The 122,636-nt window shown below is 48.9% G+C and overlaps 2 protein-coding genes and 1 long non-coding RNA gene across 3 annotated transcripts; 1 reads left to right on the top strand and 2 right to left on the bottom strand.

Annotated features, from left to right (window-relative positions):
• Nucleotides 1-8,186: 8,186 nt before the first annotated feature.
• Nucleotides 8,187-12,449, bottom strand: EPHX3 (epoxide hydrolase 3). Its single transcript, XM_025989754.2, has 7 exons — nt 11,203-12,449; nt 10,923-11,008; nt 10,400-10,557; nt 10,171-10,299; nt 9,219-9,322; nt 8,990-9,126; nt 8,187-8,896 (listed from the first exon to the last, which is right to left on the bottom strand). Exons 1-7 carry the CDS (start codon nt 11,443-11,445, stop codon nt 8,671-8,673), a joined length of 1,083 nt encoding a protein of 360 aa, XP_025845539.1. The 5' UTR covers nt 11,446-12,449; the 3' UTR covers nt 8,187-8,670.
• A 2,373-nt stretch (nt 12,450-14,822) lies between these two features.
• BRD4 (bromodomain containing 4) lies at nt 14,823-108,806 on the bottom strand. The gene is made up of 21 exons (XM_072721359.1): nt 108,703-108,806; nt 98,001-98,140; nt 51,915-52,233; nt 48,101-48,238; nt 46,621-46,756; nt 44,693-44,982; nt 43,649-44,011; nt 41,844-41,972; nt 35,228-35,437; nt 33,823-34,022; nt 33,185-33,480; nt 31,988-32,098; nt 22,460-22,512; nt 21,973-22,345; nt 20,693-21,280; nt 17,948-18,060; nt 17,686-17,848; nt 17,418-17,548; nt 17,074-17,279; nt 16,746-16,983; nt 14,823-16,409 (listed from the first exon to the last, which is right to left on the bottom strand). The coding sequence occupies exons 2-21, from the start codon at nt 98,114-98,116 to the stop codon at nt 16,341-16,343; spliced, it is 4,242 nt and encodes a 1,413-aa protein (XP_072577460.1). The 5' UTR covers nt 98,117-98,140; nt 108,703-108,806; the 3' UTR covers nt 14,823-16,340.
• Nucleotides 108,807-108,919: 113 nt separating this feature from the next.
• On the top strand, nt 108,920-116,670 carry LOC112913145 (uncharacterized). The gene is made up of 3 exons (XR_003233642.2): nt 108,920-109,057; nt 112,049-112,155; nt 115,123-116,670. It is a non-coding gene; the product is annotated as an uncharacterized lncRNA (long non-coding RNA).
• The last annotated feature ends 5,966 nt before the right edge of the window (nt 116,671-122,636 follow it).

Raw genomic sequence — 122,636 nt, 5'->3', positions numbered from 1 at the left:
TTCAGGGTTTGCGTGTCTTTCTGCAGAACCACAGAGGTGATCGCTGGTCCCCCGCCCCCCCTCCCCGTGCCTCGTTTCCAGAGGTACCTGACATCAGTTCCCAACATGGGTGATGTTAGACTTTGATCACTTGGGTGAAGTTGGCCAAGTTTCCCCTACTGTTGAGGTAGCATTCTCTTCCGATCCCTCTTTCCATCCCTCCTCCCATAATAAATCGATACCAGGGGATGACTTGGTTGGTTAAATGTCTGTCTTTGCTCAGGTAATGATCCCAGAACTCTGCCCCCACATCAGGCTCTGCTCAGTGGAGAGTATGCTTCTCTCTGGCCTTCTCTCTCTCAAATAAACAAACAAACAAACAAACAAACAAATAAATAATTTTAAAAAATTTTAAAAAATAAAAATAAATTGATATCAGTATTATGTGGGGAGATATTTTGAGACTGTATGAATATCCTGGTTCACCTGCTGGTTTTGGCAGGCACTGATGTTTTCCTCTGAGGTTTTTTAAAAAATTGAGCTAAAATTCACATACCACAAAATTAACCACTCACCATTTTAAAGCATACAGCTCAGAGACCTTTAGTACAACCATCACCACTATCTACTCCCAAGATGCTTCCATCACCCCTAACGGAAACCCTTTCTCCAAGGGCAGTCACTCTCCAGCCCCCTTCCCCAGCCCTTGGCAGCCACCACTCTGCTTTTTGCCTCTGTGGATTTGCCTGTTCTAAACATTTTGTGTACATGGAATCAGACAGTGGGACCTTTTGTGTCTGGCTTTTTTCACCCATGTTTTGAGGTTCCTCCGTGTATTATTATTATTATTATTTAAGGTTTTGTTTGTTTATTCATGAGAGACACACAGAGACATAGGCAGAGGGAGAAGCAGCCTCCCTGCAGGGAGCCTGATGCAATACTCGATCCCAGGACCCTAGGATCACACCTTAAGCTAAAGGCAGATGCTCAGTTACAGAGCCACCCAGGTGCCCCCGCATCATTCTTTCTTATGGCTAATATTCCACTGAGCGGCTATACCATACTTTGCTTCTCCATTCATCCATTAATATATTGGATGAATTTTAAATGCTGGAAGAGGAAGAGGGAAAGGAGGCAGAAAGTTCTGTTAGTGAGAAAGAAGAAGCATGAAGAGCCTAGGGTGGAAGTTGAATGACTGGCCGGAGCCTGGCATCAGAGATGCCCCCCGGCTGAGGCTGGCATAGATCGGCCAGCCCCTGGGGCCAGGAACTGAGGCTGCTCTGCCCCTCCCGTCTTCTGGATGCAGCTCCCACGGGGAGGGAGTATCTGCCTATCTTATGGTGACTTGCTGGAGGCTTTCTAGGGGAAGAACTGACATTAGAACCCAGGTCTGAGTGACTCTGGGCCACGTGGAGTGTGAGGGGTGGGGCGGGGCGGAGCTGGGGATTGGACAGCAAAAGACAAAAGTTGCACAAGACGGGGCACAGCCTGATTCACAGCGAGTGTGCTGAGTCAACAGGCCCTTCGGCAGGTGCTGCTGCAGTCCCACCCCGTGCCCATCACCCCAGGAGGAAATCCAAGCCCCCCCCCCACTGCTTTGCCTTCAGAGCCCTCAGACTGGCTGTACCCTCTCCAGCCCTCCCCCCATCACACTGAGTCAAACTCCCTCTCACCCAGCAGGCCCTGCGCCCTCATGGCCTTTGCCCAGGTCTCCCTGATGCTGGGACACCCAGCTAGTTAAAAGGACCCTTTTGCTTCCTCCCCCAGCAGGAACTCACAGCAAATGCATTCTCTTCAAAAATGTATCTTCTTCTGTTAGAGGAAATGCTCTGCTAGTTCCCACAGGTGTCACCCCTTTGCCGACGTTGGTCCTTCTTTCTGGCCTGCCTTCCAGCACCCCCTGCCCATTCCTGTACCTGCAGAACTCCCATTTATTCCTCAAGGTTCCAGCTCTAGGAAGCCCTCCCTGCCCCTCCAGGCAGAGCTCCCCTGGGCTTTCCCAGCACCCTCCTGCTCTATCAGCCTTATCCATAAGGAGCTGGGATATCTATGTCTTGCTCTGTATCCCCATCTAGACCGAGAGCTTTCCAGGAACCAGGCATCTCACAGCATGGTGTGGACACAGAGAGGGTGACATGGGAGGGTTTGGTGGCTTAGAAATTGGCTGAAAGTGTTAGGATGCCCCTTTTAGAAGGTCTGCCACAGGGGGCCCAGACCACCTCTTCAGTACCATTCTAGAGGTCTGGAGGTCCAGAAAAGGGCTTGGGGGTCCAAGAATAAAGGGAGGGGCTTCAGGAGGTGGGCTAGCTCCAACCCTGACCTATCTGAGAAAGGACTTTTTGTGGAATGGATGTCCTAGGAGGTGCTGAACTCCCCATCAGAAAGAGCGACCAAGGAATGTGGACTCACATTTTGTGAGACAGGAAGTCTAGAGTCTGTGACTCTGCTGATCTGGTGGCCTCCGGTCTGGGGCAGAGACAGAAGGGGAACAATAATAGTGAAAACACAGGCCAGGCCAGCATGGGGGGAGTGGGCACAAGAGAAAGTCTAGAGCGCCTACTGTGTGTCCATCCCTTTCTGAAGTCCCCATGACTCAGCCAGCAGAACGTGGATTCCTGGCTCCGGCTTCCTGCTGCCCTCCAGCCACAGTGGCAGGACCAGCCCAAGGTGTCAGGACCCTTGGGGGACAGGATAGTCTGGAGCGGCTATTCCCACAGCCTCGCAGTGGGCTGCCACACAGTTCCCGATGTGGTGGGGGTAGGGGTGAGCTTGAGCCCTCTCCCCTGCCCCTGCCGGCCGGCCCCCTTGGCCCGGGACTGCATTTCTCCTCAATGAGCTCAGTCCCCAGGGACACAGGACCTGGGGCCAGGCCAAGACACAGCTGCTGGGCCCAGGGTTGATGACCGGGAACCTGAGAACGTGCCCTTGGCTTCTCCTCCCGGGACCACAGTCCTGCCTCCTGCATCAAAGCTGGGGCCAGGCCCTCATGCCCAGGCAATGGGCCAATGGAGCCCGACAAGAACCAGGAAGGATGAGGGCTGCTGGGTGTGGGCCCTGGGCAAGGGTGGGATGCTGGACTCCAAGGCCATTGGCTGTAGACCCAACCAGCAATTTTGGCCACTGCGTCCCTAGGGCCGTCTCATACTCCAACCCTCTATGGCTCCCTGCTGCCAAGAGTGACACCAGCCTTGCCTTACCAGCCTCACTTGTGTCTCCCAGCCCTCCCAGTCTTGGCACAGGTTACACAGTTGGGAGCACCTTTCTCATACACCTTCAGGCATCACTTGGCAGTTCACTCAGACTCTCCAGCGCTTCTCACCTTCATTCATTCATTCATTCATTCATTCAACAAACCTTACTGACTACCTACTTGGTGGCAGGCCCCATTATGGGCAGAGGTGACAAAGACAGAGCTGTTTCCTGCCCTGATGGGGGAGACAGACCAGAAACAAGAAGGTAGACAAATAAGAACCGTTGAGTGTGACACGAGAGAAGGGGGATTTCAGTGTCGGGGGGCAGGACAGGCATCTCTGAATCAGGGGACATTGCAGCTGAGACCTGGAAGAGGAGAGGAACCAACCAGGAGCAACATAGGTAGAGGGAATGGCAAGTGCAAAGGCCCGGACGAGGAAGGGACAACTGGGTGAGAGGAGCCGCGAGGAAGCCAGGGTGTCAGGCGCAGAGTGAGCAAAGGGAGGGAAGTTGAGGGAGATGATGCAGGCCAAGTCTCAAGGGGCCACAGGGTCTGGGATTCTAACACAGGCACAGTGGCTGCCACTGGGGCTTTCTGCAGGGAGAAGCTGATCTGGCTGAGGTTGTAGAAGACCACTCTAGAAGCTCTGCCTTCTTCTCTCCCAGGGAGTCGTCCCTGAGGCTTTACACCGTCTCTTCTGGGGTCCCATGGCCTCTTCACTTCATGTGATCCTTCCTGGCTCTCGGTCAGATTCTTTTTTTTTTTTTTTTTTAAGATTTTATTTATTATTTGAGAGAGAGAGCAGGTGAGAGAAAGAACACGAGCTGGGCAGGGGGCTGGGCGTGGAGGGGGGGTGCAGAGGGAGAAACAGACTCTCCGTGAAGCAGGAAGCCCTACTCAGGGCTCGATCCCAGGACCCTGGGATCATGACCTGAACCCAAGGCCAGATGCTTAACCAACTGAACCTCCCCATCAGATTCTGAGCTCTGTGGGCATCTGTCTCGCTCACTGCTGAATCCCCAGTGTCCAGCATAGAGCTATTTCACAGTAGGTGAAATAACTGCCAGTCGAGTGAAAGGATACACTCAGTTCACTCATTGCAGAGCAGGGACCCAGGAGCTGGGGCCTGAGTGTGCCCGGTGCCGGCCCTTGAGATGTCCCCATTAGATCAGCACTAGGTCAGAGGTAGGCCTGGGGGCTGGTGGGGCTTCTCAGAAGACAGGGGGTGAGACCTGAATATGGAAGAGTGAAGAGAAGGGAACTCCCTTCACCTGAGAGGCTACAGGCTCTGCAGCTCTGGACAAGTGAAAGGGGAGGCCACCCACCCCCATGCCTTCTGGAGGCGGTGGTTTCCCTGTCTTAAGACCCCCCATTGGGTGGGACATCCACTGGATGCCTTGGACTCACAGACCCTGGGCTCAGACCACTCTAATCTTCCACGTCCATGACCTTAGCCCAGACCCCATCTCCTCCTGCTCTGATGTCCCCAGCTTGTCCTTGGCTCCTTAGCTCTTGAAGCCTATCCTCCTTCCCATAAGTATGGAACCTGTCCCCCCTACCTGTCTTCCTGATCAGAAAAGGGGAATGCCTCCCCAGGGCTTTTCTTTTTTCCTTTTTAAAGATTTTATTTATTCATTCATGAGAGACACACACACACACACAGAGAGAGAGAGAGAGAGAGAGAGGCAGAGACACAGGCAGAGGGAGAAGCAGGCTCCATGCAGGGAGCCCATGTAGGACTTGATCCCGGGACCCCAGGATCCTGCCCTGGGCTGAAGGCAGGCGCTAAACCACTGAGCCACCGGGGCGTCCCTCCCCAGGGCTTTTCATTACCTCTTCCCTTGGCCACAGGATGAGGTCAGTTCCACGATAAAGTGAAGTTCACAGGAATCCATAACAAATGCTCATCTCACGTTCCCCCACCCCCCTTACTCTGTCCCCTGCTTCTGCTTGGCTTCATTCTTCCCCTTCCCCACTCCACTCCGTGCCCCCGGAGGCTGACCTCTACAGGCTGCATCAATGGACTGCCTTGTCCTCTGGCTTCCAGGTGGGTTTGGCCAATAGGAGGCACCGGCAGAAGATGAAGCCGAAGGAGACAATGGGATATTAATCCTGCATCCCTTCCCATAGGGCCACCTCAGCTGGGTGCATCCCTGACCTAAGGCCCTGTCCGCATAAGCCTATCCTTGGATTCTAACGTCCCTCTTTTTCCTTGTCTGGTCAGGGGGTCCGAGAGATGGTAATGGCGCCCCATAGGTGCTCACCCCTTTGGTTTCCCCAAACCCTGCCCACTCTATCTATATGCTCCCTATAGCAAACCTGCCTCAAATTACCCCATGTGAATGTGCCACTCATTTCCCCTAGGCTCACAGCTGGAGCCCCCATGCTTCCCTCCCCACTTCTGCTTAAGGGGGCTCAGAACATACACGTCCTGTGTCCTTGGCCTCCACTCTCAGAGGCTGACTGTTATGTGGCTCAGTCCTCTCCATCTGTCAGCTGTGACACCATGGGCTGTGCCCCTCCTGCCTGACACCCCACCACCACCACCACCACCAGCACTGCCAGGGCACCATGCTTGCCTGCTTCCCCTTCTGACTGTGGTTTCTTTGCTCTGCTTGTCCCTTAGATGTTGGAACCGCAAGGGCTCAGTGCCATCTTGTTGTCTGCCCTGTTCTGGGGAGACGTCATCCTCGCCCAGCTTCAGCACCCCCCTGTCCCGCCACACAGACAGTGGCTTGGCCATCTTTGTCTTTAGTGCACAGAAGCATCTAGGTCCTTGCACCAGGGATCCAGGCCGCTTACTTAGATTGAACATGCCCCGAACCTGCTTCGGGCCTTCCCTTCGTATCTGCTCCGCACCCAGTGCCTGGGTTTGGGCCTCATCTTTTATTGCCCGAACATGCCCATCCTTCTTCCGGGCCTCCCTCTCAGTCTTCCCCCCCTGGCCCTGCCGCCTCACCAGTCCCCGAGTAAGACCCTGAACACATAGATCTACCCAGAACCCTCCCTGCCGGCCCCCATCGTGCTGGGGACCAAGCTCCCCGCCCCGTGTCTGAAGTCCTTGGCAATCCCACTGTCTTCCCGGTCTCACGGAACACTAGATCAGCTGCGCGTGGAGGTTTGCGTGAGTTGGAGCACGTCCTTGCAGGGTTTGGCTCCAAGGCCACCTCCTCCAGGGAGCCTTCCCTGCCGCTCCCCAGGTAAGCGCCCCGCTCCTTAGTCCGCTGGAGCCTGGCTCCATCTCCCCGCCGCTCCTCTGCTGCTTGGCTAAAGGCGTGGAGCTGGTGGCAGGGGCGCGTGAACGAGCGAATGACTGATTGAATGGCTGCACGGTGAAGGCTGGTCCCGAGACCGGAGCTCAGAGCGGGGAGAGGGAGTCGCCGGGCCTGGGAGGGGCCTGGGCGCGAGCCGCCCCCTCCGAGACCTCCGAGTCCCTTCTCCCGCTCGAAGGGTTGCGCGCGCCGAGCCCTCGGCCGGGAGAAAGGCGCGCCCGGATTGGCTCAGGCTGAGGGAGGCGGGCTCCGGCCGAACCACGAGTCCCTATTGGCTCACGAGCCAGGACTCTGCCCAATCACCGCATTAATCCCCCCCAGGCCCAGACTCCGACTCCCTCCCGCCTGCGGCCGAGGAGCAGGGAGACGGCGCCTTCCAGTTGCCCTGGTAACCGTCAGCGGACCTGTCGCCCTGGCAACTGTCCGAGGCCTCCCGTCAGCCTTCGCCTGGGCCCCTCCAATCACCCAGACAACCGCTACCCGTTCCGGTCGACCATCAGCCCTTCCCCCGTCACCCTGGCAACCGTCGCCAGCCCCACCGGCCCCTGGACACACACACCATCCTCGTCCTGCTCGCAGGCCTTCTCGCCCCAGACCCCGAGGTCGCGGGGTCCCCTTCCCCTCCGGCCCACCTCCTCGCCCCTAGGGGGCACTGCTCCCATCCTGGCGGGGGCGGGGGGGGGGGGGTGGGCGAGGCGCCGGGGCCCGGCTCCCGTGGGACCTAACGCGCCACCCCGTGCACAGGCTCTGCATGGCCCCCCGCCTGTCTCCCCGCTCACACTCTTGCGTGGGACTGTCCAGCCTCAACAGGGAGCTTTTCAGAATGCAAGCCGTGTCTCTCCCCGGCTGAAAACTCTCGTCTGGCTCCCCTTGTGAATCGAATCCAAACTCCTCGCAGCCCCTGGAGGACTGGCTGTGGCTTCCTCTGCCTCGCTCTGCCCTAGCAGCCACCAACCCCCACGTTGTCGCTCTAGTGGCCTACATCTGCTTATTTCCGCCTCTGACCTTCCCACTCCCGGAAAAGTGTGTCCCCCAACTAGGGAAGCCTTTCCTGAGCCCTCATACACGCACACAGCTCTCTATGCCTGTTGTGTTGACTCCACAAGCGGGGCCTAGCTCGGTGCCTGACATGCAGAATAGATAAAAGAGAGGACATAGGGGGCTGACTGGGAGGCCCATCCCAGACATAAGGGAATGTGTTTCTGAGGTTGCTGGTCCCCAGAGAGATTCATCATGCAGCAGGTCATGACACTGCTCCCAAAGGCCAGGCAAAGGCTGGGGAGACTGAAGTGCTTTCACCAGCCTGGGGCTGTGTGGTTCACCCTCTCCTTGTACCACCCTCATCTGGAGGCTGGAGCTAAAGACCCCAGGAAGAATCAGCAGAAACTGACTAATTTGGAGAAGATTCCAGGGGCTGGTCCCTTCCTGTGCCAGTCCAGGATCTCACGCATCCATCCTAACGGAGCCTAAAGCTGTTTTTCCGTGGATCTGAGACAGGGATCCCAGGGATCCTTCCCAGGCAGCAGCAGAATTCAAGCTTACAAGGCCTGGAGTCACAACCAGGAGGAAGCCCGCGGGAGCTGCTCAGGGCCCGGCTAGACTGGAATCCAGACACCTACCTGTTTGCATGTGGGGAGCTGGTCAGGAGCCAGGTGTGGATACGTCTATTCTAGGACTACCCTCATCAGCACTGCCCAACTGCTTGCTTTGTACTTGAGGTATGGCCAGAGTGACTGAGGAACTGAATTTTTAATTGATTTTAATTAATTTGCATTTAAACTGAAGCAGCCAGATGTGGCTGCCAGTTACCCTATTAGACAGCAGCATTTGGCTGAAGACTCAGGTTGGAGAGGAAAGTCAGGGACGGGGGTGGGGGGGCTGGAGTATGTACATGTTGGAGTATGTACATGTCAGAGTACGTGGTTGGTGCTGCTCTGGGGGCTGAGGTTGGCAAGAAGAGTGAGGCCCCGGGGAGGGGGAGGTAGGGCCCTCCGCAGCAAGCTCCACAGAGGACAGGTGTACCAGGGTTGAAGTGCTTGTTCACATGCACACACACTCATACCTGTGTGTGAGCCTCTGGGTTGGTGTGCCTGAGGGCATCCACCGACATCCCTGTGTGCAGCCTAGAGTCCACGCCCTGTTCAAGATCCGGATCCGGAGCCCACTCTGGTATGTGTGTATGTTGTGTGGGCTCCCAGGGGCACGCAGGCCAGCAAGCAAGAGCCACTAGTCCAGCAGGTCTCGCAAGAAGGCCCACATGTACTCGTGCATCTCCTCAGGGTTGCTCTGTGGGATCCAGTGTCCCACGCCTGGCAGGATGTGGGCCTCCAGCCGGCCGGGCACAAAGCGACTACTGATGGCCCCTACCAGCCCCTGCTCGAAGTAGGGGTCCTTCTCTCCCCACAGCAGCAGTGTGGGTGTGGCCAGCTCCTGGGGCTCCAGGGGGAAGTTCCTAAGGCCAAGACATAGACAGGCAGAAGAATGCCCGGCCCCACTCCCTGCCCCCACAACTCTCCCCGGCTTTCTGCCCCGGGTCTGGTCTCACCTGAAGAGGTTTCGATAATAGTTGAGGGGCCCAGTGAGACCACTGGGCTGTGAGAAGTGGTAAAGGAAGGCCTCAAGCTCGCTGGGGGTTAAGTGTGGGATGCCTCTCTTGCGGTGTGTGAGGGTGCTCTTCAGGATCTGGGTACATAACAGGACTGTGGTTTCAGTGCCCAGCCTGCCCGCCCCAACCCACTACCCTCCACCTACCACCAGGCTTTGCCCTACTGCACCTGGAAGTCAGACATGGACAGTAATTTCTCAGGCAGCCAGGGAAGCTGGAACAGGAAAATGTAGTTGGAACGGAGGAACTGCCCAATGTGGCGCACAGAGTAGTCTGGGGGCAGGGGAAAGGCAGATGTGAGGCCTGGGCCTAGGGTGGCCCCAGACCCCTGCATTCCTGTGGGTACCCAGGTTAGCTGTGCAGATTTGCCAGCATTCAGGGATGTCACTGCTGTCTGCCTGAGGCCGTGAGGACACTTGACACTCCTCCTGGCCTGGGCATCAGCTTCCCTCCCTGCCGAGGGGGCCCACAGAATGGGGGCACCTCCCTCTGTAGCTCCCAGGAACCACTGGTGTGCTTCCCTTGCCCAGGCCTGGATGCATTTCAACATTTACTGAGCACCTATTGGGTGCCAGGACCTGTTTAAAACCCTGGAGACACAGCAGTAAGTGGAACGGACAAAGACTCCCTTGCCCCCAGGGAGCTGACAATCTAGAGACAGAGACAGAAAAGCAAAAAAGAGGGAGGGAGACAGAGAGAGAAAGAGAGAGAGGAAAGAGGACCATGTCACTGTGTCACTTTGACTATGATACTGGGAATTAGAATTAGGTGAGATGGCATCTCATGCTATTGTGGTTGCTTACTTATCTATGCCTTCCTTGCCGGAAGAAGTATTTAACCTCTCTTGCCTCAGTTTCCCCCAACTGGACCATGAAGATAATAACATTTTCATATGCTCAGGCACCTATGTAGGTTACCGCATGCAAGCTCCTTGTCAGAGCAATGGTTACCTGTAAGTGCTTCAAGAAACGTGAGTCACTCCTAAGTGTATTGTCATTCACTGCGGACTGGGAGTGTCATGGGTGTCCCTAGGCCCTGGAGTGTTGACTGGTGGACAGGGAAGCACAGACACATCCTCCTTCACACAAGCATATCCCAGCGTCCTGGGCTCCCCAACACACCTTGGTACACAGACATGGGAGCAGCGCTGACAATTACCATCCGCTCGACCAGGGATGGGTAGTAGATGGAGAAATTCCAGGCGAGGAGCCCACCCCAGTCATGGGCCACCAGGATGCACTTGGAATAACCTGGGGGCGGGGGCGGTCAGAGGAACTGGTATGAGTGAGATGCCAGGGAGAGGCAGGGCAGGGTGAGGGAGACGGGGCCTGGGAAGGGAGGTAGCCCCACCCAGGCCCAGGATGACATCCTGGATGTCTGTCATCAGCAGGTCGATGGTGTAACAGTCTACATCCCGAGGCGCATCGGAGGGGCCGTATCCCCGCAGGTCCAAGGCCACCACATGGAAACGGCTCTGGAACTCCCAAAGCTGGTAGCGCCAGGAGAACCTGTCAGGCGAGTGAGGAGGGAGGGTGTCAGGGTCCCTAGGCTGCACCTCCACCGTTTGCCCAGCAGGGGCCTTTGGCGACCCCATCTTCCTGCTCTGGGCTTCCCAGAATGGAAGATGGGGGGACTCCCAGGCCTAGGGCAAGGTCAGCTGCACACTGGATCCGGGGTGGCCTCAACACCAAGACCTCTTTGTCCCATCCCTCCAGGCCCTCCTGCAGACAGACCCCTGTCCTGGAACACCCCATCTCTGTGCTTTGGGCCTCCAATCTACGCAGCCCCAGAGCCTGCCTCCCAGATGGGCAGGTGGTCGGCGCTCCACCTCCATCCAGCCCGTGTGCCCCAGGACCCTGGGCTTCAGACCTACCAGTTCTCAGGGAAGCCGTGGAGAAACAGCATGAGGGGCCCGTTGCCCCGTCCAGCGGAGACATAGTGCAGGCGCAGGCCGGAGCTCTGGGGGAGGGCACAGTCAGACCTGGGGAACCCCTCCTCTCTAGGCCTCAACACCCCGGCCCCGAGCGGTCCCAGATTTGGGTTCCTGCTCACCCGGCACGGGCCCCACAGGGCCCGACCCCCGGGCAGCTGAACCCCAAGCCCCAAGGGCCATCCCCCACCCGCCTCGCCCCTCCCCCGGCGCGCGGGCTCACCTTGAGGGTCAGGAAGCAGTGTTCGCCCAGGGTGGGGTTGCTCAAGCAGGCGGGTGGGGTGCGCCGGGGGCGCCCGCAGCAGCCGCGCCGGGGCCGGCACAGCACGTGTGTGAGCGCGATGCAGCCGTAGACGGCGGCGGCCAGCAGCGCCGCGGAGAACACGAGGCTCCACATGAAGGCGCGCAGCAGCTTCAGGGTGAGGCGCGACGGCGCCAGTAGCGCTGTCACCACCAGCTCGGGCATGTCGCCGCGACCCGGGACGACTTGGGCGCCGCCTCTGGGGGTGTGCGCGGGGGGCGCCTGCCGCAGCGACGAGGCGGGGCCGGGGCTGGGGGGCCCACCGCCCTTGGTCTGGGGCCCCTCCGTGCCTTCGGGGCTTGAGGACGGCTCCGAGAGAAGAGGCGGGAGGCTCAGACCGAAACCGCCGCCGCACACGACTCACCTAAGTGCCAGGTAAACACCTGGGCGCGACGGCGACGGGGAACAGGATGGATGGGGTGCGGGGATGGAGCCTGGAGAACCGGGCTTCGGAGGCTGGGATGCGAATTGGGGGCGGGGCCTAGGCAGGCCGGGGCGGGGCTTAAGGAGGGGGCTGCCCAGGAGGGCTCCCGCCGCAAGCCGGTGGGTACCTGAAGATTGATTCGCGGGGGAGATTGCTATGTGGACTAACGGGGGGGACGGGGTGACCCGGGTGAAATGGGCGGAGCCTGGAGCGAAGGGGCGGAGCAGTGCGCGGTAGGGGCGGCCTCCGAGCCAGAAACGTGGACCCACCTCGGCCGCGGAGCGTGGCGGGGGCGGGGCTTAGGTGGTGGACGGGGCGGGGCCTGGACGGGGCGGGGCCTAGAGCTGGGCGGGAGAAGGCCCGAAGCCCCGCCCCGAGGGTTGGGTGCGAGCGCTCGGCCAATAAGGTGGGGGTCGGCCTGGATCCGGGCCAAGGAGATGGGGGCGGGGCCGGAGCCGAATATGGCGGGGCGGGCGGGCCCGGAAGCGGAAGGAGGGGGACAGGTAGTGCCTCGGCTGCGACTGGGAGGGAGGCGCGGGCGGCCGCCGCAAGCCGAGGCGGCCTCGGGGGCCCCTGGCGCCGCCCTCCGACAGCGCCCCTTCCTGGAGCGCGACCCTGTCCTTAGGCTGGCTGGGAGCGACCTAGCAGCACCCTCACCCAGGCCTGGTTCCAACGGCGGCTCCTGCAGCGGCGACCCCGCGCCGGCCTCCAGCTAGTCCGGCGGCCCCATCGTCGGCCCGCCCCCGCGCGGCTCTGATTGGAGGGCGGTGGTTCTTGACGTGCAGGCCCGGCGGCCAATAGGCCGGTGTTGAGACGGGGGACTCCGCCGGGGCGACCAATGAAGACTCGGACTTCCAGAGGGCCGGCCGGGCCCGGGAGCCCGAGGACCCGGCGGGTCGAGGCGCTGGGGCCCTGTGCCTGGAAGAGGAAGTGGGGCAGGGTCGGGCGAGAGGCCGCACCGGGCGGCTCCCTCCGTTTTGCAACCTGCCCGCAAGATCCTGAACACCTCAGTCACTCATCGTTGAGCCCGTAGAACACCCCTATTAAGTGTGGGTACCATGATCACATCCCTGCATGACAGACCACGAGCCTGAAATTGGGGGAGCAAGTCATCTGCCTCAGGCCACACAGCTTGCTGAACAGGGTTTACAGAAGAAAAGCAACCACCCCAGGCCCCGCCTCTCCTCCCGTCCGGAGGCAGCCGTCCGGATGCTTCCGCGGGTTGCCCAGGTATCTGGCTAGGCGCTCGCGTAGCTATTTCTTGGCCAATTTGGGGCACGACGCACCGCATCGATTCCGTCTCCCCACCACCGGCCCGGGCCATACCCGTTCTTAGTTCTCCTATTGGTTTCCTCTAACTTTTAAGCACTACACTCCTTCTTTTCGTCACTGCTAACCTTACCTCTGTATTGTCAAAGCTGCTAAACATTACTGTCCTGGGACCATAATTAAGTCTGTGGGTTCCTACTTACAGGGGAATGGCGGTTTATGTGGTTCCGCCTCAGTAAACAATTGATCTCAGCGTCGGGTAGAGGGCTGTGATTACATGGCTTGTATTGTACAAAGCTTTATTCTCCTTGTACTTAGTACCTTTCTTTTCTTGTGCGATCAGCCTGTATCATAGCTTTGGTTTCTTTTACACTTCCCATCAAATCAGTTTCCCAACCACTGGATGACCCCCCGGTATCCCTCCCAAGATCTCTGTATTCTGGCTGCATGGCTAGTGGTGTCTGGGGATGTCCCTTCTTCCTCTGCTACACAAAACTCTCACCATCCCCCTGCCCCAGCTGTACCCTCAAACAAAAAGACAGCGGTAGTCACAGGATGGTAATTTTATATTCAGTACAAATGTTTATTTTTGCAATGAGAACTGCACAAAAAAAAAAAAAAAAAACCTTTAGTATATAAGTGAAAAGTCTACGAATTCCCTTCTACAAATGTCTAAAGTGTTTAATACAAGTCTCAGATTCACTGACATAATTATTGGCCAAGCGATCCGTGCATACAGTACAGTGGGGGCTTGTACACACCTCTTACTCTTGTATAGGACTAAGATTTCTAGTACTGTGGGAGGGAGTGGGAAATGGCCAGAGAAATTAAATAGTAGATCCAAGTTCTAATTACAACCCAGTTAGAGAAACACCCATCAGGGAGGTGTGGAGAGGGCCATGGCAGAGTTAAATCTTTAGAAAAAAGGTGCAGACAAAACCATTTCTCCAGCTAAACAGTCGGACCTGGCCTGGGGGAGTTACCCAACAAAACACGGAACAGAAATGAGGGGATGGGAAGAGATGGAAGAAACCCCAAAGAACCTTAAACGTTAAGTCCCACTAGAACCAGCACAGTAGCACATGAGGAAGTGCCTGCTGTCAGGGTGGAGGCAGGGTCAGGGAGGCAACTGGGGCTGGCTGGATGCCTGAACTATACCTTGCCCGGAGATTTCGCAGATCCAAAACACAAGATGATACAAGGGCTTTTGTGGTTGAAAAACAGGAGGATATGGGTTAATAAACAGTGCTAGAAAGGTTTTAGTTTGCGGCTCTGCACACATAAATGATATACTTTCATCTTACATCCTAGGGGCCACCGGAGTACTGCCCTTGCCCCATGGCACACTGGTGGGCACCCAGACAAGGGCAGCAGGGCAGCCACATGGCAGGCTCTCTCGGGCAGGAATGTGTGTGTGCGTGTCTACATGCATGGGAGGGGAGGATCCTACTGGGGGTGGGTACACTTATCTAAGAACATCTGGTTAACCCTGAGCTTAAATGAAAGGAGTAGTTAAGGTAGAGGCAGGCAGGGTGGGAGAAGCGGCCCAAGTCCTCTGGTGAGTGGAGGACCAGGATGGAGGAGGGCAAGGGGAAGAATACTGTCTGGAGTTTGAGCAGGTTCTGCTGGAGCACGTTACCCACCTAGAAGGCCAGGGTCCACAGGAAGAATGGGTACCTGGGCTCCCTGTCACAGCTTCAGCTTGGTCACAGGAGATGGCCTAGGTGGCCCCTGATGGTAACTCTTGTACAAAGGTGGTCGGGGATAGGGGGGGGGGGGGGGGGAGAGGGCCCTGGGCCCAGCCTAGGCAACAGGTGGTTCAAAAAGAAATGTCAGGAAGACGCCAGCATTAAAAAAGAGAGATGTGTTTATTCCATGATCAGTACAGACCAAATGCATATTCACCGTATGAAAGTCAAACCAGTCAGTGACTCCAGAGTTTGGCCAACACTGAGGCACCAGCGTCGTGGTGTAGAGTGGGTTCTCATGGCACACGTAACCTCACCAAGGGCTCCAATTATAAAATTAAAAAAAAAAAAAAAAAGCGGGGGAAGGGGCAGCCGGCTGGTCGGGCTGGGTGGGGAGCCTCTACCTCGGTAGTCTGTGGCTCCCCAGCCCCCGGAGCCCGCCTCATCCCCTGGCCCTTCCTTTCCTGGTAAAAAACAACTCAAACAGATTTGACATTAAAAACAAACAAGGGGGGGGGGGAGGGAAAAGAAAACATGGCTTTATAATTAAAAATAGACTAATAAAGTTTGAAACGGAGTAAAATATAGGCAGGTTTTTTTTGTGTGTTTTGTGTGTTTTGTTTTGTTTTTTGTGGGTTTTTTTTTTTTTTTGAAATTTTTTACACCAGTTTGGTGGAGTCACCAACAAACTTCAAACAAAGATATGCCAACTATGTTCACTACACAGTACAGCCACGGTCACACACTACCCACAGCGCGGTGGCAGCCGCCGCTCAATGAGGAGACGATCACACCATTTCGGAGATAAGCAGTGCCATTGTGTCTGGAGGAGAAGAGAGAATTAAAAATAAAATAGAATCCAACAAAAAAATATATATATATAGAAAAAAAACAAAAACAAAAACAAAAAAAAAAAAAACAAAACAAAACCCAGAAACACAGGTGGGAAGGAACTGACTTTGGTTGGTGGCCTCACTCACTGGGCGAGGCCGGCCCACACACGCGCGTGTGACAGTCACCTCGCTCCAAATTGCCATGGACACACACACACCTCCACGGCACTATTCCCTTTTGCACAAGCGAACACTTACAGAGAGCGGCTCTCGATTAAAGGCTTGTGGGGGGAGGGAAGGGGTGGGGTCTGTTCAAGGCAAAGTCAGTGCCAGCAAGGGGGTGGGCCGACGCCCTCGCCCGCCTCCAGCTCGCTCGGGCCTGCCCTGGCCTCCTGGGAGCGGGCGGTGGTGGCTGGGGTATGGGGGAAGGACTCCTGGTGGGCAGGATGTCACGAACGTCACGTTCTCGGGGACAGAAAACCAGTCACGGTGGCGGCAGCAACAATGTCCTGTGTATACTGTGTAGACATTTGGCGGAGAGCAGGGCCTCTGCCCCGCACGCGGGGACACACGGCTTGGGTCTGGCCGGCACTTGCTTGTGGAGAGGCGTGCTGTGAGCTGACGTCCTGTGAGGGGGTGGTGGGTGGCGGGACGTCCGGCTGGCTGTAAGGCAGACAGGCTCTGCGATCCTCAGCTGCCCGTCAGGCCTGCCCCGGGCATAGCATGCAGGAGGGCCAGGCCCGGAGACACCCCCTTGCCGCTGCTACCACCTCCACTGCCGCCCCTAACACTATGGAGAGTCCATGTTTTGCCAGAAAATCAAAGTCAGAAGTCACCTAGGTGCTCTCAGAAAAGATTTTCTTCAAATATTGACAATAGATCACTCTGGAAATTCATGTCAATGGTAGCTGCCATCTGGAGTGGAGAGAAGGGAAGGAGGAGTGAGTAAGACTAGGTACCTGACCCTTGCTACGGCTTCCAAGCTGTCCCCACAACTTCCAGCATAGGCCATGCCCTCAGGGCCCACCCCCAGAAATCTCCAGGCACTGGGACTGAGCCTGAACCACCTGGGAGGCCCTGAGGCCCACACAGAACAGTTGAGCAGGAGTCCTGTCCCAAGCACCCAGCCTCTGGGCTCTCTGCTCTCCCTACCTCTCAGGGAGTGGCTGCCTTCACCCCTAGGTTCCCAGTCCCCTTTCTAGCCCCTCCAAGAGTGGACCCCCACCCAGAAGTCCCTCCTTCCCCACTCACCGCTTCCCGGCGCCTTCGTTCCTGCTCCCGCTTTCGGGCCAACTCCCTCTGCTGGTCCAGCATGGACTGGGGCTGGGAGCTCTGGGCCTGGGGGGCTGCGGCGGCGGCCACAGCGGCGGCCTGCTGCTGCTGCTGCTGCTGCTGCTCCTGCCGCTGCTGCTGCTGCTGTTCCTGGCGCCGGCGTGCCTCCTCATGGGCTCGCCGGGCCTGCTCCAGCGCATCCTCATCCTCTCGGCTCCTGAGCAGAGCAGAGCAGAGCAGAGCTGCTGGTCAGCACAGGGGCAGCGCCGGCGCCAGAGGCCCCACGCTGCCTGCGACCCCAGCCCACCTCATGCGCTCCTGCCGAAGCCGCTCCTTCTCCTTCTCTGCGTGCTCGGCCTGTGCCTTCAGGGCCTTCTCGCGCTCCTCCTTCTCCCTGGCAGCGCGGCGGAACTGCTCGAAGCTGTCACTCGAGGACTTGGCTGTGGAGGACGGGGTGGTGGGATGCTTCTGCACCAAGCTAGCCCAGGAGCCCATGTTCTTGATTTTCAAGTCCTGCCAGGCAGAGAAACCACACAGTGGGTGAGGGGCCCTGCCGAGTCTGGAGTGCTTCCAAGAGGCCCAAAGCCTGGGGTTACCCCCTGCCCCCGACACACAAGGTGCCACCCTGGCATGGGGACTCACTGTTCCTACCTTTTTGGGTGCAACTGGCGTCTTCGGCTCCTGTTTCTGTTTGTCCTTGTCAGGGGCCCCTGGTGGGGGTGCGTTCTGCTCAGGGGGCCTGATCACAGGCCTCCCGACGTCCACAGGCTTCATCTCGGGCCCTGGAACACAAACAGCTTGTGGGCCTGGGCCAGGGCCAGGGCCCATTCCCCTCTGCCCTCAAGCCTAGCGGGGCAGAATCAACCAGTCCACAAAAAGCTCCCGTCCACAGCAGACAGGGGGCAGAGAGGGCACTCACGTTGGGGCAGGTGAACAGGTGCCTTGATGCTCTCTGGGTGTTTAGGGGGCTCTGGCCGCAGTGAGGGGCTGAAAGGCTCGCTGCGAATGATGGGTGAGTGGATCTTCTCCTCCTTCACCACCACCAGGGGCTGGGGCTGGACCACAGAGGCCGCACGCAGCTCCTGGGATTGCACAGGGATGGTGGCCGGTGATGCAGACAGGTGCCTCTGGCACCCACCCGCACCTGGCCCTGGGGGCTATGGCCCAGCCCTGCCCTTTACCTGCTTCTTAGGCTGAACATTTTGCTGGGGTGGCGACTGGTGAGTCAGGCTCTGGAACGGTGGCATCTGGGGGGAATGTATCATAAGCGGGGAAGGGGCTTCTCGGAGGTGACCTAGGAAAGGGGACAAGGAATACGTCAGCAAGAATTCATGTGGAGGCCACTGGCCTGAGTCTGGCCAGGCACCACCCTAAGCTGGAGGGAGACCCAGAGTGGCTGAGCCCTGGGCACCGGAGGCCCCTAGCTCAGTGTACAGCAGGGCTTCGTGGAGTCATGAGCTGAGTCCTGGTGTCTGATGCCCCTGTGTGTCAGAATCATCAGGAATCTCTGAGAGGTGTAGATCCCAATGTATTTGGTCACAGGTAAGGTCTGGGCCTGAGTACTTTTTAAAATTTCTCCAATGTTTCTGTGGCACAGCGTGGGTTAAATACAAGGAACACCTGTCACCTCACAAAACAGCCCAGGCTCCCAGCTGTCCCTCTATGTCCCTCCTAGCCTGCGTGGATGAATGCTTTGGGACTCGGGCCAGGGCCCCAGGAGACCCTCCCCACACAGCTCAGCTTGCAAGCCCCACACAGAAGGGAGAGGCAGAACTGGCCTGCCCCACAGCAAGCTGGCAGAGCAGGTCCTCAGGCTTGTGGCTCTTACAGAAACTGGGCCAGCCCACCCACCCTCCTCAAACCAAAGGCGGACAGAGGTGGGGTGAGGGGTGGAGATCTAGGCAGCCACAAGGCAGGAGCCTGGGAAGCTCCAGCAAAGCACTTAAGTCTGACACCTCAGCCTCACTGGTGAGAAAACAGCCCTAGCTCACAGTCCCCAAGTACTGCCTTCCATTCTTCTGCCTACTATGGCATGGAGACATCCTCCTGCTTGAATCCCTGACAGGTTCTAGCCAGCTCCAGCACGGGACAGGTCACAGCTGTCCACAAAATAAGGCCACCTCTCTGCAGTGCCCTTGCTCCTGGTCCTGCCCTGTGCCTCGCACTGAACCACCTAACCCAAGCTCTGCAGGCAGGCCCTTCCACTGACCTCTTCCAGACCGGATTCCAACTGCTGTCTAACAGCAGAGACACCAACACCCTTGGCCCTTCACCAGTCCCCTGGGCCTGGCATAAACCACAATGCCCTAGGTACAGTGGACCCTCCCTGCCCTTCTCTCTAGAGCCAGAACTCGCCCCTAACCCCAGAGAAGCAGAACAGCTGCTCAGAGACAACATGGTGGCGAGGACCAGCCCATGTCCTGCACCTTGGCCGCCAGCCCTGGTGTTAGGAGCCCCAGTCCAGGCCTACGGATCTGCAGGCACATGGCTGTGACAGTCTCTTGTCTCGGGTGGCTCCCTCAAGCAGCACCCGCTGAAGCTTGACCTGGGTGAAGGCAGATCCTTGGGTCTATGATTCGTAGGTTATCACCCACCTGCCAACAGCTTCACCCACCAGTAGTTTGAGGGGAGGCAAAGTGGCTCAGGGGTCGTGCCTGCAATGGCCCAGGTGCCCAGGGATGCACCTCCTTTTGGCTCAAAGTTCCCAGCTGCACTCCAGCCTAAGCGGTTTCCTGTGACCCATCCCAGGCCACAGTGGCTCAGTGAAGGCAGGCCTGGGGACTCACAGTATAGGTGGCTAGAGGAACACGTGCCACCCGGAGTACTAGCTCTACTGAAGACATCTCCTGTCCTGACCATCACTGTCCCCCCACCCCCACCCCCGAGAAGCCTGGCCTTCCTCAAGGGTGAAAACAGGCACAGCTGCACAGCTGCTGGGACCAGGACCAGCACCAGCTTTTCCCAGGGAGGGCAGCCAGCTGTTCTTGGCTCAGAGCATCCGATGATCCATTTGGCACCCAGCAGCTTTTGCTAGGTTTCAGAGCAGTCACAGTCAAAGATCAACAGCCTTGTTGTTCAATTCGCAGGCAGCACCTGCGCTCCCTAGCCAGGATACGTGGTCTGTCCTGCCAAGTCCAGGAGCCTCAACCCCAACCCTCCCATGTCACCACACCACGAGGCACTGACTGGAACAATTCCCTCACTGAGGCCAGCCAGCATGTTTTGGTCACAGATACTCAGAAAACAAGTGCCAAGAAAGGCAAGAGGGTATGGCCCAATCAATGCTGTCAATAGAAAAAGGGCAGCCTGGATCAGTTTGGAGACAGAGAACAGGGGAACAGGAAACGGCTCCCAGATGTACCCCAACCTACCTTTCAGCTTTAGCCCAATTCTTTCCCATGAGACCCTGACACCAGCAGGTGAGCCTGGCTGAGAGCAGAGCACCTATCCCTACAGGTTCCCAAATACCCATCCCCCCAACCCCCCACCTGATGGCTATGCGCTGCCCAGGCCTGCCCCTAGCTCTGCCTGGACGTCACTCCCCACCCTGTTTATTAAATTAGCTCTGGCTCACGCTCTGATCACCGCCTCCAGGAAGCCTGGTCTGACTTCCAGAAAAGGATTAGAGGCCTCCCTGGGCTCCTGGCTTCCTCACCTAGCAGGATCACAATGTACTGTAATACTTGTGAGTTCTAAGAAAAGGATCATTGGGAACCTTGTTCCCTGACATTTCAGATTGCAAGCCAAGACAGACCCCAGATAATGCTACATGAAGCATCAATACCCCCTTTCAGCCACCTCTGCAACCAGGTGAGCTCTGGGCCCACCTCAGCCTGGAGCATGAGCTGACCAGCCTGGCTTCTTACATACAAAACTCTAGGCCCAGCACCAACCTCCCCAGAACCCAGGAGCAAGAATCAACTTACCGGTAGAATAGGGGTCCGACTTGTGGTGCCGGGGTGAAGGGTGATGCTGGATGACCTGCTGTGGCTTGGCGGGCTGTGGTGGCGGCGGCTGCTGGCCCGGGGGCGGGTGCGGGGGCTGCTGGCCCGGGGGCGGCGGGGGCTGCTGGATGTGGGTAGGGAACTGCATGGGCTGCATGTGCACAGGCCGTGGCGGAGGCTGGTGCTGCTGCTGGGGTGGCGGCTGTGGCTGGGGGGGTGGCGGCGGTGGCTGTTGCTGTAGCTGCTGCTGCACTGAGGGGTGAGGTGGGGGGGGCAGAGGGGGCGGGGGCTGGGACTGCACCTTCACGGAAGGGAGTAGTGGTGTGGGGGGCTGCACCTTCTGCAGCTGCTGCAGGTAGAGCTGCATCTGCATAGAGGTGAGGGGCGGGGCGGGTGGCTCTTCGTCCTCCTGCAATAGCACTTGGGGGGGCTGAGCCATGGGGGGCTGTGGAAGAAGGGGTGGCTGGGCCAGGGCAGGTGACACGGCCGGGGGCCGGGCGGGCTTGGGGGGCAGGGCGGCGGCTCGGTTGCTGGGCCGCGATGGCTGCTGGGGCAGCGCGTTGTGCAAAGCTGGAAGGACAGGACAGCGTGGCAGTGAGGCTCACAGCTTCCGCACCCCATGGCCCCCAGCCCGGACTTTCTGCTCCATCGTGACCTCCTCCTGCCAGTTTCCCTCCAGCTAGCCATCTCGCCCCACCCTCCTTGGCTTCCCACAAACTCCAGAATAAGAAGTTTCCAGAGAGGTCCACAAGATTGTGTTCCTTCACCACTGCCATTCTGCACCCTGCACCCTTGACCTTCTTCCCCTTCCTTTCAGCTGCTCCCTATTTTCACACTTGCCCTTCAGGTCTCAGAGGAGGCCTTCCTTGAATCCCCCAGGGATGTCTGTGGGTGGGGTGTGTGTGTGTGCATGCATGTGTCCCAGCATCTCCATTCCCAACTGGGAGCTGTGGTGGTGCAGGGGGAGGGGGAGGGGAAGGGGCGCACATCTTTTTTCTATCTCACACAATGCCTAGTCCAGCAAAAGAAAGGAGTCGGTATCTTCCATATCGAAGCACTAACTCTATGCAGAGCTTGTGCCTCAGTGGCCCATGATTTCCTTAACAGCTCAGAGAAGCTACCAAGCTCCTCTTGGAGGCAAGACAACTATGGGGGTGGGGTGGGGGGGAGATCCACAGGTTGCCCAGAGTGCCTAGTCACAGTAAAAAAGCAGGATGGGAAGGGGGCCTCCCTGCACCTCGGCAGGTGTGGCTGCAGCTCACCTGGAGGAGAGACCACCGAGTGCTGGTTGAGATGAGGTGGAGTGCTGTGCTCGGGCGGCTGGGGCAGGTGGGGGGGCAGCTCAGGCTGCGGCAGGTGCAGGATGGGCTGGGTGAAGTGGCCGATGGGGTCGAAGACGCTGCCTGGGAGCTGGGGCTCCAGGACGGGCACCTGGGCGGCGATGAAGGGCGGAGGCGAGGACTTCATCGTGGGGGCTGCCTGTGGCGGTATGGAAGGCGGGGGCGGCGGGGGCGGGGCCTGCTGCTGCTGCTGCTGTGGAGGTGGAGGCGGCGGGGGCTGCTGGGGAGGCGGCGGGGGCTGCTGGGGCACAGGGGCCGGGGCCTGCTGCATCTGCTGATGATGGTGGTGATGGTGCTGCAGACAGACAGGCTGACGTCAGGCCGGCGGCACACACCTGGGTACCCTCGGGGCCCACAAGGGCAGGTGGCCAAGGCTCACCTGCTGGAAGACACCCCTGAGACCACGTACCTTCTTCTGCTCCCTCCCGGGATGCCCCTTCTTTTTTGACTTCGGAGCCATCTCTGCAGAGGGAAAGAGAAGGTGGTGAGGCTCTGGGGGGACAGGACTGTGTGAGCTGTCCTCGGAGGCAGAGCAAGGAGAAAACAGGGTAAGTTCAGGAGAAGGGCCAGTGACGGTGAGACGGAGGGTAGCTGGGTTCTGCCTGGGAGGGGAGTCAGTCATGGGGAAGGGAAAGGCGTGTGGGGGGGACACCTACCCATTGGCCTGTTGCTTTTCCTAGTGGGGGCCATGTCTGAAAAGCCTCCCCGCCAATTCCCAGACCACCAGCTGGCTCGCTTAAAGGATGACACCTGGGTACACAGGGAGCTGAGCTACGGAGACCCTCCTGCCCAGTGTCTCCCCCTACTTGCTGTTCAGACACCATCATGGTGACCCAAGTGTCACCTGCTTTGCCTTGGAAAAATCGTGACATTCGAAATGATCAAATTCGTTTGATGGATCAAGCAAATGAGGCTCAGAGAAATTAAGGGACTTGCCTCTTGTCATAGAGCTAGAGTAACAACATGGCAATCTCCAACTGCATCGCCCTCTATGCTGGCTCCTTCCCATCCTCCCAGAGGAAGCAGAGATGCACAGAGTGGTGGTGTTGGCCCATGCTGACAGGGCTGTCCGCAGAGTGAGCACTTGAGAGGTGGGCGGGAGCAAACAGGCTGGCCTCCCAGGAATTACTAGGAGGAGACTTGGGGAAGGTGCTCACTACCACAGCCAGCAAAGGGAGGGCACCAAGCAACATCCCCTTCCATGTGGGAAAGTGGCCTCAGGGAAGTCCCCGTGCTGGGACACAGCATGCTGCCGGGGCTCTCCCTGCAGTGTGCGTCCAGGTCCCTCGAGGCTAGCAGCTGGCCGCCGCTGCCGCCACTGCCGTGTACACTTATCCAGGGTGGGCCTGTCCCTGCAAGGGAGGTGCAGAAGCCAGGGCATACACCCACCTTTGCACCCACTCCACAGATTTATGCTAAGGATCCTTTGGCAGCTGTTTGGCCCTCCCCAAGAATCGCTGGTGTGCAAACCCCAGAGAGGGAGAGGAGGCCCAGTCAGGATTTATGGGCTAGGAAATGATGAAGACACCAAGTAGGAGATGGGACCCACGGTGCCTTTCCAATTCCTGTCAACAAGAGACACTTCATGGCTTTGCCTGGCACCCCCTGAGTTCCTTGCCAGGGTGCTGGCTCTTGCTGGTGTTGGGAGGACACATGCTTTACTACCTCCACTTGCAGCTGCTTCATGGAGGGCCGTGCTAAGCTTCTGTGAGGCACCAGGCCTAGGGTACACTACCAGAAGGGATGAGGGAGGACCTCGTGCCCTGTAAGAGCTCACCACTCCATGCAAGAGACAAGACAGTGTGACATAGACCTCAGCAGCTACAGACACAGGTCCTCATACAAATGGCAGCAACCAGGGACATCTGGGACACGGCGGGAACCACACGCCCAGCCTCAAACCTGGACACTGGAGATGCCAGGATACAGGGATCAGGGCTCTTTGGGGCACAGCAGGAAACCAGATGAGAGGAACAATCTTGTGGGAGGGACATAAATAAGGGGACAGTTTGAGTGACCTGCATGATTAGGGCCATGGGGCTGGCAGCTGCAGGGTAAAGGAGGCACACTGAACCAGAGGATGAGGCCCAGGATCAAAGGGACACTGTGTGCACTGGGGAAAAGCATGGCATGTAGAGGCCACTGAGCCGAAGGGAGCAGGAGGAAGGTGCCGGGCGTCCTCTCCAGGATGGGCACCGACGGAAACTGGAACAGGTGATCACACACTGGGCAGGCCTTTGGGAGGCCGGGGGGTTGGAAGCTGAGGTGAGAAAGGGGCCAAATGGGTCAAGTCTGACCAGAAGACTCTGTGTTGTGGGGAGAGGGCTGGAGTGGCCTGTCATCTGATGGCCCCAGGGGAAGCACTGTTTTTTTCCATCATAAAGGAGGGATGGTGGCTCTGAGCCTTTGCTATCACCCCACAGGCCGTGAGCAGAGAGGCCCACAGGAGCACTTGGGGGAACAAAATGCAGTGGGGTCCCAGGAATTCCAGAAAGCGGGTCTTGGCTGCCTTGGAAAGTGTCCCAGGACACTTTACAGTGTCCCAGGTCCAGGTCTTCGTGAGGAAGTACTGGTGGGGAAGGGGTCAGGCCTAGAGTAGGAGAGCCAATAGGAGGTATAGGGCAGACCTCCAGGACCAGAGGACACTAAGGGGACCGGCGCTGAGGACTGAGGGGTGCCAGAACCTGTTTGGGACAGCTGCATCCGGCTCACGTGGCCCAAGCCTCCTGTCGGAGTTACTGGTAGGAAGACAAGACAGAAGTGCACAGCTTCACAACACACCAGCCCCAAGACACCCCACACAAAACTCTCTAGAAAGGGTTACATGAAGATGGCCTCAAGTACTGTGTGATCTTTATTCCATGAAAATCTTGAACTCAACACAAATTTCATCTTTACATAGGATGGTAATTGTACAAAGAATTAAAACGTTTTTGTAAAATCTGGTTAAAACACTGATTTCTCCCGTCCCCCACCCCCCACTCAAAGGAAGGAGACAGGATTGAGGGTAAGGGCAGGGCAGAGGCACAGAGTCCTTCAACTCAACTGACTGGAGGAGCCTTGGCACCAGCAGAGGCCCAGGCTACCCCTCCTATAGCAACTCCTCAGGCCCTGCAGGCCGGCTGGTTGTGTCAAGGCCCAGTTGGCGTTTCCCTGTCTGCACACAGGAGGCTACCAGGAAGGAGTGAGTGGGTTCTGCTCCCTCTGCTCTATTCCTGGGGCACTGGGGACAGGTGACAGCTCAAGTCTAAAGATCAAGTTCTCTGATAGATGGAAGCCCCATGGGCAAGGAGGCCAGGATCTCCAGAGAACAAGGGTGCAAAGAGCCTGCAGGAGAGCTGGCCTGTGGCTATAGCTGGTGTGCACGAGTATGGGAAGGGGTGGAGCAGCACACAGGCCAACACTGTGGGAATCCAGGCTGCCATTTGTTCCAAGACAGCAGAATCTTCCCAGAAAGACAATGCCAACAGCTTCCCAACTGTCCTGTGGGAATCTCCGGGCATGAAGCCCCCTGGCTCCAGCCAGGCCGAGCTACACTGGGAACACATCAGGCACAGGCCAAAGGGCAGCTCAAAATAGTCTGGCAAATGGGGCCTGACTGGAAGTCGACTGGCTAGAGAATCAGAGAGCAGCCCAGGAACTTGCAAGCATCAATGCAGGGCCCTGGAGGCTCTGGATAGGCTGGATCTAGAACCCAAAGTCCCAGAGAAGGGTCTCAGGGTTTCTGCACAGGAGGCGGCCAGGGCCTGAGGGCCTGTTGACGGTGAACTACACCTCCTCAAACTTGCTTCCAGCTCCAGAAGGCAGGCTCCAGGATGCCAAGGAACTGCTATAGGCCTTGAAGAAGTACACACAAACTATACTTTAAAAAGGAAGGGGCAAAAAAAAGCGCTCCCTAAAACACAGATGCTGTTCCTTAGGGGACATTTCATCAGGCAGTTTTCTGCTGAAATGCTGGATTCATGACCAAAAAAGGGCTGATATTTATTTTTAGAGCAAAAAATCCTTTTCAGTGACTCTCAGAGGGCTTGGATGATGCGGCCACCCTGGCCTGCCCCACCCCTGGGAGGCTGTCATTATTTTAGGGCACTGAAGAATGGGAGGGTGCTTGCACTGGCAACAACCCTCAGAGATGTGCGTGGAGCAGGCCCCAAGGGCTCTGATAGCCTCACTATGGACTGGTCCAGTGCTCTGGCTCTGAGAACCATCTCTCATCCACTAGCCCACTGCCCTACCCCACTGGGGACAGGAATCATGGACTCAAGGGGCTAGGTCATCTGGCTGCATGGTTCTTCCTCCTCGAGTGACCCTCACCAGTGACCTTCCTGAAAGCAGCTCTTGCCCACTGCAGCCTGCTTCTAATTACTTGGGACAGGGAGGCAGCCCATGAGGTACTTTCCCCTCTATGACTTTAGGCAAAGAGGCCAAAAAAGTTGGGAAAATGCCCAACAGGCAACAATGGAACAATGAAAGCAGAAGGAAGACTCCAGGGGTCTGGGAGTCAGCCGTAGCTGGTGTCAGCCTCTAGCTGATAGCTGATGGAGCCTCACTAGCCACCACAGACAGGACATCCTGAGGGACAGCCCCATGAGCTTTCAGGCCCCACTATGCTTGCCCCTGAGGCGCCTGCTCCTCACTGGGGGAAAGCTCTAGATATTAGAGTATTCTTCCTTAGGCTGAGAGACTTTCTCTGGGCTAACGTCATTTTAAGGTCCAGGAGGAAAGCAGTTAGGATCCAGAAAAAGAGGGAGGGATGAAGAGAGAAAACATACTTGTGATGGGACCTTGCACACAGAGCAGCACCACATGTATGTGTGTGCAGGGCGGATTGTCATCACCCACTGGGAGACGCCACCCACCCAGAAGACCCCAGGCGACCAGGGAGGCTGGGCAGGACAGCCAGGCAGTCTTTACACAGGAGGCCCGGGTGGCCAGCCAAGCAGGCAGCCTTCCCGGAGGCGGGACTAGGCGTGTACTGCTGGACATGACTAATCCACCCCGGGGGACAGGCCCAGGGCTCTGAGGAATTCCATAACTTGATGGAGTCCTGTCCCTTTCACAGAAGAAAATGGACTTAAGCTATAGCTTGCTGGGAAGGAATCTGGAACTGAAGACCGTTTTATTAAGAGTCCGTGTCCAATGATTAGGCAGGACCTACATAGAGGGAGAGAGAAACCAGTGTGAGAGAAATGGTGTGGAATGTACCGTTCAAGTCACAAGAACAGAAGAACCACAGACCGAGCCAGCCTCCTGTGCCCTGCCCGCTGACAGGGCACGAGAGAACGGCGCCGGAGCCTAGGAGCCCTGCCCCCTGCCTGGCCAGCTACTCTCAGCGATGGACCCACCTTCCCTTTTACAAAGGCCACAGTTCCGGCACATGTGGACATCTCCAAAATCACCCAGAGCCTTGTTTATGCTTCTACACAGAACAACTGCTTCCAGTAACAAGTTCTATGGGTACCCCGAGCACAGGCTGGCATTTCCTTTACTGGTCTTTGAATCTGAGAGGCACCCTTGCCTGCCCTACTTGCCATCACTCCTGAAGACTAGCCAGGTGTGCCATGGCCATCAGGCACCCCCCCTAACTCTGAGCCCATCCCCTCTGGACCTGCTTTTCTGTATAGTCTACATCAAGAAGGTGATGCCAGCTCTTTCTCAGGCCCTGGGTAGAGATAGGAAAACCCCCAAGAAAGGGGCTCTGGAGTACAGGACCCTCTAACAAACAGCCTCATTTCTGATTCCTAAAAACCCCAAGGAACAACAACAAACAAACAAGTCATAAAAAGAGGAAGCAATTATACACACGGTCAAGGAGAGGAGAAAAAAAAAAATGAAGACAGGCCGAGGAGCAAAGCTATCCTTCTTTTCTCAGGGCATCAAGTGTGTTTCCCCTTGACCAGAGAGGGGTGTGGGGCATGTTCCCACCCACACAGCAGAGCAGATGCCTCTGCTAGTCATGGATGCAACCAACACACTCCCATGTTCAAGTGTGCGCGTGGGAAAAACCCACCCACCGGCCAGCCCATCATTTAAGGCACATTCCACAAGGCTCATCCTCACCCACGAAGCCCCAGAGTCCTTCCAGCTGCAACCCCTGCATGTGGGTGTATGAGGGGTCACCTGACAGTACAGGCAGACCAGCTACAGTTCCATCTTCCAGGTCTCTTCCTTTCCCCCACCCCCTTTCCCTTTTCCCAAGAGCGAGCATCACACCCTTGGAGAGGAGGGCAGCACTGGGCCCCAAGATGGGACTGGGATCCAGTCCCTCAAAGACCCCAGGGGTCGGCAGCCGAGGCTGGTTGTCTGGGAAGAACGCCTCATGGCCTCTGTCTGCACTTTCCGGCTCAAATCTTTCCAAAACATCAAGCATTCCTTTTTCCCCTGGAGCTATTAAGAAACACCCACATGCTCCAATCCTGGGAAAAGGAAACAAGGAGACGAAAATAGCTGGTGTGTGCTCCCACTGCAACTAGAAGACCAGCCCAAATCCAAGAGCACTGCCCGATCCGAACCCGTCCCATTCCAGGTAGCTGGGGTAGGAGTATGTGCTCCTAAGAGGGACATGAATTATATGTCCACTCTGCCCAGAAAGACCCATAGATAGCATGTAGGAAGAGTCCATCATCAACAATGTGATAGAACAGAAAGCTGGACAAAGAGTCCTAGGACATCCTTCTTGGCTCCATGAGCCAGACAGAGAGGAGATCGGGAGGCCACAATTCTGTCCACAGCCCACCTGGGATGGCCATGGAAAAGGGAGAACTAGGGCACTCACCTCTGGCTTGCCCAGCCAAGGTCTACAAATGCCTTAGGGGCAAGTGAGAAAATGGCATTTGTATTGCCTGTCCTGTCCCAGTACTGAACCCTGAAGCAGATTCAGACTTGAGCCAGAATTGAAGCTCAACAAAAGACCACAACCCAAGTAATAGCTGGGTTCAGAGGATGTGGTGGGACTGGCCAACAGCATGCTTCTGGGCTGGCAGGGGAGGAGATAGGACACATAACACATGGTGGCCTGGGAACTGAACTAGGGAAGTCCAACCCACCTCCTCATCTCTCCATCCCCTAATCCCTATCTGTGGGCATACCACCTCCCTAACTACAGCTTGGCCCCACAGACCAGCCCCGTGCCCTGAGGAGCCCATAGCATCCTTATCTATGAAGACCGGTCATGAGGGACCTATGCAACCTTCCCACCCCCACCAACCCCCAATTTTGTGCCTCTGTTTGGTTTCTTTTGGTGATTCATATCTCTGGGCCCTGTCAGCAGAAATAACCCTTAGCACAAGTGACAAAAATAGGCTCTTTCAGGAATTTCGGCTCCAGTCCAAATGGAAACACAAGAACAAGGAGGGCAAAACAAGCCCCCAAAGACCAAATGAAATACCTTCAGTGCCCCCCTCCCTGCCCTCTCCCCACTGGTCACAGACATCAGGGCTGCCTAGCTCCAGGGACCCAGCTTGAGCAGCTGCTGGAGGAGCTGCCCTGGAAGCATGTGTGGGATGGGGTGGGGGATAGCTGCATTCAATGGCTCAGAAGTGCAAGCTCCCACTTTGGGGGAGACAGGGTCGGAGCCCCAGGGCACAAACCCACAGGGTGGTTCTCTCCTGAGAATAGGAGCACCCAGTCAACCCACAACAGAGCTCCCCAGTGCACACATATGGCAAAGGAAAAGCCAAGACTTTGAAGACAAATGGGAGCCTCACAAGAGTCAAGGTGGGGAGGGTGCCTGGAAAGAGGGATGAGCCGGAAGCAGCCGAGCAAGCCACCGGGCCAGATTGCTGGAGCCTGGGAGCCTGCAGGCCGGCGGCTCAGAGACTGTAAATCTCACCCTCCTTCCCGCCCAGACAGCTGTTCCCAGGAATCTCAGATTACTTGTTGCACAATCTTTCCATTTCTTTCAAAGGGGGGACAAAAAGGGAAAAATAATCTCAGCAGTCAAGAGCTGCTGGAGATGCCGTCACAGCTACCCCACGGCACACAGGAGGAGGTGGGTGCAGGGCACTCAAGAGCCCAAGAGAAACCCCTCCTCAAGCAAACATACCCCAAAGAAGAGCTTGGGGATCAGGGACAAAGGCCACAGTTAAAGACTCACAATCAGGACCTGATGATCAGGTGCCACGTCTGGGTCAAAGCAATCTACCCTCAGTCAAACTGCACTGTAACAATCAGGTCCCCTGCCAATTCCAATCTTTGGGGTTTTCTTTTGGCCTTATAGGAGAAAAGGCTGTGAAACCCCTAGTAGGAGCAGCCTGCTAGGAACTGCAGGAGGTGCAAAAGCCCAGAGCAAAGGCAAAGCCCAGAGCAAAGGCAAACCCAAGGCGTGGCTGGCACCGAAAGTGAGAAGTCAGTGGCCACCAGGAATGCTAATTGAGCCCAAGAATATCGCCATTCATCCTGCTAAGGGCAGTGGGCCCTGGCTCAGCGCCAAGCCCTTCCAAACAAGCATGGGGTGTGGCGCCCCCTGCTGGTTGATAGATTAAAAAACTATTGGGGAGGGGGTTGGTAAGGAAGAAAAAAAAAAGGCAAGGGATGGAGACAGGACAGCAAACTGCCCATAGCAGTCTCTGCATACAGTGGAGATCAATAAATACAGAATATAGCTTAATGAATCTCATTTGAGCCCACTGGAAATGAGGTGGTCCACAGAATTTGGAGTCCTGGAGAAGCTCTTAACCCACCCCAAGGTAAGCCTCCTACCCACTAGGGAAGCCTGGTGCCCTTTACTGTAAAAGCAGAGGAAGAGTGACAAGGCCCAGGGACAAGCCCTCTTGTCGTCCTCTGCTTCCCTGAACAGATGCAGGCTGAGCTCACCCGAGGACCTGTGTGTGCAAAACACCTTGGAGTGGGATCACCCAGCTGCTATGAGTGATCCTCACTCACACTTCCTTGGTACAATCAGATCACATTACTTTCATGAACTGATTAAGTGGGGTTTATTATTTATTTATTTCCAATCAGAATAAAATGCCAGAGATGAGAAAGGTCTATGAAAGAAAATACCAGGGGTCTTTGTTGCCCAAACACATTTCCCACTGTGGATACACATACCACAGCCTGCCTGGAGGTGCATGTGTTAAGGCCCCAGGAGCTGGTTCCCCAGTGGTCTGTAGACGGTCTGCTCAGCTGATGGAGCTAGACCTGCCCAGGGGCAACCCAGATATACATGGCCAACTCCATCTCACAGCGCCAGACTGGTTGCCAGGCTACTTCTCTAGCCTCTCCTCCAGCCCAGTGTGAGCATCTGCCTGCTCCCCAAGAATAATCAGGAGAGCATGCAACTGGAGGAATGCACAATCCCTACCACCACGCAGCTCTGAACATCTCCACCTGCCCTTACTTGCTCCCATCCCCCACACTGAAGCTGCTGTCTGGTGGGCAATGGGCTCTGCTGGGGCACCAAGGGAAACACATGCAGGTCCATGGAGCTGGAGAGGGGAACCGTTAGAGGTCGTAGGACACGCTGGTCCAAGTGCATGCACAGTTAGGAGCAGCCAATGTAGCTATGAGTACCCTCCGGTAAGAATGGCAATGCCCTGAGCCTGGGGGGGGGGGGGGGGGGGGGCGGTGACAGCAGAGCCGGAAGCAGACTGCTCCACACCTGGTAAAAAGCGTATCACCTCAAACAGCCATGCTGCATGCCACCGTGACATCGGGAAGACCATAAGACTGAGCAGGATCACACTAAGGTCAATGATACCAGCTGGGCCCCCAAACCCAAAGTCTTCTCCAGCCCCTCCCTCTGTATTATACACTGTCAATACCCTGAGCAACTCCTCCTCAGGATACAGGGCCACCCACTGCCCCATGTGGAGGGTTACCACAGCAGCCTTCTAAGATGAGAGGGCCCAGAAGGTTCTGGTCTCTAGCAGCCCAGACATATGACTAAGCCTAACACAGGCAGGAATGCAATGAAACACGAAGGAGGACACCTAACCTGTTTCAGAGTCTTCGCTGTCAGAAGAGCTGGACTCGCTGGTGCTCTCCGACTCTGAAGACGAGAAGCCCTTCATCTTTGAGGAGCCAGCAATCACGTCAACTTTCTCAGCTGTAATAAAAAGCAACAGGGACTGAGTCAGGTAGGGCGCCGACCTAGGAGGCTGCTGTTAGCCACGCACACATCCCAACAGCCTGTAAGAAAGGCCAGCAGAGAGTTGGTGTCTTGTGAGCCAGAGGGCGGCGGCGGCGGCTGCTGCTGCTGCTAAGAGTCCCTTCCAGTCTCACACTTCCTGGTGGTAAGCTGCTAGCCTACTATACACCAGCCCAAACTTGGCTAAATAACAGAATTCTGCAGAATTCTGGAACAGAATTCCCTCCGATTCTGTAGAATACCCTGTGTTGGGTTCCTCAAAGTACAAGACAAAGCAGGAGGGAATTCCCTAACACGAGAGACTGCTAGGCTGGGCCTCCCTTAGCTACTTCTCAGACAGTGGGTGAAGGGGACCCAAAGGGGACATGACAGCAGACAAAAAGCAAGACATGAAAGAGCCCTGGGAGTCTCCTAGGACCTTGGTGTATATACCGAGGGCACAGCGTCACTGTGCAGCACCCCAGGGAGGTGCCCGAGAACCCCAGGAGGCAGTCCGGGCTGGGAAAGAGATTATGCACCACATCTGACGTGGATCCTAAGTCCTACTGGTTTCAAGACAAAAGCTGTGACAAGGCATTTCTAATAGGAAAGAGGTGCTTGGCAGACTGTCATGGAGGGGGCCGTGTGGAACTACAGAACAGCAGGCAGGGATAGTGCTGACCTACCACCCTTCCTCCTAGCCCCCAACCCCATCCCCTACCCTCCTTGCAAAGAGGTGGAGGCAGGGTGGGAGTGGCTGGCTTTGAGGGAGGCTCAGAGGCAAGGGTAAGAACAGGGCTGTTCAGAGCACCGCAGGGCTGGGGCCCCAGGTGGGTACCAGCCAGGAGGCCAAGAATGGAACCCATAGCCCAGGGTCTGGAGGGATGTCACACACACCCCCACGCAGAGATTTCTTTGCCAAAGACAGCTTTTGTAATTGGAAAAACAGTCTGCACAGGGAGAGGACGTCTGGAAGGCAAAAGTAAACTGTGGCTAGCCTCCTCTCTCAAGGCCAGGGCGGCCAGGACTGAGAATACACCCTGCCCCTGGGGGACCCAAGGGCACCTTGAGGTTTCCTTTTCTTCCGCAAACAAGAGGTTACATAGCGCTCCAGTTCTCGCAGGGTGGACGGCTTTAGAGTCTCAAAGTCGATCTCGATCTCATCAGGATTGGAATTCTTGAGGGAGGGCTCCCGAGACTGGATAATGTGCACCACACGGCCCAGCTTCTCGCCAGGGAGCTTGTTGATGTCCAGGCTGAGCTGCCGCTTCTCCTCATATGACATGGGCTTGCACTTATCCTCCTCCTCTGACTCGTATGCAGGAGGGGGCTTGCTCTTCATGGGTGCTGGCTCCTTCTTGCTATGAAGGGACAATGCAGACACTGTGAGGAACAGTGTCCTGGGAAAGCTAGGCACCCATTCCTCCATTTGGGGCTAGATGGATGGCTTCCACACTCCCACCAAGAGGACCTTCACTGCAACACAGGGGAGGCTGGCACCTTCTCGGGAGCACTCACTGGAGACAGGCTGCAAACCATGCCCTGTCCTCACCTCCTGCTCTGTGCTACCTACTATCCTCCCTCCCTTTCCAAAAACAGGAGAGCCAAGATCCATCCCAGAGGAAAGGGTAGAGATGCAAGCCTCCCCACCCACCGTGGCAGGTAGGGGTCCCCTCCCAGGGCAGACTAGGGCAGGCACAGACCTCGCATTGCTGTTGCTGCTGTTATTTTTCTTGGTCTTTTTGGGAGGAAGTTCCTTGGCTTTGCTCTTCTTATTCTCCTCCACCTCCTCCTTCTTTTTGTGCTTTTCTTTTTTCTTTTCTTTTTTGTCTTTCTCCTTTTTCTTTGGTTTGTTCTGCTGGGGCTGGGAGAGGGCTGCAAGCTGCTCGTGCACGGCTTTGAGCTGTGGAGCAGACAAGCAAGACACCCACACCCATCATCCTGGTCTCTGTGTGGACCTCTAGGCGTCAGGGGGCAAGGGAAAAGGGAAGCCCAGGGAGGGGGCTGGCCCTCAGCCTTGTGACCTGCTGCCTCACCAGATTTTCAAAGTGCTCATGCTGACCCAGGCCACAGACTGCAAGGGTGGCCAGTGTCCCTCCTTGCTAGAGGGGCTGCCCAAGCTGACCAATACCAAGCTCCACAGCCATCCAGGAGAGGGTCCCTAAGAAGCTAGGTACTAAGGCCCTGATGTTTGGCTTGTAGGGCCACAGGAGAGATGGACATCCTGGTTCAGGCACCTCCTTCCAGATACTGAAAGGATCTAGAAGCCTCACCTCTGCCCACAGAACAGCCATGTCTCCCCACCCCCATATATGTACAACTGACTCTTGAACAACACAGGCTTGACCTGTGCAGGCTACTTACATGTGGCTTTTTTCCCCCAATCAATACAGTACTATAAGTGTATCTTCTATTTCTTACCATTTTTTAACTTTGTTAATGGCTTACTTTACTGTTAAGAATATAGTACATAGGGACACCTGGGTAGCTCAGCGGTTGAGCATCTGCCTTTGGCTCAGGGAATGATCCTGGGGTGCCAGGATCAAGGTCCACACTGGGCTCCCAGCATGGAGTCTGCTTCTCCCTCTGCCTCTCTGTGTATCTCTCATAAATAAATAAAATCTTAAAAAAAAAAAAAAAGAATACAGTATATAAAACGTGTAACCTATAAAATATGTATTAGTTTACTATGTTATAAAGCTTCTGGTCTAGAATAGACTATTGCTAAGTTTTTTGGGGAAGTTAGACACAAATTTTTCGACTACACACTTTTTTTTTTTTAAGATTTTATGTATTTATTCATCAGAGACAGAGAGAGAGAGAGAGAGAGAGAGAGGCAGAGACACAGGCAGAGGGAGAAGCAGGCTCCATGCTGGGAGCCCGATGTGGGACTCGATCCAGGGACTCCAGGATCATGCCCTGGGCCAAAGGCAGGCGCTAAACCGCTAAGCCACCTAGGCATCCCGAGGCCAGCACTCCTAAACCCCACATTCCTCAAGGTAACCAGTGGGAATTCTGCTTCTGCTGGAACTCAGAACTCCCATCTTGTGGAGACTGCCCAGTCTATGGATTCTAGGGGACTGGGAATGGGGCCGCCCACATCCTCACCTGCTCCTGGAGCTCTGCCAGCCGCTGGGCTCGTTCCTCTTCAGAGTCATCAGTGGAGCTGTCACTGTCTGAGGAGCTATCACTGCTGCTGTCGCTGGATGAGGGTGGGGCCACCACTTTGGTGGGGGGTGGCACCGCCGGGGAGGACACGGCCACCACAGGCTCCTCTGGCTCATCTGGCATCTTGGCAAAGCGCATCTCAAACACATCCTGGTGGGGGAGAAGCCATGCCCGTGAGGGCTCCCAGGTGCCCAGGCACGGCTCAGCATCACCACAGCCTCTTTGGTGGTTGGGATTGACTCAACAGGAGGTAAGTGGAAGAGTCAAAGAGGGTTGGGCTGATGCTGACCACCCCCAACCAAACCTGTCCACTAAGGCAAGGAGTGGGCCAAGGCCCCTTGCCAGCTCTTGCAACACTCCTCACAAATTTCACTTTGAAAAGAAATGTGTTTCTGACATACTCACTACTCCCTGGAGACACAGTCCAGGTATGTACGTATGGCCCAGGTTACAGGAAGCAGCTGGGCCCACTAAGGACATCTACCTAGGGAATGCAGATCAGATGGCAGGTCAAAGGAAGGACCCACAAAAAGTGCCCTGAGGCTCTTGTTAGGTTGATACTTACTCAGCACATCCCAAAGAAGCCTTCTGGATGCCAGGGCCAGACACCAAGAAACGGCAGTGAACAGAACAGGAGCCTCTGCTCACCTGGAGTTCACACTCCTCCAAGGAGGTGGGGTCTCCAGTTTGAGAGAGCATTCCAGGCAAAGGGAACAGCACATGCAAAAGCCTGCCCTGTGGTAAGTGTGCCTGGCACAGAACCCATGGCCAGTGAGGCAACAGAGCCTCTGCTACAGTAGGCAAGGGTCTGAAAATACCTCCCCACTCCTCATATCATCTCTGGGGCATGTAACCGAGTAGAGCCATGCCACTGGCTGAGGTGTCTCCAGGGCATGCCCGGCAAAGTGTAAAAGTTATAGGAGAGTGACTGTGGGGGATGTTGAGGCCAGGCTACAGGAGGGAGTAAATCTTGTGAGGTACCAGTGACACAAGTAAAGGCCTCAAAGCGATTAAGCACGGGATCTCATCCCAGGAGACTGACGTCTTCCAACTCTTTAAGACCCAGGAATCTGATGGAACTCCATGTGGGGTCATAGAGCTTGGGGGCAGCAGCTCTGCCTGGGCAGCCCGGTCCAACTGTGTTCCCTCACCAGCAAGCTGGCAAGTCCCTTCCTATGCTGAGGGCAATGTGATCATAAATCCAGTGATGACAGAGGACAGCAGTGAAAGGAAAAGAGCTAGCTTCCCAGCATGATTTTAAGACCTGCTTTAAGCCTGGAAAAAGTTAGTCAACATGGTGTTTTATACAAGAGAAGGGCCTTCCCCAAGTGTGAGTCAATACTCCAGCACAGCCCACAAGGCATGGGAGGGTTGTGGAATCAAGTTCTAGGGCTGCTGTGTCAAACAGACTACACTCAACACAGCTGGCCCTAGAAGCCTCTCCTGCTATCTCTGGAAACATAGCTTCAGGTTTCCCCTCCCCACGGCAGCTTGGAAAGGTGACCCAGGCAATAGAGTAGGTTCATCCACAACTGTCGTGCTGTCCCCTCACCTCTAGACCACCTCAGTTCAGCCTCCTCCAAGGCAGCTCCTCCTTTCCGCAAAGTGACGACCTAGATTTTGCTGTCTAAATAGTTTTGCTCCTAGACTAAGTACTGAAAGAGTAAGTAATGCCTTTTTAATACATACAGAAATAAATTCTGGAGCAGTTCTGAGAGCAATGGAGAACACACACACAAGGAATGAGCAGAGACAATCACTACCCAGGCTGCAGAGGAGACAGGGGCTCACACCAGAGCAGGGGCCCCACGGTGCCCTGGATATGGGCAGCCCTAGGTCACAACAGACCCACAAGAGCATCCATGAAAAGTCAGGCCTGCTGCCCAGAGGAGTGTGCCTGATGTGTCAGGACCCCACCAAGAGGGTGGCAGGTACAGCCAAGTACTCAAGTGTTGTGGGGAGGTGAGCCTTTACCAGGTGGAAGCTGCCTTGTACCACTTATCTCTGTACCCAGTCTCTCTTGCCAACTGCCAGATAGCATGATCCTTCCCACAAGGACATTCCTGCTCCTCCACAACAGACTGTGGCTGTTGTGAAAAAGGCATACGCGGGGTGGGGGGTGGGGGGGGCAGAGCAGGACTCATCACTCTGGGGCCTCTTTCCACTCCCAGGGTATTCTCAGGCCCTGCCCTGCCAAGGTCCTAAGACCACAAACAGAAAAGAGCACAAGAGAGGAATCCAGGCAGGCTAGCTGGGAAAGCATTGCAGGGCCTACAAGCTGGGGGCTCCTGGCTTCCTGGCCATGCCCAGCTGCAAGACATGTCCTCTTTCCACTTGCTCTGGCCCCAGTGGAGGACATCCTGGGAAATGTACTTGGGCCTGAGTGCCAGTGAGTCAAAGGCTATTGCAGAAAAACCTTCCCAAGTGGCTGAGATAGGTTCTGCCTACTGGGGTCTGTTGAATGGTAAACACAAAAGATGTGCTCCCTGCCTTCAAGGAGCGAACACAAATAGTCGAAAAGTGTAAAGTGTTAAGGTAGAAACAGCAAAGGGATGGTGGAGAGCTTGTGAGAAACTTGAAAACTAAGGATGAGTGGGGGACATGATGCCAACAGCTGCAGAGATCCAGCAAAGATGGCTCAAAAGGAGACAAAAGTGTGACACATGAATCCAGCTGCACATCCTGCTGGCCAAGTGGAGAGTGGGTGGAAAGGGTGTAGAGCCAGGCAAGAGGGGGGGATGCCAAAACCAAATGTGATGCACCTAGATCGAAGGTCTTGTGGGGAGGACAGAGACGGTGAGGGGTGGTGAATACCAACAGCGAGTATACTCTAAAGGAACAAGGTCTCAGGCCTCCTACACTAGGGCCTGTAGTGTCTCCAGGTGGACCGAGCTTCTCTGCCTGGCATGCCATCACCTCCACCCACATTGCAATTCTCAGCATCAATTAGCAAAGCACACTGGTTTCAGAGCATGTGTCTCCTCTTACTAGAAATATTCACTGGGTCAGCTACTCTAGGCTGCATCAGATTCAGCCTAGTGGGAAGCACACCCTTCTCCCCCCTCTAGTTAAACCAGCTGCCGGAGTGCCAAAAGGTCAAGCATGGCCAAGTCCAGATGTGGCTGTGGGGCTTGGCCATACCTGGGCATATCAAGGCCCAGAGGATGGGGGTGGTGGTGAGGAGAAGATGCAGGCAGTGGCAGGCCACTAGGTGTGCCAAGTGCTGGAGATGCAGCCATGAGTGGACACAGAGAAACACACATTTAGACACACCTCAAATGCTTCCTGCCTCTGGGATCTAATGCAGGATATCCCAATGCAATTTTCATTTTTCCTTGCTGTAAAAATAATTGCATACCACCTTGAATTTGCACCTTTTTTTTTGAAATAGGACTCTGGTAATCTACATCGGTACCAAATTTCCTAAATAACTCCTCACTTCCTGACAGAGCAGAGAGCAAAAGACAGTAGTACCACCAGCAGCTCTGGGCCCACCAGGTGGGTTGATGGGCCTTAGCCCAAGCCACTCTTCAGCTGAGAAATCCCATTACCCAGATACTCCTGGCTGTCTTTGTGACTGTGGCTACCAGGGGGTGGGATGTGAGTTTTCTAAAGGCCTGGAATTTAGAGACTGGAAGAGGAAAGCAAAGTGGATCCTTTCCCATATAACTTTCCATGTAAATGCCAATCCTTGGGCACAGTCTACTTAAGAAGAGGCAGATCTAACATCTCTTACAGAGGCAAACAAGGACTGGGACTTTGTTGCTCCTCCTCTCTGGACAATCTAGCCATCTGAAACATGCTGATTCAGGAAAGCTTAGAGAGGAAGAGGGAAAAGCTTGAAATGCCATCAGCACAACTACCTCCCAGACAAGAAGCCTTTCACATTGGCTCTGCACTTGAAGCCGATACTTCCACCTGCCTCACAATAATGGAGAAGTGACATTACTTTCGGTAACACAGCAATACACCCTGAGGCGGGCAAAGCAGGCTAGGGGCAGAGCGCTGTGCCAAATGACTCATCCAGGCACTGCCCTTGCCTGAAACAGACCCTCTTTCAGGGCAAGGACCCCATCTAGTCCAGCCTGGTATGTGGAATAAAAATGTTTAGAAAGAGGCTACAATGTGGGGAAAATAGTTCAATGCTCTTGGTACGGGTAAACCTTATGTTTGGGCCATGTTCACGTAACTCTCAGAAGGAGAAAAATGAAGAAAAACCAAAACACCTAAGCACAGAAATTAGAGATGGAGAGCTAGAATATATTAAAGGATTCTTTCTCTTCTCTTTTTATTTTTTTTTAAATTTATTTTATTTTATTTATTTATGATAGTCAGAGAGAGAGAGAGAGAGAGAGAGAGAGAGAGAGAGAGAGGCAGAGACATAGGCAGAGGGAGAAGCAGGCTCCATGCACCGGGAGCCCGACGTGGGATTCGATCCCGGGTCTCCAGGATCACGCCCTGAGCCAAAGACAGGCGCTAAACCGCTGCGCCACCCAGGGATCCCTCTCTTCTCTTTTTAAAGTAAAGTAGTTCAGAATAGCAATCTTGGAGGTAACCTGGGTGGCTCAGCAGTTTAGCGCCGCCTTCAGCCCAGGGCCTGATCCTGGAGACCTGGGATCGAGTCCCGCGTCGGGCTCCCTACATGGAGCCTGCTTCTCCCTCTGCCTGTGTCTCTGCCTCTGCCCCTCCCCGCCAGTCTCTCTCTGTATCTCTCATGAATAAATAAAATCTTAAAAGAAAAAAAAAAAAAGAATTGCAATCTTGGTACTGGCAGATAACTTGTTTTGTCTTAGCTGTTTGCATGAAGGAAAATAAAGAGTATGAGTTACCTGGCCAAAAGCTATTCCACAAGAGGAGGTTGAAGACACAGATCTGAGAGCACCACTGGCAGCTGGTGGCCATGTATGAGAATTGCCATAAAATGATAAAGCCTGAGCTTTGAGGATGGGAAATGCAGAAGTAAACAGTGAAAGAGCAGCTTTGGGAAGAAAGCAGAACACCAAATTAAGAGCTCTACCCGCCCTCCGGAAAAATAAAAAAAAGGAAAAGGAAAACCTCAGCGAAAATAAGATCAAAAAACAAACAGGAGAAACTATAAGAATGTTTGAAACAGAGTGTGCCATTTAAATAACAGTGGCCAGGTTTATTCTAGTATTAAGTTTTTATCCTAAGAGATTCAGGACACATCCTTGGACTCAAAAGCAGCCTCAGACCCAGACAGGGGCCAAGTAAAGGAACAGGAGACCATGCCTCAGTTCTAGTGTGAGGGGACAGGAAACACTATGATGACAGTCTGGGACAATGTTGTGGAGCTAACAGAACCTGGAGCCAGGAGGCCCCTGAGAAGTACAGACTCACAGGTTGCCAAAAGCAAGCCAACACTTCTGACCTGGAAGCACTCCACGGATAACTAGGAAAGCCAAGTATGAGGATCACCCTACCCCTGCCCCGCCCCAGCCACCAGGTAGGAGTGGGACAAGAGATGTGCAAACCAGCACTGGGCTCCAGCCAGAGTGCCCACCCCTTGTGATGACAGGTGATCCAAGCCCAGGGCCTGCTCTGACTCAGAGCAGAAGCAACCCAGGGTCTTGGGAAGAAAAGGCCAGAAATTATTATATGTGTAATTTTAAATAATAATAATAATAATAATAATAATAATAATGACAGCAAAAGTACTAAATACAGACTTTATTCTCCATATTTTTAAGTTTTTTTTTCTTTTGTAATCTTTACGCCCAACATGGGGCTTGGACTCATGACCCCGAGGTCAAGAGGTACAGGCTCCACTAAATGAGCCAGCCAGGTGCCCAATTCTCTGTAATTTTTTTTTTTCTCTCTGTAATTTTTAACCCCTGATCTTTCTACCCAAAGATAAACCACTGTTGAATTCTGGGTATATTTTTCCTTTTTTTAAATAAAGCAAAGCGAAGTTAGTTCACATGTTGTGTGGTCACCTGCTTCCTCCCTCCCAACCACAGGTGCACCTGACAGCATGCATTGTGCACCGCCTGAAACAACCTGCAGGGGCCACCATCCCCAAAGGCACCCAAGATGGAGATGTGGCCTCATGGAAGGCCTACAAGCAGCCACTCCACAGCTAGAAGGCAATAGATTTCAAGGCCCTGGCGAAGAAATGTCTACAGGTGAGCAGTTACTTTAGCTCACAGCTGTGTCAAAGCATCTGCCTTACAAGAGTATCATTCACCAATGTGAGATAGGTCTGTTTTGTAGAACAGACCGGGCCATGCACAGCACATGAATTCTTGGCCAAGGGCAACCAAATGCAGGTACGGGGCAGGGTGCTTTCAGTGGGACACCCCAGAACAAAACCCAAGATGCTCAAGGCCCAAACTAACTATCCTACTTTAATTATAATGAAATAATTTCAATGTAAAATGACACATTAGCCTGGCTTGAGTCTATCTTCAAAACAACATGCCCTCATACCAAAGCAAATGACAAAAATAAAATCTACAAAAGCCCATAGAGGCCTGGCTCACCCAGGACCCCAGCCTGTCTATCACAGGATGTGCTCAGAGCTTCCTCAGAGCCTCACCTGGAGCTTGCGGGCCATGGCCACCACCTCATGGTCGGGAGGGTTGTACTTGTAGCAGTTGGAGAACATCAATCGGACATCAGCACCAAATTCCTGAGCATCACGGTATTCACGGGCCTCCAGTTTAGACTGAAAATACAAGACAGGTTCTTGTTGGTTATGCCTGCCCCTGTTCCAATGGGTATGTGACAGCCAGGAGGGCTATGTGTAGGAGGAAGCTGCCTTCTCAGTAGAGCAGAGGAGAGGTCATCACCTTAGTTCTCTATGTCAAGTGGATAAGGAGACACTCAGAAGCAAGTCTCAGGGCTGGGAAATACCCTGCTACCATCCCAAACCCACCCACCCTGATCACTATGATGGGCTAAGGGGTAAGTGGACAGAGAACAAATGGAGGCAGAGCCTGTAAGGAGAGGGTTGGGACCAGTTCTGACCTGACATACACCAGTCTTGGTGACATAGGGCAAGACACTGGTCAAAAGGAACACAAGCGGGGGGCCCTGGTTGGCCCAGTTGACTCTTAGTTTCACCTTAAGTCATAATCTCAGGGTCATGAGATCAAGCCCCCATGTTGGGCTTTGAGCTCAGCACGGAGGCTACGAAAGTTTCTCTCCTCCCCTTTGCTCTTCCCCATGCTTGCTCATCGAGCTTTCTAAAATGAATAAATCTTTTTAGTGGTTGAGCATCTGCCTTTGGCTCAAGTCATGATCCTGGGGTCAAGTCCCGTATCAGCCTCCCCACAGGGAACCTGCTTCTCTCTCTGCCTATGTCTCTGCCTCTGTATATAAAATCTTAAAAAAAAATAAAAATAAAAAAAGAAGCAACCCAGGATGCTTCCCAGGTTGATGCCTGTGGCTCAGCAGTTGAGCATCAGCCTTTGGCTCAGGGCGTGATCCTGGGGTCCCAGGATCAAGTCCTGCATCGGGCTCCCTACAGGGAGCCTGCTTCTTTGTCTGTGTCTCTCTGCCCCTCTCTCTGTACCTCTCATGAATAAATAAATAAAAAATTTTAAAAAATCTTTGAAAAATAAAAGTAAGGGCAGCCCGGATGGCTCAGCAGTTTGGTGCCACCTTCGGTCCAGGGCTTGATCCTGGAGACTTGGGATCGAGTCCCAAGTCGGGCTCCCTGTATGGAGCCTGCTTCTCCCTCTGCCTGTGTCTCTGCCTCTCTATCTCTCATGAATAAATAAAATAAATAAATAAATAAAATCTTTTTTTTTTAAAGTAAAATAAATAAATAAATAAATAAATAAATAAATAAATAAATAAATCTTAAAAAAAAAAAAAAGGCACACCAGCACTGTACCCTCCCCTCCCTGTCCCATGTTTGGGCAGACTTACTCCACTCCCAAACAGAAATGCAAAATAGCTTAAAATAAACAAACATAATCAAAAGGCCCCAAAATATTACAATGAAAATGGCAGCATTGTGTGACTCCTACCGAGAGATAACATCAAGACCCTCTCCATGACACAGAGCCTAGCAAAATCACCAACCTTCAACCTCACCTGGAGCATGTACTGTGCAAGGTGCCGGTGGGCACTGGGGCCCAAGGCCACATCGTCCTTAGAGACGATGGCAAGGCTGCTGTTTGAGAAGAAAATCCCCAAGCACATGGTCTTGGAGGTTGTCCTCACAATTCCCAGCAGGGGGCGCTGGGCTTCTTTGAGCTGGTAAGAAGAGATAGTTACTAGGGCACATTCACCAGAGCTGAAGGCCTGGGCCTTCCTCTTGGACCAGCTTAGGAGCTTCTGACCTTCTTTGTCCTAGGAAGACTGGCCCCCAGCTCTGAGGGGGCATCTGCTCACCTTGATTGTGCTCATGTCCATGGGGTGCTTGATGATGTCACAGTAGTCATGCAGACCCAGCGCCTCTACATCCACCGGCTTGTAGAACGGCCAGGCATAGGCTGCGTGTTTCTTGGCAAACATCTCCTTGAGGATGCCACTGCAGCACTTAAGCTGCTCTGAGACCTTGCTGCTCTTATCTGGCACTGGGTGCTGCTGCGAGTCGGGCACATCCTTTTTGGGAGGCTTCACAGGCCGGCTACTCTCCCGCCGGGGGCCCAGCTTGGTGGTCTTAGGCTCCGGGGGTAGTGATGGTGGTTCATGAATGGGGTCGATGGTGGTGGGGGTGGTGGTATCCGCTTTCCTCTTAACTCCCTTCTTTGTCTGCCGAGAGCACACGTGCAACAAGCACGGTCAGAGGTGGCAGCTGGCACAACCGTCCCTCAGATCATTCCTGAAGCTAGGTCCTTTCTAAGGTTCCAACATTCATGGGGAATAGGGCTCAAAGGTAACTCCATGGGTGAAGGACCACGGCAAAGAAAGACCCTCTCCCATCACTCTGCTCTGCAGCTGGGATAGGATCCCTGCCAGTGGCAGGAGGAAGCACACACCTGAGTGCAGAACCTACTCACTGGAGGCCAAAGAAACCTCCCAAAGCAGCTTCCTACTTAATGCCAGGGAAGTCGCTCAGAGTCAAGCCTTGTCACACTGGCCTCCCACAGGAGGCATATGCACAGTCTACATTAGAGGGCAGAAGGGGTCAGCAAGCCCCTGGGAAGTGGGTCTCAACTATGGGATCTCCAGGCCAGCAGGGCAGTAGCTTCTAGGCCATGACTTAAACAAAGCACAATACCCCCAACCCCTGCCCGCAAAATACCCACAAGTGCCCCAGGAGCCAGAACAGGTGACTGTCTCCTGCTGACCTCTCTGCTATGGAGAAGACAAGGGGGCAGGCACCAGCTGAGGTGGTAAAAGCCCACCGGTGGCTGGGCTGGGACTCTCTCTCTCTCTCTCTCTCTCTCTCTCTCACACACACACACACACACACACACAGAGGATGCTCACCTTCACAGGCTGTGGGGTGGCCGCGATGATGGGCGGATGGCTCTGCACAGGCTGGGGGTTTGGTGCGGGTGGGGGTGGTGGCTGAGGGGGCACCGGTGGGGGCGTCTGCAGTGGCTGGGGAGGCACCACTGTCATGACGGGGGTCTGGACGATGAGGTCGGGGGTGACTGCAGGGAAGGGGTGAGGTGTGGCCTGCACAGGTGGAGGGTTCTGCTGAGGGGTCTGGGTCTGAGGAGGAGTCGATGCTTGCGTTGTGTTTGGTACCGTAGAGACACCAGGTTTTGCCGTCCCTATCAATCGTAAAAGGGACACGTGGGTTAGATGCCAAGCCCAACACACGGTGGCTGACCTTATGGGGACAGTGTCACAATATGGTGAGCACACATCTGTGGGGACATGGCACACAGTGTCATGGTAACTATTTGCCTTAGAGACAGAATAACCCGAACACCCTAGACCTCGGCCAAATTGGTCCACCTGCCCTTAGGTTCTCTGAGAGCTGCAGCACACTGCATTCCACATTTTCTGAGGCGTCCTGGCTTCAAGTTCCATATCAGGCACAAAGACGCCTTCAGGAGCACGGAGGCCTGGGCCAGAGGAGCAGGAAACACATGCTGAGAGTTAGCACCAGGACTGTAGATGGAGAGCGGAAAAATGTTCCTTGGCGCTTTTGGACAGAGCTGTCCTCATTCCCAGAAGCGCTGCCTTCTGAGTAAGCAATTCTGGCAGGGGGCCCGCATCGGCAGCCCTGGCCAAGGTTTCTGGAAACTGGCAAACTTCCACCTCCCTGAGCCACAGGAGGAGGCTGGACGGCTGCTGCCCTTTGTGATCGGCTCAGACTGCCTCCTTGCAGCTGTGCGGGGGAGCCCAAACATATAATACCCTGTGTCTGTCCCATGTGCAGATCAAACTCCTGGTCCTAGGGCACAAGGGCAGGGCTCTTGGATTTAAGGATACTGGACACCTCCTTGCAGGATCCACAGCTAAGAGGTGCCCTCAGGACCACACCTCCCTGGCTAACCCTCAGCACTGTCTAGGATCCAGCCAACCCCCTTTGCTCCTGTGAAGCCACCACCTCTGGGCAGGGTGTAGGATGTCAGGTGAAAGCCTTCTGTAGAGAAGCAAACAACTCACAGCATGGGCCACCCTCAGACAGAGCTGAGGACAGCAAGATGCACAAGGCAGCTGTTCAAGCCTTTCCTAGACAGAAACATTTCATTGTTTCCCCTCCTCCCTCCCCAGCAGCTGCCTCTGGAATCCTGTGTCAGGCTGAGAGACGGGCAGGGAACAGAGTGGGTGCTGAGGTGGACAAGGAGGGGAGGGCTTCACTTCGACTTCAGCAGCATCAAAAAGCAGGCCTGGTTCTAACATAAGCATCTTATGATAACTCAATTAACCAACCTCAAGGTTCCAGGATAGGGATTATTAGTTAAAACTGCCCTTAGCTGAGTTAGTTTCTTTTCTCTAAGATGGGATGAAGAATTCAAATAACTTAAAAATGCTTTGAGGGTCACCTGGGTGGCTCAGTGGTTAAGCATCTGCCTGCAGCTCAGGTCGTGATCCTAGGGTTCTGGGATCAAGTCCCACATCAGGCTACCTGTGGGAAGCCTACTTCTCCCTCTGCCTATGTCTCTGCCTCTCTCTCTCTCATGAATAAATAAAATCTTAAAAAAAAAATCCCTTGAAAAAAATTACACTTTCTTTTTAACCAAAGTCCATCAAAAAGGGCACAGCCCAACTATTTCCACTTTGTGAGAGGTCACGCAGTCCTGTGACCCTCTGGGGCGCATCCACCACTAAGCCTGCCTCCCGGCCCCTGGTCCTCCACTCAATCTGGAGAAGGGGTAAAGACTTGGGGGGGAAGGAAAGCCAATCCTTGCTGTTTCAGTGTGAGGCCAACAGGGCAGGGGGCACTGGAGGTACCCTACCTGCTTCTTTCCTCCCACGTCCTCTTCCTTTTGCCTGGACTATCATGATCTCGGTTTCTTCAGTGGGCAGTTCATTGATTTTCTGCAAGAAGAGCTTCTCCAGAGCTTCTGCCATTAAGACTATGTCATCTCCAGGCTGGAAAAGGAGACACGGGGGTGAGGGTCAGAAAGCCCTCACCACCTGTCCAGACGGAGCAAGAGCTCCCCACCCTGTGCCACCCATTCCCTGCTCCAAAGCATCAAGTTATCATAGTTAGGGTCCTTCCCCAACCTGAACCCTAAAGGGCCACAACAGTTATACCACCAGATACCACAGAGGCTCATGTGCCTGAACCAGGACCTGTCTGCCTGCACCTCCCTCTCCATTCTTTTAAGCTCTGGCCAGAGAAGCCATCCTAATGCCTTAAGTATCTAACAAGCCCTGCCAATCACTGACAGAAGCCCTCCTTTGACACAATTCAACCTCATTTACAAATATTTGAATTACACAGGATTTCTTGCCACAGATAAGCTAGCAGGGCTCTGACAAAGCTCCCCAGTGTACCCTCAAGGCAACTCACTAGGGCTGGGGCATTGCCTATCTTGAACTGAATTATGGGTCCCCACTCTGTTGCCTCATCTCCGACATGCTGTTCCCACTCAGCTCTAACCCAAGAACCTCATCTGTGCACATGTCACTTAAACCTAGCAGTGGGAGCTGAGACTTTAAAAAAACACAGTAAACTTCAAGAAACTCACCTACCCATCTCTTCTGGGCAATTTTACCCACTACACCAGCAGAGGCCAAAAGCTGAGTTCTGTATAGGGTCTCCCTCCAGAGCCGTTCTATATGAAAGGGTTGGTTTTAATCACATCTGTGGTCTGAACTGTAAACAAATGATCTGGCTTCATGGCACAGCCGAGCCAAAAGGATTGGCTAATGGGGTTAAGAAGTGACCTTCAGGTCTACATGTGAGATCAGGGGACAATTCTACGGCTGTAAGTCGTCAATGGTCATGTCCACAGTTCCAGATGCGGTGGGGCCCATCATACCCTCTCTCACATTGAGGTTTCTATTTGAGCACACCTTTTCATAACTACATTTTAGTAGGCTCCTTCCTGACCACTTTTATCACCCAAATGGGATTTTTTTTTTAAATGAGTCCTCACTATCCTCACAGCTTCTCTACTAGACATGCTCAAGAACCAAAATCCCAAGGGCACCAGAAGCACATGCTTCAAGCTAACAAGGATGCTTGGAAGTCAAACAAAGCCAGCACCCTCCTCCCCGAAAAAGAAACACTCAGTCACAGGCAAAACCATGGGTCCCATTATTTCTGCCTCCAAATGGTCTCCTCCCATCAGACTAGAATCCCACCCGCTCCCAAGTACCCCTGTCCACAGGCTCCAGATGTGCCTGTCTCCATCTCCTCCCTTCTTTTCCCTTCCCCCCACTTCCCCTCCCGCTCTGGGCACCAGGACATTTGCCACCACATCTCACCTTGTTGTAGATGTAACAATTTGTAAACATAGTGTTGAAGTCCTGGATACATTCCTGAGCATTCCAGTAATAGTTGTTTTCCAAGCGCTTCTTTATTGTTCCCATATCCATAGGTGTTTTAATGATTTTATAGTAATCCTGGAGAGCAAAGAGAGCAAAAGGCCAGTGTCACCTCCCCGGCCATGAAGCACTTATGGTGGGCCTGTGGATCTCACTCCAAGAACAAAGATGAGAGCCATAGCACAGACTGAAGCTCTTCCACAGTCTCACCAAGCGATCTTAAAGGGGAAACCCCACATAAGTAAATCAGGGAAGAATTCTTAAATGCTAGGTGGAAAACTGGAGGGAAAATGTAAAAGTACGTCAACTTCCCTGGTCTGAGAACAGGTTGTCATTATGGAGATCTATGTTTTTTACCTATCTTTTTGTGTGTGATGTTAAAATCCTTCATAATTTTTAATAATGAGGAAAACATATAGCCTTTTTAAAAGTGGTTCTTATCTAGGTTCTACTTTTCCCCTACCATTTAAAATGTTAATGTCCATAAAATGTGAAATCGAATGGAAGCAGCATGGAAGCCCACCTGGCACTGGACCCCTGGCTTCTGGGCATACTGAGGAGGACAGAGTAGAAGCCTCCACCTTCACTCAAGTTCATCATACTTCCATCTCTCTTACTAGCACACAGTCTTTCTAAGGACCCATTAGTAGTACCTGGATATAGTTGAACTAACCAGGTTAATAAGGAATCTGGACAACCTACACAATCCTCAAGTTAAAAAAAAAAAAAAATCAGCAGACCCCACTCCTCAAACCTTTGTATCTAACTCTACAAGTGCCAAACAGAAGGAGCCAGATGGCAGGTATAAATGTTCTAAAGCCCTTCAAATCAGACTCTACTATTATCAGCTTTTCTCTAAATCAAAACCTACCCTAAAACTAAATATTTAAAAAACAAAACAAAACAAAACAAAACAAAACAAAAACAAAAAAAAAAACACCACCAGGTATTTGGGGCAGAACAGGAAACACACCAGGTTTCCAGGTAGAAGAATCACAGAGCCAAGACAGGGAGACCTGTGTGCATCTGGCCCACTCCACTAAGGACTGCAAACTCAAAGGCTCCCGTAATTGAAGAGCCCCAAGTCCAAGTGGGAACCCGATGGCAGAAAGATAGGTTTATCCTTTAGCAAGTGCCAAGGTTTTGCCTGGAAATGGTGGACAGTACTGAAAAGGTGAGCAGAGGGTGTGAGATTTTAAGTTGCTCTGATACCCACGAGAAAGGGACAAAAGCAACAAGCTTACATGTAATGAGTTGCAGAAATCATGGCCCTGATCAGACAAGGGCTGCACGTGCATGCCTGGGTACCGGGCCAGGAGGCCATGAAAACAGACGGCACCAGATTTTCTATGTTATACTATGGCTCTGACCACCTTTCCCAAGAGAACCAAGGCCAAATATATGTACCTCAGTGGAAACGTATTTTATTCTATGGCCAAAGATGGTGTCAAGTGCTTGAATTGCCCATGGCCCATCAAGTGGCTCAAGGGCAAACAGGACAGTGGGGGGGGGGGGGGGGGGGCGCACCACGGGGCGGGCAAGGAGTTAAGGGCATAACAATCCAACTGTACAGGTTTACTGTACAAAAGAGGCAGGCATTCTAGTTAAAGTCTAGCAGGGATCGAAGCAAAAATGCAGGTCAAGGTTCCTGGAAGGTGTCAGAAAAAGAAAAAGAAGGAACCCTTCTTTTGGTGGCTGTATTAACATTTCCTCAAGGATGGGGAGAGGTCCCCAGAAAACCAGGCTTTAAACATGAGATGGCTCCCAGCTGACCAGCTGTGCCCTGCTTCTCTGGGCCAGCTCCTCGCTCCCCCACCTCCCTGAAGATACCAGATCAGCAGCACCTTTCCAATGGCCTCTTCCAACGTCCAACAATCGTGGAGACAGAGATTCACCCTTGAGCCCTGGGGAACCTGGCCTCTACCTCATGGTGAGTGACCTCAAACTTCCCTGCCACTGGACCTTACAAACCACCCATACCCGTGTCTGTCCTGCTGGCTGGGACAGTGCCTCCTCAGGGTCTCCGTCCCCCAGCACCCACTTCTCCTGTCTTCACCCTCTCAGCCCCCTCTCTGTGTCTTCCTTTAACAAACCAACCCCTCCTCCACTCAGGCCCTGCCGCGCTTTCCCTTCAAAGCCAAATTTCTTGAAATGATGGCTTCGCATCCTCACCTTCTCATTCACACCGTCGAGAATCTGGTTTCTACTTCTGCGTCACATCTTCCTAAGGTCACCAATGCCCTCCTAAAGGCCAACAGGAGGGTCAGGTTGGAATCCTCATCTCTTTGACCTCCCTGCAGCCTCTGAAGTGGTAACTTGGGGGACTGCTCTCTGTTCGAGCTTCTCCTGGCTCCTCTGCAGGCGTCTCAACCCCTCTCTGGTGTTGTCGAAGCCTCAGCCCCCCCGAATTAGGCCCCTCAGCTTGCTTCTCTCCCCATTCTTTGCATTTGCTCTGGGAAGGTCACCCTTACCTGTGGACCCTATATGGCTCGGCCCGGCCCAGCCCAAGGTTATGCTATAACAAGCTCTCCCAAAAACCCACCCACCCCTCTCCGGTGACTGGCTGTCTGCTTCTACTCCTTCTCGGGGTCAACAGCATGAACCGCCTCTGAAGCCCAGATCTGCAAGGACCCTCTTTTACCTCTAACCCCTCTCTTGAGCCAATTCATGATCTAGACCTGCAGTGCCTCCTCCTGACTTGCTCTTCCCAAATGCATATGACACCTATTCAGCAGACATAAATAAGTGGACAGTTGTCACAGACTCAGCAGCTTTCCAGACAGGAAGGGTCACATTACTGTACTCATCCTTCTTGAAACTGGATGCCTGGCAGAGGCTAAGGTTCATATGCCGGTGCAGTTCTAACACTGACAGACCCTAGCCTGGGTCTACAGCAATAATCACCTAATTCCTCATCAGGGGCTGTATGGGACTTAGCAAACAGAAAAGGTTAACTTAAAGACAATCAGTCTTTGATGCTTTGAAGAGAAGGGAAAAAAGCATTTAACCTGTTTCTTCCCTGAGGCTCAGTTAGAGATGCAAATTGATCTCCAGAACCATTTGCTAGGGATGTGGGCAAAAGGAAAACTCTAGGGAAAGAGAAGAGCAGAGGTACAAAAGAACAAGAGGAAGTGTAATGTGGCTATGACACAGTAGGTAGATAGTGTGCATAGAGGCAGTTGAGGGCACAGCTGCACCCACCCCTTTGCTCTCCAACCAGGATCCCTCCACGTGCTTGCTCCCTGAGAGATATTCCCCTACCTTTTCCTGCCCTGTGCTCTGGGTGATGACGATGATGATGATGCCAATACCAGAAAAGGTATTGCAGCAAACCAGTTCCCCCTTCCACAGTTTGACCAACCACTCCACTAATCCTGGGCCAGCCAACCATGTCTGAGAAGTAGGGGGCCTGGGCCACTGATTGCTCCCACTTCAGCTCCCCTATGGAATCAGAAGGAAAGCTGCAAGCACTCTTGCACCCCCATTTCAACCTCTCTACACAGTTATCTCCTGGATCCTAATATCTAAGAACCAGTTACTGTGTGCCTCGGAACAATCTCCTCCCCCTTCCTACTTCTACCCATCAGGACTACAGAAATCACTCACTCAAGGGCCTTGTGAGTATTAGTAGTTAGTTCAAAGCTGGGCCCCAAAGCTCTCTCTGCCTCACCCCGACCTTGAGCCCACCCTCACCACTGCAACACAGGAAGACACCTAGAGGACAGCAGCCCCGGGTCCTGCCCAAGTTACTCACAGGGAGGTTTAGCTTGACGGCGTCCACAGGCTGCTGGAAAGGCCACGCAAACTGGTGTTTCCATAGTGTCTTGAGCACCACTTTGAGCAGATATTGCAGTTGGTTCGTCTGCCTCTTGGGCTTGTTGGGGTTGGAGGTCTCCGGGGGCGGGGGGTTGGTGCTGGCTGCGTTGGCTTGCTGGGGTTGGGCCTGGGCCTGCGTTGTAGACATTTGGGTAGTTTCTAGTCCATCCCCCATTACTGGCAGATTTCTTAATCTCGTCCCAGGGCCGCTCTCCGCAGACATGCTACTGATCCCATCACATTCTTCACTGGGCACTCTACAAGGAAAGAGAAAAGCCATCATCAGAAACCAGGAAGCAGATGGGCACCATGCATAATAACAGGTGGCTGTGACCCCCAAGGGCTGAGCTCCTCTGGTGGAAAGTGGTCAAGCTGACCAGAGAGCCACTCCTTTAGCCACTGACTAAAAAAGGGCCCCTGTGTCAGCTCTCCTCAAAGATGCCTCCTATAGCAGGGAAGAGATCAAACACCAACAGCGAGGGGCGTGAGGGACATAGTTCAGAGAGAAGAGCTGAGCATGAGCAGGCAAGGGCTATGGGAATCCATCGGAAAGGGGTAGAATAAGCAACAAACTAGGTTTTCACAACATCTGAGAGGTTTTTTTGTTTTTTTAAGATTTTATTTATTTATTCATGAGAGACACACGGAGAGAGGCAGAGACACAGGCAGAGGGAGAAGCAGGCTCCATGCAGGGAGCCCGATGTGGGACTCCATCCCAGGTCTCCAGGATCACGCCCTGGGCTGAAAGTGGCACTAAACCGCTGAGCCACCCGGGCTGCCCCCATCTGAGTTTTTATGGGACACTGCCTGTGTGGGAGAGAGGATGATTTGTGAGCCCCCATATATGTCCTTTACATCAAAATTCTTTGCTCTTGTGGCTCAAGAAATATCGAGCCAAGTCAGTAATTCTGTTTGGTGATTGGGGACATGAAGGGAGATTGGCTCACACAGCCCCTGTGTGAGTGCTCAAGGTAAAGCCTCACACTCACTAAGAACATTTCCTTGGTAACTGAAAATAATATGTTTGCTGATTCAAGAAATCCTACAAGATAACTGCTGATAACCTAAAAATGAATCCACATTCAACCTAACACTTTATTAACCAGATTTTCAAAGTTTATTTAGAGAGAGATAAAGAGGGCACCTCTTGTGACCTGCACAAGGGGGTGTGAGAAACATAGCTCAATGCCTGTGTGAGGCATCCTGTATACTCCCCTCACCTGAATGACCCCTGCTTCGGGCCATGCCAACAACACAAATCCTGCCACAAGCATCCTCGCAATGGCAACTCTGTGCATCTGGTCCAATTATTCTAACAAAACCACAGATCAGGGGGTACATGCTGTTAAGGCAAAGTGCCCTCGAGAAACACACTAACCCACCCTCTATTAACAAGAAGAAACATCTGTTCAGATGTATACTTATTTGACATTCTTTCTGTGTACCGTGTTTCTGACACTTCTACTGGCAAGAAAAAGGGACAATCACCTTTAAACTCAGTCCCTGGAATAAGAAGGACTTTGTAATCTAGAAGTCACCTGCATCTAATGAGCATCTCCAGTAATAAACTAGAACTTGAGTGGGGGTAAGAAAATGTCTCTGGCTGGGAAAGTCAGGCAATGGCTAAGGAAAAAGGGGCAGGTTTTACAATCACACTCTGGTATGGCAGACAGGGGACGAAAAAAGACAGGACAAGTTCACTGGCTCTGTCACAGTTTTCTTTCTGGAACACACTTACCACATGCTAGGCACTCTGGTTGCTAAGGAATTCCTTTATAATTCAATCCAAGCGTAATTTAAACCAAGGTCCCCACAAAGGTTTTTGTAAATGCAGTCCTGGCAAGTTACCAAATTTGAAAAGCACGAAGGGAAAGCTTGCTGTGTAAATGCTACTCGGTGCTGAGTCTCTTCTAGGGGGCTGTGGAAAGCTGGAGCTCCTGGCCTGAGGCTGACCACTCCCACACATGTGTCCTAGATGCAGGGTAAGCCCCCCAAACTGACAGAACTGATTTGGTCAATGAGACAGCATTCCTTCCAGGGTGCTCTGGCTGCTGACTGCAGGTCTAGCTGTCAACTGGCTAGTGAACAGTTAGAGGACCTTGCTACAAGGAGGAGGCTGGTGCAAGGAAGGGATCCAGGTGGGAATAGCCCAAGGCCATCACATGCAAGACCCTGCATCTTACATAGTCTGAGAACTGAAGCCATGTTTGCTTTAAGAGGAAAGACTGTTCTTTAATCCTTTTTCACCCAACAGTTAAGACCTACGAGTGGCTTTTGTCTTTCCACTGATGGGATGCCAATCACTCAAAACCCCAAACTGAATAATTCGTTAATCATTTAGCTCACAGGAGGTACAACACTGTGGAAAGAAACACTAGTGCTACTATCTAAGGCACTGGAGGGTGGGTTTGTTACAGCAGTGCACCTTAGAGGAGTCTAGATGTGGCCTTTAGCATCCAGTACTAAGCTCAGTTATTTAATGTGGCCCAACTGTGTCCAAGACACCAGGTGAGTATTTATAGTCTGGGCCCTCTCAGGGTCCTCCTGAGATTTGAGAAGGGGAGAGAAGCTCCTATGGCAACCTCTAAATATGGGTGTGCCCTACCACGAGAACACCAGCCCAGGAAGAATACTTACAGGGACAGTAGGTGTGAAGCCATTTCCTGGTACCTATTGCATGGTGCTAAAGATGGGGAACTGGACAGCACTCTGGAAAGCCCCCAAGTCAAGAGTGGTGCTCCAGAAGTTCAGGACAACAAAGGGGCATTTCTCCCTAAAGCAACCTCACTTGAAGGTGGGATCAATGAGAATTATCGTGGACTACGATAGTTTCCAGAGGCAGACATGACTGGATAGGCCTGCTCCAGACTCTGAAGACATAAGATACTTCCTCTCTCCCATCAGGGGTACTTCTGGTACAAGTCTGGCCAGAATCAATGGCCATGGGGTCCTGGAAAGAAGTGCTTGGGTCATGAATCAAGGCAGGACAGCAGGGATGGAGGCACTATTGGTGGGAGGGAGGCACATGAGGGCTGTATGAGGTAAGCCCAGCTGGAAGCTAAGAAAGGACAAGATTGGCCCTGGGGCCCAGTGACTGAGTAAATGCACCCAAATGAGAACAGAAAGGAGGCCACATATCGATCCAGGGAGGGGAAGCATCCAAAGGGTGGGATAAGGTGTGGAACCATTAGAAAGAGCTTGCTCAGAAGAGAGAACAGGGGGAGGAGAGGGGTGGTGTGTGTGACACCATAGAGCCAGGCTGAATTACATATCGAGTATGACATGGGGAGAAGGAAGTACTCTGGAAGCTGCATTCAGCCATGCATGGAAGCCTTCACAAAGTATGCCTTCATGGCTGAGGTGAGCAGCAAAGAAGACAGAGAAGGGTTTCTCCAAGCTCAGAGATTTAATCAATAAAGAGTGGGACCTTAATCTCAGAGAAGCAAGGTCTACAGCCACCTGAGTGTGACATGCCAGGGCTCAAGTGGAGCTGTGGGAGGGTTCACAGGGCAGCTTTAGGTGGATGGCATTTAATCACCCCGTGTGTGTTCCTGTTTTCATTTCACTCATTCCAGTGTTGACAAGGAAGAGTCCCTGTCTGGTGCCAGTGTGAAAAGTTGTGCAAAGAGGTGTCAGCAGACAGTATGATCATCTACACAGAATTTAACAATGCTGTTTTGTTCTCACGAATATTTTTACTCATACTCATGTGTGGCTCTTGATTCAGTTACCTTTTAACATAAAGGTACTATAGGGGCGCCTGTGTGGCTCAGTTGGTTAGGAGCCTGCCTGCCTTCGGCTCAGGTCATGATCCTGGGTCCTGGGATCCAGCTCCACATCAGGCTCTCTGCTTGGCAGGGAGCCTGCTTCTTCCTCTCCCTCTGCCCATTCCTCCCTTGCTTATGCCTCCCTCTGTCAAACAAAGAAAATCTTTTTAAAAATAAAAATATGGGCAGCCCTGGTGGCCCAGCAGTTTGGCGCTTGCCTTCGGCCCAGGGTGTGATCCTGGAGACCCGGGATCGAGACTCGCGTCGGGCTCCCTGCCGGGAGCCCTCCCTCTGCCTGTCTCTGCCTCTCTCTCTCTCATGAATAAATAAAATCTTTAAAAAATAAAAAAATAAAGGGTATAAACAAAACAGTAAACTGATTAAAAAAAAAAAAAAAACCCCAGGGGATCCCTGGATGGCTCAGTGGTTTAGCACCTGCCTTCGGCCCAGGGCTTGATCCTGGAGTCCTGGGATGGAGTACCACTGCAGGCTCCCTACCTGGAGCCTACTTCTTCCTCTACTTGCCTCTCTGTGTGTCTCATGAATAAATGAATAAAATCTTAAAAAAAACAAAACAAAACAAAAAACTCCAAACCTCTTGTCTCTGGAGGGGAGCCAGGCAAGACCCAACTGCAGGCTCCAGGTGGAGAAGCTACTGGGTCACGAGAGTTTGCAGGAAACTGTGGGGAAGAAGGGGGAGAATGGGAAGCTGTGCATAGGACTGCAGAGACTTCGGAGCACTCCCTCAAAAATCCTCCACAGGGGCAGCCCAGGTGGCTCAGCAGTTTAGCGCCACCTTCAGCCCAGGGCCTGATCCTGGGGACCCGAGATCGAGTCCCGCATCAGGTTCCCTGCGTGGAGCCTGCTCCTCCCTCTGCCTGTGTCTCTGCCTCTCTCTGTGTGTGACTCTATTGAATAAATAAATAAAATCTTAAAAAAAAAAAAAATCCTCCACAGGTAAGTCGATGGGGGTAATCATTTGTTAGGCAACTGCAGAAACTGGAGTGGGGCCAGTGAGGCAGGAGGGGAAGACAGAGGAAAGAATGACGGACAATGTGCCAGCTGGCCAGGATCCCTTCATATGGTGGCCATGGACCAGGCACAGAGAGATACAGGACATGCTGAGTGCTTAGATACAAGTATCAACACGGGGGGCAGCATCACAGAGGAGGAAAATAGGTCAGTGGGGTTTTTAAGGACTCCTGGAGTCAGCTAAGAGAGGGTCTCTATGCAGTGGGACCAAAATGTCCACAGGAATAAAAGAGAACAAGTATAAATGTGGCCCCATCACGGATGGAGGTCTGGATGCACTGAAGTGAGCCTGGGAGGGTGGCAGTAAGTGAGGATAAAGAATAACCTATACTTTGATTTCCAGCATTCAATTTCTCCCAGAAAGCAACTTGAGAATTACACAGCCAACCACATGCCAGACAAGGTATAGTAAACAAGGGGCAGGGGCAGCCCCATCTCATCCTGTGGGGGAGAAGACATTCTGGTCCCAGGGCAATGGAGGAGCCCTGTCAGCCATAAGGGCACAGAATGCCAGGGGGCCAAGGGCATCCTACCAGGAGGAACCAGTCCCACACATTTTCCATTAAGCAATGACATTCTGGAAATCTCCAAGCAATGTCCCTGAGACAAGATGAAGTCAAGGTAACTGACTTCTGGAACTTGTGGGCTGGACTGTGCCTTTTCTTCTTTCCAAATGGACTCTCAGGGAAGCCAAGGATGGAAGATTCTGGACAGAACCACTTTTCTTCCCTTTCAAGCTAGGCCCACATGGTCCGTTGAGCCAAGGAAGTTGCATTTTTTTGTTCACCAAACGAACAGAGCTTTTTCTACAGAAAGCCTGACCCTCCAACTTTGCCTCATCTCTGTGGTTTAACCTCTAGTTTCACCACAAAAGCTAAAATACCCTTCTCTAACCAGCCCTCTCATGACACACAGTGACATTTAAATCCTCAAAACAACTCTGAGATTGCTTCTGGTCTTATCTCCACTTTAAAAATGAAAAAAACAGAGGCACAGAAAAATAACCTATCCAGGAAGTAGAAAGATCAGGCCTAACCAGCTACAGTGCGCCCCGGAGTCTAACACGACTCCTGTGAAGTTCCAGTTGAACTCAGAACCAAGGAAGTCCCCATTTAGGGGATTAACATGGAACCTCATCTTAAGGAACCTGAAAACAAAATGCAGATCCACATACTTGTAACAACTGAGGTCAATTTCCTAAGGGAAGAAACTGCTGGAGGTTGTCAGTTCAAAAGGAAGGCATGGTACGGTTTAACAGACCAGATGCACCTGGGAGACATAAGCACCTGAAAGTTTCTTTCAGGAGGCTGTGAGGAAAACCAATGACAGGGGACATCCATGGCCCTGGTGTGAGCGATCCCCAATGAGAGGCCTGGGACATCCTGTTCTGCACTCAACTTAGGAGCCTCAAGAGCACCCACACCTTGAGAGGCCATGCCCAGACAACTTGCATCTTGCAGTGCAGTCCTCCCAGAACTGAGGGCCAGTAAAACCCGTATGAAACTCCCAGAAGCCACTTTCTGCATTGTGGCAAAAAATACAAGGGAAACCACCAGGACTCTCTAGTCTGTTGTGGGCCAAGAAAGAGAGGCACTGGCAAGCAGCTCTATGTTAGAGCCAGGGTGACTTCTCTGATGCACAGATTTAACCAAGTTGCCACCTTAGATATATTCTTCCCACAGCGGTCACCCTACCCCACATTGCTTCAACTGTAGCATCAACACTCTAAATAGCGGCCACAGTGGGCCCCTTGCCCTGTGACCTTCAGGCCTTTCATTTGCTGCACCTGGTGTTTCCCTGATCTGTCTAGTGGCTTCGCCTGTTGGCCCCACGCACACATGCCTGGAAGCCCATGCCAGGACCACCTTTATATTACTCTTGTCCTCCTAGTACACAGCAAGTGCTCAGTGACTGACTCAGGTACAGAAAACACCCAACACTGACCACACACAAACGTCACCCTGGGGAGTCTATTCTAGATTAATCTTGAAGCTCTGGAAAAGGAAAGCAGCTCTCTTCCTCACACAGAAAGATGTGACTGCCAGACTCTCACTTGCTCAGCCAATGCATCCCATGTGAACTACATGCCAGGCCCAGGATTCTGCAGTCAACATGACATTCTTCCAATGATTAAGCAATACTTGGGCAAGCACTGTAAGGAAAAGGGCTGGGCTGCTCTGGCCAAGGACAGGCAGGGTGTGAGAGAGGGCCCAAGAGGGACCAGGCTTCTAAGAGAAGGCAGGACTGATGCAGTAACACAGCTCAGGTCTGGAAGCAGGGGAGATACCAGTGCATTTGAGGAGCTAGGGAAGGGGGGGGGGGGTGATGGCACAAGCCCATGTGACCACACTGGGCTTTTGTTCTTCACAGGTCCTTGACCCAGGGTAGAGAATATAGTGGGAGGAGCAAGGGGGGAGGGTATTGTGCTTGGATGGGGTCTGGGGAACAGATTCCAGGGTCATTCAGAACATGTAGATACATACAAGTGGAGAATCCCATTCCTGCCTGTTGTTTCGTTTTCTACTACACCTGTACCTGTGCAGTTTACAGACACAAAAGATAACCCAAGACAGGATGCACAGGGACAGGGGTAAATCAATGGTGCAGCACCAGAGCTAGATGGAGGAGAGACAAATTGAAAATGGGAGAAACTCATAAACCTACCTGCGCAGGTAAGAATGGAGGATTCCTATGATATGGAGGACATCATCTTCAAGCAAAGTTCTAAGTCTAAAAGTTCCTAAAATGCTGTTGTTGCCTGTTTTCATACTGACCTGTTGCTAAGAGGGCAAGAGCCACATTCACCGGTTGAGTTAGTCTAAAGACAAGGGACAGGAAGAGAATTTCACCTACTGTTTCCAACCCAAAGAAGGCTGCATGATTCAGGTGGGTGTCCTATTCCTGGATCTATTGCAAAAGATACCCTACCATTTCCCAATTTAAAGGAATAAGAAAAAAATAAAAAGATTAGATGGTTAGTGCCCTGGTACCCAAACTGACTGCCAAGGATATCATGGTACCTCAGGGGGGTACTATAGGAACTATAGGTACAAGGCAATCGACAATTTCAACATTAGATGTACTATGTGCCTTCTGACATTGTCATGGCTCTAAGATCTGGGGAGTTAAGCAGTGCCCAACAGGCACACACATCTCACTAGAGAGTGTGATTATGCAAGGGTATAATATTTTCCCTTTCAAATTATGTGTTTTATTTCTTCAAACAGCCATACAGTTGTTGGGGACATTAATACTTATTCAGTTGTTTGTATCTAAACTATCTAATAAACCATACTGTTAAGTATTTCCTTTGGACTAGGAGCACCACCAAAAAAAAAAAAAAAAAAAAAAAAAAAAAGGGAGATGCTAAGGATGCTGTCAACCAGAAAGTCTGGGAACTTCTGAGTTAATGAAAACAAAAATGCAAATTCTTTTCCTAAGTAGACCCCTGATTAAGCATTTCTGCTTTCAGGGATATTGTCTGCTAACATCCCAACTCCTCTAAATGATAATTTTAAGAACAGACAGTATTTAGCAGACAACACAACAGTAATGTTTTTCAAATTTCAAAAGAAAGCAAGTTTTGTTTCCTGGCGATTAGGAGGCAAAACAGAGATATAGACATGGGTAGACTTGGTTCTGGGATTTTGAGAGCAAGCACAAGAAGAGAAAGACCATATACTACTGCCTAGAAATACGCTGATTTCTGGATATTTGGCCTTTGTTCTGTCCATCACAAGAGGTAGAGTAAACCTAGTAGGTTATGGCCAGATACACTTTGTACTTGTAGTTCCAACTCAAATCCTGGACACCTAAAGGTCCCACAAAGCTGAGGGACCCCACCTCCACTTTGTCATGTTCACTCTAAAGTGACACAGCAGGGGATCCCTGGGTGGCACAGCGGTTTAGCACCTGCCTTTGGCCCAGGGCACGATCCTGGAGACCTGGGATCGAATCCCACGTCGGGCTCCCAGTGCAAGGAGCCTGCTTCTCCCTCTGCCTGTGTCTCTGCCTCTCTCTCTCTCACTGTGTGCCTATCATAAATAAATAAAATAAAATAAAAATTAAAAAAAAAAAAAAGTGACACAGCACTAGGCAGCAAGACACCTGGGAAAACAGGAGCAGTGCAGGATAAGTGAAAGGCTTTATGAGTTCTCCAATGAAATACGGTGGCCACACTTAGCAGAGCTTTGTACCAGCCATCACCATACTCACTTGCACTAGGGTCTAGGCAAGCTTGTCAGGAAGTACCTGCCACATCCTGAGTCGATGCTCTCTACTAAGCACTGAGCCGTATCTGCTTAGCTAATCCTCAGAGCAACCCTACAAGGCAAGTGGCAAGGTCATCGTCAGGTCACCCGGAGCTACTAGTATCTCAAGTACTCTGCTCACCAAGCACAGGGGTAGCGGCCCAGATGACCAACACTGCTGGGCCTAGCAGGACTGGTTTGCCTGAAGGGCACCCCACTTCCACATTCTGGCATGTATTAATCAGAAGACCTGCCCTGCTTTCTCTGCAGAAGCAGCTGAATGCCATGTGACCCTTGAGCTGGGTCTCAAGTCAGATTTCCAGAAGTGGTGTTTCCAAAGAATTTCACCCCCATAAACAAATCAGAGCCAAGGTAACTCTCACAGCACCTGGCCATCTGTTGGTCTGTTTATAATGTAACTCGGCCCATATCCTAGGTGAAATCTAAGCATACTTCCCTGCTAGTGCCGCAGGGACAGAGTTGAGGGGAACAGAATCCAAGTTGTTATATTTCTGCTTCCCACACGGTAAAGGCCACAAGGAGGTGTGCCTTGAACTTATGTCATGCCAAGCAAAATGCAGGCCAATGCCAGCTGACCCTGGCCCCTCATGAAATTACAAGTTCACAGTTGCACACACATCCTTCAGAGGAGTCACCTCCCCACCATTGCAAGGCTCTCCTATATAGTATCACTTAGGGCAGCCCCGGTGGCTCAGCGGTTTAGCGCCGCCTTCAGTCCAGGACATGATCCTGAAGACCCGGGATCAAGTCCCACATCAGGCTCCTTGCATGGAGCCTGCTTCTCCCTCTGCCTGTGTCTATGCCCCTCTCTGTGTGTGTGTCTCTCTCTCATGAATAAATAAATAAAATCTTAAAAAAAAAGTATCAGAGGAAGTGCAAAATGCTATCCAGCGATAGAAAGGAGTTGAAGAATCCTGACTTTGGTAAAAAATCTGGCAACTTCTCAGTACTAGTACTACAGTTAATTTGCAGCAAATCTTACCCTGTCCTAGGAACATCTTTCTTGAAGTTATGGAACACTAATACCAGAGGGTCCATTCCCTTCTGGTCCCAGACCAGAAGCTATTTCCATTCATGGCCACAGCCCATTTCATTGTGCATCTGTGTCAGTGGGAAAGCACAAACAGGATTACTTTTCCATCTGACTGGCTCAGGCAGCTGGTGAGAACAGCACTCATGTCATCAGCTAGACCGCACTGCCTGGAGCCTGGCCAGTGGCTGTGCGCTGAGGCAGCTCTCAGAAGCCTTAATCCTCCTTCATGCAGTTTGTTTGAGCCCTGACTCCCACCCCTCAGACTTGCCAAGTAGGGGCCCATTATCTCAGACTCGGCCCCGCAACCTGCCTCAAGCCAGGTGACCCATGGTGGAGATGAGCCATCTTCCTGCTAGGAGGGTGGAGATACGCTCAAGCTCTCTGTTCCCCAAGGGGATGGGGACCAGATACCAGGCCCACATGGACCTTGTAACCAGGAGGATGGGGAGCCAGGCTCAGCAGATCACAACACTGCCGATCAGAATTCCTGTCCTTTTGCTTTGGAAACCAATCAGCAGGCCCAATAAATTAGGGCACTGAGAATTTTGTGCTATCTTTTCCCTGCAAAAGCTCTGGAAGCTGGAGGGATGACCATCTCAGGCACAGTTAAAAAAAAACAACAACAACAACAACACTTTAAAAAAAAAAAAAGATTTTATTTATTTATTCATGAGAGAGAGAGAGAGAGGCAGAGACACAGGCAGAGGGAGAAGCAGGCTCCACGCAGGGAGCCCGATGTGGGATTCGATCCCAGGACTCCAGGATCACACCAGAAGCCAAAGGCAGACGCTTAACCACTGAGCCACCCAGGCGTCCCAGTTCCACATTACATACAGTTTACATCATGGTGCTGATGGTTTAGATGTGGGTAGATGGACTTGTGAATTTAAAATGTTCCTGTGGAAGAGCCTGAGAGGCTCAGTCGGTTAGGCATCTGACTTTTGATTTTGGCCTGGATCATGATCTCGGGGTCATGAGACTGAGCCCCTTGCTGGGCTCCGTGCAGAGCATGGAGCCTGCTTAAGGTTCTCCCTCTCCTTCTGTTCCTCTTCCCCACCCCTCTCTAAAATAAATAAATAGCTTTTTTAAAAAATGAAAAACGGGATCCCTGGGTGGCTGAGCGGTTTGGCGCCCGCCTTTGGCCCTTTGGCTCTGTGTCTCTCATGAATAATAAAATCTTTTTTTAAAAATGAAAAATAAAATGTTTGTGTGATGGGCATGAAATAACAAAACTTTGGGAGCGCCTGGGTGGCTCAGTTAAGCATCTGCCTTCAGCTCTGGTCATGATCCTGGGGTCCCAGGATCAAGTTCTGCACTCAATGGGGTGTGTGCTTCTCCCTCTCTCTTTGCCTCTCCCCCATTCATGCTCTTTCTCTCTCTCTCACCAATAAATAAATAAAATCTTAAAGAAAGATAAAAACCCCAAAAACTTTAATGTGGACAAGATCAAAACTGCTAGGCTAAAAACATATTCCAGCAGGGGCAAGCTAATGTTTCCTATAAAGGGCCAGAGAGTAAATACAGTTAGCTGTACAAGACATACAGTCAATGCAATACTCCATTCTGCTGCTGCTGTATTGTGAAAGCAGCTGACAATCCTTAGACAAATGAGTGTGGCTGTGTGCCAATAAAACTCTGACCCACAGGCTGTAGTTTTGTTCGAAAGATTTCTAGACCTTAAGACAAGGCAAGGGAAGCGTATGTGACAAAACGTTATGTTAGAAAAGCAGAATACAAAATTACAGATCAAATTAGGTAAAGATGTGCAAATGAGTGGGTACCTATAAAATAGGTACTATAAAATAAAGTAGGACATGGGTGGTGGATCTGTAGATGACTATACCTATTAACTTTGAAAATCTAACCAACCAACCAATACATTTGTAAAAACAGCCTGGCCTCCTGGTAATCTGTCCCCTTTCAAAAGCTCCCACTGACCTCTGTTGGTGTGGTGCATCTCTCTGCCTATTTGCCTCTCCACCTGGTGAGCTGGCCTCCAGGCACTGCTTCTCAAAGCAGCCCTGACCTGAGTCCAAGACTCTAAATTAGAGGCTGGAAAATTATGACAGAAATATGATGCCATGAATACAAATGCTGCATTCCCACTGCCCTGGGTCTAGGGCCGTGCCGTGCCCTTTATGGAGAAAGCTAATAAGCAATGTTTTCTTCAGGCTGCCCCCCTTTAAAGCTATTACTCCAACTTCTCTACCTGTCTCCACTTTTACACGCCCCACCCCATTATTTGCTTTTCCAAAAGAGCTGGTATGGTGTATGTAGCACTGAGCTTAACCTACACTGAAAAATGGAATCCAAAAGGACTGTTAATTCATGTAGAAAAATCCTGCTTTGAGAATTGAACTCTGAGACTGCCACAAAGCCATCCAGACTGCAAAGATTGGGTACTTCCTTCACTTAGATACGGGTTTTCCAGTAGAAGGACACATAGATGCTGGGAAACAGAAGGATCTGTGAAGCACCAAGAGTGGGAGACAATGTTCATCTCAGAGGACAGTGAAACTACTGAAATGAGGGAAAAGTCTGAGAGTGAGAAAAACTAGGATTAGTCCCAACTAGGCTGATAAAACAGTCTTGGGCTGCCCTGATGTAGACCAAAAAGCTTCTGAGAATGACATCACACTGGTCACTTCCAACAAAAAGATAAAATTAAGTTCATGATCCTCATGAATAAAACTCGAAACTATTAAAAAAAAAAAGACAATAAGCTATGGTGTTTCTATCTAGCACATTAAACACCAGGGAAACAGGTTAGTGTTGACCTCCAACCAAGTGATCAAAGTCAAATTCTTTGGGAATCTGGGAGGCCAAGAAAAGGGAGGCAAGTGAAGTGCAGGTGCTGAACAACCTGCACAGCCAAGAGCTAGCACCATACAAGGGACGGGTGGTCCATTGCCTATGGCTGAAATATTCAGAACATGCCGGCTTAGTACACAGTTAGGTCTGTTTTATTTAAGTGAAAACAACATTCAATATATGAACGGATCCATGAGCAGCAAAGTCAACATTCCAATCAACCTTCCTACAAGTTCATATCCTGGAAAGCAGGGGTAAATAGGATGGGGCAGGAAAGATTTCCCCACAAGAGTACATCCTGCCTCTAAGGTTCTCTTCAAATCATTAGAATGTGGGCTCAGAGCAAGACTCAAGATGGCCTCGGGACCCACCTATGTTCACTGGGGACAAAAAGAGATCAGGAATAGGGCCAACAAAAGAGTTTCCAGAGATGCCATGACCACTGAGAGCCCTCATGGAGAGGAAAGGCCAAAAGCAGGCCTTCAATGGCCAAGAGAACACAGACATGGAAGACATCCCAAGGAGGCAGGAACAGTGCATCCATGAAAGACAAGAGCACACGATGACTCTGGGTTTAGAGATGCAGGAACTTGGTTACCTTGATGAGCTGATGCTTATGGTATGACCTTTTCCTCAATGGTATTACTGTCTGATCTTCACTGTGAAGCTAAATTTTGAAAGAAAAATCTGTGAAAAAGGTTACAGCTCTATCAGGCACTTTCAGGAAAGGACTCTAGGAAGGATGGCTTTTCTTCCCACCATGCCTCAGTTTTCATCGGGTACAGAGCCCAAATTAATATGGGTGGGAGTGGGAGAGATCATCACTTTTCCCAAAGGAAAGGAAACACAGAAAGTGACAAAGTTAGCGTCAGAACTGAAAAGACCCCAAGTCTCCAGTTTCCAAAGCAGGAACTGAAAGACTGACCCAAAGCCTAAAATAAAGACAGTCATGAGAGCTGACAGCATCAAAATTAGAGATATACTCGAAGAGTATATATACAGCAAAGGCTGGTCCTGTGAGTCAAGCAGCACCATGGAAACAGGCCAAGGGGCTCACCTTCCCACACGGGCCTTGATTTCCCATCAGATATATTCTTCTCTCAGGTAAGGGCTAAGTTTACCCCTCCTTTGTCTGCTGGGAGGCCTCAGCCCTCAGCCAACATTGCGTCTACTTCTACCCTGACAATCTAACTGTGTCAGTTTGAGATGGATGCACTCTCCCTTGGACAGCACAGTCCTTGCTGGCAGGGCAGTCATCACTGCCCCGGTGAGCCTAGGCCACAGCCAAGCCAGCATATCTCAGACTCAAATTCTGTCGCATGGCCCAAGCTGACTCCCTGGCAGACACAGTCAACTTGTCCTTAGCCTTCACTTAGAAGTAAGAGTCGCTCACTACTGAGGAGCTTTAGCTCATCAAAAACCAAAACACCTGTCCCTGTGCACAGACTATCACTCAATAAACTTGTAGCAGTCCCCACAACTCCCCACTATCTTTGTATTAAAACTGTGGGAGGGGATCCCTGGGTGGCTCAGCGGTTTCACGCCTGCCTTTGGCCCAAGGTGCGATCCTGGAGTCCGGGATCGGGTCCTGTGTCAGGCTCCCCGCATGGAGCCTGCTTCTCCCTCTGCCTGTGTCTCTGCCTCTATGTCTATCATAAATAAATAAAAATAAATCTTTAAAAAAAAAAGACTGTGAGAAATATTTAAGACAAACTAATGTTTGTCAAGTATGAAGCTTCAGGATCCCTGGGTGGCGCAGCGGTTTGGCGCCTGCCTTTGGCCCAGGGCGCGATCCTGGAGACCCGGGATCGAGTCCCACGTCAGGCTCCCGGTGCATGGAGCCTGCTTCTCCCTCTGCCTGTGTCTCTGCCTCTCTCTCTCTCTCTCTCTCTCTCTCTGTATGACTATCATAGATAAATTAAAAAAAAAAAAAAAAAAAAGTATGAAGCTTCAAACCTGGGTCTAGTATACGATGACTACGTAAAAAGAACGTGCACATGTGCATGTTCCTCAGTGAAAATGAGGTATACCACACTGGGTATAGTAAGTGATTTCTGAGCTGTGCACAGGGAAAGCTGGGGACCCGCATCCTGGGCAGGTTCAGGCCAGGCCCTTCCCAGCTCTCCGTGCTGGGCCTGTGTCACCTGGGAGGGAGCGGAGCAGAGGTGAGCTGAGCTAGTGCCCCCTCTATCTTCTTGGGGTCCCAATGCCTTCCCACCAAGGAGTCCTACACCTGTGCTGAGGACCTGGGGCAAAGAGCTAGACTGAGGAGGAACAGAGGGGTCCTGTCCCACGTACCCGGGAACACAGAACAAACCTCATGTTCTTCCTGCCCCCGCCCCCACCGCAGCAAGGTGAGAGCAGGTAAGAGATGGGGTAGAGCCCCTTCCGCGAAGCCCAACATTCTAGTAGAGTACAGCAGTGTGCCTAGGGCTCATACATTCACAGGCCTGAGGCCTTTACAGGACAGGAGGACAGAGCAAGCGGAGAGACTCCAGTGAGACGTCACCAAAACCCAACAATGCCGAAAGTCTTCAGTAGCCCAGAAAAGGAAGTAAGAGGACCTGGAGGAGGGTGGGAGTGGGAGGTGCTACACAGAGAAAGCAACAATGTGTACTTGCACCATATCTCCATGTGTCTGACACAAACAGAATGCCCAACTCAAACAATTCAAAACCTTCTAGTAGCCACATCAATATAAAATGGTGAAGTTAACAGTATACTTCATTGAATGCATAATAGTATTACTTCATTGAACCCAATACAACCCAAGTACCATCTAAACCTATAATCACCAGGGATCCCTGGGTGGCTCAGCGGTTCGGCGCCTGCCTTCGGCCCAGGGCATGATCCCAGAGTCCAGGATCGAGTCCCGCGTCGGGCTCCCTGCGTGGAGCCTGCTTCTCCCTCTCCCTGTGTCTCTGCTTCTGTCTCTCATGAATAAATAAACAAAATCTAAATAAATAAATAAATAAAATAAACCTATAATCACCAAAGAAAGTAGGAGACTTAATTTTTTAAAGATTTTACTTATTTATACAATAAGAGACAGAGAAAGAGGAAGACACAGGCAGAGGGAGAAGCAGGCTCCACGCAGGGAGCCCGACGTGGGACTCGATCCCGGGACTCCAGGATCACGACCTGGGCTGAAGGCAGGTGCTCAACCGCTGAGCCACCTGGGCTGCCCACACTTTACATTTCTTTTCATACTAAATGTCTGAGATCCAAGTGTGTACTCGCTACTTAACAGCACATCTCAATGCAGGAGCTAAATTTTCATAATGCATTTCATAAAATATTTTACCTGCATTTAGATTCTATAAAATTTACAGTTCAAAAAGTAGATTCGCATACCCATGGTATATTCAAACATACTTAGAAGTTTTCCAGTAACTAAATTAAGCAACAGTAAAATTTTTAAATTCAGTTCCTCAGACACATAAGCCACATTTTGATACTCAAGAGCCCCAAGACGTTAACACTGATCTTACCACAAACATTTAGAAGATTCCTCCTTCTACAAAGGAAGCCAGGGGATACACATAAGGAACCTGGCTCCAGGGCCACAGACCACTATACATTCATGGCTGGTTTGATCCTACCACCTTCATTACCCAAAGATCCATTTGTGCTTTAAGTCAACTTGCTTTTGGGGGCACCTGGGTGGCTCAGTTGGCTGAATGTCTAGCTTCTGATTTTGGCTCAGGTCATGGTTTAGAGGTCATAGGATCAAGCCCTGCATCTGGCTATGAGCTGAGCACAGAGTGTTTGTCCCTTCCCTCTGCTCCTCCCTCCTCCTCTGCACATGTCCACATGTGCACATTTCTGCTCTAAAATAAAACCCTAAAAAAACTCAACTTGTTTTTTTACAAACTTAAATGTATTTATTTAAAAGAAAACATTAACATCCCATATGATGTGTGAACCTGTTTGAACAAGACAGGCATTATAGGAACATAATTGGTTGCAATTCTCATTCATTTTCTTATATGTAACTATGTTTACTGTAGTTCTATAGGAAGATGTCCTTATTTTCTTAACAGAATAAAAATTTTAATAATCTCTTAAAAATATTCTTATTCTGGTAAGATAGACATAACAAAGTTTACCATTTTATCCATTTTTAAATGTACAGCTCAGTGGCACTAAGTACATTCACACTGGTGTGCAACCATCACTACCATCCATCTCCAGAACTTTTTCATCTTGCAAAAACCAAAACTGTTACATTAAACACTAACTCTCCATTCTCCCCTTTCACCTGGCACTCACCATTCTACTTTGTGTCTCCATGAATCTGACTACTCTAAGTACTTCATGTAAGCAGAATCATTCCATATGTCCTTTTTTGACTGGCTTCTTTCATTTTGCCAAACGTTCTCAAAGCTCATCCATGTTGTAACCTGTAGGAGAATTTCCTTCCTTTTCGAGGTTGAGTAAATATTCCATTGTATGGATAGACCATGTTTGTTAATCTATTCATCCACCCATGGATGTTTGGGTTGCTTTTACCTTTTGGCAATTTTGACCAATCTCCTACAATGTGAACAGAACATATAGTCCCTGCTTTCCAAGAAAATGCCCTCATTCTTAAAGGGATGTTTGCCCAAGTACATGAGGTAAAATCACATCTGCAACTTACTTTAGGATTTAGGAAAAACAAAAACCTGTGCACTGATAAATATATGAAGTTAAAAATAAGTGTGCCCTTCTCCCAACAGGGAATGCCAATCCTTGGACTACCCAGAGTCACCTTACTGAGGCATCCCACAATTTGGGAACATTACTGGGGGAAGAAGAGCAAGTTTAGCATGGAGGCTATTTATTGTAAGAGCAAAAACAAGACCAAAAAAAGGGTAAAGGATGGGGTCAGACTCAGAAATAATTTATGAGGTTGAATCCCAATTGCTGAGGTCAAGCGGGAGCCCAGGATTAACCCCAACTGCTGAACCATCACAAGACAAACTCAATCTCTAGTAAAAAGCTGATTATCAGGAAGTAGGAGCAGAGCAACAGCGGAGTAACAGGGCTGAGACAACTCAGGAAATTTTGTGTCCAGGGAGGAGGGTACCCCAAAGATTGTCAACCTGAAGTCTCTGCTGGGGAGGGAGGCAGAGAAAGGGGACACTGCAAGGCAAGTTAGAGACAAGGCATAGGCCATGTGGTTTCAGGCACCACGGCTGCTCCTGAGATTATCAATCAGGCTGTTGGCAACTTAACCAGAGGACTGGGAGAAACGTGTTTGTCCTCCGGGAGTTGAACAGTAATATGAAAGGGGAGGAAGTGGAAACCATCCTGGAAAAAAAGCACCAGATCCTGAAGGAAAGTTTTAGACTAAGGTAAACACACAAAAGGGGGGCGGTGGGGGGTGGGGAGGATGTGAAAGTAACATCAGGAAGCTTCAGAGCTTGCGCAAAACGTGATACTGGCCTCCAGGCTCCTCAAAACTAAGAGGGAACCGGCATGGAGGATCCAGCAATAAACTTAGCTCCTTTCCAGAAGCTATTTTGTAAGATATGTGCAGAATTCAGCCTGGACTTCACACACTGCCCTGAGCAACCCCCACAAACTCAGGTGGCTCCTCTCTCTGGCACAGAAGAACAGAGAAGACTCCACATTTCTCTTGTTCAAATTTGGCCACTGAGCAGCTGATGCTACCCAGGACAGTGCCCGGCATCAGGCCAACATGAGGAAGTCAACGCATGAGGGCGGCTTCCAAGCTGGGTGGCGAGCCCCATCGCCAGCAGATGGAGGAGGGCAGAGCTCTGAGTCCACCCTCAGTGAATGGCATGAATGAGCTCTTTCACTGGAGAAGGAGAACACGCAACAGTACCATCTGCTGAGGGGAGAGAAAGGTCAGAGGAACAGGCACCAGTCCTCAGCTCTCCACATTCTGGCGAAAACAACTGCCCAGGTCCCTATCATGTCAAGGTGGCTGGAACAGACAAGACCCAAACACGAGAAGCTAAACAACAGAGGCTATATAGTCTCTCTGTCCTCAACAACTGGGGGAAACTGAAGTGCAAAACCACACCAGAATTTCTCCGTCTTTCTTCTACCTCTGGCTGCCCCTGTTCAGCTTTCCCACATCCCTAATCAGCACTGACCCCCATCCTGCTTCCAGGCTCAGATACAAAGTGCCTAGAGCCAGCGAGGACTGAGATGCTTCACCCCAAATGTCTCCAAACCACTTCAGTTGAAAGCTTAGGCTTCTTGAGTTAAAATTAAAAAATAAGTAGGTATATCACTTCCCCAAGCCCAAACCTCTATCAGGAGAGCTCAATCTGGCAGCCCCGGTGCCACAGCGGTTTGGTGCCGCCTGCAGCCCGGGGTGTGATCCTGGAGACCCGGGATCAAGTCCCACGTCGGGCTCCCTGCATGGAGCCTGCTTCTCCCTCTGCCTGTGTCTCTGCCTCTCTCTCTCTCTGACTATCATAAATAAATAAAAATTAAAAAAAAATTAAAAGATGCTTTAAAATCAATCTGACTTTTAAAAAAAAAGGAAAAAATAAAAATAAAAATAAAAAAATAAAAAAATAAAAAAATAAAAAGGAGAGCTCAATCTGACAAAACCAAGAGCTTGAAAGCAGAGAAAGGTGTGGCTTATGAGCAATGGGAGTGAAGAAGGCTTGTTGGGGTGCTGGAGCATCCCTCTCCCAACGGGAGGCCACCCATAACCAGCTCCTTGCGCTCACGGACAGGAAGGTACAGGGCACTACTTCTCAGGGGGCCACTGTCACCTCAGCAAGGGGCTCTGGTCAGGGAAAGATTCCTGAGGAAGTGATCTTTCTCAGGATTACTGCAGAGGAGTTCACTTTGTTTTATCTTGTCTCTCGGACAGGTCCAGTTTAAGGGCAGGAGAGACAAGTAAAAAGAACACCTGACCTGCAGGCTCAGGTGGGGAGAGCGTGTCACACATTGAACACAAGGTGATGAACAAGGTGCTTTTGAAACCCACAGAATAGAGCTCCCTATGACTTTACTGAGGACCCATTTGGGATTAAAAATAAGCTCCCATCAATCCCCTCCCAACCCCACAAAACCTGATGACGTTTAAAACACAGACTAAGTTGAGTGACATGCAGATTATTACAAGCGTATTCAAATGGAGTCAACGTTAAAAATTTAGTACTGGACTATTTCAATTCTCTTCAAAATGCAGCACTGACTTATAATGGAATTTTCGATGTGCCTTCACTAATCCTGTTACCATGTTAGAGCACAAAAATAGAATTTGTTCCCTTGGAGTTCACCAGTTGCCATAGAAATGGCATCAAAATGCATTATACTTTCGGGTAAAGAAATGCACCATGGGTGCTCAAGAAAAATCCCCATCAAATCCAGTTCAAACTCAAATCCCTTTAATAATAAATGGGTTCAAGTACCTAAGTATACCTAGACCACCACCCAAACAGATGTGCTGCAGGCCTGGCAGAAAAAGGAATTTCACTCATTCACACAACACAAACAGAACGTCAGTCCTAGGGAAGACCCTCAAGGCAAACAAAACTGAAGTGGTCATGCTGCCCTCCCACTGGGACCCACCATAACTATGCCCCAACCCTAGCATACCCGAGGGTTGATCAAGCTCACAGCATACATACCTCTCTTTCTAGCTCCAAGTCCACAGTTGTCATGTTTCTGACTTGTTCTATTTTCATACTGACCCATATTTATGAAAATGTAAGCTCCACTCCCCCTCAATAGACACAAGTTCCCTCAAGGATCAGGTTCACTATTCTCTGGTGAGTAAAGATAGAGACACAGGCCATTACAGATTTGATTTCAACCCAAGGTATGATTTGAGAGCTTTTAACAAGTACTCTTTATAAATAAAAAAGAAAAAAGTCTTACTGCAGAAGTAATGGTCCCACAGCAGTAGCTCAATGGAAGGTGGTGGGCATAATGGCACTTTGGACCCTGCAAAACCCCAAATCAAGGGGTTCTGGTAAGTGCTCCTCCTGTTAGCTTTGCTCCTGTAATCTGAATATTGTTCCTCCCCTCACTAAACAAGTATCTACTTGGCCAGCTCTGCCTCGGACTTTTGCTGTCTCCCTTTGCTGATATATGCTAATATGTATCTGTTATGTGCCAATATGTATGTTTGGCATGGGTCTATAAGGAGATGGTGTTGAAGTAAAGAACAGGCTGAAAATCAACTCCTGGTCCAGGCTGGTCAAAAAGCAGAAAAGAGTGGGTATATCCCATCATTTGTTGGTTTAGGTAAAAACTTTGGATTTCTGATTCAGCTATTCAACAAACTATGTATCTTCCAACACTGCAGGCTCTTGGGATTCAGCACAAAGACACCTGCCCTCGTGGGCTCACATTTCAGCCCATAAAAGTAGGGGGATGGGACAATCAAGAACAAAAATGACAACTAAAATTATGTGGTGTGCTACCAAAAGTGGGGGGGGAGCGGGCAGGGGGTACATGAGATTGGGGCTTTTAAAAATTTTTTAAGCTTTTTAAAAGGAATTCCTTGGGACTTTCACAAACAATCAAGGCCCTGTGGTTCCCGATCTCTTCTCATTTCCTCCGTATTATGTGTTAAATGGGATACCAGTCCACCCAGAAAAACTTTCTCCACGGAAATAACTTTCATGTGTACAATACTCTAAAGCTGGTTCTTCTATTAATATATAATATATAGAGACATTATATACAAGGGAGCTTGTGGCTTACTTAAAACTGCAGCTTCCATTCAGTGATACCATCTTTAAAGACAATGAAAAAGGACAGAATTAACCTTTGATAATTTCTATACAAAATAGAGCTCATTAAGCCAGTTCTGTATCACAACATTACTTTTAGTCTAGACATTGATTATAACCAATATGGACACATTTTGTTGCAGTTAAGTGTCACGTGGTCCTTGGATTTTATCCCCCAGGCAAGTTACAGTGACAGCAAACTCTAGGTTTACACTGTTCCAGATGGAAAGATGCTAATTCTTTTAGGAGACCAGTTATTTTGCGGGTAGTTACTAAATGATTCCCTAAATAAATGAAGCTGAATGACAGCTATTCAGCGGACCAAGGCCTGATTTTTTTATTTCACAAATATGCTCCGTCTTTAGGAAAGTAAGCCAGGAAGAGTCCTAAGTTATGACAACAAGCCACTTGATGACCCTAACCCTGGTCTTCTCTCTATCCCAGAATCCTCAGAGGTTTCACAGTTCCTATGTGTGGAAGGCAAAACAGCTTCATGTTATAACCGTCTGGGGAAATGCCTTCATGACCCCTACCCTTCATGGCAGACTCTGATGACTTCTCTATACCCCAAGGTTTTCCCTTCTGTTGCTGGACATCCTGGCCCCCAAAACCCTTGGCATTATTTGGACTACACAACGGATGGTGGAGAAAGCTGTCTGCCTAATAAGGCACCATAAGAACATGAGAAACCATCTATAGATGTCTTCTGAAAAGCCCAAACACCCCAAACTGAAAGCATCCTAAGTCTCAGGTTTCATGATTCTGGGCCCAAGCAGATTCCAGCAAGGAAGAGCTCTCTGCTTAGCACTGGACAGGCAGGAGGACAAGCACCTCCTCTTGGGAGTCCAGTGCCCTTGGAAAGGCTGGCTCATATCAGACCGCGAAGCCAAGTGCACACCCAGGCATCCTCACAACAGCCATCTACAGCTGATGCCAACCGCTTAAGGGGGCCAATGGAAGCATCACTCAAAACAGTGACTTCTAAACAGAAAAACCAGTGAGGAACAAACTCGTCTTTAACTCAAAAAAGATTAGTGGAACCTTGGATATCAAGGTAAAAACTGAAGCTAAAAAATAAACCTGAAACTCAACAGTTTAGCTCTGAGAGGTTGATGAGGGGTTCTTGGACACTTGGAAGTCCTAGGCGGGTGGCACTGGGTAGGGCCACCACAAAGCCTCACACCACCAGGAAAGCAGGCTTATCTCTGTTCCCAGAACACCAGATTAGAGGCAGCCCACTGAAAAGGGAGAGGAGCAGTTGAAGGCACAGGAGCAGGAAGCAACAGCTGGCAATTTGATAGCAGGCAAGGAGACAACTATGCCGTTTTACCAAAAGAAAAAATAGTGAACAATTTAACTGCCAAGGCAGAGAGCAAAAGCACAAGCACCACTTATTATTCTGTGGTGAATATAATCAAAACTTAGTGAGAGGGCCCGACCTATCTACTTGAAGATGCAAGACATACTCATTTAAAAAATCTGTGTGCATGTGGTAAAATATATACAACATAAAGTTTTTTTAAAGATTATTTATTTATTAATGAGAGACACAGAGAGAGAAAGAGGCAGAGACACAGGCAGAGGGAGAAGCAGGCTCCACGCAGGGAGCCCGATGCGGGACTCGATCCCATCCCAGGTCCGAAGGCAGGCACTAAACCGCTGGGCCACCAGGGCTGCCCCCTATACAACATAAAGTTTACCATTTTAACTATTTTTAAGTGTACAGCTCAGTGGCATTAAGTACATCCACACTGTTGTGCAACTATCGACACTACCCTCCAGAACTTTTTCATCATCCCAAACTAAAACTCTGCCCATTAAACAGTAACCCTCAGGCAGCCCGGGTGGCTCAGTGGTTTAGCGCCGCCTTCAGCCCAGGGCCTGATCCTGAAGACCCAGGATCGAGTCCCATGTCGGGCTCCCTGCATGGAGCTTGCTTCTCCCTCTGCCTGTGTGTCTACCTCTCTCTCATTAATAAATATATAAAATCTTTTAAAAAAATAAAATAAAAATAAAGAGTAACCCTCACTCCTACTTCCTCCCTCATCCCTGGCACCCAATATTTCATTTTCTGTCTCTATGAATTTGACTATATTTTATAAGGTATCCCATGTAAGTGGGATCAAATAGTATTTGTCCTTTTGTATCTGGTTTATTTCACTTGGCATGATGTCTTCAAGGTTCATCCATGTTGTGACATGTGCCAAAATTCCTTGCTTTTCCAAATGAGTGATATTCCATTATTTAGTTATGCCACACTTTGTTTCTCCATTTATGTCAGTAGACATTTGGGTTGCTTCTACCTTTTGCCTCTGTGAAGGGTGCTGTTATGAACATTGTTGAAGGTATACCTCTTTTTTATCCCAGGGCAAAGATCCATTTCAGAAAGTTTTCCGTCTTAAATGAATAACAAATAGCTTCAGCACTTAAGTCAGGGCCCCACTTCCAGATTTCAGCAGGGCTCAAATGAAGCCAAAACAGTCAAGTGGGTCTTGCTTTAATGAACCAGACCATCATTCCCTCAGTCCTCAGACTAAAAAGATGGTGTTCAGCAATGAAGATAGCAAAAGAAAAATCCAGAGGTGTAAATAATCAGTCTTCACCCAGTCTTTTCCCAAAAGAGCCTGCAACCTGCCCAGTGTATGTCTCTCCTCATGACACTGTGCCCATTTTGTATGCTCTACATTCAGCACCTGACCAGGGTGAAATCAAGTACAAACAGCTATTTACAAAAGTGTACAGCTGGCAGCATTCAGGAAACCTTAAAAACATTGATGTCCAGGCCCCTTCCCACAGAGATTCCAAAGAAAAGGATCCTGGGTAGAGGCCAAGTATTAGGATTTTCAAAAACTCTACAGGTGATTATAATATTCAAGCCAGGACTGTGAACCACTGCACAATCAAGATCAAGAAACGGGGCACCATGCCAGGACATACCAGGAGTCTGTGAGTTTCCATAAAGTAATTCGTGGCAATTTGGTCATAACCTGAAGCTACATTTCTGTGTTGAGTAAAACATAAGTGAGAATGCTAAAGTGGAATGTTCTCCTTCGCCTGCATTTCTGCAGCTGTAACTAACTGGTAATGGTCTGCAGTTCACAGTGGAGGAGACACCTTGACTTCTACGTATACATCTAGCAGACAAGGCACCACGCATTCTGCTGTGATCTCTACCAGCTTGGATGGAAAACACCCTCATGTAGAGATTTCCTGGGTCCATTCATTTCCTTTTCAGTTCAGAAGCCAAGGGGATGGAAAGAGGAATGGTGGGATATGACTGTGCTGTTAGCTAGCACTGAATACGACCAAAAGTTAGCTGTAATTCCAGGGCTAATTTCTGGGTGTGGAAATTTCCCCTTTCCCACTGTTCTTGCAGAAAAGTCTTCTTAACATGCCACAGGCAATCAGCAACCTAGAGCAGCCTCATGCTCCAAAGGTACATCAAGCCAGTTCCTGAGACTTTTCTCTGCTGGGTTCCCAGGGAAGAATGTTGTAAATGATGGCTGCGTGCCAGGGCTAATCCAAAATGAACAGAATCGCTGATCTCCTCGGAGCCTGGAGCTCTAGGGCCTGGCTGACATCCAAGATTCCTAGGATGCAGAGAGCCAGTGTGAGGAGAGGCCTGGAGTTTGGCGCCCTGTGTGATAAAGTAGCACAGCAGTCAAGGAGAGTGAAGAACAGTGTGGGCAAGCTATCCTAGACCCTAGAGACCATTCACAGAACAAAGAATAACATTTCTACCTTCAAAAAGGGGAAGAGATAAAACTATTATTTAGCTATGATCAGTTTCCCAATTGCCTCAACATTCAACACTATAACACACTACTTGTACTGTGTAGACTCTCCAAGTCAGCCACCAATCACAGGGGCCATGAAGGGGAACACTGGCCCAAGAAATAAGCAATACAGGTGAAGCTCAACCTTGGTAGAGTCTGCCCACCCCAGAGAACCAGCATGCTAAAAAGGAAACTGTGCCACATCTGAACTCCGACTGCAGCCTGGGGGTGGTGTAATAGCTATGCAAAATGTGTCCCTGGCACCTCAGGGCACCTAGCAAATGACAGAAGCCCAAGGATTCTAGTCAGGCTCCCTTTCTCTCTCACAGATATCCTCATTGTTGCTTACATATGTATCATTTCGACACTTTTATTTTTTTTTATTTTTTTATTTATTTTATTATTTTTTTCCCATTTCGACACTTTTGAAAAAGATTTTATGTTGGGCAGCCCAGGTGGCTCAGCGGTTTAGCGCCGCCTTCAGTCCAGGGCCTGATCCTGCAGACCCGGGATCAAGTCCCACATCGGGCTCCCTGCGTGGAGCCTGCTTCTCCCTCTGCCTGTGTGTCTGCCTGCCTCTCTCTCTCTCTCTCTGTCTCTCATGAATAAATAAAATATTTTTAAAAAATAAATAAGTAAAATTTAAAAATTAAAAAAAAAGATTTTATGTGAGAGAGGGCAAGCATGCACAAACGGTGGAAATGCAGGAGCAGAGGGAGAAGGACAAGTAGACTCCATGCTGAGCACAGAGCCCAAGGCAGGGATCAATTTCACAACCCTGGGATGAGGACCTGAGCCAAAATCAAGAGTCAGATGCTTAACTGACTAAGGCACCCAAGCACCCCCTGACACTCTTGATTTCTTACTTTGAATATACTAGACCTTTCCTGTCCAGAATACCTTGTCCTCCACAGCACCCACCCTGGCAAACCCCACTCCTTCAAGGGTCTTCTGAGTCTCTACCCTTACCCCCCAACACACACGAAGTCTGCCTTAAGATGGTCTTCTCAAAGATTCCTGTGGCCAGATTGTCTCATCACAATCACAGGATCTACTCAATGCTGAAAAACACAATGCTTTCCTCCTAAGCTCTGGACCAAATCAAGAATGTCCTTTATTACTCCTTTTCAACATTGTCCTGGAAGTCCTAACACATTAAGAAAAGAAAATGAGGGCAGCCCAGGCCACTCAGCGGTTTAGTGCCACCTTTGGCCCAGGGCATGGTCCTGGAGACCTGGGATGGAGTCCCACTTGCGCTCCCTGCATGGAGCCTGTTTCTCCCTCTGCCTGTGTCTCTGCCTCTCATTCTGTCCCTCATGAATAAATAAATAAAATCTTGAAAAAAAAAAAAGAAAAGGAAATGAAATGAAAGAGATACAGACTAGAAAGGAAGGACTAAAACTTTTATATGCAGATGACAGGATTGTCTATGTAGAGGATCTCAAAGAACAGAAAACATCTGGAACTAAGAAGCAATTATACCAAGGTAGCAAAACACAAGGTTGATACTCCAAAAGTTAACTTCTGACGCATATACCAGCAGCGAAAAATTGGAATTTGAACTTAGAAGCAACCACAGCAGCCCCCAAACTATGACAGTGCCTGCTCCTTTTCTTCCAAGTTCATATTGCTATGAATAGCAACAAGTCAGCACCCAGCAGGTTGAAAGGTCCCAGTAAGTTTAAAGAAAGCCAGAAACCAACCACAAATGCCAGTTACACAAAGCCTAAAACCTGAGACCCCCTAGCCCCAGAAAGAGGGCAGGATGCCTGCAGATGAGCCAATGTGTCTTTAGAAAGTTGTAAAGCAAAAAAAAAAAAAAAAAGTTGTAAAGCAGAGTATGCCATGTCTGCTAAAGTAAATAGGGAACCCAGGGAATCAGCATGGGCGGGAGGTGGCACCAATGCAACAGTCTACTGACCTCTCAACTGCACTGAGCTCTGGCTCCTGAAGGAGCACTCTACCCAACCTCAGGCTTTAAATTTAAGATCTGAAAATCCAAGAGTTTACTAAAAGAAGACAAACTCAAATCCTCTGAAAATCCACTTAACAAAGAAGGTATACATACTGACAGAGGTTTCTCTAATCTGGAGAACAAGTGATTTCTCTCTGCTTCTCTAAGCACATAACCCCTTTTGCCTCACTTTCATGGAGAGTGGTCTTTGATGGTGGTGACATTTCCCTTCCCCCCATGAAACACATACTTCAGATCCAGCAAGGCCTTGATTCAGATCCTGTCCACATGACCCTGAGCAAGCACCTTAGCCCAAAGCCCTTCTTCCTGTAGGGTTTTGTAATATCTACCTTGTGTTTCTGCAAAGACTAAAAAAAAAGAAAAAAAAAGCAGTTGGCACTGCTTCTAGCAAATGATTAAAAAAAAAAAATTCAGCTCCTTCCCTTCCCACACACAAATAGGTAATGTCAAGATTTAAAACAGTAACAGCCCTTGTTACATTCTTACAATCTTGACAAAAGACACAGCATGGCAACTAGTATGACACTTTCACAGGTCAGATCACTGCACCCCTCCACACTGACCAAGCCCCAGGGCCTATGAGGCTTCCCTGAGTTGTTCCTTAGACAGTTCTATACGTAGTGAGAGCAATGCCCTTTTCTGTTGCTAAGCATTCAGCGGGTGGAGTATATTACTCCCTCCTCTTCATGTACAAACACCACAAAGAAGCATTTAGAGCCCCTCAAGTATGCCTTCACAAAGTCTGTAAATAGCTTGGGGGCGGGGGGCTTCATTTGTTTAAGCTTTTTACTCACCAAAACCTGACACACTCCCACATCTTCGTTTTGTCTGCTGGACAAGCATAAGAAACTTTCTATTTACATAATAAGTCTCTTTCAGAGCATGTTGACATTTCATCTGCTTTTTGATCACTGCCTTTTTGCACGTGGCTCAGGTCTAGTGGGAAATGCCCCACTTGCTGACAAAAGGGAATACAGATGTGGGCTCCCACTAGGAGTGTCCTCATTTCCTCTAAGGCCTACCCTCATCACAGAGGATGATGTAAGAGGCAGAAAGCAGCCGTTTCAGTTGGAAATCGAAGACAGAATGTTAACAGCAGAACAGTAAGGACCTGGCTCAAACCAAATATCCTGGACTACTAAGGGATCAGCAGCAGGGAGGAAAGGATGCTGTCTGCACATCCCCATCTCCAAATCCAATCAGGCATTTCTGCAATCTCAACTTTAAGATGAAGGTTAAGTGTAACATGAAGTTCTGTTACAACCAGTGTTGCTAGCTAGGAGAATCACTATGAGTCACAACACAACAGACGGTCAGACACCTGGTAACTCAGCAGCCAACACCTGTGGCAGAGGCTCTTCTGCGCCTGCCCTATGCAGGCAACAGGACATAGCAGGCCCATATACAACCCACTAATTCAAACTTTATTATTAAGCACTGGTTATTGATGGGCTCTGCAAAACACACAAAACATACGACGGTAGAAGTCTACAAACAAATACCTCCTGTATGCACTGATGAAATATTTGGTTCATACTTACCTGAATTTTGGCTAAATCTATAACAAGACAGTGGTTAACTCAAAAGGTTGTCCCCGCCCCGCCCCACCCCCCCCAAAAAAAGAACCGCAAAATGCTTTCCTGGCATTCTAAATGTAAAAGCCTGTGGTTGGTCACATCACTTCTCTCCTACTCCCCTCCCCCTGCCGTCCCCTCAAAAAAGGAATGAAAGTGCACTTCTATACTGCTTCCCTAACAGTTGTGAACTAAAGCAAAATTTTAACAATCTACTTCCTACTACCAGAAAATTGGCTTAACAGAAATAACACCGGGGATCCCTGGATGGCTCAGCGGTTTGGCGCCTGCCTTTGGTCCAGGGTGTGATCCTGGAGTCCTGGGATCAAGTCCCACATCGGGCTCCATGCATGGAGCCTGCTTCTTCCTCTGCCTGTGTCTCTGCCACTCTCTCTCTCTCAGTCTGTGTCTCTCATGAATAAATATTTTTAAAAAAATAATAAAAAATAAAAAATAAAGAAATAACACCAATCACAGTTATCCCTAGTTAAATACACAATCCAACTCCACCTGAGGTCTTAAAGAAAATAGGTCCCACGCTGCTAAGAGATCCCTAAGCAGTCCAGGCTAATGTCCTGGGATTCCAGCACTTGGGTAACTGCTAGCACATCACGGTATCTCACCTTTATGGGTCGTGCCCTGCACACGGCAGTAACATCCTTCTTCTGCTGGCACTGAGCTGTTCCTTGGCCACGGGCACAACAAACACAAAGACATTTGGGGCGCAAATGTGCTCAGCTACCGGAATGAATACCTGAGGCTCTAGCCTGACACTGCTTACATGTCATCACGTGCCTGTCTTCAGCCGAAAGTCTCAGCACCTTTTTGGAAGGTGATCATTATGCATGAATGAGCAGAGGGTCCCCCCCCCCCCATTTTGAAAGGAATACTCCCTTTAGAGAGTTCTGCAACTTTCACAAAATCACACAATTCTTTTGCAGTAATATGTATGTGCTCAGTCAGCAAAGTAATCAACTCAAGAGTCCTTTAGTGGAAGTAGGAGATGGGGTGGTGATGGGACATCAGAGTAGGGCCTCAGGCATCCAGGTTTGGCCAATCCCAGCTTAAAAAAAAAAAAAAAGCAATTTGGAGATTCCCTGTAAGAGATGCCTAGCCTCAGGCAGAATTCCCAATATGGACAGATGCAAAGAGGCAAATGGAACACGAACACATTTCCTGGGCTCCTTTGATGCCCCACCATAAATGCACTCTGTGGCATGCCATCAATGCTTCCTCCTTCCTGCAGCAATAGGTTGCCACCAGGCAGCCACCACCCTAGAACAGGACCCAACATTCTGGTTCTATCTATCCTTATAGCAAGTGGACACCCACTTCTGCATCTCATCCACCACAGATTGTAAGCAAAACGACGATTTAATTGCTGCTCCACAAAGAGCTTGTAAAGTAGTAGCTCTCATTTCTGGCTGCAAAGAGAACTGCTTGGGGAGCTTGTTTTAAAAACCCATGTGTGGAGCTGGGAGTGGGAGGAGGAGCTGACTACAAAGAGGCACAAAGAGAATTTGGGAGGATGCTGGAAATACTGTTTCTGAGTCCGGTAGTGCATTTGTCAGAGTGATTTTAAGTGATTTTACAGCATACAAAGTTAAGAAAATGAATAAACAGGGATGCCTGGGTGGCTCAGCAGTTGAGCGTCTGCCTTCATTTAATTCAGGGTATGATCCGGGAGTCTGGGATCTGGGATTAAGTCCCACACAGGGCTCCTTGTAAGGAGTCTGCTTCTCCCTCTGCCTACATCTCTGCCTCTCTGTATGTCTCTCATGAATAATTTTTTTAATCTTAAAAAAAAAAAGAATAAACAAATAAACCATGATGGGATCCCACCCACTTCAGAACTGCTGCCATGCAAGGAGGGCAGACACAGACCTACAAATGCTGAACAAAAACAGGAATGGCCTGGTCTGAACACCAAGCTTCCAGAGCTGAGCTGGAAGACACAAGTCACAGATAGGCTCATGACTCTTCATCTGTGAACGTTCACAGGGTTGACCCTGAAGACTATCCCAAGGATTAGCAGGCTTACAAAGGGTGCCTGCCATGTGTGAAGTGCCTGTTCAATCAGTTATTAGGAGTAAGGGGGAGGGAACCCAAATATTCTATTTTCTGGCATAGAAATCCACCTGTGTAGACTGAGAAAGGAAAGCTGTAGTAGTTGAAGGTAAAGAATGGGTTCTACAATTTGTGGTTTACACTTAAGACAACAAAGCAGCAAGACTAACAATCTTAAAAGAATAATAAAAATCCTTGTGGGCTGTACGACCACAGCATTTCCTGCACGCACATCAACTGAGGCAGAGAACTACTCCTAACTCAGAGCAGGGGGAAAAACTGATACTCAGCTTTTCCAGAGTGATTGAAGTATAGTTAACCTTTTGAAGCAACTAATTTGTGATACTCAAAGCTACTGAGTAGAACAATTTTTCAAACTAAATGCTTCCCAGAGGGCCTTGGCACAATATTAAAGTTTTGATTGAGGGCAACCCAGGTGGCTCAGCAGTTTAGCGTCGCCTTTGGCCCAGGGCATGATCCTGGAGTCCCTGCATGGAGCCTGCTTCTCCCTCAGCCTGTGTCTCCACCTCTCTCTCTCTCTCTCTCTGTCGCTTATGAATAAATTTAAAAAAAAAGAATAAAAAATAAAGTTTTTTTTTTAATTTTTATTTATTTATGTATTATAGTCACAGAGAGAGAGAGAGGCAGAGACACAGGCAGAGGGAGAAGCAGGCTCCATGCACTGGGAGCCCGATGTGGGATTCGATCCCGGGTCTCCAGGATCACGCCCTGGGCCAAAGGCAGGCGCTAAACCGCTGCGCCACCCAGGGATCCCAAAAATAAAGTTTTGACTGAATCCCAAAACTAGTAAAGATATTTGCACCCGAGGTAGCTCATAGATAATGAAGTGTCAGAGAAGCAAGCAATTGCCTCCTGGCCAACAGCAAAACACCTTCGGGTACCTGTGGAATGAGGTCCTCTAATTAAAACATTTCATTGTCCTTACAATAAAATGCAACAAAGCCACAAGTAGGCAAAAGGTCACCCTACATAATAACACCTATTTTTGTGTATATAAGTTCACAGGGTTACCCAGAATCAACATTCTCCTCACAGTCTGTGTTCTAGTGTTGATAGGATGTGTGTACAGACCTGTCACGTTTAACAACGAGGTGAGGGCCACTGCTACCCATCACAAAGAAAGGCCAAAGTTCACAAACCACACCCAGCTGTTTTACTGAGATATTTCCAGTTTTCCAAGTGTGGACACACTACAGGGTTGAGAAGGATCAAGAAACATTTGATGAGGGGAAAAAAAAAAAAGAAACATTTGATGGTTTATTATTATATGCCCAGCTCAGTGGTCCTTCCATAAAAGGTGTTATGACAAAGCCCCTGGTCAAAATGCCAGCAAGAACACTGGGAAAGTCTAACTGGAAAAGCCTCACAGAAAGGGCACCATTCATCCACTGCAACAAACTCCATGAGCAGGATTTGGTATCAATGCCCTTCGGTCTCCCAAAGTCCTCATTTTGACATATGACCACCCCCAGAGCACACAAAGATGTATCTATGTCTGCACAGGTACTCAATGTCAGCCACTAAACATGCTCTACTCAAGGCCTGAAAGCTTCTAGCTAGCAGAGTATCTCAGACCTAGGCTTGTAACTACACTAGGGTCCCCAGGAAGCAGCCATTTCTAGAATGCCTCAGATATCACACCAATTAGCTCTGGTACTGACTGAGCACCTGCCTGAATCAGGCAAGCTTTGCATACAGCTGAACATTCTCCAAGCTAGCCAGGGCCCTGCCAGAGGATTTGCTGAGCAGCCAAACCTAGCCTGGCCACGATGCCTGTAGTGGTTGGCAGGCGATGTATAAGCAACAACTTTCTCACTTAGGTGCCAACTTTCCCTGAGTGTCCACATGCTTAGGGAATGCAGTTGGACTCACACCAATGAGCAATTACTGAATGCTTACTGAGGCTCAGGCCCAGTGTGCTGGGATGCTGTATTCCACACTCCATGAGAACCTTGCACAGGTAGGGATTAAGTTCTCAGTTTCATGGATGAGGATGCTAATGCTAGAAATCAGTCATTCATTCATCTGAGGTCAAGAAACCTGCACAACTTCCCACCCTATATTCAAAAATCATTTCCTGGGGGAATCCCTGGGTGGCTCAGAGGTTTAGCACCTGCCTTCGGCCCAGGGTGTGATCCTGGAGTCCCGGGATCAAGTCCCACATCGGGCTCCCTGCATGGAGCTTGCTTCTCCCTCTGCCTGTGTCTCTGTGTGTCTCTCATGAATAAATAAAATCTTTAAAAAAAATCATTCCCTGATGAATTAATGGTATACCTCTGAAAGGCAAATCCTTACAACTTTTAGAAAATTGAGAGTATTTGACTTCAGATGTTTTTCCCACTAACTGTAAAACAAAGATTCATAAATTCACCTATGTTAAAATTAACATCTGTTTGTCAAAAGACACTATAGGGGGCACTAAACTAGGGAAAAATATTCGCAAAAACATGTATTATCCACAGAGATCTGGTATTCCGCTCTATAAACTTCTCCAAATCAATTAAAAAAGATAAGCTGGGGGCGCCTGGGTGGCTGAGTTTAAAAAAAAAAAAGTCTCATGCTTAAGATTTTATTTATCTATTCATGAGAGACAGAGAGAGAGGCAGAGAAGCAGGCTTCATGCAGGGAGCCCGTTGAGGGACTCGATACCAGGGACTCCAGGATCACGCCCTGAGCTGAAGGCAGACGCTCAGCCACACAGGCATTCCAAGCACGAGACTCTTGATTTCAGCTCAGCTCGGGATCTCAGGGTGATGAGACTGAGCCTGGCATCCAGCTCCACACTGGGCATGGAGCCTGCTTAGGATTCTCTCTCCCTCTCCTTCTGCCCCTCCCCCCACCAAACCTACCCCCGCTAATGCATGAACAATGAACTAATACTCACTTTAAAAAAAAAAAGAGAGAGAGAGAGAGAGAGAGAAAGATAAGCTAAAAGAAAATGAGCAAAAATCAAAAACAGGCATTTCAACAATGACAGTGAATACACACAAAATAGTATGTCTTAAAATTAACAAATCAGGGGATCCTTGGGTGGCTCAGTGGTTTAGCGCCTGCCTTTGGCCCAGGGCGCGATCCTGGAGTTCTGGGATCGAGTCCCACATCGGGCTCCCGGGATGGAGCCTGCTTCTCCCTCTGCCTGTGTCTCTGCCTCTCTCTCTTTCTATGTCTATCATGAATAAATAAATAAAATCTTTAAAAAAAAATTAACAAATCAGGAAATAACAAATGTTGGCGAGGATGTGGAGAAAGAGGAACCCTCTTACACTGCTGGTGGGAATGCAAGCTGGTCCAGCCACTGTGGAAAAGTTTGAGGTTCCGGGATCCCTGGGTGGTGCAGTGGTTTGGCACCTGCCTTTGGCCCAGGGCGCAATCCTGGAGACCCGGGATCGAATCCCACGTCAGGCTCCCTGCATGGAGCCTGCTTCTCCCTCTGCCTGTGTCTCTGCCTCTCTCTCTCTCTGTGTGTGACTATCATGAATAAATAAATAAAATCTTTAAAAAAAAAAAAAACAGTTTGAGGTTCCTCAAAAAGTTTAAAATAGAGCTACCCAACCACCCAGCAGTTGCACTACTAGGTATTTAGCCGAAGGATACAAACATAGTAATCCCAAGGACACCTAACCCCAGTGTTTATAGCAGCAATGTTCACAGCAGCTAAACTATGGAAAGAGCCCAGATGCCCACTGACAGGGCAAGATGTAGTATATATACACACAAGGGAATATTATTCAGCCATCAAAAAGAAAAAAAATCTTATCATTTGCAACAACCTGGACAAAACTAGAGGATATTATGCTAAGTGAAGTAAGTCAATCAGAGAAAGATTTATCATATGATTTCATTCATATGTGGAATTTAAGAAACAAAACAGGATCATGAGGGAAGGGAGGGGAAAATAAAATAAGATGAAATCAGGGAGGGAGACAAACCAGAAGAGACTCTTAACTACCAGAAACAAACTGAGGGTTGCTGGAGGGGTTGGGGTGGTAGGGGATGGGGTAACAGGTGATGGGCATTAAGGAGGGCATGTGATATTAATAAGCACTGGGTGTTATATACAACTGACAAATCACTGAACTCTACCTCTGAAACTAATAATGCACTATGTTATTGAATTTAAATAAAATTAAACTTAAAAAAAGATGATGCTCAGCCTCATTATTCTTCATTTCTCTGATAGCTGAAGCCACAATAACCTTTTGTATCCATCAATATTGCTAAAATATAAAAAATCCATTAATGCCAATGTTCGTGAAAATGTGGTCCAACACTTTAGGATGTGGGCAGATAAACTAATGGGATGGTTTCTGAAAATAATTTGGTATTAAGGCACCCCTGATGACCCAGTAATTCCACCCCTGGCACCTAGTGAAAAATTTGTATACAGCTCTCAGATGCACAAATGCATGCAGAAGAATGCTCATAGCAACAATGTTTTCTAATGACACCTATTCTACCCTGCCTTCCCCCTTCAATAAAAATAAATCTAAAGGGGGCACCTGCCTGGCCTAGTTGCTAGGGCATGCAAATCTTTTTTTTTTTTAAGATTTTATTTATTTATTCATGAGAGACACATAGAGAGAGGCCGAGACATAGAGGGAGAAGCAGGCTCCCCACAGGGACTGGGATCCTGGGATTCCAGGACCATACTTTGAGCCAGAGGCAGATGCTAAACCGCTGGACCACCCAGGCATCCCGTAGGGCATGCGATTCTTGATCGTGGGGTTTTGAGTTCAAACCCTACATGCTGGGGATAGAAACTGCTTAAAAACAAAATCTTAAAATCAATCAATCTGAGCACCCAAATGTCCACCAATATGAGAATCAATTAATTGTGATACATTCACACTCTGCTGAGAATGTAGGAGCTATAGCTACCACCACACGCTTATACTTAAATGAAGAAGTGGCTGAAGTCTGCAAATTATGTGCTGGCATGGGTAATAAAGTTGAAAAACAGTAAGACTAAGTGATGTATTATTTAGAGGTACATGCATCTGAGACCAGAGTGAAAAAGGATGGTGACTTCAAACTTCAGGATTGGCAAGGAAATGAGGTAGGAAAAGAAGTATACACAAAGCAGAGGTGACTCAGCTGGTCATGCCAGGTCTTCTCAAGCTGAAAAGACAAATTAGAAATCAACTCAAATTTAAAGTGCAAATCACTACACCTTTAATCACATACAAATGAATCTACAGCATCTTCTGTGATATCAGAGCATGTCCCCTCTGCTGTGCCTGACAGCAGCAGCTTGTTATTAACACTAGAGCTACTTGATCCCAGACAGGATCTTCAAAAATTTGAGGGAGGTGGGGTGCTTTTGTTACCCCATTTAACTGACAGTGAAACAGAAACTCAGAGGTGAAGCAGCCTGTCCCAGATCACACTAATCATTCCTCCGAAAGCCAGTGAGTGCCAATTTTCAGCTTTAATACCACTAGTCGGGCAGCCCGGGTGGCTCAGCAGTTTAGCGCCGCCTTTGGCCCAGGGCATGATCCTGGAGACCCAGGATGGAGTCCCATGTTAGGTTCCCTGCATGGAACCTGCTTCTCCCTCTGCCTGTGTCTCTGCCTCTCTCTTACAAAAAAAAAAAAAAAAAAAAAAAAACCACTAGTCACAGCTCATCTGTTTAGCACCTTATGTGGTTTGTTCCATTTTCAAAATACTCTACTGGCCAGCGTAAAACACAGCAGAGACAGAGAATATCTACTAAGCATGAAACAAAACACTGAGTGACTAGCTCAGTCTAGTACCAGGACAAGAGAATGCCAATTGCAGTTTAACAGTAAAAAAGAGTGATATTGAGATTATGGCTGGTTTCAAAACCTGGGAGGCACAGTCTGTTTAAGATCCTTAATGAATCAAGCTCTCATCCTCTGCCCCTGACAAGAAGCTGTTTCAGCAACAAGCACAGAGTGGAAGAAGGGTTCTGAAGTAAATCTTTAGCCTCAGGTATACAAACATACATACACACACACACACACACACACACACACACACACCACTGAGTAAAAAACCAGAAGGGAGAATGTGGATTGGAACCCTCACCTGAAGACATCAACACTGTATTATCTGAAAAGATCAATTAGGACATCACTAGAAAAAAAAGTTCACAGAAAGAAGTCCTACGATACAACTTAAAATTCAATCTCTAGACAATACCATGCAGCCAGATCTGTATACAGTGTCTTGTAACTGACATGTCGCATGACAAGACTCATCTGGGAAGAAGTGTCCTCCTAGAACACTGAGAAAACAACTCCTTATCCTGCAATTGCTGCTTATCTGGAAGATCGAAAGGGAGAGTAAGAAGTAAAAGTTGAAACTAATTCAATTCTGCTAGGCTGAAAAGGAATTTGTTACAATCAAAAAGACAAATAACAACAAGTGTTGGCAAGGATGTAGGGAAACTGGAACCTTCATATACTGCTGACAAGAATGTAAAATGGGGCAGCAACTTTGAAAAGCAGTCCAGCAATTCCTGGAAAGATTAAACATAGTTACCGTATAAGGAGGAAGTTTCACTCCTAGCTATATACTCAAAGGAAAACACGTCTACACAGAAACTTGCACATGCAAATTCACCGCAGCATTTTTCATAAGAACCAAAAAGCAGAAATTGAGATGTCCATGAACTGATGAATGGATGGTCCCATTTATAAGGATATGACCAGAGTTTCTGAAAAAGAAAAAATCAAAATCTAAGCTGCTTTCTTTGGGGGGAGCCAAGCTGTCTAGTTTATTTATCCTGAGACTCTATGCTCACTTTTCAAGGTCAGGTCGCATTTGGTGCTACTCGCACTGGAAGGAGGAAGCAATCCAAGTAGTCCAAGCATAAGTCACAGGACACTGAGTTCAGGGAAAGGTAGAACCTGCCAAGACTGATGCTGAAAGTACCTCTCACCTCTGCTACATCTAATCATGAGTTGGTAAAGGGCCATCCCACTTAAAGAATTTCCAAAGTTAAACGGCTCTGGTCATTTTGAGGCAGGGCATAGAGAAATGTTAAGTTACAAGGATTCCACAAGCCTTTTCAGGATTAGACTGGCTGAAATGAAAATCAAAGTCAAGCTACTTGCCATGGAAAATTCTGTTAGTGCGTTGGGCAGAGAAGTCAAAAACTATGGGTAAATGAAAGGATAAGACCCAGGGAAGGGGTGGAGTCCAATGCATTTGCAACCAGTCACTTACTTTCTTTTAGGCTGCCCTGAAAGACCCCTGGCTCGACAGGAGACCCCCAGTGGAACCATCTCCTTCTTGTACCCTTGTGTCCACTTTTCACAGCTGCCTAATAAAAACTTTCCAATCCCAAGTCAGTTGCAGCATATAAACAGGACATGGGAATTTATAGCAGGCTTCTGTATCCAAGTTCTAAACTGGAACCTGTGGTTCAAAAAGTAGGCAAGTGGCTATTTGTTTTTTTTGTTTTGTTTTGTTTTGTTTTAATTTATTTATGATAGTCACACAGAGAGAGAGAGAGAGAGGCAGAGACACAGACAGAGGGAGAAGCAGGCTCCATGCACCGGGAGCCCGACGTGGGATTTGATCCCGGGTCTCCAGGATCGCGCCCTGGGCCAAAGGCAGGCGCCAAACCGCTACACCACCCAGGGATCCCACAAGTGGCTATTTGTAAACTCATGTTCATTTCATTGCAGCACTGTTCCTAACAGCCAAGAAGGGGAAGCAATTCCAGTGTCCACCAACATGAGTGGATTAAGAAAACGTAGTATGTATGTACAATAGGATATTTTCTGCCTTAAAAAAGGAAATCCTATTATGTGACAACATAGATGAATCTGGAAGACACAGGGTAAGTGAAACAGGCTTGTTTCAAAAAGACAAATACTGCATGATTCCACGTATGCAAGGTATCTAAAATAGTCAAACTCCTAGAAACAGAAAGTAGTATGTGGTTGCCAAGGGGCTGGAGGAAAGGGGAAAAAGAGTTGTTACATGGATATAGTTTGTCTTGCAAGATGAAAAAGTTCCAGAGATCTATTGCACAGTAACGCGCACATACTAACTACTCTACACTTAAAAATGTTAAGATGGTGAAGTTTTATGTTGTATGTTTCTGACCAAAGAAAGAAAGAAAGACCAGATGGCTGCAACACAGATTCCTCAACTCAGAGAAGGAGGTAAGACTGTCCTTCACAGGGCTGGGTCAAATGGGATGCAACAGAAAGTAAGTGCTCAATAAACCCTATTAATCATACTATTAATAAAAACGAATGCTAGGAGTTTAGCATTAACTTTGCACATTTTATAATGCAATCAGAGTAAACCCAATGGGCCCTGAGGTCTGCTCTGCAGCCCACTAACAGAAGCTCTGTGGGCAGGCTTCATCCACCTGGTTTAGCTGACTCACTCAAGGCAGACCCACCACTGGCACTTTCTATAACCACAGCTCAGCCTTCAGTGGTGGCCTGAGCCTTTGTTCACATTCTCCACACCCAAAGATAATGGACCAAATGCACCAGCCCTTTCCCCAAAGCTCTGCTCACAAAATGGGAGAGGAGAGAGATGTATAGAATGAACGAAATGAAAGATGTCAGATAAAGCAAATTCCAAGGAGTAGGGAATTTTCAAGGCCATAAAAAGAAAAGAGCAGAGATTGGAGATACCATACTTACCTAGGTAACTGCAGTTCACTCCACAACGGTTAGCTTTCAAAGAAAAACTCTCTCCCTGAGCTGATGTAGCCTAATCCTCCACTTGAGTTAGGCTACACAGGCTTGGCTTTCTCTAGCCTGGGACCTTGCTGGGACTCCATTTCCAATCCTCGGTGGGAATGGGAGCAAGGTACTTGCCATTCTCCACAAATCAGTCAGTTCCTGACTGTCCTCTCACTCTAAATGTGACCCCAGGTCCTTCCTCTTCTCTCTCCACATAGCCGCAGAAGACTTCACCCATCCTTCTGGCAATGCCCAAAGTCTCCAATTCTGGCCTAGGCCTGCCCCTGCATTCCAGAACTGCATATCTACTTGCCTACAAGGCAGTGTCAACCACAAGCACCAGGGGACTAAACTAAGCCTATCTTCTCTAAAACCTGTCAAAGCAGGTACACTTGCTATGTGTTGATAGTGCTACCATGCTGAATGGATAACTCAGAAACTCAAGATTTTCCATTACTCTAGAAAGTTCCACAGGACACCACTGCTTTAAAAACTGTGACCTGGTCACAGGGCACCTGGCTGGCTCAGTCCATAGAGCATGTGACTTTTTTTTTTTTTTTAAGATTTTATTTATTTATTTATTCATGAGAGACAGACAGAGAGGGAGGCAGAGACACAGGCAGAGGGAGAAGCAGGCCCCATGCAAGGAGCCTGACGCAGGACTTGATTCTCAGGACTCCAAGATCACGCCCTGGGCCAAAGGCAGGCACTAAACCACTGAGCCATCCAGTGATCCCCAAGTATGTGACTTTTGATCTCAGGGTCATGAGTTAGGTGTGGAGCCTACTTGGGAAAAAAGGGGGGGGGGGGGCGTAGGGGGAGTAGGCTACTGTAAAAGAAGATCTTTTTTTTTTTTAATAATTTTTTTTAAATTTTTTTTTTTTATTTATTTATGATAGTCAGAGAGAGATAGAGAGAGAGGCAGAGACACAGGCAGAGGGAGAAGCAGGCTCCATGCACCGGGAGCCCGACGTGGGATTCGATCCCGGGTCTCCAGGATCACGCCCTGGGCCAAAGGCAGGCGCCAAACCGCTGCGCCACCCAGGGATCCCTGTAAAAGAAGATCTAACGGGACCCTGAAAGATGGAGGGAAGGAGTACCTCGAAAAAGTAAATAATCGGGATGCCTGGGTGGCTCAATGGTTGAGCGTCTGCCTTCAGCTCAGGTCATGATCAGGGTTATGGGATCAAGTACCACATCAGGCTCTCCCTCTGCATGTGTCTCTGTCTCTCTGCATCTGTCATGAATGAACGAATGAATGAGAGAAAGAAAGAAGAAAGCAAGCAAAGAATCAAAGACATGGGACAGCAGTCTGTCATAGAAGCGAGAGCCCAGAGTACCACAGGATGGGAATTTGGGTTTTAGCCTACATCCAGTGGGGTAATGCAGTGGGGTTTTAGAGCCGTAGAATTCTGCCACAATAATAAACCTATCACATTTTGATCACATTCCAACTAACTTACTAGTCTAGTTTTCAGTTTTGCATGAAGCCTGTTAAACCACTTCTACCATTTTCTCTTGACTGGATTTTCCTCACAGCTACTCAGAGCCAAACTCTTACTCAATGAGATCATTTGTCATCTTACAAAGTCAAAGCAAGGTTTTAAAAGTAAAATGGTCTGTTTCTTCAGGGCACTCTTATTAAATGAATTACCACTTTTCTAGCACTGAGCCACTGTCCACACTGGACATATTATAGAACCCCTTAAACACTTGCCTCATTCTGCCCATCATGTTGTAACTGTACATGGCATACAGACATGGGAAACACTTTTATTCACCACTGAATCTTCACGGCACACACAGAATATAGCACAGTTCCTGATTACCTAAAGTCCCACACACGCCCTGGCAGAATCTGGCCTGTTTGCCTTAGGCAGAGAATTTCCTTTAAACAAGAGTCCTCAGGGACGCCTGGGTGGCTCAGCAGTTGAGCATCTGCCTTTGGCCCAGGCCATGATCCTGGAGTCCTGGGATCAAGTCCCACACAACGGGTTCCCTGCATGGAGCCTGCTTCTCCCTCTGCCTAGGTCTCTGCCTTGCTCTGTGTCTTTCATGAATAATAAAATATCTTAAAAAAATAACAAGAGTCCTTAAGTGGGAAATAAGCACTCATGAGCTAGAACTCAATTGCACCCTACAATAAAAGCACCATTTGAGACAGACAGGCTCACCATAATCCTAAGAGATCATCCAGTTCACACCCCTGATTTAACAAGCCTGGGGAATACGGGCTTAAGATGAAGTTTACTCCAGCTTACTGACTGCCCCAAACTCCCTCTTTTGTACTCAGACTTTCACTAGAGTAACAAGGAAAAAAAGGTGAAACCAAATCAAGACAGGTGGAATTTGATTCCACTCATGTGAATTACTCCATGAGACTCCTAAGGAGGGTGGCATTGCATTTAATGACCAGATCCCCACATGAAGAGAGATTTACCCAGCCAGAGTAATGACCCTCCCTCCTCTGACCATCCCCCACCCTGCTGAGTGCCTCTAAGGGAAAGGCGCTTTGCCTGCTGAATGTTCAGTCCAGATCTCCATCCAGGCCTCAGCTGTCCCCACAGGTGGACCAACCAAAATGCGAGCTCTTTTCCTACACTCACAGCTGGAAGATCTCTCTTCCTTCAGGGTGGCTGGCCTATAACTCTCAGGAGGCACTCTCTACCCTGCCCACATTACGGTACCATCCGAACCATCTGCACGTGGCAGATTCTCTCCTTCCACAACTTGCAGAACAGAAGTCAAGAGCATGTGGAGGAGTGCCTGGCTGGCTCAGTTGGAGTGCAACTCTTGACTTTGGGGTTGTAAGTTCAAGCCCCACATTGGGTGTAGAGATTACTTAAAAATAAAATCTTAGGGGTGCCTGGATGGCTCAGTGGTTGAGCATTTGCCTTTGGCTCAGGTCATGATCCTGGGGTCCTGTTACTGAGTTCCAAGTTCCGCATCAGGTCCCAGCAGGAAGCCTGCTTCTCCCTCTGCCTGTGTCTCTGCCTCTTTGTGTCTCTTATGAATAAATAAAATCTTAAAAAAATAAAATTAAATTAAAAAAATAATACAAAATATTGGAAAAAGTTATCTTAAAAAAAGAAAGAGCACGTAGGCTCTGGAGCCAAGCCCTGCCACTTACCAGCTCTGTGCCCTTGTATCCCTCTCCTCAAGTGACTGAGCACTCTGGGCATCAGCTTCCTTTTACAAAATGGAAATGATACTAGTACTAGTACCCAGTTAGTTTCTTTCTTTCTTTTTTTTTTTTAAGATTTTATTTATTTATTCATGAGAGACACAGACAGAGGCAGAGACACAGGCAGAGGGAGAAGCAGGCTCCATGCAAGGGAGCCCAACGTGGGACTTGATCCCGGGTCTCCAGGATCACGCTCTGGGCTGAAGGCGGCGCTAAACTGCTGAGCCACCTGGGCTGTCCAGTTTTCTTAAGACTTAAGGAAAACAGGAGCCTTGCTTAGAAATCTAGCACCTGGGATCCCTGGGTGGCGCAGCGGTTTAGCGCCTGCCTTTGGCCCAGGGCGAGATCTTGGAGACCCAGGATTGAATCCCATGTCGGGCTCCCTGCATGGAGCCTGCTTCTCCCTCTGCCTCTCTCTCTCTCTGTGTGACTATCATAAAAAAAAAAAAAAAAGAAATCTAGCACCTGAGCCATACTAACCACTCAAATATTCACTAAAACAGAGTGCTCATAAACATATACTCAAGCTTCCCCTCTGGGGAAACAGTGGGAAAGAAGAGACCCACACTGCAGCTCTGTACACTAAGGCAGACAAAGACAGCCAGGTGACTCACGTTCTACTTCACCATTTCAAATTAGGCAAGAAGTTAATAGGAAAAAAAAAAACCTGTACGTTCAGAAAATATAGTTCTACCCTTTATGGGATACTTTCCACAAAGAGTCATAGATCAAAAGATAAGCACTGCCTCAAGGTGAACAAAGGGACTGTGGGGATCTGGCAAGCAGAAAGAGCCACAGGCCAGGGAGGGCATTCAGCCCTCTCAAGTACAAGGGAAGGATGCTCAGGGTTCCCAGAGCAAACAGACCTGGAGATGTCCTGAGAGAGGACCCTGAAGACAGGCCACCTAAACTATAGGCTGCATATGTTGCAACTCAAAAGGATTCCAACACTGACAACTAAAAACTGCATTCCTGGGATTACAAAGATGCATGTTATGATTCTGAAATAGATGAACACAAAGGTGGTGTTACTTCCAGACAACTTATCTGTCAGCTCAATTGTTTCCTAGTGTCAAAAGGAAAACAAATGGGGGGGATCCCTGGGTGGCGCAGGGGTTTGGCGCCTGCCTTTGACCCAGGGAGCGATCCTGGAGACCCGGGATCGAGTCCCACGTCGGGCTACCGGTGCATGGAGCCTGCTTCTCCCTCCGCCTATGTCTCTGCCTCCCTCTCTCTCTCTGTATCATTAATTAAAAAAAAAAAAAAAAAAAAAAAGGAAAACAAATGGGGACACCTGGGTGGCTCAGCGGTTGAGCGCCGGGTTGAGCGCCACCGCCTTCAGCCCAGGGCGTGATCCCGGAGACCTGGGATTGAGTCCCACGTCAGGCTCCCAGCATGGAGCCTGCTTCTCCCTCTGCCTGTATCTCTGCCTCTCCTCTCTTGTGTCTCTCATGAATAAATAAAATCTTAAAAAAAAAAAAAAAGGTAATTTTCAATGAAGATTATAAATGAAAACCTACACATGGAAGGAACCACCTTTTATAAAACTCTTCCACATATCCTATCTTGCCTGTATCTCTTAATTACAAAATAGGGGAAACTGCTCAAACAACAAAAAAAAACCATGCCTATACAGTAAGATTGTAATTCAACTGAGCAGAGCAATGGGATTAATAAAGCCAACACCAGTAAATGAAAGGGTGAAATATACATCAGCACGTAACAAGCTTAATCTTTGAACTTCAGAGATTAAGGAGGAGCAAGGGAGTTTTTAATATGCACCATTCTTAGAAGTAACAGGAGTTCTTTTCCATCCTCCATCACATCTCTGCCCCAATTACAGAAGTATGAATTATTCAAGTTTATGGTATTGTGTTTCCTACTCCTTCCACCATAGGGATGTGGGTAGAGAGAGTGCCATCATGCACACACCTGGAGTAGCATGTTCATATTCCTAAGCAAAAACATTATGTTGAAGGATGATACTTTGCCCATTCCACAAATTCTATCTCCCTCATTGTGCAGTTCTAGTGTATGCATGAACGGAGTCCCACAGCAGAGACCAGATACTAAATCACAGCAGGGACCCACAGCCATAACTCTAAGCCTACCTACATCCAACACCACCAAATGACAGGCTGGCTAACAGCCCATTGGGTTACCTTCTGCAATAAAGGTTCCAGGCCAACACCAAATCCTGGAGACAGTTTTACCAACAGTGGCGTCTTCAGTGAACCAAAAACTCCCTTCTTCTGCAGCCAATGAGAGGCCCATTCTGACACTCCTTATCCCCAGGAAGGAAAACAAGCTGGGAAAGAGGGGTGCATTGGGGATCTTGGGCCAGTTTGTGCCATTGGTGACACTCACGCTGACAGCTCTATAAAACCCCTTGGAGGATTTCACAAGGACAATCCAAAATGGGCACTCCACACTGTTCCATGTTATGTATTTGTAAATGTCCGCAAAAACAGGCTGCGTGCAAAAAGAAAAGTCTTCAAAACCACCAAGAGCCTTTTAATTAATATAATGATAAACTTCTCGTTCTCAAAGTAAAATCCAGGAAATTTATTTTAGTACATGCTCCTTAGACGGACTTTACGTTTCCGAGAACCATCTCCCCAACTGTTCAATGTTCAGGCATATACATTTTTTCTGGAGAAAGGACCTATAGCATTCATCACATTCTCAAGGGGACCCTCTGACCTCCCCTCACGTTAAGGGAAGCTCTAGTGAGGAGGAGGGCTGGTCTCATCTTTGGCCACTGGATCCTCAATTATTCGGAGCCCCCAAAGGACTGAATAAATCCAACAGCAAGAACTGTAGGAAAATGATTACTCTAGCAGTCCTTAACACTTGTTTTTGATTATGGAAATCTGAGTAGGCTTTCTGTAATACTAGAGGAATGTCAAGCAGCAGACTTTATAAGAACTTAAGTACAGAAACAGCTTAGCAAATGGCAAAATTACAACTGTAGTTTTCACAGGCATGGACGAAAGATGAACCCAGTCTACTGAAAAGTTCTCCATTACAATTTCATTCATGCAAGCATTTACTGAAATTTATCTACCTGGTTCCTTTTCCAAGTTGTGCCCTGTGCTTCCTCGATGTTATAAACCCATCTTACCCCTGTGCTTCCTCAGGGCTGCTTTTCTGGTCAAACTGAACCCTGTCCTCACTGGTGACCTGAGTCCTCTCATCTCCCTCAAAGAGATTTGGCTTGACTTCTCTCACAGGTCCCATAGCAGCTCCCTCTGTACCCGGTACCTGGTAAAAAAAAAAAAACCCTTTCATTTAATCCTCTACCAAAGGATTTGGAATACATAATCCCTAAGCATCTTCACTTTACCCTTTTCTTGTGTTACTCATCCTGAGCTAATTTTAATTCTGTTTTTTTTTTTTTTTTAAGATTTTATTTATTTATTCATGAGAGACAGAGCGAGAGAGAGGCAGACACAAGCAGAGGGAGAAGCAGGCTCCACGCAGGGGGTCCCATGTGGGACTCGATCCTGGGTCTCCAGGATCAGGCCCTGGGTTGAAGGCGGCGCTAAACCGCTGAGCCACCTGGGCTGCCCTAATTCTGGTTTATGACTTAGTATGGAAAATTAGCTTCCCTTTCAGCCATCCAAAATTTCTTGCTTCCAATTAGGGGGCACACTACTTCTAGTGCAAAAAACAGACTGCTCTGGGCATGTGGATGCCTTAATGGCTGAGGGTCTGCCTTTGGCTCAGGTCATGCAGGGTACTGGGATCCAGTCCCACATGGGACTCCCCATGGGGAGCCTGCTTCTCCCTCGGCCTATGTCTCTGCCTCTCTCATAAATAAAATCTTAAAAAAAAAAAAAAAAAGACTGCTTAACTAAAGTATTCCATCTAGCTGCTGGAGCTACTACTTGACGTGAGCAAGTGGAGGACAGAGATGGGCTACAGATGCCATGTTTGAGGCAAGGTAGTTTGACATTCCCATTCAGCACATGGTAGGTGATGGGCAATGATCCAAGACAGAGTCTCCTACCATCAGCACTACTGGGGAAAACTCAATCTTGACCTTGAGATCAGTATATGAGAGACAGGTAACAAGATCTGATGTCCCTGCTTGAGCCCTTAGATTCAGCTAGCTGTGCCTGAGACACCGACTTCTTATCACATAAGCCAACAGAGTTCCCTTTTGACAGTTTCACGTTTATTATTTGTAAGAGACCCAACCAATAAAATTATTTCCAAAAAAAGAGAAAGAAAGATATCTTAAATAAAAAGTTGGAAGGATGGTTTATGAGAATAAAGGACAGGTAGTTTGCCTCACACACTTGAAGAGACAAAAGGCCCAAATGGAGTCACTTGTGCTAAGCCCCACAGTCACCAAACTGAGACTTAATACCTAATTATAGTTTCAACTTCTCCAAGGAGTGGAATTTTAAACCAGTCAATCTGGAATTACCTGGTCAGCACCAGTGAGGTAATCTGCCCAAAAGACGACAGACCCCAGCCCCTAAAGGAAGGTGACCTTTCCTAAAACAATCTACTCTTTGCTGTTTACAACTTCCTCATCCCCCCCCACCCCGTCCCCAATAAAAATTTTTCATTTTATACAGCTCTTTGGAAATCCTTTCCATTTACTAGGTGAGATGCTGCCCTATTCATGAATCATTGAAAAAAGTCAACTAAGATCTTTAAAATTCACTTGGTTGAACTTTTTTTAATACACACACAACCCTCTTATATACTTGATTTGCCTGTTGCAGACTGACAACCTTCAACACTATATGCTTCAACTCTCCCATCCACTCTACCTCCTACAGAGTGCTTAGCAAGCAGTGGGTACAATCCAAGTCACCTACTTCTAGAAAGCATATGCAGGAGTCACCCTTAGACAAGTGAGGGAGAAACAGATTGTAAAAGGGTTGAAAGAAGAAACTACCATCAAAGTCCCCACAGTTATAAGTGAGTGGTACCTAAAACAATGTTATTTCACACAGTTCTGACAGGACCCACAATTAAGATACAGGTTTTATCACGTACACAGCAATACATAAAATAAAGGTTTATGAAATACTCTTCAGGGATTCCCTGGGTGGCTCAGCAGTTTGGCGCCTGCCTTTGGCCCAGGGCGCAGTCCTGGAGTCCCGGGATCGAGTCCCACATGGGGCTCCTGCCATGGAGCCTGCTTCTCCCTCCTCCTGTGTCTCTGCCTCTCTATCATCAATCAATCAATCAATCAATCTTAAAAAAAAATACTCTTCAATGTGTAACACTCTTTGACATTTCCTTTCTTCCCCTTAAAGACTGCAACCCTTTACTTCACATCATTACCCTCAGTTTGGAAGCGGAAAAAAAAAACATATAAAACAAGAATGACTTTCTTTTAAAATCGAGACTCTGGGGATCCCTGGGTGGCGCAGCGGTTTGGCGCCTGCCTTTGGCCCAGGGCACGATCCTGGAGACTCGGGATCGAATCCCACGTCAGGCTCCCGGTCCATGGAGCCTGCTTCTCCCTCTGGCTGTGTCTCTGCCTCTCTCTCTCTCTCACTGTGTGCCTATCATAAATAAATAAAATAAATTTAAAATAAAATAAAATAAAATAAAATAAAATAAAATAAAATAAAATAAAATAAAATAAAATAAAATAAAATAAAATAAAATAAAATAAAATAAAATAAAATAAAATAAAATAAAATAAAATAAAATAAAATAAAATAAAATAAAATCGAGACTCTGGTCAAAGTTCTCTGGAGCCCAAACTTACTACCCTACTACCCTTTTTTACATATGAGAAACTGAGGCTTGAGAGGGTATGTGACTGGTCCAACGCAAGTACAGTGTGTTCTCATGCAAGCACGTACTGTGTGTACATACATGTACACACACACATAGCGTTGGCACATTCCACACTCCATGCAATTCTCCTGTTTCAACCCTCAGATTAACAATTTGCTCCCACCAAATAAGAGGTTTCCTCAGAAACAACGGAAAAGGGACGCCTGGGTGGCTCAGCGGTTGGGCGCCTGCCTTCGGCCCAGGTTGTAGTCCTGGGATCCAGGATCGAGTCCCACTTCAGGCTCCCTGCATGGAGCCTGCTTCCCCCTCTGCCTGTGTCTCTGCCTCTCTGTCTCTCTCTCTCTCTCTCTGAATAAAATCTTTAAAAAAAAAAAAAAAGGAAAATGTTTCAAGTGTAAAATCCCCAGACTGATCTCACTCTCTTCCTTTTTTTCTTAAAACCCCAAACAGGGACGCCTGGGTGGCTCAGCCGCTGAGCATCTGCCTTCGGCTGTGAGCCTGGAGTCCCGGGATCCAGTCCTGCATTGGGCTCCCTGCAAGGAGCCTGCTTCTCCCTCTGCCTGTGTCTCTGCCTCTCTGTATGTCTCTCATGAACAAATAAAAATCTTAAACAAAACAAAACAAAACCACAAAACAATCTCAAAGGCCAATTTGCCCATAGAATGTGTATATGTTATTGCATGGCGTAGGACAAGTGGGGACATTGGCCACACACAAGGGCATAGGAATTACTAATTCCTGTTTCTGGAAATTGCATAATACAAAGCCCAACACCTCTTTCTCTGGCACTGCTTCCACAATGTGTCAGTGCCTCTTAACAGCTACAAGGAACAAATAAGAACTTTCAGCATTAAATGCAACCAAGACAAGGAAGGTGACCAATGCAGAGTAGGGTCTGGACAGCTTTTCTCAAAGCCCTTCAGGCAGAGCAAAGCAAGCACTCCCTTCAGACCCCACTCAGTACAACTACATTACAGACTTGAGCCCTCCCTCCCCTCCCTCCACCTTCTGACCACCTGCCAATGCTCAAGTATACAGATCCCACTTTACAGATATGGAAACTGAGGTTTAGAGAAATTATGTAAATCAAGTTAGGTCAAGAGCAGAAGTGGGTAGGGCTGGGACTGAACCGTGACAGTGGACTCCACAGTTCTCCCTCTCCAGTGAAACAGCTCCAACCAAGCCTACTCTCCACAGCCCAAAGACCTAGTATTCCGACATCGGGCAGAAGAAGCCAATAGTTGTCAAGGAAAAAAAAAAAAAATCACAGAAAAATAGCCTATACTTAGGATGAACTAAAAAAAGTCTAGGTATGTCACAGATCAAAAAGAATAAATGGCATATACGTTGAAGCACTCTTAATTTGCAGTTAAATGCTTAGCTTTGGCTGATATCTGAAAAAAAAAATTTCTCTAATTGAATTTAACACAACAAAACAACCTATATGACACTGGATCTTGATAGTCCCTAGTAATGGTGACTGACATCAACTTGTAAGCCTGGTCAACAAGGCCCAAAGTCTAATCATTAGCAGGACCTCAGTCTCCCAACCAGGAAAGTGGAGTTATCCCATCCAGGTGACTGCCTCTCTTGCAGGGAAAGGCTGACTTGTGACCCAAACCTTCCTGGAGACCAGAATCCTGCCATGCTCAGATGTCAACACAATTCAAATTAGGGCCAAAAGAGGCAAAGAAGATAGGGAGAGATGCTGTGCTTGTAACTCTAGAAAAACTTTGCCCAACTGGCACCCTAACCATCGCCTTTTACTCAGATAACCAAGTTTTAATGAAATAGAAAACTTCCATTTTAGGCCCAAAAATACACCAGGTCACCTTTCCCTGCTAGATCATTTCCCCAAACTCTGCAGCCAACATCCCAGAGTGGATGTTCCCAGAGCCACTGAATTTTCCCTGATCCTATTACCATAATTTTTAATCTCGGTATCAGATAAAAACAAATCCTCACTTAAAAAAAAACAACAACACCCTAATCCCCACTTTAAATCACTCCCTCCATTGGTCTCCATGCACCATTCACTTGGAAGGAACACACAACATGGGGGGGGGGGGGGTTCTAGAAGGCACCTGGTTGACCTTGGTGTTACCTGGTGACATGATTTCTAGGAGTACCAGCTGATGCAGCTTCCCGGCCTTCAGGAGCTCTACTCTCATACCTAGCTACCTCTTCCCACTTCAATTCTTTACCCTGGGCAATGACAGCAATTAAGTAGCTAACCTTGAGAGGGTATTGCCTCATTTTGCCCTCAGCTGGAAAAAAAAGTAAAGAAAAGAAAAGAAATTTGTGGGAGATTGAAAGACAGGCTGAAAGCCACAAAGGTGGCAGCAGGGCCAAGACTCAAACTGGAGTCTGTCTCACACTGGTAGTATTAGTCTTTGGAGAGGATTAGATGCCAGGGGGCTGCATGAGCCCTCCCCAGAGCATTCAGATAACACTGGGCTCCTATCACAGGATCAGGAATTCTGAGACTTGATTTCAGGAAACAAAGTTCAACTATGGCAGGATAGAGTATAGAGAGGTCAAAGAGCAAGATGTCGAGACACATTTGCTTCTCAGAAGCCCTCAGAACAAACTCAAGAGGACATTTTGTTTTTACCCAATTGCTTTTTATGGGGGCAAAAATGTTAAAAGAAAAACCCTCACTCTTACAAACAACACTATCAACTATAACTGGAGAAATGGACATTCTTGGAACTTTTCTGGAAAACTAATTTATCAAGGTTTAAAAAATGCACACCCTCTGATCTAGTGATTCCCTCTCTAAACATGAAAAAAGAACACTTGATGGGGACCCCTGGGTGGCTCAGTGGTTTAGCGTCCGCCTTAGGCCCAGGGCGTGATCCTGGAGACCTGGGATCGAGTACCCACCCCACGTCAGGCTCCCTGCAGAGAGCCCGATTCTCCCTCTGTCTGTGTCTCTGCCTCTCTGTCTCTCATGAATAAATAAAATCTTAAAAAAAGAACTTGAAAATTGTGTCCAAAAATAGAATTATAGCACATTCATATGGTAGAATATTAGGCAACTATTTTTTTTTTAATTTTTATTTATTTATGATAGTCACGCAGAGAGAGAGAGAGGCAGAGACACAGGCAGAGAGAGAAGCAGGCTCCATGCACCGGGAGCCCGACGTGGGATTCGATCCTGGGTCTCCAGGATCGCGCCCTGGGCCAAAGGCAGGCGCTAAACCGCTGCGCCACCCAGGGATCCCTAGGCAACTATTTAAATAGGGCATCTTGGAAGTGTTCACAATGCAGGATTTTTTTTTAAAGAGTATAATCTAATTTTGTTACTCATAAATAGAAAAAAATGGAACACGAATGAGATTAAGGGATAGTTTTTGACACTTCACATTACGTTAACATTGTTATTTTTCAAATTATTTCAAATGACCATGAACTGCTTTAGCTTAAAGGAGAGAGAGAAAAAAAAAAAGACCCTTACAGTCTCATTTTCAAATGATGGTGGACCAATCAGTGCTATTCCCCTTCAGGGATCAGTCAAGAATGGGACAGATGGCTGTTTGCCCTAACTTTGACACTGGACTTCATCTATTTCTTTAGAAATGGGATATATCCCATGATTTAAACTGGGACGTGTGGGTGCAGTTTAATGAGTTGTAGCCTGCTTAAACTAAAAAAGAAAATTAAAGGTTTTAATAATAGCCCTTTACAACAGCAAAAGTTTGTGGAGTGCATATTCCAGAAAGGTTTCTGTGCATTACCAGCATTTCAGACCGTTCTCTAGGAATGTACAATTTTTAAAAAATAAGCTGGGATCAAATCACACAGACTGCACTACAGGCAACATACTGGCATCCTTGCACTTCCATTTCCTCATTTTTTAAAATGGGTACACCCACAGCTCAGCAAGCTTTTCTTTTAACCCCTTGTGAAAGCACCAGAAATCAAGGCACTTAAAAAGTCATTGCACATCCTCAAATAGCTACCTACCAAGACCCAGCAATTCCACTGAATATCTATCTACTCACGAGTAAATGTCTGTACAAAAAAACTTGTACGTGAATGTTCACAGTGGCCAAAGTGGAAACACCCCAAATATCCACCAACCAATGAATGGATAAATAAAATGTGTAATGTGTTCACATAATGGAATATCATTCAGTCATAAAAAGAATGAAGTACTGATTCATACTATAGCAAAAACCTTGAAAACATACTGAAAGAGATCAGATATAAAAAGCTATATATTGCATAATTCCTGAAATACCCAGAAGAGACAAATTTATAGTGACAGAGAATAGATTGGTGGTTGCCAGGCCTTGTGGGGGGCGGGGGGGTACAGAGAGTGGCTATAAAGGGGTTTATTTTTGTATGAATGAATGTAAATGTCCTAACATTGGTTGTGGTGATGACTGCACAACTCTGAATATACTACAAACTACTAAATTATACACTTTAAACTGGGGAACTGCATTGTGTGTGAATTCTATCTTGATAAAGCTGTTACTTCTTTAAAGAAGAATATTTGAGGAAACACCTGAGTGGCTCAGTTAAGCGTCCGTCCAACTTCAGCTCAGGTCATACATGATCTCATGGTTCTGGGATCAAGCCCTGCCATCAGACTCCTTCCTAAGTGGGGAATCTAGTCTACATGTCCCTCTCCCTCTCACCTTCACTCATTCTCTCAAATAAAATCTTAAATATATATATATATATATATATATATATTTTATTTTAACAGTGTAATGCCCAAGTTATACACAATTTGTATTCAGTACATATTTGGAAATGGATATGTTAGTAAAGAACAAACTCATCAAAGAAAAGTCACATGCAAATACCTTTTTTATCTTCCTTTTGCACATAGTTAAAAGCTCGGGTACTAATCGCTGAAACTGGGCAATCACATACACACAAAACCCGAGTATTAAAAAGAAAACGCTCAATGCTAAAAAAAAAAGTTTTTATTGACAAGATTAGATTCACATTTAGAAGTGCTGCCCATACATGTTTATTACCCACTTCATCTCCCTCTTAAAATACTTTTCTCAGGCCAGTATTGAACCATAGCCCAAACCCACTCACCACATTTCAAACTAAGTGGGAAATGTACAGTAGACAGTGCACAGAAGCAACTGCATGCCACATTGCCAGGACTATAAATAAGTTCACTCCAATTTCTGGACTTTAGCATCCTAGTTAAAATTCACATTACTTGTAAATCACTACAAACCAATTATGTGCCTTCCTAACAATTTAAGGGGAATTATTTGCATTTGGTATTAGGGACATGCCAAATTCCTCCTGTACAATTATCTCTCCAGTTTGTTCACTCAAAGAATATTTAAGGTACTCTTCTGGGATGTAACAATTAAAATAGGCAAAACCAAGCAAACATAATCCCGCCTGCATGGAACTTACATTCCATTAAAACAAACAAAAAAATTAAAATATTATTTTTTACAAACTCATGACTTATGAATTTAAAATGAACTGTCAGCACCTGCAAAGAATCCCATTTCTCACTTTGCAAACATGCAATCTTTGCTAAACACCAGAAGTCACAAAGACTTATGAAATATTAGTAGCAGTTTCCAATGGCAAACTTTTCTTTCCTTTTTATACACTTCCCAGGAACATGAAGACAAACATGATCTACAAGTTTATTAAGAATCAGAAATGAAATACTTTACAACTGTGACAGATGACAGTGGGTTGTCAAAAGATTTAACAGCCCAGAATCTGCAAATCATTGAAGTACCAAATGGTTTTGCTTTAAATTAAGAACAAGGACTCCAACCTCCTTCCAAATCCGTAAATCTCAAGTCATTCAATAACCTGAATTGTGTAACAGAAAAATATCGCATCCTCCCAACCTCCAAGAACAAAAGTGCAATTTAGTACAAAGATCACAACAACTGGCTCAAAAAGGTAACTTTTGGAAACAAAGTCTAAATTCCTTTAAGCAATTCAATAATTTAGTGGAAATTTTACAAAGTGGCCAATAATTATCTTGCAATTCTTTGGTAATTTTTTTTCTACCACCATCCAAACTAAGGGGAAGCTAGCCATACTGACACCCTAAACAGCCAACCTATCCTTAAAATATAGCCACTTTCAAGTTCCAACTTTTCTTTGGTGGCAGAGCTCCGTATCTTTAACAAATTAGCTGGGGCTGAATTCTATCTAAAAACACACAGGTGGGCTCATCTTCCAGTTAAGACCAAAGTAAAGTGATCTTATTAAGAGATTTACTCCACAGCTTGAGCCCGTAGATACTGTTTTCTACTAAAGACAGAAGTATGGTGGATAACTGGGGAGAAATGCATTTTGTTTCAGGTCATGCTCTTCCTTCTATAGTCAACAGAAACCGTCTGAGAGGTTTATCTTCCCCAGGTTGAAGTTTTGGGGGAAAACCGGTTGGTTATCTATTACACCTTGAAAATAGATAATCCCCATCCAAATTAAACCAAAAAGAATGCTTTATTAAATTACTGGCAAGGTCATAAAACAGATTTTACCATCCAAAGTCTACCTGATATTGAAAACACATTCATAAATCCTGCCGAGTATCGCTTTCTTTACCACTTCCAAACTACAAATTCTAAGGACTCACAACTTAAGGAACTTGACAGCCCCATTCATAAAAATATCCCAACCATGATTACAGCACGAAAGAGCCACTGGCTTAGAGGTACACTGAGACTCGCTCTCTGTAAACACAGACAAGTAGAGCCGTCTCAGAGGGAAGCAAAAACACGTCAATTCTCACGAAACACAAACTCCAAGAGGTCACTTCTTGCATCCAACACACATATAAATGAACCCAAAGACCAGGGCCATAAACCCCACCAGGTTGCAGAAACATTAAATGAGTAAACAAATGAGAATAACATTTCAAAAAAAAAAAAAAAAAACCACAGCGCGTGGTCTTCAGTATATATGGGAGGTCAGCCACTCAGCCAAAGCACATGACTCATCCACGGGCCTGAATATAAGTATTCACACTGTCCACTACACCAAAGTGGGATTTCCCATTTTCGTCCAAGGCCGGGCCTTGGGGGCAGCTCGGTTGGGTAAAGTTGTGCTGTTTCCGTGGGGAGGGGGGGGGGAGAAGGGGGGGTGTCATTTTATTTCGCTGAATCACAACTCCCCCACATCCCCACCCCAAACCACCACCCCGCACAACACCGCGAACAGACGAGGCCGTGGCAAGGACGCCAGCGAGCACCGACCCAGCAAAACAAAGCGCCCGGCGCAGGGCTGCCAGGTTGGGAGTGGGTGGGTACAGGGGGTCAGATTCGCCCCCACACAGCACCGCTCCCACCCCCGGGAGTGTCTCCGGGCAGGCGTGCGGCGGCAGCCTCCTCCCTCCGCCCGGGGACCAGCCCCATTCTCCGCAGAGCTCCGGGGACGGCCGGGAAGGCGAGGAAATGGGGGCGGGGGCGCGCTGCCCCAATCCGGGCAGGACGACCCAGGCGCGGGGGGGGGGGGGCGCGCGCTAAGCCCAGCCCACGTGAGCGTCTGGGCCGGGGCCGAGCCAGCCCCCGGGACCGCGGTCGGGGACAGCGGCGCCCGCGGCCACCACGCCGGGCCCGGACTTACCGGGGCCGGGCGCGCCGCGAGCCCCGCGGCGGCCGCTTCCTCCTCCTCCTCCTCCTCACTTGACAAAATGGCGGCGGCAGGAAGTGCCGGGCGCCTCGGCCCGCCCCCCGCCCGCCCCCGGCCACCCGCCCCGCCGCGGCGCCCGCGCCCCCCGCCCGCGCCCCCGCCCCGCCGGCCAGCCCGAGCCGGGGAGCGGCGGCGCCAACCGCCGGGCACCCGCGAGCGCCCCGGCCGCTCCGACGCCAACGGCGCAGGCCGCCCCGGCCCGGCGCAAACGGCACGGCGCGCGGACGCGGGAGGCCCGCAGGCCCGAGCCCGCGTCGCCCCGGCCTCCCCGCCCCCGCGCCGCGCCGATGGCGTAGGTGCTGGCGCACCGGCCCCATTACGCAATGCAGGTTACGCGGGCCGCGCCGCGGGCCCCCGCCGGCCGCCCCGCGCCGCCCGCCGCCCCGAAGGGCACTGGTCCTCACCTGAGACGCTAGGCCGCACGCCACCCCCGCCGGCCGCCGGCCGCCGCCGCCGCCCCCTCCTCTCCGGGCTGCCTGCGCGGCGCCGGGGCCCGCCCGCCGCGCCCGCCGCTCCGCCGCGCTCACAGGCCCCGCTCGCCTGCGGGCACTGCCGGCAGCCGCCGCCGCCGCAGCCACCGCTTCGGCTCCTCGGCTGCGGGAGAGCAGAACAAACAGCCCTGCCGCCGCCGCCGCCGCCGCCAGCGCACTGACGTCACCGCGTACGCTGCGCGCGCGGCCCCGCGCCGCCGCCCGGCGTGCGCGCCCCGCGACCGCGCCCGGCGCCAGCGAGCTGCGGAGAGCTGCTCGCCGGCGTGAGGTGAGTGGGGGAAGCCCTGGGCGCCGGAGAGGTCGCCGAGACCGGGCCGGCCCAGGTCGGGGTGCCTGCGGACGGCGGGGCGTGACCCCGCGGGCCACGGGAGAGGCCGGAGGGGAGACGTTCGGCGGGAGGCTGGGACGGGGGGGAGCGTCCAGGATTTAAGAAGGGTCCGCTGTGAGACCCGCAGCGAGAGGGAGGAAGGCGACGAGCGACGGCAGAGGCGAGCCCCCCAGGTGGGCAGGTGGCGGGGTGCGGCGGGAGGCGGGGACGCTGCGGCCGGCGAGCCGCGCTGGGGCGCCTGGCGGGGGCGGGCGCGGGCGCGGGGGCGGGGGCGGCGGGGCGCGGGCCGCGGCGGCGTCTGTCTCAGCCCGCCTGCTGCTGGGAGGCGGCGGCTGCAGGTGCTGGGCCGCGAGTCTGCGAGACACGGCCGGGGCCGGCGGGGGGGGCGTTAAGGCTCAGGTCGCTGGCAGTTTATTTTTTATTTTTTTAAACATTTATTTATTCACGAGAGACACAGAGACCCAGGCAGAGGGAGAAGCAGGCTCCGTGCAGGGAGTCCCATGTGGGACTCGATCCCGGGTCTCCAGGATCAAGCCCCGGGCTGAAGGCGGCGCTAAACCGCTGAGCCACCCGGGCTGCCCCTCGCTTGCAGTTTAAAATGAGGATTCTGGGCGCCTGGCTGGGTCAGGGGGGAAGACCTCGTGACTCTGGATCGCAGGGTCGTGGGTTCGAGCCCTGTGTTGAGCCGAGAGCTTACTTTAAAAAAAAAGATTTTTTTTTTAATTAAAAAAGGATTCCGTTAGATGTTTCAAACGGGGAAACAAAATTTTATTTTCCTTTTCTCTCTTATCTTCACTCTTTTAGCACTTTTATTTATTTGCTTTAAAGATTTGGGGCAGGGATCCCTGGGTGGCGCAGCGGTTTGGCGCCTGCCTTTGGCCTAGGGCGCGATCCTGGAGACCCGGGATCGAATCCCACGTCGGGCTCCCGGTGCATGGAGCCTGCTTCTCCCTCTGCCTGTGTCTCTGCCTCTCTCTCTCTCTCTCTCTCTGTGTGACTATCATAAATAATAAATTTGAAAAAAGAAAAGAAATTTAAACGTTAAAAAAAAAAGATTAAAAAAATAATAAAAATAAAGATTTGGGGCAGCCCGGGTGGCTCGGCGGTTTAGCGCCGCTTTCAGCCCAGGGCGTGATCCTGGAGTCACGGGATCGAGTCCCACGTCGGGCTCCCTGCAGGGAGCCTGCTTCTCCCTCTGCTTGTGTCCCTGCCTCTCTCTCTGTGTCTCTCATGAACAAATAAATAAAATCTTTTTTAAAACATAAAGATTTTATTTATTTTGAGAGCGAGCGAGAGAACATGAGCAGGAGGAGGCGCGCAGAGAAACGGAGAAGGAGAATCCCAAGCTGATGCCCCACCCAGCCCAGAGCCCCCATGCAGGGCTCTATCTCACAACCCTAAGACAAAATCAGAAGTCCCATTCTCAACCACCAGAGCCACCCAAAACCCCCACTTTTAGTACTTTTAGCCCCATCTTTTAGAAATCACAAATTCAGTTCCTCTAAAAAGTCTAGGTTATTTTTAAAAGTCCCCAATGGCCCCTTCTTCCAAAATATATCACTACACTCGGATAGTAGTCAAATAGTTTTGTCTGTATCATGGTATTTGCTCAGGCTTGAAAGGCAATCATAAATCACTGATGGGTCCTGGGCAAAGTAAAGACTTAAGTTTATCTGTTATTTTAGCAAAGCATGAGATAACAAGTGCGAGAAATAAAGGAAGTGATTGTAATTGGTTCATTAATCAACTTCCTTCTAATTGTGTATTACAGAATATTAGGATTTCTGAATATCTTCTGGTTTCTTATTTTGCATACTCAACAATTTGTGGAAGATGATCAGAAATGGAAAAAGAATAGAAAAGTACACAGGGCTATGTAAATATGGAATAACAATTTTTTTCTTTTTTAAGGAAACCAGAATATATCCATTTTAAGTTGTCCTTCCCATGTTTGTCTTTTTGTATTATATACTTAATTTATTGTTGTTGCTGATAATATTTTTGGAAGTAATTTGGAGCTGCCAGTTTGCAAGTTGTTTTACTTGAATCACATTTCATTTAAACAAAACTAACATCCAACTTGATTTACTGGCCCCAAGTGCAGGGCTTTCAGCTATTACTAGAAGTCAAATCCAACCTGAAGAGAATATGCAAAAAAACAAAAAACAAAAAAAAAAGAGAATATGCAAACTGTAAAGGCAGTTCCAAAAGCTGTTTCCAAAAATCTTTTAGGACAACAATGTCCTGTTCTTCTTGTCTTCCGTAGTGCAGACCCTAACTCCTTACAGCTTAAACTCAGAAAATGTTTATCCCATTGAATCAGTTTCATAAAAAGTCTTGGGTTTTTTTTGTTTGTTTTTGTTTTAAAGATTTTATTTATTTATTCATGAGAGACACAGAAGAGGCAGAGACACAGGCAGAGGGAGAAGCAGGCTCCCTGCAGGGAGCCCGACGTGGGACTCGATCCCGGGACTCCAGGATCACTCCCTGGGCAGGCGCTAAACCACTGAGCCACCAGGCTGCCCAAAGATGTCAAGGACCCAGGGATCCCCGAGATCAATAAAAATATTAAGGAATGAGACATAAGTACATACTAATTTTCTGAATGGCTTTAAATATGCGTTATTTGAGGGATCCCTGGGTGGCTCAGCACTTTATCGTCTGTCTTTGGCCCAGGGCCTGATCCTGGAGTCCAGGGATCGAGTTCCTCATGCGGCTCCTTGCATGGAGCCTGATTCTCCCTCTGCCTGTCTGTCTGTCTCTCTCTCTCTCTCCCTGCCCCCTGTCTCTCATGAATAAAATATTAAAAACAAATAAATAAAGATGCATTACTCATTGTAAATAATACATGAAACCATTCTAACTGAACAATACAAAAGAATACAGAGGTAAAATAAAGTATCCCTCTTATCTCTTCCCCTCTTTTCCCAGAGTAACCAATGCTGTCACTTCAATGTGTTTTAGACCTATGCCGTCTGGTAGGACCACACGTGGCTACTGAGTGCTTGAAATGTAGCTGGCCCAAATTGAGATGTGCTGTAAGTGTAAAATACACATTACATTTCAAAGATTTAATAGGAAAAAACGTAAAATATCGTAATTTTTTTGTATTGATCACATGTTGAAATAATGTTTTGTATATTGGGTTAAATAAAATATATTATTAAATTTAATTTTGCCTGTTTTTTTCCTTTTAATGTAGACTACTAGAAAATATAAAATCACATATACAGCTTGCAACATATTTCTATTGAACGGTACTGGTCTGGATTTTTTTTTAATTGTTTTATTTTTTATTATTTTTTAAAGATTTTATTTATTTATTCATCAGAGAGACACACACACAGGCAGAGACATAGGCAGAGGGGGAAGCAGGCTCCATACAGAAAGCCTGATGTGAGACTCAATCCTGGGTCTCCAGGATCACACCCTGGGCTGCAGGCGGCGCTAAACCACTGCACCACTGGGGCTGCCCTGGATTTTTTTTTTTTTTTTTTTTAATTTGTGACAACATTTTATTTATTTTTTTACCTAAGCTCTATGGCAACATGGGTCTTAAACTCACAACCCCAAGATCAAAAGTTGTATGCTCTACCAACTGAGCCAGCCAAAGGTCTCTTGGTCTTTTTTTTTTTTTTTTTTTTTTTAAGTGTAGTTGACACACAATGTTATATTAGTTTCAGGTGTACAACATAATGATTCCACAACTCTATACACTGTCTAGATTTTTCTATGCATCAATATGTATCCATAGAAATAGTTGTTATAAAACAAAAGAAATCATTCTGTGCTTGTTAATTTGTAGCATTCTTTTTTTCATTTAATACATCTTAGAAGAGGGCGGGTGGCAGCCTGGGTGGCTCAGCGGTTTAATGCCTGCCTTCAGCCCAGGGTATGATCCTGGAGTCCTGGGATCAAGTCCCACCACCGGCTCCCTGCATGGAGCCTGCTTCTCCTGCCTGTGTCTCTGCCTCTTTCTCTCTCCCTGTGTCTCTCAAGAATAAATAAATAAAATCTTAAAAAAAAAATACATCTTAGAAGGCATTCTACATGAGCTCTGCTAGTAGGAAGATAACTCCAAATGACGTACAGTATGTTATCTGGTAGGAGTAGCTCATAATTTACTTAACCATTCCCCTCTAGTGAACATTTAATACATTTCTAGTTTTTCTATCATTAATAGTATTACAATGGACAGCCTATACATTTACCATTTTCCTTTCATACTTGCCAGCATTTTTCCAGGTTAAAAACATCTGGGGCACCTGGCTGGCTCAGTGGGTGAAGCATGCAACTCTTAATCTCAGGATTGTGGGTTCACACACACATGGGAGGGGGTAGAGATCACTTTTTTAAAAATCTTTTTAAAAATTAGTGTTTTCTTAAAAGCAAAGATAAATTTATAAAAGATGAGTTTTGGAAAAGCTGGAGGTGTTTGATTTGTTATGGCTTGAATCCATGCTCACTTTGGTTTTTTTTTTAAAGATTTTATTTGTATATATTTACTTAAAATTTTTAAAAATTTTATTTATTAATGAGAGACACAGAAGCAGAGACCTAGGCAGAGGGAGAAGCAGGCTCCTCGTAGGAGCCTGATGCAGGACTCGATCCCGGATTCCAGGATCACGACCTGAGCTGAAGGCAGCCACCCAACCGCTGAGCAACCCAGGTGTTCCCCCCCCCCCCAAAAAAAGAAATCTTTAAAAAAATAAATAAAATGATTGAATCAAATGATGAGCAGTAGATGAGCACTCCCACTACTATTCTTTGACCTCCAGATTCCTTCTGGAGCAGTTTTATTCTATGTGCAACATCTGCATTTTCTTTCCACTTTCAAACTTTTCTTTAATCACTTTTTTTTTTTTTAATTGCAATTACATGGCTCTTCACACTAGGTCTTCCAGTATCATTATTTTGAGTGTGATAGTGAATGATGTTTGTTAAGCCCTCCAAAACCAAAAAACACAGCAAAATACAAATGAACACAATAGCAGAGACTAAAAATTACCCTTAGGACTATCCTGCACCTGTTTGTGGTTGCCAGAATTGCAGTATTCTACTCTGAAGCTTATTTTTGTTTCCAACTAGTTTATGAGTTAAAACCTGGCAAGCATAATGGTGCATGTCATTACACATTTGTCATAACTCAGAACAAGGGCGCCTGTGTAGCTCAGTTGGTTAAGCATCTGCCTTGGGCTCAGATCGTGATCCCAGGGTCCTGGAATTGAACCCCACATGAGGCTCCATGCTCAGCAGGGAGCCTGCTTCTCCTTCTCCCTCTGCCCCACCCATGCTCACTCTCTCAAATAAATAAATAAAATCTTAAAAAACCAACCCATAGAATATAAAACACAAAGAGTGAGCCCTAACTTAAACTATAGGCTTTAGTTAATAATCACATATCCATGTTGGCTTATCAACTGTAACAAATGTACTGCACTATGCATACTAATAATGGGGGAAGTGGATAGGGGAAGTAAGGGAGTATATGGGAACTCTGTACTTTCCAGTCAATTTAAACATAAATCTAAAACTGCTAAAAACAAAAGAATTAACAAAAAATGCAAGCAGGATAGCTTATTATGGTCAGGAAGTTTCCATTTTCTACACTTGAGAGTCTAGAGCAGGGATCAGCAAACTAATGCCTGTGGGACAAATCTAGACTGCTCTCTATATATGTACAGTCTTCCAGCAAAGAGTGGTATGTATGGCATAAATAATTTATTACATATTCATATAATACATATATATTTATATATAAATAATAACTAATATAAATAAATATATACAGGGGCACCTGGGTGGCTCAGTGGTTGAGCATCTGCCTCTGGCTCAGGTTGTAATCCCAGGGTCCTGGGACGGAGTCCTGCAACAGGCTCCTAAAAGGAGCCTGCTTCTCCCTCTGCCTCTGCCTCTGTCTCTGCCTCTCTCTCTCTCTCTCTCTCTCTCATGAATAAATAAACAAATCTTTAAAAAAAGAATTTTTTTTTTTTTTTTTGGTTCAGTCATTTAGAAAACAGTTTAGCCTTATCTGGTGAAGTTGAAGCTGTGCATACTCTGGTCCACTAGTTCCAGTCCCTTGGAAACGTGCTGATCTGCTGTAGAAGGTTCAGAACAGCTCTGCTCAGAAGATCCCACCCTGAAGACAAGCCAAATGTTCCCCCACAGCAAGATGGATGGATTGTAATATAATGAAAATGAACTAACCACAACCACATGGGACAACATGGATGAATTTTGCAAACTGGAATCAAAGAAGCAAGGCCTATGAGCATATATGACAATTCCATTGCTATGTTGATTTTTAAAACAAAAATAGACTGAAGTTTTTAGGGAAATGAAACAATAAAAACAATCACCAGTGGTTGCCTGAGAGGGTGACCAGGAAGGGATGAGGGGGTGGGTGGGCAGGGCTACTATTTTAATATGGTTCAAGGGCAGCCCAGGTGGCTTAAGGATTTAGTGCTGCCTTCAGTCCAGGGCCTGATTCTGGAGTCCCAGGAATGAGTCCCACATCAGGATCCCTTTGTGGAGCCTGCTTCTCCCTCTGCCTGTGTCTCTGCCTCTCTCTCATGAATAAATAAAGTCTTTAAGAAAAATTAATGTGATTCAAAACAAAACAAAAAAAAACAGCATATCTGGGCAGCCCGGGTGGCTCAGCAGTTTAGCACCGCCTTCAGCCCAGGGCGTGATCCTGGAGACCCTGGATGGAGTCCCACATCGGGCTCCCTGCATGGAGCCTGCTTCTCCTTCTGCCTGTGTCTCTGCCTCTCTCTGTGTGTCTCTCATGAATAAATAAAATCTTAAAAAAAAAAAAAAAAAGACACAGGTATTCCAAAGTTTGGAGGCTGCTAAAAGTGTTGCTGGTCAAATTTTGATCATCAGCCCCTGACAGTTCCAAGAGTTCAAGGTCTTGTAGAATCATGGCATCAGAATGAGTGGCAGCGAGCCAAGTGAGGCTGCTCCAGCTGCTAAAAACACTGTCTTTGATATTTGCTGAGTAAGGAAGTTTTCTTGCCTTGACCAATTTTCTCCATAGTTGAAAACAGGCTATTGTGGGGGAAAGATGCCTGATAAAATTTACTTTAGCAGGGACTCCCTGGGTAGGCCTGTTGTTTTTCTTTTAAGATTATTTATTCATTCGTTCATTCTGAAGAGACAGAGACAGAGAGGCGGAAACAGGCAGATGGAGAAGCAGGCTCCTCAAGGAGAGCCCCATATGGGACTTGATCCCGGGACTCTGGGACCATACCCTGAGCTGAAGGCAAACGCTCAACTACTGAGCCACCCAGGTGTCCCTGAGTAGGCCTGTTTTAAAGCTTTGTATGAGGGCAGCCCAGGTGGCTCAGCGGTTTAGTGCCGCCTTCAGCCCAGGGCCTATTCCTGGAGACCTGGGATTGAGTCCCATGTTGGGCTCCCTGTATGGAGCCTACTTCTCCCGCCACCTGTGTCTCTGCTTTTCTCTCTGTGTCTCTCATTAATAAATAAAATCTTTTTTTTAATAAATAAAATCTTTAAAAAAATAAAAATAAAGCTTTGTATGAATAACCTCAGCAGTGTAAGTACATGTTGTTCCTTTCATCTTCAAGAGAAATGGGCTGATGAAGCAGACACTTGGAATCTAATAGAAGAGCATCTAGGGGCACCTGGGTGGCTCACTCAATTGGGTGTCTGCCTTCAGCTTGGGTCATGATTGCAGGGTCCTGGGTTTGAGCCCTGAGTCAGGTTCCCGCTCAGTGGGGAGCCTGCACTCTCTCTCTCACACATTCTCTCTCAAATAAATAAAATCTTAAAAAAAAAAAAAAAAGCATCTTTGGGACACCTGGGTGGCTCAGTCAGTTAAGCATCTGTCTTAAGCTCAGGTAATGATCCCAGGGTCCTGGGATCAAGCCTCATGTTGAGATCCTTGCAGTGGGGAATCTGCTTCTCCCTCTCCTGCTGTGCTTCCCCCTGCTTGTGCTCATGTTCTCTGTCTCTGTCTCTGTCTCTCTCTCTCTGTCAAATGAATGAATGAAATCTAAAAAAAAAAAAAAAAAAAAAAAAAAAAAAAGCTATATCTGGAATTGTATTATGTGATAGGCAATTTTCAAAGATGGTCCCCAGTGATTCTCCACCTTCTGATAGTCACACCCTTTTGTGATCTCTTTTTGAGAGTAGACTCGACCTAGCGATTTGCTGGTAATGAAGAGATTCTGTCAAAAGTGGTGGAATGTCACTTTCATGATCAGGTTACAGAAGACTGACTTTCATCTAGCTGGACTCTCTTTTGCCTTTTCAGCTTGCACACTTTTAAGATTTTATTTATTCGAGAGAGAGAGAGAGAGGCAGAGACATAGGCAGATGGAGAAGTAGGCTCCATGCAGGGAGCCTGATGTGGGACTTGATCCCAGGTCTCCAGGATCATGGCCCAGGGTGAAGGCGGTGCTAAACCGCTGAGCCACCTGGGCTGCCCTCAGCTTGCACACTTTGATGCAGCAAGCTGTCAGGTATGAGAGGCCCATGTGACAAGGGGCTGAAAGTGACCTCTGGTTAATAGCAAGGAGCCAAAGCCCTCAGTCCAGTGGCTACAAAGAACTTAGTTCTGCTAACCACCACATAGGCAACATTGAAAAGATATCCTTCCAAAAAAAAAAAAAAAGAAAAGAAAAGATATCCTTCCATAGTCAAGCCTTCACATGAGACCACAGCCTTGGCCAACAGTTTGCAGCCCTATAATTCCAACTAAGGACTCAGCTAAGCCACACCAAGATTCCTAACCACCAGAAATTGTGAAATAATAAACATTTAATTTTAAGCCACTAACTTTTGGAGCAATTAGTTATGCAGCAATAGGTAACTCATACATCCTGGGACCAAATCTCCTCTTTCCTTAGGAGACACACTTCAGCCTTCAGCCTTTTTGAGAGTGGACTCGACCTAGCGAGTTAAATGTTGGCAAGAAAATTCTTCCTTCTCCCAGAGTATTCCCTTAGCTTTATCTGGTTTTGCCATTGTTGAACAAGTGTATTTCAAACATGGGAAAATTGTTGTAGTCTTACCTCATTTGAGACAACCAATATTGTCATTCTCATTGTCCTCCAATGAGAAGGAATTAGAGATTTATTGTCTCTCTAAGGAGGCTACATTTTTTCTTGTGGGGACCATTGTAGTAGACACTTCATTCTGAAATTAGCCTAAAGTTAGTCTTTGACCCTTGGGGGTTGTCTAAAGAGGAATTCTCTTAGAGATAATTTTGTGGCAGCACATAAAGGGAACTTTGTGATGCATATGTGATCTCCCTATCTTCACTATTTAGTGAAATGCTCCCAAATCTTTTTTTCTTAAAATATTCTGTTTATTTATTCATGAGAGACAGAGAGAGACACACACAGAGAGAGGCAGAGACACAGGCAGAGGAAGAAGCAGGCTCCATCCAGGGAGCCTGACGTGGGACTCAATCCCAGGTCTCCAGAATCATGCCCTGGGCCGAAGGTGGTGCCAAACCACTGAGCCACCCCGGCTGCCCCAGCTCCCAAATTTTTGTAGTCATCAGAGAAGCTAAAATTCCTGAGCATTTCCCATGGGGCAGGTTGAGGATTTGTTCTCATGGATATCTCTGGGGAGGTTACTGAACAAAATCTTGATATGTGCACCCAGAATCCTGAGACAAGCAGGCACTAAGTACCCACCTTGTTGACCTGTGACTCATAAACGTAGATCCTGGGACACCTGGGTGGCTCAGTGGTTAAGCGTCTGCCTTGGGCTCAGGTCGTGATCCCAGGGTCCTGGAATGGAGTCCCGCATTGGGCTCTCTGCAGGGAGCCTGCTTCTCCCTCTGCCTATGTCTCTGCCTCTCTCTGTGTGTCTCTCATGAATGAAAAAATAAAATCTTTATAAATAAATAAATAAATAAATAAACTTAGATCCCAAAAGGAAATATTATATCATTTTTTAAAAAATATTTTATTTATTTTTTCCTGAGACACACAGAGAGAGAGGCAGAGACACAGGCAGAGGGAGAAGCAGGCTCCATGCAGGGAGCCCAATGTGGGACTCGATCCCGGGCCTCCAGGATCATACCCCGGGCTGAAGGCAGCACTGAACCACTGAGCTGCCCAGGCTGCCCAAATATTATATCATTTATGTTCTTTATCCAAAGAATCCAACTTAAATGGATTGGCTAGAATTAGAGTATTAGCAGGAATTCACAGGAGAAAGATTGAGGATATAAATAACTTTAAAAAGAAATGTTATAAGGATACCAACATTGTATTGGAAGTTCTAGCCAGAGTAATCAGGCAAGAAAAAGATATAAAAGGCATCCACATAGAAAGGAAGAAGTAAAACAATATCTCTTCACAGATAACATGATCTTATATGTGGGAAATCCTAAAGAATCTACCATTAAAAAAAATCCACCATAAACAAATTCAGCAAAGTTTCAAGACACAGGATCACACAAAAATCAATCGTATTTCTTTCTTCTTTTTTTCTTTTTCTAAGAGGGAGGGGCAGTAGGAAAGAGAATCCCAAGCAGGCTCCAAGCCCAGTGCAGAGCCCAACATGGGGCTCAATCCCATGACCCTGAGATCATGACCTGAGCCAAAGTCAAGAGTTGGACTCTTAACCAACTGAGCCACTTAAGTACCCCAAAAAGCAGTATATTTCTAGCAATGAAATATATTCTATATTCTAGCAATGAAGAAATCCAAAAATGAAATTAAGAAAACCACTCCAGGGGCACCTGGGTGGCCTAGTCAGTTAAGTATCTGCCTTTGGCTCAGGTCATGATCCCAGGGTCCTGGGCTTGAGCCCCGCATCAGGCTCCCTGCTCAGCGGGGAGTCTGCTTCTCCCTCTCCCTCTGTGCACTTGCACTCTCTCTCTCAAGTAAATAAAATCTTTTAAAAAGAAAGAAAGAAAACCACTCCATTTACAATAGCATCAAAGAATAAAATACTTAGGAATAAATTTAACCAAAGAAAGGTAGAAGTTATACACTGCAAACTGCAAAACACTACTTCCAGAAATTAAAGTAGACCTAAATAAGTGGAAAGATGTTAATATTCATGAATTGGAAGTGTAAAGTGTAAAGATTAAGAGTGTAAAGATGGCAATATTCCCCAAATTGATTTATAGATTTAAAGTAATTCTACCAGAATACCAGCTGGCTTCTTTGTAGAAATTGATAAACTGACTCTTAAATTAATACTCAAGGGAAATATGAATGAATAAATAAATAAATAAATAAATAAATAAATAAATAAAAACTCAAGGGACCCAGAATAACCAAAAGAACCTTGAAAAAGACAAAAAAAGTTGGAGGATTCACAGTTCCTGATTCCAAATCATTATACAAAGCTCCAGTGTGATACTGGCATAAGGATAGATATATGGGAATAATAGAATCAAATTGAGTGTCCAGAAATAAACCCACATAGCTATAGTCAACTGAACTTTGACAACGGTGCCAAGACCATTCAGTGGAAAGAACAGCCTGAGTTTTTTTTTGTTTTTTGTTTTTTGTTTTAGATTTTATTTGAGAGAGTGAGCAAGCAAGAGAGAGCACGAGCAGGGTGAAGGGCAGAAGGAGAAACACACTCTCCACTGAGCAGGGAAGCCTGATGCAGGGCTCCATCCGAGGACCCTGGAATCGTGACCTGAATCTAAGGCTGATGCCTAACTGACTGAGCCACCCAGACACCCCAAGAACAGCCTCTTTAACAAATGGTGCTGGGACACCCAGAAATTCACATGGAATATGATGAAGTTGGACCCTTACATCACACTGTACACAAGAAATTAGAACAAAATGGATCATAGACCTAAATGCAACAGCTAAAACCATAAAACTCTCAGATAATGTGGGGGTACATTCTAGTGCCTTAGATTTGGCCACGATTTCTTCCATATGATGCCAAAACTACAAGCAAAGCAACAAAAAATATATATTAATTGGACTTGATCAGAAACAAAACAATTTTTGCATCAAAGGGCACTACTAAGAGAATGAAGAGTCCAGAATGTAAAAAAAAAAATACATATATATATATATATCTGTAACTCATATCTGCTAGGTGTCTATATGCAGAATATATCAACAACTCTTACAACTTAACAAAAGGACAACTCAATTTAAAAGTAGGCAAAGAGAAAAACAAACAAACAAACAAACAAACAAACAAACAAAAAGTAGGCAGAGAGGGGCACCTAGGTGGCTCAGTTGGTTAAGTGTCCAACTCTCTCTTTTTTTTTTTAAGGGTCCAACTCTTGATTTTGGCTCAGGTCACGATCTCAGGGTCATGGGATTGAACCTGCATCAAGCTTCTATGCTGGGTGTGGAGCCTGCTTGGGATTCTCTTTCTCCTTCTCCCTCTGCCACTACTGCCAAGCCTGTCACTCTCTCAAAAAAAAAAAAAAAAAAAAAAAGGTGAAGAACTTGAATAGACATTTCTCCAAATGTAAACAAATGACCAAGTACATGAAGGAATGTCCAACATCATTAGTCATCAGGGAAATACAAATCAAAACGACAATAAGATACCATTTCACACGTACTAGGATGGCTGGAATTAGGGGAAAAAAAATGAAATACTGGTAAGGATGTGAAGAAATTGGAACCCTTGTATATTTCTGTTGGAAATGTAAAAACAGTGCAGCTACTGTGGAAAAAGATTTGGTGGTTCCTTGAAAAATTAACCATAGAATTACCATATGACATAATGCCACTCCTAGATATATATTCAAAAGAATTAACAACAGGTACTCAGATACTTGTTCAAGAATGTTCCTTTTTTATTTTTTTAAAGATTTTATTTATTGGGATCCCTGGGTGGCGCAGCGGTTTGGCGCCTGCCTTTGGCCCAGGGTGCGATCCTGGAGACCCGGGATCGAATCCCATATCAGGCTCCCGGTGCATGGAGCCTGCTTCTCCCTCCGCCTGTGTCTCTGCCTCTCTCTCTCTCTGTGACTATCATAAATAAATAAAAATTAAAAAAATAATAATAAAAAAATAAAGATAAAAGATTTTATTTATTTATTTTATTTAATTATTTAGATAGATAGATAAAGAGGCAGAGACACGGGCAGAGGGAGAAGCAGGCTCCATGCAGGGAGCCCAAAGCGGGACTCGATCCCAGGTCTCCAGGATCATGCCCTGGGCTGAAGGCAGCGCTAACCCACTAAGCCACCCAGGGATCCCCTCAAGAATGTTCCTAACAGTACTATTCACAATGGTCAAAACATGGAAACTAAGGATACCTGGGTGGTTTAGCGCCTTTGGCCCAGGGCGTGATCCCGGAGACCCAGGATCGAGCCCCAAGTCAGGCTCCCTGCATCTGGCCTGCTTCTCCCTCTGCCTGTGTCTCTGCCTCTCTCTCTCTCATGAATAAATAAATAGAATCTTAAAAAAAAAAAAAAAAAAAAAAAAAAGCATGAGCAGGGTGAGGGGCCAAGGGAGAAGCAGACTCCTTGCTGAGCAGGGAGCCTGATGCGGGCTCAATGCCAGAACCCTGGGATCACAACCCCAGCCAAACACAGATT

Source organism: Vulpes vulpes, chromosome 9 (assembly GCF_048418805.1).
Source record: "Vulpes vulpes isolate BD-2025 chromosome 9, VulVul3, whole genome shotgun sequence".
Lineage (NCBI taxonomy): Eukaryota > Metazoa > Chordata > Mammalia > Carnivora > Canidae > Vulpes > Vulpes vulpes.
The sequence above is the reverse complement of the archived record's forward strand: the minus strand, read 5'-3'. Positions and strand labels throughout refer to the sequence as shown.

What these genes read in the sequence shown, in the direction of transcription:
- EPHX3 (XM_025989754.2), bottom strand. Translation starts at nt 11,445, where the DNA reads ATGCCCGAGCTGGTGGTGACAGCGCTACTGGCGCCGTCGCGCCTCACC. An exon ending in GGATGTCATCCTGGGCCTGG is followed by an intron (nt 10,300 to 10,399) that starts GTGGGGCTACCT and finishes CCCCGCCCCCAG; the next exon opens with GTTATTCCAAGTGCATCCTG. An exon ending in TGTCCATGTCTGACTTCCAG is followed by an intron (nt 9,127 to 9,218) that starts GTGCAGTAGGGC and finishes TTATGTACCCAG; the next exon opens with ATCCTGAAGAGCACCCTCAC.
- BRD4 (XM_072721359.1), bottom strand. Translation starts at nt 98,116, where the DNA reads ATGGGACCTGTGAGAGAAGTCAAGCCAAATCTCTTTGAGGGAGATGAG. An exon ending in ACGTGGGAGGAAAGAAGCAG is followed by an intron (nt 44,983 to 46,620) that starts GTAGGGTACCTC and finishes TACGATTGATAG; the next exon opens with GGACGGCAAAACCTGGTGTC. An exon ending in TGGCAGAGCTCCAGGAGCAG is followed by an intron (nt 34,023 to 35,227) that starts GTGAGGATGTGG and finishes TCTGCTCCACAG; the next exon opens with CTCAAAGCCGTGCACGAGCA.